At 41.3% G+C, this 144179-nt stretch overlaps 1 protein-coding gene and 1 long non-coding RNA gene across 4 annotated transcripts; one reads left to right on the top strand and one right to left on the bottom strand.

Annotated features, from left to right (window-relative positions):
- Positions 1-56275: 56275 nt before the first annotated feature.
- On the bottom strand, positions 56276-70332 carry LOC118973221 (uncharacterized). Its single transcript, XR_012131742.1, has 3 exons — positions 70136-70332; positions 63641-63885; positions 56276-59349 (listed from the first exon to the last, which is right to left on the bottom strand). It is a non-coding gene; the product is annotated as an uncharacterized lncRNA (long non-coding RNA).
- Positions 70333-70475: 143 nt separating this feature from the next.
- On the top strand, positions 70476-123797 carry BASP1 (brain abundant membrane attached signal protein 1). 3 transcript variants are annotated; one of them, XM_073237646.1, is made up of 2 exons: positions 70476-70498; positions 122274-123797. In XM_073237646.1, the coding sequence occupies exon 2, from the start codon at positions 122283-122285 to the stop codon at positions 122946-122948; it is 666 nt and encodes a 221-aa protein (XP_073093747.1). In that variant the 5' UTR covers positions 70476-70498; positions 122274-122282; the 3' UTR covers positions 122949-123797. The 3 variants fall into 3 exon arrangements, with proteins under 3 accessions (XP_073093747.1, XP_017509054.3, XP_036881097.2); XM_017653565.3 differs by lacking the exon at positions 70476-70498 and adding an exon at positions 70927-71062; XM_037025202.2 differs by lacking the exon at positions 70476-70498 and adding an exon at positions 71410-71617.
- The last annotated feature ends 20382 nt before the right edge of the window (positions 123798-144179 follow it).

The following is a 144179-nucleotide window of genomic DNA, read 5'->3' as shown; positions in this document are numbered from 1 at the left end:
TCGCTGTTCTTAAGGTTAATTACACATTTAGTTAATTGGTTTAATTAGTTAATTGGTTTGCTGAGCTGGCCTCCCTGGTGGGAATTACAAGACCAGTGAGCTGCCAGATCATGCATGGATATGCCCTTTCGTTGCTAGTGGTCTATAACTAAGGCACACACACTGCTTACTTTAAAAGAGTTTGTTTTGGGGGAATTTACCTCTTCTCTGAAGCAGAATGTTTTTTTTTCCTTTAGGACACAAGGTGAGCCAGTGCCAGTTTACTGCCAATTCCAGAAAAGTCTGATTTTCTTTAGCAAGGGAGGAGGTGAGTATGGCAGGTCCCTGGAGCAGGAGAGGTGGTTTGGAGGACTGCTGGTGCCCAGGAGGTGGTGGATAGCAGCTCGTGGTCCGCAGGTGTCCTCTTTCCAGAATGTGCGCTGTGTCCTCTCCCACTCAAGAGAAGACCAGGAACAAGCAGGATTCAGCATGTCAATTATGAGTGCGAACATTTTCTGAATAACCAATGACAATGAGTTCTCTCCAGTTTGCTGGTGGGATAAAAGGAAACAGAAAAGTAGTTTGTAACCATAGATGGGTTTTAGTTATGGTCTAACTCTCCATTCATTTCTAGTCCTTTTTGTTTTTAACTTGCCTAAAAAAATGTCTTTGTCCCAGGATAACTATATGTATGTGGAACAAATTATTAGCATATCTCGTTTGGCATCCTGGAAATCACAATTTGGAGAAGAAATGCCCAGGATTCTTTTTCCTTGATGAGTTGCACTGAGAATGAGTGAGGCTGGTCTCACTCTGCATATTCACCCACATAAAATGAATGAGAAGAACATAGCTGAACATTTTAAAGCTCTTTGTAGATCCTTTCAACTAGAGAATGGAATTATCCATTTTAGAAATGATGCTGTTTTGTCCCAGGCTTCTCTGATTGTTGGGTGTCTCATTTCAATCTGAGGGGTTAAGAAGGCTGCAGCCTCCTTTATCAGGCTTGCTTAAGAATCTCCTTTCCTTTCCTCAGAGAGTTTTTTTGTAATCTTTAATCAAACTTTTCTTTGAACCAGCTTAATTACATCTCATTCCAAGCCATATTGATCAGTGTGGCTAACTGACCTTCTCTCTTCCATAATATTGCTTTATGCATTTTAAACACAATTATAGCTCTTTCCATGTTCATTCTTTCAATTGCCAAATATCCCTTTAAAAATTATAATTATTGCAAAAATTATGGAAGTCATATAATAGGCTACTATTTGGCTTCTGTGTTTCCTTCTGAATCAGCCTTTTTATTGTTTCCTACAAATCATACTTCAAGTGACATTTTTCTTTAGATTTGAGGTTTGGAAACCAAACATGAAACCAGCGTCCTATAACCAGTGCGGAAGTCTGTGGCGGGAGTTCTCATGCTTTGTGCCATGTGTGGAACTCTTGTTCAGACATCCCAGTGTCAGAGGCCATTTCCTCTTTTTTTTTAGGGAGGCTTGGGGGAAAAAGGCGGGTGGTAACAGTGTCTCATTGATGACTCATGTTCCTGTGTCTGTGAGCCTTGGGTGAATAGCAGAACTCTCTAGAACAGTGTTCTCAGGGTGGGCCGCCTTACCTAGTAGGACCTGATTGCTCTTGCTTTTTTTTTTATGTCTTTCTGCTGAATTTTGGCTAGGTGTGCAAATAGCATCATAACCATAGTGAGGGAACAGGAAATGAAATCACAACTCAAGCAGATAGACCGCACAGGTCAAAAAAAAAAAAAATGAGAGAGAAAGCAAGAAAAAAGAAAACAACAAAAACAAAGGGGGAAAGAAGGTGATCAAAGGCAGAGAAAGAAATGAGATGCATAGAAATAACATGAAGAAAAAAGTGAAGGGTATAGAACTGCATTGAAGAAGTTATTCTTGCTCTTGGTATTCCTGCCTTTGAGTTGAAGGAAAGGAGGTGGTTTGGTGTCCAATTCTAAAAAGCTCTAGCTGTGGATTTAGGGGCCAGACATGCTCTGTGTGAAGGGTGTTTTTACCATCAGCTGGCTGTTCCTGGCATCCTGACAGGGATACCCCAGAAAGTTCTTCATAGTAGGGTGGCCTGGATGGAGGAGAAGAGGAGGGAGGGGAGCCTGAGAGACAGATGAAGAGGCTCTGTGGGGAAGTTCCCTTCCAGGGAAGCCAGCATCCTAGTGAGTCAGCAAAGCCCAGCTGTGGGTCCAAGATGATGGTATGAATGGTAGCAGGCAGATGGCATAGGATGAGGTGTTGGATAAGCCTCCTGGGGCCACAGGAAAGATTCATTTATATGGCTCAATTTCCTGCCTGGTTATACTTCAACAGAACAGTTAGATAAGCAAGATTTTATGAGAATTAGCCAATATTCCCGTGCGCATTTTTACCCTGTGCAATTATTAACTTGAGGTATAACCAGTGTAGTTTGTTGTAACCTAATCACCTCTTCTGATGAGAAGATTTTTGTTTTCTTACCTTATCTAATATTCACGTAAGCTGTTAATGTCAACTATAAACTCACACTAGGTATTTGCCTTGGAGGCCAGTAAAGTCAAAGATAAGACCGAAACTGGTATCAAACATGCCTCTTGTTTTACCATCTGTGAAACTATCAGGAGAAATGATTAAGGTGATATTGATCCAGACTGGCGGCCGGCCACTTCCGGCACCTTCAGATATTCTTATGCACCCAGTGCTCTGCTTGGTGCTAGAGATGCTAATAGTACTACTGCGACTACTGTGTCTACTAACAGTGGAAATATTAATAGCCCAAACCTTACAGATGCTTACTATGTACCAAACACTGTTCCAAGTACCAACTACTATACACATATCCAATCATTTAATCCTTCAAATTATGAGGGACTCTGTGTTATATTAGTCACATTTTACAAATAAGGAAACAGATACACAAAGGTTACAGTGCCCAAGGTCACACACTATGAAGTGGCAGAGAGGGATGCAAGTTCGGGAGGATAATGACTAACCAGATAGAGTCACACCTGCCTTCAGAAAGCTGATAGTCTAGTAAGGGAGATGGACCATTAAACACTCCATTGCAATTAAGTGCAGCTGGTCTCAGAGCAAAGGAACATGTATCAGAGGCAACCAGCTAAATACAGAGCTTGGGCAAGATGCCAGGTGAAGTGTTATATGACCTGTGTCTGATGGCCAGAGGGGAGGGACTAGGTGCTGGCAGAGCACGGGGTAAACAGCCTGCTGAGAAAGTGTGTTGCGAGTTCAAGGACAAAGATGGCTGAATAGGGTTTGAATGGTAAGAACTAGGTGGGGGTGGTTTGAGGAAGAGGCAGAGGCCATGCTGGGGAAGGGCCAGAACGTGCACTGAAGAGAGGACTTGATTTCCACAGAGAAGGGAGGCTGCCAGAGGGTGTGCATTGCGGAAGGGAATTGCTTACCTTTGGCTGTTGTGGGAGAATTGGATGGGGTTTAGCTTAGGGGCAGAGAGATCTGAAAAGAAACTCTTTAGTAATACGGATGAGAAACAACCATTCCCTGGACTAGTGCAGTGGCTGTGAGAATGGAGAGAAGGTGGATTTGAAAGCTGATAAAGAATACGGCTGATAGACTTAGTGGCTGACTAGAAGGCAGGAATTCAGGCCTGGGGCAACTGGGTGGATGGTGGTGCCATGTGCTGAGGCCAGGAAGGTCAGCCCTCTCATGTCCTCCCACCCCATAGCCCTCTTGTCATCTGGGTGTTGAATCTGGAAGGGTAGGCTTTAGCTGATGGAGGTGGAAAACTGGTAAGCCTCTGTAAGAGAGAGAGGACCCTTGGGGGACCCGTGTTGAGGGTGGTGGTGCCTTGACCTGACTCTCTGCGTGGGGGGGCACTGCCTCCCAAATGCCTAAGTCTTCCCAGCTGCATAAGTGCTTGGGTGGCTAGAGGTGTTCAGCTGTGTGACCATCTCTGGGAAAATGCTCTTGACTCACATGAGCTGTCTTGCCTGGTGATGCTTGGGCAGATCCTCAAAGACCCCCCACAAGAAACACACATGTGGGGCTGGCCAGCGAACCAACAGATATGGTGTCAGGAAGACCCAGCCTCCTTTCTTCAAGGTGGGACCACTCTGTGGTTTGTTAATGGTGCTGTGACCTGACCTCTTCGCCCCATGGACCAGGTTCAGACTAGACTTCTCCGGAGACCACACTCTTGTTTCCCTTCCTTTCTCTTCATTGCCCCTCATCTCTCACCCCTTGTTATGGGCCGAATTGTATCCCCTCAAAGTTCATAAGTCAAAGCCTTAACCCCTTAGTACCTCAGAATGGGACTATCTTTGGAGATAGGGCCTTTAAAGAGGTCATTAAGTTAAAATGAGGCGCTTAAAATTCAATCTGACTACTGTCCTTATAAGAAGAGGATCTAGAGACACACCCAGATACCAGGGGACTCTTCTTTCCTCGGTGCACAGAGGCACCACCATGTGAAGAGACAGCAAGCAGGAGGCTGTCTGCATGCCAGGGAAAGGGGCTAAGGAGAACCCACCCTGCCAACACCTTGAACCTGGGCTTCCAGTCTCCAGAGTTGTGAGAAAGAAATTCCTGTTGTTAAAGCCATACAGTCTGTGGTCTGTTGTTACAGCAGCACTCTCAAACTAATATATTCCCTCACCTGTTTTTCCTGAAGAGGATTCCCTCAATAAACCACAGGCCCTGGGGTCCTGGTCTCAGGCTCTGCTTCTAGGGAACATGACCCAGGACCCCTAAGTGCTAAGGAAAAAATATTTGGATTGTATTCCAAACCTGTCAGCCCTCTGCTGATTATTTCATCACCTTGTTATCAACAATAACCCCAGGAACAAAAAAGGCAAACCAAGGGCTCCCAAGGTCAGTTGGCTTTTGCAGCCAGTTCACGATTTAGAGGAAGGACCCCTGAGTTTCATCAGGGACTAGAGCCACTTTTTCTCAGTTGCACAGCCTACCACATCTTAAATGAGCCTAAGTTCTAAGGTAAAGGTACACATAAATTAATTTGTTTCTGGTTAAAATCAGAAAGAAATGACTAAAACCAATTTGCCTATTAGAACGTAAACATCTTTTAAAAATTTCTTGATGCCAATGCTTTCCACGTGGTTACACCTCATGGCTGCAAACACAGGAGGGAAGCGAAGGGACCGAGGGGGTTAGAAAACGATCCAGGGTCAAGATCTGACTCAACCAGGTGTGGTTATAGGCCCTTCCCTACACTTAGCTTCAGATTTTTTGTTTTTGTTTCTTTCTTAAACAAAACCAAACAGAAAAAAGGAGTCCCAAACCTCTCTAAGAGCCTCCTCCCTCTAACATTGTAATTATTCTGACAATTAATCGGGCGTTCTTTCAAATGAGTTGTTACGGGTTCTTGGGTGCTTCCTATCAGAATAAGAAGCTATTTTGCATGCTGCTCCTTGCAGCTGCATGTGTAGTCACACCCCACCCATATGCCCCAGTTTCCATTTGTGACCTTCAACTCCCTTTACCTTTCTGTCCTCAAGTCCCCTGGCTGGCTCAGCGTGTCAAATAAACCTCTGCAAATAGACTGGAGTCTGGCTCGGCAGCATTTATTGAAAACCCATTACGTCCTGTTTACTTATTCTGCAATCAGAGCCTGCACATTTCTGATACACACTGATGGGAAAGTTTTGGCCAAAGAGGAGTCGATTGTTCTGGCTCTGTTTTGTCCCAAGATATCAAACATTCATCTGTGGAACACATCTGAAAACTTCTGTCCCCTAGTGGCTTCGGCGGTTAACCTTGAAAGAGAGAAAGTGTGTGTTCCAGAGGTGGGGAGCTGGGTGCTGATTTTATTAGCTTGGGACACTCCATACTGTGTTTTCGAGGAACTGTTCAAAATCCCCAAAGTAAGCCTTCTAAAGCATGCAGTTTATTTTCTTAAGCTTCTGCTGACAGTGAACTGACTGAGATACCCATGGTGTCTGAAGTGCTGCAGGAAAGGGAAGTCTTTTTGCCTTTGTCTAGCAGAGTGGGTTCCTGCATCTCTCTCTAAACACTACCTAGTGACCCTCATTCAAAGCAGCTCGAGATGTGACTCATGAAAACATTAAAATGTGGATTACATGCACTAATTTTTTTTCAGTGTATGATGGCAGTGGAGAAAGCAATGTAGATTTATAAAAGCAAAGACTTGCCAGAATCAGTAACTCCATCCATGCCTCATTTATTTTTGTGTTGTCACAGTGTTGAACTGTGCTTGGCACACAGTAGGCCACGAATAAATAAAATGATGGATAATGATATGTGGCCCCAAGGCTCAAATTCTAGTTCATTCTCCTGCCAACACTGCAGTATTAATCCTGCTTCTTGCAACTGGTAGTAGGTGAAATGCAACAAGACATTGTAAACTCATGTGGAGCTGGCCGCTGTCTCCCCCGTTACTCTGCATCATTTCTTCATAGCCTGTACCACGACCAGAAATGGTCCTGTGCATCTCATTATAGTGCACTTATTGTTTGCCCCCCCAACTAAAACGCAAACCCAGAGGACAGAAGCTCTGATCTTGCCACCTAGACAGCTCAGGCACATATGGTTGGACAATAATACATTTTTGTTGAGTGATTAAGTGTGTAAATGGATGGATTAATGCAGAGGACATGAAAGTACCACCTAATCAAATAACTATGAAATGAGAAAGTAGTATTGTCACTGGACTCTTAGACCCTATCCCTGTAAAGAACCAGACCCTGTTTTCAAGTAATTCGTAATTTCTTGAGAAAGAGAAACAAATATTGACACCCACTCTGGCGTTCGGTCTGCCATAGAATAGCCTTGGCGCCCCTGACTCCATAGTCAATAGCAAAATAGTTTGCCACCTTCCTCCCAGAGCCATCGATGTTCTTCTAGCACTGAAAATGGACTCACACATATGATTGCACATCCAAGAGGTTCTAAAATGGGTTACACTAATCACAGTGATGGAAATCAGAAGAGTGGTTGCCTTCTTGAGGAAGGAGTAGGTGGAACTGGCTAGAAGGGGCTAGAAGGGAACTTTCTGGGGTGTTGAAAGTTTTTTAAAACCTTGATTTGGACCTTAGTTTCCATGTTTGTATGTAATTGTCAAACCCCACTGAACCATGGACATGCGTGCATTTCATGATATTTAAATTATGCCTCATTTACTTAATTAGTAGACAGGGCTTGCGAAGAGCATGATAAAGCCCATTTCTATCCAAGCACAATTGCTCCTCCTGAGATCATAATTTGTCCCTGACCAGATCCCAGGGTGCTGTGGACTCACCTCTACTCCAGCACACACACGGGGACAGGGTGGGGGACAAGTTATTAGAAACTGCTAAAACATCTTAGGTTGGTTTGCATTTCCAAACTGGGCAGAATAAATGCTATTTATACCCCAAAAGTGGTAGGTTTGCAGCTTGCCTGCAGTGAAGGACCTTCGTCTCTCAGGAAGCTGAGGTCCAGATGAATTAAGCAATTTTTTCCAATGCCATAAAATCAAACAGCAGCAGAACTGGATTTAAAAGTCAGACCAGCTCTCACACCCCTTCCCTGTATCTAAGCACAGTTTTCATTTCATCATAGCATGTGAAGTAGGAAAGAGTCTTTCGGTGAACCCACCTAGGTTCTGATCCTAATCTATGATGTTATTACTAGTATGAACCTAAAATAGTTTACTTACTGTCTTGGTGCCTCAGTTTCCAAATCCATAAAATGGGGATACAGTATTCACCTGTGGCTGCGATCAAAGGACATGTGACTAACCATGTCTATTAACCCCAGGTTCTAATTGTCAGCCTCTCCTTCTGACCCTATTCATTACTAAGGCTCCTGTCAGCCCCTGCTCCTTCTGATCCTTTCGTTACTAATTCTCCATACTTCCTCCCCATACTTGGGCCCTTGGCATGTTTATTCACAGGGTTATAATATAATGAATCAGCTCCTTAAATAAATATTTCTCTTCATGAGAATTAATAACCCTTACTGTTCAAGTAGAGTTTTTAAAATTCCCTAAGCCTCTTTTTCCCCATCCCCAGCAACAAATTCTTGATTCAGGATGAAAATAAATCTCATAAACATGACAAATACAGCATATTGCAAAGAAACCAGATACCTTTTTTCAAAAAGGAAATATGTGGAAAGGCAGAAAACACTTGAATTTCTAGCAGGCTTTCTGTCACTTTGGCAAATCATTACACTTTCCTGTGCCTACTTATGAATGCCTCCAAATAAAAATGGCTGTCTCTCTTGTAAAGCTGAGGACCCTAGGAAGAAATTAGTATTACTTTCTCTAAATACCTTCTGGACAATTTTGAGGGGCTGCATCAGACTGCCATGGGGCCCCTCCTGTGACCTTGAGGACATGCCAGTGCTGAGTCTGTTATGTGAGGGGGTCACATGGGCTGCTTGGACAGTGATGCACTGGTCTTGCTGTCTGTCCCATCAGGGGCCCCTCTCCTGTCCTTGCTTCCCTCCTAATCCAACCTAGGCAACGGCTCCTTAGAGGGTTGGCTAGGCAACTCTGAACACAAATGGCAATAAAAAAAAGGTCTTGCAGACTTCAGGGAAGAAAAAGAAGCGGTACAGAATAGAGTGATTGATACCCCAATTGCCCTTGCTTCCCTCAAGGCCTCGGCCTTGCCAACAGGGGCTCTGTCAGAAGACAAGGCCAGGGAGGACTGTGTCTGTGGAGAGAGCTGCATGTGAGACATTGTCCCCAGCATGCCTGTAGCATTCCCTGCAGCTATCCATCTGTCCCATGGAGATAGGATTTTATGCGTAAAGATGTGGCTTATACCATGCTGTGGGGCTTTCCTGCAACAGGCGCTTAACTGGCTGGTGCTTTTTATTTTGAGGTAAGAGTCAAGAGGCTGTAAGAAACTACAGACCACATACAGGAACACACAAAACAAACACACTCATCAAATCCCCAGGAAAGTAAGGCCAAGCTCACCTTTCTCGTTTACATGGGTCTGAACTTGGCGGGGAAACGTGAGTGTTCCCTTGGAAATACCAAACACCAAAACTGTTCTTCAGGAGCCCCTCTCTTAAACTATGTATCTCCAGAGGAGTGTGCATACATGCTAGTCATATGATCATGCTTTAAAAAATAATCACATCCTGTCAATTCTAGCTGAGGTTCTCAGATTGGTCTTTAGCACAGATTATTCCTTTTAATCACATGGGAAGAGAATTTGGCTTAAGGGCTATTTTTCTAGGAAGGCCCTGTAATTGCTGGGCTGTGCAAAGCACGAACTGAGTCTTAGGTGGAAGTCAGTACTGAGACGAGCTTTAGAAATTATATAGCCAATATAATTTTATATATTTGCTTTATTTCACGTAGCAGGGAACTGGTGTATGGTAAGGAGGTCAGGCCATAAGGTCCCGGGATAGCAGATGAGGACCTCAACCCTGGACCTTTCCAGCTGGGTGGCCTCTGCAGATTTTGTGCTTAGCAATTGCGTGTTTTAATCTGACCTTGCTCCCCCAAGGCAGATCGGAGCCCATCTGACTGCCAGCACTGGAAACAAACCAGCAACCGCCTGCCCACCTCCAGGCCAGCTCAGCCCAGTGCTCTGTGCCCACTGTCCTCATGCCTTCCTCTCTCTGGCAATTGGGAGGTGGAGGAATGCCAGAGACAGAGAAGATGCCAGTTGCTACATCTTTCTCACAAAGGGGGTGAATGTGTGGGCAGTTAATCCTAGAAAAGATATAAGTGGAGAATGATAGATTTGGTATTCAATTGTATTTTCTAGTTCAAAAAAATAAAAGAATTCGATGGGAACCATTTTGAATTTGGTTCACAGAAAACTTTGGGACCGATGGCTACCAAAAAATAGGGACTCTTTTTTTCTCTGCATATGCTTTGCAAAACTTTTACAGAATGTGGAAAATTCTGCAAATTGGCCAATGCATCCATTCATAATGGCAACCCCTGGCTTAGAGGGGTGCAGCATTTTAGCTCTTCTAGCTGTCATCAAAAGTCAAATAACAGAAAAAGGGGACCTACATTTTAGGAGTGTTCTATGTGGAGTGAGGGGGACCCCAGGCAGGGTTGAGGGGGAATAAGGCAAATCCTGAAAATAAGAATATCCTGCAAAGCCCACATGCACATCAAGAGCTTCCTCTTGCAGCATTCCAGGAATCTGGACTCTAAATTCCCTTCTCCTAAAGCTTTGCTTTATATCTCAGGAGAAATCTGAGTCGTTTTCCCATAACATTTGTTTTACAACCAAATGGACTAAAATCTATAAACGGGTTGGCCCGGCAGTAGGCGGTGTATTTAGGGAAATTCATTTTCTAGCTTGACAGAATTATTTTAAATAATGAATAAGGAGCCATTGACTGTAGAGCTCTTATTAAACCACAGCAATATGTTGAGCTCTATATGTTAATAATAAAACTAACAAAAATAAAGACAGCACTTGGCCCTACTTCATTCACCAACTGGGAAATGAAATCATGAACGTGCTTTGTAAGTGGTTGGCTTGTTCCCATCAGGTAGAATGCCAAATTTAAAAATAGGAAACCAAGCTTTGAAGTATATCTCAAGAGGTTCTTCAATAAATTCCACATTTTACAAAACTGAATTAATTGGTCAAATGTTGGTATTTGGAGAAGGCATTCAATTCTTTTTCCCTTGTAAGATGTTTGTAAATTCTAAATCAAAGACTATTCTGCTGGTTTTTACTTCTGGGAATGAAAGAAGCCCTCTTGTGGCCAGAAGGTGCACAGATCACAAACTGCCTTACTTATGTGAAGTTTCAGGGTTTAGTTTTAACTAGACTAACATGTTAAGCCTCTAATCCACAGTTTCTACCAACGTTTCACCACTGGGAAAAGAGTAACACAAATGGAAAAGCAATGTTTTCACATATACTCTGGAAAGAATAGAATGCCTAAAAAGAAACAGATTAATTGCAAACTGTAGTTTTAATGACAGCAGCAAAACAAAAATCACATTGTTTAGGTTTCATAACTGCCCTTCCCTGCCATTAATTTATTGTGGGTTTTTTTAATTAAGTGTTGCATCATCATGTGATGGGCGGCATACAATTGGCTCATTAAGGACATAAAAAGTACTTTGTGGACTTGGAAGGCAGTAAAACTCCTGTAGGGGCAAGGGGGCCTGGAATCAGAAGAACTGGTTTGGCTTGCACAAAACTAATCATTTCTCTCCTTGTGCCCCTGTGCTGATTTCTGGATTTAAGGAATGGATGTTTGGCGGACCTCTCCTTTATTCACTGGGAATCTGAGAAGCCAGTTCCTGGGTTTTCTGCTGCAGCTAATATGTGTGGTACTGGCTTTGCCAAGCAGCTCTTGTTCTCCTAAAAATGTTTTCTTTTTAGATGTACTTTAAAAAAAAGTGAAATAGCTATAGATTCATACAGAGTTGCAAACAAAATGGGCAGCTAGATCCCATGTACTTTTCACCCAGCCTCCCCCAGTGGTTACATCTTACATAATGCAGGACCCTATCAAAACTAGGGATTTGACACTGGGACAATCCTTAGAGCGTTATTCAGCTTTCACCAGCTGAATCAAGTTCTGTGCAGTTTTATCACATGTGTAAATGTGTGTAACCACAAGTACAGACAGGATACAGAACTGTACTACTATCACAAGACTTTCTCTGCTACCCTTTAGTAACTGCACCCAACTTCTCCTCCACCAGCCCCTACCCAATGGCAACCATGAATCTGTGCTCCATGCCTATAGTTTTGTTACTGTGAAAATGTGTGAATGGAATCATGCAACATGTGAGTTTTTGGAGACGGACTTTTTTTTCATTTAGCACATTTCCACTGAGATCTATCTAAACTGTTACACGTCTCAAGAAGTCATTCTTTTTCATTGCTGAGTTGTATTCCAGGGTGTGGCTATACCACAGTTTGTTTAACCATTCACCCATTGAAATACATCTGGGTTGTTTCTGGTTTGGGTTTGTGATGAACAGAGCTGTTATGAAAAGTCTTGCACAGGTTTTTGCTAAATTACAAAATGCTGATGAAAGAAATCAAAGAAACCCTTTTTAAAAAAATTTTGTTGTCATTAATCTACAGTTACATGAAGAACATTCTGTTTATTAGGGTCCCCCCTTCACCAAGTCCCCCCCACAAACCCCATTACAGTCACTGTCCATCAGCGTAGTAAGATGTTGTAGAATCACTACTTGTCCTCTGTGTTGCACAGCCCTCCCCATGCCTCCCCACAACATTATACATGCTAATTGTAATACCCCCTTAAAGAAACCCTTTTTTAAGGAGAACAAACTCAGTTCCTTTAGCTGAAAGTTACATTTCCTAATCTAATAAATGAATCTGTATGATGGCTCTTCACGGGAGCCTTTTCTTGACAGAAGTCCTTCTGGGCTCTGAGTTGAAATTGTTACCCTTTTAATATATGGCAATACAAAATATCATTTACTGGTGTGGTTTAAATCTTCATTATGGACCAATGGCATATAGCTTTTGTCTTTGCCATTATCCCCATCCCTAAATTTTAGAATCAATGGTTTGTTAAGAGTAAGGGTGTCCTAGACCAAAGTGTTCCAATACAGTAGCTGCAGCCACATGTGGCTAAAAGCCTATAGTATTCTGAATTGAGAGGTGTTGAAACTGTAAATTACACCCCAAGTTTTTAATCCTACCCCAAATCTTATGATAGAAAGAAAACAAATATATCATTAGTATGTTTTTATATTGATTACATGTTGAAATATTACTTTGGATATATTGGTTTAAATAAAGTATAGTATTAAATTAATTTTATCTACTCTTTTTGCATTCTTTAATGTGACTAGTAGATAATTAGTTGCCCCTTATCTACAGTTTCACTTGCTGTGGTTTGTCAGCTGCAATCTGGAAGCTGATAATCCTCTTTCATATAAATTCATCACAAGAAGAAGAAAGGTGAGTACAGTACAATAAGATATTCTGGGTGAGTGCAAGAGACCATGTTCACATGACTTTTATTACAGTTTATTGTTATAATAGTTCTATTTTAGTATTAGTTATTGTTGTTAATCTCTTACTGCATTTATGAATTAAATGTTGCCATAGGTATGTATGTAAAGGAAAACACAGTATATGTAGGGTTTGGTTTTCTCTGTGTTTTTAGGCATTTACTAGGTGTCTTGAAAAGTATTCCCTGTGGGTAAGGGGGAATTCTTTTATGTATGTGGCTCATAAGATATATCTCTGGAACAGTGATGTCCAGAGAGGAAATGAAGTTCTCAGATAGCTAAAGAACTTGCCCAAAGGTACACTGTAAACACTTCATGTGATGTGGTCTGTTTATGCTTGTTTTCATTCCAATGACTTAACTACTTAGCTCGGTGTTGATGTCATGATTTTTTGTTCAACTTGTAAAGACAGGAAGAGATCCTTGTGTTTCTCTTGATGGAACAGTCAGGGGTTGTCCAAACACTTTTGGGAGATGAGCTTCATTTCAGGGTGCCATTGATGCTTTCCTTTTCTGCCTCCAGATGCTACAGCCACAGGATAACCTCAAGGAAACTTTGTTTCATAAGTTCTACTTGGTACAGTTAGGTTTACGCTGCCTTCTACCATCTACTTTTCTCTGATCCCTTCGTTAGTTCTGAAAGCAGATACTAGAAGCTGTGCTTTTAAAGCCATTTAAGAATCTGTAGTGGGTTCTAAACAAGTCCAGTTAATCACTGGCTAACATTTATTCAGCATTATGTCAAATACTGTATCACAAGTCATTTACTCCTCACAACCACCCAAATAGGGATGTACTAGTATGTTCCATTTCATAGATAAGGGCACCTGAGTCCTAGAGAAATTACATAAACTGCCCAGGATTCATAGTCAGGAAGGGTATGTGCCAGAATTCCAGCCTTTGCTATCTGCTTTGAATTCCTGCTCTTGACCACTATTTTGTACTGCTCTTTCAGTGGCTGAATTGCTCCAAATAAAGGAATGAGTTCTCTATACCCACAAGAAATTTTATTCAAAGATTAAGCATCCATCCCTATAAAACCCACACAGCATAACCATTCATAAAATGTACAGTGATCACACACCACCTCAAACATGTTAGAATCTGTGCTTGGTGCCTATGGACCTTCTTTTCATTCCATTCAGGTGCACCCCTCACAGGGAAAGATGCCCGTGCCCATAGTCCCCCAGAAAAATAGTGAAGGGTTTTGCTGGATGACTTCAAAGTCCTAAAGTTTCTTCAATCTTATCTGTACTTGCATGCTTAATTAAAGTGATTTGTTTGTGTGGAGAACTGGGGTCCATGATCCACCATTGATACTGAAGTCTTGGATATCCTTCTATATCCTGGGATGATCTAATATTAGAATGGAAGGAGACTGATTTTCTACAGAAGGGGTTAGCAAAGGTTTTCTGTAAAGCCCCAGGTAGTAAACATTTTAGACTTTGCTGGCCATCCTGTCTTTGCTGCAACTGTTCAACTCTGAGGTTGTAGAATGAAAGAAGCCCCAGACAATATGTAAATAAATGGGCAGGGGTATGTCCTAATAAAACTTATTTATAAAAACAACAGGGGTCTACAGATTGCTGATCCTTTTTCTAGTGAAATGCTTTCATTTTATAGTTGAGGAAACAGGTCTGGATCAAGCAGCTTGATCAATTTCAACTGCTGCTGTGTTTCAAAACAAGGTTGAGAAATCAGACCATCTGATTATCAGTGTTTTTTATTACTTTATTATACTTATTCATATTTAATTTCCTTCTCCAATTCTTCTTAAAATTATGAAAAATTCAAACATTCCAAAAAAGATAAGGAATAATATACAACTTTTAAGCTTCCATATTCTGAGTGAAGATCACAAAAGTATACCGTTTGAAACTGCAGGTAGTACTGACTTACGTGGAGTTACTAATTCTCTAACCTGAGAGCAGGCATCAATGTGAAAATTACCTTGATAAGCTGGGAAAGTGATGTTGAAGGCAATATTTGCTGAGGAATCTGAATTCAGCAAACAGGTGTGAAAAAAAGAGGCCATTGAATACGACCCAGAGAGAGGCACTGATCAGGAAATGCAGCATGGGCTGCATCTCAGGAGTGGAAACTCAGGGATCCAGGGGCCGCATTGCAGCTCAGGCTTCACCTGTCACTCATGGGACCATCTCAGGCAAGTTTCTGAACCTTGCGAAACCCATGTCCTTGGCTGTGAAATGTGGATTAATAGATGCACACTGGATGCAGCGAAGGCTGTGCTAAGAGGAAAGTATATTGCAATACAGGCCCACCTCAGGAAAAAAGGACAATCCCATATGAACAGTCTAAACTCACAATTAACGAAACTAGAAAAAGAAGAACAAATGAAGGCCAAAGTCAGTAGAAGGAGGGACATAATAGAGATTAGAGCATAAATAAATAAAACTGAGAAGAATAAAACAGTAGAAAGAATCAATGAAAACAAGAGCTGGCTCTTTGAGAAAATAAACAAAATTCATAAACCCCCAGCCAGACTTATCAAGAAAAAAAGAGAGTCTACACACATAAAAAGAATCAGAAATGAGAAAGGAAAAATCACTATGGACACCACAGAAATGCAAAGAATTCTTAGAGAATATTATGAAAAATTATATGCTAACAAACTGGATAACCTAGAAGAAATGGACAACTTTCTGGAAAAATACAACCTTCCAAGACTGATCCAGGAAGAAACAGAAAGTCTAAACAGACAAATTATCACTAATGAAATTGAATCAGTAATCAAAAAACTACCCAAGAACAAAATCCCCATACCAGATGGATTCACTGCTGAATTTTATCAGACATTTAGAGAAGACATAATACCCATTCCTTAAAGTTTTCCAAAAAATAGAAGAGGAGGGAATACTTCCAAACTCATTCTATGAAGCCAGCATCACTCTAATACCAAAACCAGGCAAAGACACCACAAAAAAGAAAACTACAGACCAATATCCATGATGAATATAGATACAAAAATACTCAACAAAATATTAGCAACCCGAATTCAAAAATACATCAAGAGAATCATACACCATGATCATGTGGCATTTATCCCAGGGATGCAAGGATGGTACAACATTTGAAAATCTATCAACATCATCCATCACATCAACAAAAAGAAGGACAAAAACAACATGATCATCTTCATAGATGCTGAAAAAGTATTTGACAAAATTCAACATCCATTCAGGATAAAAACTCTCAACAAAATGGGTATAGAGGGCAAGTACCTCAACATAATAACAGCCATATATGACAAACCCACAGCCAATATCATACTTAACAGCGAGAAGCTGAAAACTTTTCCTCTAAGATCAGGAACAAGACAGGAATGCCCACTCTCCCCACTGTTATTCAACATAGTACTGGAGGTCCTAGCCATGGCAATTAGACAAAACAAAGAAATACAAGGAATCCAGATTGGTAAAGAAGTCAAACTGTCACTATTTGCAGATGACATGATATTGTACATAAAAAACCCTAAAGAATCCATTCCAAAACTACTAGATCTAATATCTGAATTCAGCAAAGTTGCAAGATACAAAATTAATACACAAATCCCTATACACTAATGATGAACTAGCAGAAATAGAAATCAGAAAAACAATTCCATTCACAATTGCATCAAAAAGAATAAAATACCTAGGAATAAACCTAACCAAGGAAGTGAAAGACCTATACCCTGAAAACTACAAGACACTCAAGAGAGAAATTAAAGAAGATACCAATAAATGGAAACTCATCCTATGCTCATGGATAGGAAGAATTAATATTGTTAAGATGGCCATCCTGCCTAAAGCAATCTACAGATTCAATGCAATTCCTATCAAAATACTGACAGCATTCTTCAATGAACTAGAGCAAATAGTTCTAAAATTCATATGGAACTACAAAAGACCCTGAATAGCCAAAGCAATCCTGAGAAGGAAGAATAAAGCTGGGGAGATTATGCTCTACTTTAAGCTCTACTACAAAGCCACAGTAATCAAGACAATTTGGTACTGGCACAAGAACAGAACAATAGACCAATGGAACAAACTAGAGAGCCCAGATGTAAATGCAATCATATATGGTCAATTACTATGTGATAAAGGAGCTATGGGCATAGAATGGGAAAATGACAGCCTCTTCAACAACTGGTGTTGGCAAAGCTGGACAGCTACATGCAAGAGAATGAAACTGGATTATTGTTTAACCCCATACACAAAAGTAAACTCTAAATGGATCAAAGACCTGAATGTAAGTCATGAAACCATAAAACTCTTAGAAGACAATATAGGCTAAAATCTCCTGAATATAAACATGAGCAACTTCTTCCTGAACTCATCTCCTTGAGCAAGGGAAACCAAAGCATAAATGAACACATGGACTACATCAAACTAAAAAGCTTCTGTACAGGAAAGGACACCATCAACAGAACAAAAAGGCATCCTAAAGTATGGGAGAATATATTTGTAAATGACATATCCGACAAGGGATTAACATCCAAAATATATAAAGAACTCACATCCCTCAATACCCAAAAAGCAAATAACCCAATTAAAAAATGGGTGGAGGATATGAAGACACAATTCTCCAAAGAAGAAATTCAGATGGCCAACAGACACATGAAAAGATGCTCCACATCACTAATCATCAGGGAGATGCAAATTAAAACCATAATGAGATATCACCTCACACCAGTGAGGATGGCCAGCATCAAAAAGACTAAGAACAACAAATGCTGGCGAGGATGCGGAGAAAGGGGAACCCTCCTACACTGCTGGTGGGAATGTAAGCTAGTTCAACCATTGTGGAAAGTAATATGGAGGTTCCTCAAAACACTAAAAATAGAAATACCATTTCACCTGGGAATCCCACTCCTTGAAATTTACCCAAAGAATACAACTTCTCAGATTCAAAAAGACATATGCACCCCTATGTTTATTGCAGCACTATTTACAATAGCCAAGCTATGGAAGCAACCTAAGTGTCCATCAGAGGTTGAATGGATAAAGAAGATGTGGTACATATACACAATGGAATACTATTCAGCCATAAGAAAGAAACAAATCCTACCATTTGCAACAACATGGATGGAGCTGGAGGGTATTATGCTCAGTGAAATAAGCCACGTGGAGAAAGACAAGTACCAAATGATTTCCCTCATTTGTGGAGTATAACAATGAAGCAAAACTAAAGGAACAAAACAGCAGCGGACTCACAGACTCCAAGAAGGGACTAGGGGTTATCAAAGGGGAGAGGTGTGGGAGGGCAGGTGGGGAGGGAGGAAGAAGGGGATTGAGGGGTATTATGTTTAGTACACATGGTGTGAAGGGTCACAGTGAAGAAAGTGTAGCACAGAGAAGGCAAACAGTGAATCTGTGGCACCTTACTACACTGATGGACAGTGACTCTATTGGGGTATGGGTGGGGACTTGATAATATGGGTGAATGTACTAACCACATTGTTTTTTCATGTGGAACCTTCATAAGAGTATATATCAATAATACCTTAATAAAAAAAGAAAAAAAGAAAAAAAATAGAAACACACTTACCACTTAGAGTGGTGGTGAGCCATTACATTAGCACAGGCAACACAGATGTCACTACCGTTGTTCTTGTTGAGAGTTTTATAAGGTACATGTTAGGTGGTAAATGACCTGCATGGAGAGCGCTCAGTGTGCTAAAGGAATACTCCTTAGAAATGTAATTGTGTGGGGGAAAAGCCAGAATGTACTGAGCTGCCAGAAGTGACCAGGAACGGCTTAGGAATCCTCCTTTGTGTATTCTTTCCAACCTTAGCCCAAATTGTGCTAAAAACTACACTTTTTAGTTTGCTTGTTTCTGCTGTTAAAAAACAACAGGAAAAAAACCCCAAAGGCACAGAAGTATTGTACAGTATTCATTCCACGAGAAAAGGTTTGAGGGTTTGGAATTGTTTGTTCTGGAGAAAGGCAGCCTGAGGAAGGCTTAATGACACTCTTTAGATAAATGAAAGGTCTTAATGTGGGGAATGTGTGCCCGTTTTAAATCAGTTTTATGGAGGACCAAATTAGTGGGTGTGGAGCTTGACTTAGAGGAGGGATTTTACATCCATAACAAGTTCTCAAAAGTCACAGTGACCAACTATTGCAGGTCGCTGCTGAGAGAGAATGGGAGTTGGCATCAAGAGGTCTGAAGGAAAGGGAAAACAAAAGCATGTCCTTAAGATGCTCTTTCTAAAACCTCTTCCAGGCCAATAGGTCCGTTACTCCTTGGATCTCACTCTAGGCCAACAATGTAAAAGCTACACTAAAAAGCCATAGTTTTCTTATTTTTCAGCTCAAACAAACTGGTATCTTCTCACTGATATCTATGATGTTTATCATGTTCATCCATTCCTGGAACCACTTTCTCTTGGCTTCCCTTCGTCTGGCTCCACTGTAAGGCTGGAGTTTCTGTTAAATCTGCCCCTGGATGTTTCTATCTAACAGAATTCTCTCTTCTCCTTACCTCTGTTCTCTCCTCCTGCGACTCATCCTCATGGTTCCACTTGGAGTCGTTTGTCTCTTTCCCTTTTCTCTAAATGCTGTATGTTGCATGTATCTGTTTCCTCCCTTATCATTTCTGTTTCTAGGACTTTGAATCAAGTGGTGCTTTGACAGCTTCTGTGATCATGTATTATCGCATGCATTTATATTTTATCACCCAGGCACAAACATTCCTGAGAAGCATTTCCAACATATATGTTCTATGAAAATGAGATATTCAGCCCTTTCATAAAAATAAAACTAAAGTTCATTCTAACATTATAATACTTACAAGTATAGAATGGCATGGTCTGGCATGGTGCACATGATGGTTTGGCCAACCACAGCCTGGGAGCCGCATCTGGCCCTCCTCTTGTTTAGTATCACACATCAGCTAAGAATGGCATTCACATTTTTTCAATGATTGAAAAACACTAAGTTTGAAACCATGCTTACAGATGACACCTTCAGTTCTTCTGCTCCTTAAAGCCATGAAACCATGTGGCAAAAGTTGAAGAGAAAGCATATAAAGATGTGCAAGGAGGAAAGTCCTGCCTCATCTCTGATGAGAAATTAATATGTACAGAAGTGGAAATTCACGTGCAGGAGAATTGAGGCTCACAGTTAAGTGTTCACTGAATTTAATGAAGAGTTTTCCCATTTTACACATGTTCTATGCATGTGTGTGTGCGTGTGTCCATACTACAATGCAGGATTTGTAAACATTTGATTTTTTATACTATGGATCAGAGAACTATACAATAGACCAGAAGCCAAGACACAAAAGTTACAACCTTTTCTCATCTTACACATTAATACATCATCTAATCATCTATTTTCAGGACAATGGTTCTACTGAGTTCAACAAACATTTCCTGAGCACCCATTAGGTGCCAGGTACTGTGCTGGGAGCTGAGGATGCACAGAGGGAAGCCTGGTCTCTGGCTTTAGGAGGTTGTAGTCGAATGAACTAGTGGAATATCATATCCTCTAAACTCTTGTTTTCTGCTGTCAAAATGTAGACACCGGACCTAGCAATTCCACTCCTGGGTGGATACTCCAAACAAGTGAAAACGGGTACTCAAACAAGAGTTCACATTGAAAACACCTGTACACAAATGTTCACAACAAGGCTGTTCATAGTAGCCAAAAGGTAGGAACAACTTTGTCCATCAACAGATAGCTGTTAAACAAAATGTGGTATATACATACAAGGGGATATTATTCAACCATAAAAAGGAATGAAGCTCTGATATGTATTATGACATGGATGAGCCTCAAAAACATTATGGTAAGTGAAAGAAAGAAGGCATGAAAGGTCACATAGTATGGGATCCCATTTATATGAAATATCCAGAATAGGCAAATCCATGGAGACAGAAAGCAGACTGGTGATTGCCAGAGTCTAAGGGGAAGAGTGCAGAGTGACTGTTTTATGGTATAGAGTTTTGATATATCCACTATATGACCAATATAAGTTATGACGAAAATGTTTCAGAGCTAGATAGAGGTTATGGTTGCATCACATTGTGAATATACCACATGGAAGACAACCAACATACCCCAGTCAACAGCCAGCTAACAGCTACACATGTGGAGGAGGAGGTGGTGAGCCTGTCCCCAGAGGACCTGCCAGGTGGCCACCGAACCAGCTGCCAGTCATGGTGACTGTGGGAGAACACACAGAAGAATCACCCAGCTGAGCCCAATCCAAATGAATGACCCATACGACTGGAAACTAAATGAACAACTGAGATGTGATGACCCACATTGTGAGATAATTTGCTGTGCAGCAAAAACGTAACTGCTAACAGATAACCATCTTTCATTTATTTATCTTTAATTAAACTTTTTCAGTGCAGTGATGTGTATGTAAATTCCCTTTAAAATTTATTCTGCCCCTTTGCTCTTATTGAAATATAGTTGATACACAATATTACATTGGTTTCAGGCATACAACATAGTGATTTGACAATTATAAACATTATGAATTGCTTACCATAAGTGTAATTACCATCTGTCAACATACAAAAATATTACAAAATTATTGACTATATTCCCTGTGCTGTACTTTCATTCCCATGACTCATTTATTTTATTGCTTAAACTTAGCTTAAAATTTATGATTGAAGTCTTTTACCTTTTTCTAATATTGCAACTCTCACACCTTACAGATGGGGGCAGGTTTTGTTTTACTGTGTTGCTCTTTAGAACTGCATCTAGTTATAAAAAGGGTTGTATTTTTTATAGCCCAAAGCAAAAGAACCTCAAAAGCAAACCTTTGAAACTTTCAAACCTTTGTATAGACATTAGGACAACTGGTTTCTTGAAGTCCTTTAATTTGTAGGCTCCGAATGCAGAGAAAAGCTAAAAGGCGCAAGAAAGAAGAAATACGTTTTCACCCATAGGCCTCACCCACCACCTGTCTGAAGATGTTACCTTAGAAATGGTTAAGTAGTTCAAAATGAAAGACAATTCTCTTTCATTCCTCTAAAGAGAAATTACTTTTAACATCCTCAGTGCGCTGTGGGACAAAAATGGAAAGGAGATTGTAGGGTACTGTTCCTTATGCCAGGACAGGAAGGTTAGCGTTGTGTTTCTATCAGGCAGCAGTAATTATGGACATGAGTGCTTCAGTTATTTTATGAAATTTGTAATGAATAAATGAATAAATTGGGAAATCCGAAGTGTATTACCCAAAGGGCATGGGCAAAAGCCATTGTGAATGCCAGGAAATTTGGGGGAGAATAAGATTCTTTCAGGAAAACAAACAAAAATCACAGAACAGCTATTTTAAACCATTTGATGTGCAGAAAAATGAATTCTACCCTAACTGTTGCTGCACAAAGTGCAAGAGCATCCCATGGGATTCTTTTCATTGTAAATGCTTTAGCCCCCATTAGGAAACCAGAGTCTCTGCTTATAAAATCTGCTTCTAATTTTCATCAAACCTGGAGGCAAAAATGAGAAATATGTCACCCTTTTCTTGTGAACTTCAAAACGATTTATTTTGGCCAGTATAGAGAATATTTCCACATAAGCAGTATTAATTTCCTCATCATAAAACAACATAAAATAAATGTATTTTAAAATGCCAACCAAAAGTACCAGTTTCTCAAGAAACATAAGAAATACTCAGGTTAATCTATTTCACAATAATGTGGGGACAACAGCAACCATATGTGTGTGTGTGTGTGTGTGTGTGTGTGTGTGTACTGTATCACCTTCTAATAAATATTCCAAAGCCTTCCACTGGAAAAATACTCTTTTATGCTGCCTCTTTAACAAAGGAACTAAGGAAAAGCTTAGAACACATCTTAGGGATCAATTCAGTGAAACCATTAAGCATAAACTGTCAAATTAGCAAATTAACTTATGAGGCACTGTTTTTCCTCATTTTTGTTCAGCAGGTAAATGTTCTTCTAATCCATATTTTAAGTTGTCTTATTCTTTTGAATGTATGGTTTATCAGTAGTGACTTTTTACTAAGCCTGACATCTAGGGAATTCAATGATTTTATAAGCTCTTCCTGGGAGTAAGATTATTTTAACAAACAGCAGTGGAAACAGTTTGTGTTACACGGCTGAGTGGAAACAAAATGAAAATTATTTTCAGCCTATGTGTATTTATGTTCTTTTGGCTAATGGCTGCTTGCCAAAAGCTTATGGTCTGTATATGTAAAATATCACTTATTCAAAGTAATAAGCACCTACTGTTGGCCCAGAGTTTAGTTTCTCACAGCCTAGAGGAGTGAAAATAAGCAGATGACAGAAGGCCTGTAACAGGTTCTGTGTCATGTGACCTAATGAGGTGGGGCACACTCTCACCAATATTCATGTGCCCCACATCTATCACTTAGAATGATGCGCCCGTCCTTGGGTGAAGCCGCAGGAGCCCAGGGTCAGAGGCCTCCTCCTTCTATGACCAATGCACGTTGCATGCTGTGTGGGAATCTGCTGTGGCTATGGGGTCCTCTATTGAAGGCTTTGAAAAACAAATATGGCAACTTTAGGAGGTAGACTTGAAAATGTGAAGAGCAAGAGGCCAGTGTTGCTGGTATAATTACTCATTTGGGGAGATTTTTCAGTTTCCTCTGGGCTCCTGGGACCCCCATAGGGCTCCTGTTTTAATGGAAAAACAGGGAGCACAGGATCCCCCAATCCAACATTCCTTTTTTGATCTGTCTGCATTTTCCCCTGTATTAGTCTATTTTTGGCAGCTAGTTACAAGATCACATAAACATCTATGAAGTCACCCATTGCTGCCAGCTCAAGACAAAGTCGTAGTTGCGTTCATTTCAGAAAACAGTTATTGAGTTCCTCTGGTGTGAGAGGCTTTGTCCTGGGTCCTGGATGTGAAGTGTGGGCTTTGCATTCTGTGCACCAGAGCCCAAGTTCCCTTTGAGACACTGCGTTCGGCAGGTACACACAGGAGATGCAGGGGCCCAGGCACCTAAGCAGAACACTGATGGTCTGTGGTTTACCCAATCCACACGTTCAGGTGAAAAGCCCCTATCTGAGCATGCAAGCTACAAGTTAGGGATGCCTCTGCGGCAAACGTATTCAAATCTGATATCCCAGACACAATGACACGAAATGGACATGGCTGTGGGGACTCACTGGAATCGCCCTCCCAGCTCTGCCTGTCATGTCCCTCCTGTTACTGCGAGACACCCTTTTTTAAAGCTAAGCAGGGGTGTAGAGGCCGTCTTTGAGCTGGTTGAGTCGGCCATCCCTGCTTTGGTCTTTTGCTTTCTTCCAGCTATTTTAATCATCATTGTAGATAGAAGTGAACTAGGCAAATAAGCGATTCCTCTTATTGAACATTGATTCCTACTCTAGCATGTTCTTTGATAACTTTGCGTAGGTCAAAGTTTCTTAAGTCTTGGTTTATCTGGAGGAAAAGCATGGACTTTCTTCTTATGGAGATTCATCAGTATCATAAAACAGGGCAATTGAAGGTTCACCACAAACCATTTTAATTAATAGATGCTTGACTGAAGCCCAGCCCATACACAGAACCTGGCAGTGGGGATGGGGTAGCAGGGATGGAGAAGCAGATCCCAGCTCTTCTCTGCTTTCACAGGGGCAGCAACCCTTGTTTCTCAATTCCAGGCTCCACCAAAGTTATTGGCCTTGAGCACTGCCTTCCAGGCTGCACACAGGGCTTCATTAGGTAAGGTAACTTACTGTCTGGGTTTTCCCAGAACCATCTGAATTTTAGTCCTAAAAGTTGTCCATCCCAGGAACTAACCCTGTGGATCAGATGCTCAACCCACCCTAACTTTAATAGAAATCGTAAGCACAAAATGGTCCTGTGGTTAAAGAATTTTAGAAACTGCTTCCTGTTTTCACCTTTCAAAGATATAAAAGACATGACATATTGAAACATTTAATAAATTCTTCAGAAAAGATAACTGTTAGGACTCACTGTTTCCCAAAGTGGTTTGGCCACAGAATCCTTGGGACAACACCTCTTTAACACACTGTTGACTGTAATTTGGAAAATATTCGTGTGGTTACCCTTTTCTATCTTGTGCAGTAATAAATGTATTGGGAGATGTTTTCTATCAAGCAAGTTTCTGCTTTCTGGAAGCATCTATAAGATGCTAGAAGAGTCGGGGAGACATGTGTTTCTCATATCCAAAGTTCTAACTAAGGATATGTTTTTTCCTTAGTAACAAAGTGTTGAAAGCGATGGTTAGAGATGTCTAGAATTGTATATGGGTGGAGCAGGCTTTTATGCTTTGACCTGGGAGATTTCCTATTGCAAACTTAGCTCCTTAAGTACAAGAATTGGAGTCTGGCATAGTGATCGACACACAGAACTACTTTTACTGAACTGAACTAACCTGCACTTATATTCTTGCTTCCATGAGGGCAGTAAAAATTTGAATTACAAACATTTATCACACAATTTGTTTAAAAGTTAGAGACTGCCTGTGTTTATATTTGAAGGTTGCCCATGATAAGACGAGTTTTACGATTCTGGGTTTTATAGTTTAAAGGATTTCTTTAAATTCCCCACCAAAATATTTCTTATTTGAGATGATGTTTCAATTTCCTGAGAAGTGTGTGCACAACCTCTCAGAAGCTCAGGATGTCAGAATATGGTATGTGCTAATAATTCACACTAACAATGTAAGTTGGCCATGGGATGGTAGTACAGCATGGAGAATATAGCCGAAGATTCTGTAATATCTTCCTGTGTTGATAGATAGTAACTGCACTAGAGGTGGTGAGGATTTAATAATATGGGTAACTGTTGAATCACTGTGTTGTATATTTGAAACCAACATAAGATTGTTTATCAATGATACTTCAATTAAAAAAAAGAAAAGAGAGGACACAGACAGACACACACAGACACACACACACACACACACAAAGAATATGGTGCGTGCTCAAAAAATGGCCACTGGTGTTACCTTGTTAGAACCAGGTACCTCAGGGATCATCTACCTAGATGCATAAACTGAGGCCCAAGAACACTGAGTTGTTTATCCCATCAGGACAGAAGCCAGAACCCACTTCACGTAAAAATCTTAATTTGATGAATTCTCCTCATACCTCATCTCTATATTCTTCAGAGTATTTCTTTCCCTGAGAAAATACAAGGTGAGGATTCAATTCCAAGTCCATAGGACTTAACACAAGCTCTTTCCCCATCCCCTTTCAATATCTAGCAAATGGCATTATATTTTCTGTAAACCAGTGTTGCTGTTCAGATCAGATTTCCTGAAGTTTTACTTTTTCAGAAGTCATGTCATTAAGGCACCTCAGAACTCTGTGATAGAGATTAAATGAAGGATGCTCATGAGAGAGTGTTTTGAGCTCAACACCTGGAAAGGGGCTGGAGGAGCAGGCTGAGGTGAGGCCAGCTGGGCTGTGATGCAGTCCTGACAAGGCCTCTGTCCTCCTGCTGGGAGCTCTGGAGCCCAGCTGGCCCTTCAGTGCTGACTCATCTTGGGGCAGGGGGCTTGGCCTTCATGTGCCTTGTACGTGAGTCACTGGATGCAGTCATTCCATGAAGGAGATGTGACCTTGAGTGAGGAAACTCCCTGAGCCGCAGCACTCCCCTAGGGGGGAAGCACTGAGTCGGGCGCCTGCCGCCCTGCCTGCAGCTGGGGGAGTGAGCCTTCATTCCTGAAGCAGAATCTGAGCCGTCCTGGGGCCCACCACGTGACTCCCCCATCTTCCCCGGAGGCTAGTTCCTCGTGGGAAGATTATTGGGTTAGGCTGTTCTGTACTAATTTCTGTGATGCATCAAAGTACTTGTATATTGAAAGTGCATTTAATACACCCAACCTACCAAACATGACAGCTTAGCCTAGTCTAACTTAAACATGCTTAGAACACATACATTAGCTTACAGCTGGGCAAAATCGTCTAACACAAAACCTATTTTATAATAAAGTGTTGACTATCTCATGACATGTATTGAATAATATACTGAAAATGAAGAACAGGATGGCTGTGTGGGTGCAGGTGGTTGTCAGTGTGTCGGTTGTTCACCCCCCTGATCTTGTGGCTGACTGGGAGCTGTGCTTGCTGCCGCTGCCCAGCATTGCAAGACAGTTGCAGCCTGCATATTGCTAGATCAAAATTCAACATTTGAAGTACGGTTTCTGCTGATACACAATCTCTTTTGCGTTATTGTAAGTAAAAACAAATGCAAGTTGAAACATCTGAAGCCGGGGAGCATCTGTACTTTGATAGAAACCGTGGTAAAGAGGCTTGAATTAAAAGAAGATAATGGTGCCAGCGTATGAGCATGGTTATTTTTGAGTGTTTCATTATTTTGTTTATATTCACACAACCATGTTTTGTATAACAATTTTTAAAAAGTATTGCTTAAGTACAAATACCTGCTTCTGCTTTAGAGAGAGTCCCTGGAGACCTGAATCCCGGGGCAGGATTGCCTAGTGGCTAGTGGCAGGGCCTCTAGTACCTGACTGACTGGTTCAGTTTCCCCAGTTCACACCGGCTATGTGATCGTGGGCCGTGGGTTCCCCGCATGCTGCCGCAGAAAGTGGTTGGAGAGTTTCACTCAAATGCGCTGCTCAAAATATACAACCTCTAGTTGCTGTGTCTCCCCAACACTCCTTTCTCTGTTCTTCCTCTTTGGTTTATCCCCTCTGTTGACCTCCATCCTAAAACTTAATTTTACCCTCTGAAATCTCCTGTCCTTTCTATTACAAAGACTTTCTCTTCAACCCTTTATAGACTAATCTGTTGTCTTCCTATAGGGGCGTTATTTTTTTTTCTTGAATTAGGCTCTCCCCAGTAGGGGCTGCTGTTCCTCCTAATTTGGGAGAGGGGGTCGAACTTGTCCTCAATCCCCTTTTCTGTGTCTAGACATCACTCCATTTCCATTTGGTTAGATGTTTCCCTTGATTTGGGGCACCCCTGTGGATCACAGTCATCTCCTGGCCTTCTGATCTCCCCCATATTATGGGAAACTTGGCTTGGTTCATGGTCTCGTCTGGGTCACCATCTATGCCATAGGGGGTCAATCCGTGAAGATAATCCCAAACATGGTGGCCCCTAAGACTTCTTGATCTCAGAACCAATAAGATTCACTAGCACATCCTGTAACTTTTCACCCAAACAGCGTCACCTCTGAAAACTTTGACAGCAATAGCCTACTGTTTGGTCCAAGTTTCACAAGGAGCAGACCCTTATGAGAGATTCCAGCATAAGTAGTTTGTTGGGAGCTAATCCCAGCAGGGGAAGGGAACACTGAGACAAGGAAGAGAAGGAAGCAGAACACCTCTCTCAGAGTTATCCCATCTGGGAGAAGGTGAAGGAGCTGGGCACGAATTCACCACCTCCTGCCAGCCATTGGCTTCTAGGGGACATTAACTGCTTGGCATTTCAGTCTTGAAAAGGCACCAAGCCAAAAGCAAGTAACAGTCTGGCCAAGTAAGGGGCTTAGAAACCAGGATCGCTGCAGAGGTACTGGGGGACATTGACAGCATTGCTCCTTCACTAACCATTTCAACTTTCTTAACGCAGCATTTTCCCTAAACATGTCTTTTGTCTTTATTGAGGTCCCTAATCCCTTGACTCATTCATTTTCAGCCTCCTTCGAACCACAATTCCTTCCATATGGAGCCTGGGTCTCATGGACAATCTGACCTTCTTTCTCTCAAGCCTCTCAACCTCATTGTCTCTTGCTGCTGTTGTTTTCTTTTTTCTTTTCCTTTTTTAACCACAATTTGGTGTTTCTCAACTAAGTTCAGACTATGACAGCAAGAAAGAATTGCCCACCCAGGCAAACTGGTGCCGTTGATGGAAGCCTGCCTCCCTGGTTCATTATATTTCTTACTTGTTCCAGGTCAGGTCTCTCTATAATAACTCTCAGCTGCTCGTCTAAACTTTTCCTCTCCTCAAGGCGGCTTCTCAGTTTGTATCCCTTTCATTCTCAGTGGATGACTCAGCCAAACTTCTTGGTGGAATGGTCTATATTTGCTGTCTTCACTTTCTTCTTCTCCCACTCATTCCTCAGCCTGCCCCTGTGTGGCATCTGCCTCCATTACCGCATGAAAATAGTTTTTGCTTGACTTTTGTGTTAACTCAGTGGGCATTTCTTCTGTCATATTTCTTCTTAGCAACATTCCTGGATATTTCTTCTTTCTGGAGTTGTCTCATGTCTTCTTTTCTATGTCATGAAATGATCTTAGTTTACTTTCCATCTTTCTTGCCATTTCTTCTTTCTCATCACCGTCTCATCATCTACTATCTATCCACTGAATGTTTGAGCTCCTCAAGATTGTGTTTTGGGCCCTGTCCTTTCCTGTACTATTTCTATAAACAGTCTTACTCTATTGATGTCTACTCTTTATATCTATAGTTTCGACTTCCCCTTTGAGATCCAGGTTCATATGTCTTGCAGTTTACCTGACATCTACCCTTGAATGTCTCAGACATATTAAAATCAATACATCTAGAAGTAAGCTCATGATCTTCCCCCCCAAACCCAGCCCACTTCCAGTGCACTGCATTTAAGCAATTTACCCACCCTGCGAATACTGGAAATCTAGGAGCCAGCCTCAACATCCTTTCACCTTTTGGAATCATCTTCTCTTTCAGTTTTCACCACTACCAACTGAGCTATAGTCATTTCTTTCCAGGATTACAGAAACTGTCCTCTCCTGACTCCTCTAATCCATTCCTTGGGCTACAGAGAAAATCAACTTTATGAAATACAAATGGGATGATGTGATCTCTGTCCTCAGCCCCTATTAAAATTCTTCCATGGGTACCTAGTACTTTATGGGTTAAGATGAGCCTTCTTAACATGTCCTACAAGGTTCTACCTGATCTGGCGCTACTGATGTCTCCAGTGTCATCTTTTGCCACATCCCACCTCACTCTATTGTAGCCATACTGACAGTTTTTTCATTGTGTTTCTTCGAGTTCTCTGAACTTCCCGAGGGCTTTTCTCATGCTGACCCCTTCTTCTATCTCATCTCTAGTTGACTTTAACTTGCAGATGACATCACGATTCTTTACCATGTGGCCTACTTGTCCTACCCCAGCAAGGAAGTCTTCTTTGATATGAATGTTTTTGTTGATACGAAGGTCTTCGTTGACCTCAGAAGGTCAATTCCTCTTGCTGTAAACTCTTATTGTGCCATACGAATCTTCATAGCATCTATCACAGTTGCAATTTTCCATTTACTTGTGTGATTTTTTGATTAATAGCTGCCACCCTACCAGATTTTAAGTTCCAAGAAGGCAAGGATGATGCCTGTTGTGGTTCCTGCGCTTAGTAGGTGCTAAGAAAATGTGTATTGAAAGAATTATAGAATTACAATGAATGAGTGACTGATTTCCTATTTGCTAGCTAAAATAGAGCTCCTAAAAGTGAACGCCCTCATTTTCCAAACTACACCTTAATGAGCTTGCAGTCTTGGAAAAAACTCTGTTCCAGACAATCCCCTTCAACTGGACTCTTAATCACAATGCACTTCCTAATCTAGTTCCAGTGATTCCATCTTTCCCATATTTCAATCTCACCCTCTTGCCTTATTCATTTCCTGCACCCATTAATATTTCCAAGTCTTTTTAGAAAAAAAGAATACCCTCCTTCACCTTGCATTTTCTCTTTTCCTCTGCTAAGTCTGATAATAACCTACAATGTCTGTCTCCACTCCTCATCTTCACGAGCTGTCATCTTCTCTCATCACTTCCCAATCAAACTCAAATCTTTCTCTTGAACTCCAGACCCAAATGGCCAACAGGTGATGTGATATGTTTATATTTATGGCTCAAGGGCTCTTTTAATCCATCCTCTTTCAGCCCTTTCAAACCTGCTCTTCCTCTATGTCTTTACAACTGGTAAAAAGGAGTATCCTTCACTCAGTTACCAAAACCAGGGTTCTGACAGTTATCCTACTCTCCTTCAACTTATTTTCCAACCCAATTAGTCAATATGCCCTGTGTATTGTGTTTCTTAAGTGCTTCTGGAATCTCTGCATTGATCAATATTGACTCATCTTTAGTTCTTGGATTATGGAGAGAGCTTCCCAGGTCAGCCTGGCCCCACTTTAGTATTTACACTGCTACAACGATCCTTCTAAGACAAAAATCTGATCATGAGCAACCCAAGACCCCCGTCCCCAGGCTCCCTGTGCTGTCAAATGCATTGGCATAGTGGGCAAGTTCCCACGTGATTATATCTTCAGCCTCACCCCAGCTGTTCCTCCCATTATCCCGTCTGCTTTAGATACTCCTCAGTCCTTGCTAACCTTGTAATGCTAGGATGTCGTATGTTTTATGCTTCCATGCTTTTCAGACACTGCTTCTTCTCCCTACAACACCCTCCCCAGACCTTTGGAAGAGTGGAGAACCCCTACTCATGCTTCCAGGTCCAGGCCAGTCACTACTTGTTTTACACAGCTTTCCCTGACCTTCCTGAATAGAGTTGAGCATCCTGTTCACTGTGCTACCAAGGTGCCATGCACACATTCTGTTAGAACTCACACTGGCAGAGTATTGTTTTGAGTGTTTTTCCTTTCTTTGTTCTTAAGGATCACAGGAATAGGAAAGGGGAAAACAAAGATTAAGAATGTCATTAGTGGAATATACACGTGCTGGATTGCTATGTTAACTCAAGAGGAATGAAAGACAAGAACATGGGAGAAAAGAACAATAATAACAACAACAAAAAGACAAGAACACGGGTACCTGTTGAGTCAGGATGCTTATGTGTGTAATGTAGGAGCTTAAGAGAGAAGTTTATTGTGCTTTGGTGTACCAGGCTTTAAATGGCAAGCTGTGCAAGAGGTATGACCAGAAGGGTCCGGCTCAGGGTGCTGACATTCGTGCATAACATCAGAGCACAAAGAGCTGGAAGGACATAAACAGACTATTTAAAAACGACCAAAGCATAACTGGCCACTGAGAGAGGAGTGAGGACTCCCCCATGTCTTCACGGAGTTGGTGACTGGTGTTGGCAGTGGAGATCTCTCAAATAAATCTTCCAGGGCTGAGTGAGGACTCTGCCATGGACAGACTGGGGTGGGTCATTTGTTTATACGTCTGTCCCTCCCATCTCCCAGTAGATTGAGAGCTTCATTACGCTTCATTAAGTCCTGAACCTTTTGATTTTAGATCACCAGTATCTTAGGTGATGCCTGGCCCACGATGGGCCCTAACCTGAGGGAGACTTGGAGAATAATAGTAGTAATAATAATAGTCAGCACTAATATAGTGTTTACGACCTGGCCAGGGCTTTCTAAGTGCTTTAGATATATTAACTCATTTTATCCTCTCATGCAGGTATCATGATAATTCCCATCTTACAGATGAGGAAACTGATGCTAAGAGATATTAAGTAACCTGCCTGAGATTGCACAGCTAATACACAGTGGAGGCTATTATCCCATGCCCCACCTGTTATGACGGCAATTTTATTCTGAAGAGAGGTAGAGGATTGTGAATGCTGCTTCTGTGCAACCTCAGGCCCTGGATCCCCACAATCTCAGTACTTTTGGTCTTCATTTTCTCTTTTGTCTCTTACTGTTGGAAACCCCATTTGTGAAGAGGGAGAATCACGGGCTTCATGCACATTCTCTTTTCCCTTAATAGTCCTGGTGGGTGAGTTAGTGAGCAGATAGGTTCAAACTTCTATTCCAGAGACACCTTCCACTCACGTCCCCTGGGCTATCTACCTATCTCCTTAGGCTGCTTCACTTGAAACTGAGGATAAATTAGGGCGATGTTCTCCCCACATTTGATCAACACATCTTTTTGTTTTGGTGCAGAAGGTAGTTCTTTCTCTTTTCCTTAGAGTCAACCCCAGCATGGGACACAGACCTTGATTATCTGTTTCTTCCATTAACAGACAACACACGTGGTACAGCTGTTTGTGGTAGATTTCTGCTGGCAGTTTGATGACAACGGAGGTTACATTGCAGAAGGTAGCTGGGGGCTACCTTCCCATCTTTGGATACACAGGTTTTTCTGGGTAACACTTTTCAATGATTTTATATCGGTTTTCCCTCCTTATTTGTTTAAGAAAAGTGGATGCAATTTATCTGTCTCTAGCTATGCTCTTCCTTATTTTCTTCACTGGCTTTCGTGAATTTTGTCAGTTTTATAATTTGGCTCCTCCTTGTCATGTTATTCCAGAAGTCAAATAGTTGTTTCCTTCAGTAATGTTCATAATTTGATTTTCTTTTTTCTAATGTGTGGAGACACTGGAAATGCAGTTATAATATGAGGCCTGTGAGTCTGAAGTTTTCTGGTGAAAGGAAAAAAATTTCACACCTGGCTTGCATTTGATGAGGCTTTCACATGCTTCATTGTTTTCTTTGGCTCCCCAACAGACTTTTAAACACATACATGTTAGTATTTTTGTGTGGTACACAGTAATAAGTAAGAGCTTTGATTTTTTATTCTAGCTCTAAGGGAGAAAAACAGCCATCCCGTTTAAAATGCACTCAATCAGCAGCTATGGCCAGATTCCAATCCATTCCTTGATTAAGATCTTAAAGAATATTTAGTTTTAAAATAACTCCTCCCCATCCATGCCCCCTGGGTGTTGGTTGGCCTAAGAGTCTGCAAATGCTATCCAGCCTAGGCTGTTCCTCTTAAAGGGTTTGTCTTCTTGAAGACATTCAGGGTGCTTAGACTTCCTCTTTCCTAAAAATAGAACAGCATGCCCTTACAATAATTTAGTCTACACTTACATCTTTGGGGCTAAGAATGTCCTTAATTCTCTCTGAATCACATTTGGTTTGGTTTTTAAATGGCGTCAAGATGATGTATGGTGGTAACACTTCAGTTTCAGAACTGGGATTTGGTTTATTTCAGCTGGTGGTAATTGAACCCCCTTTTCTAAGATTTATAAAGAATTGAGTAAAAGTATTTTTCTAGGATTAAGGCAAGTCTCATTTGGAAGTAAGACTACAGATTAGGTATGGCTGGGTTTCAAATGTAAGGTATTCCAATAAATTAACTCCATAAATCACTTGCATTTGTCTGGCCATGTGTTGTAAATTTTTGTTTGGAAATACGGTCCCTGTATTCATTTTCTAGGGTTGACATAACAAAATACCACAGACTAGGTGGCTCAAACAATAGAAATGGATTCTCTCACTATTCTGGAAGCCAAAAGTCCCAGGGCAAAGTGGCGGCAGGTCTGGTTTCTTTAGCTCCCAGAGGGCTGCCTTTTTGCTGTGTGCTCACATTTTCTGTGTCCTAATTTCCTCTTCTTCTAAGGACACCAGTTAGGTTGGATTAGGCCCACCCATATGACTTTATTCTTAATTGTCGCTTTAAAGACCCTATCTCCAGAGTCACATTCTGAGGTATTGGGGGATTAGGACCTCAACATGTGAATTTCAAGGGGACACAATTCAGCCCATAACAGTCCCCTCTGGGACTGGTCACTTCTGGCCCCTGGTCGGTGCTTGGGACCTGGCCTTCAGGGTATTCCTTACGACACTGAGGGACTATGGAAACCTCAAGGGGCTGGCATACTGTTAGACATCACTGAAGAATATGAAATGAAACAAAAGTATAATAATACACACATAATAATATAATATATTATTACTAAACAGTAGGTATTAGAGCCCAAGTGCCTTTAGATAATAAACAGTTTAGGCTGGCAATCACTGTATCTTAAGCCACAAACTGTGATAAATGACATCTCAGTGCTTATTAATTGGTTAAAATGTGTACAGTGGTGCATTAAGCTTTTATTACCAATTATGAAGCCGGCACTTTATTCTGCTAGAGAAAATGAACACTGTATCCTGTCCTCGAGGAGTTCCTGGTTTAGGATCTCAAAGATCTCAGATACAGTAGGTAAGCCAGACATCAGCTGGGATGCCCACCATGCCCTTCTTTGATCCAGACTGGAGCTGCTCAGGCTCCTTGCCCACTGGACACCGGGAGGTTCACTGCTATTCCAGTACTGTCTCTTCCTGGTGCGGCAGCCTCAGCCTCCCCTGCCTTCGGCTCCCCATTCTGCCGAATGTCTGTCTGCCACGCTCTGTCTTGCAACAGTTCCTTTCTCTTTTCCTTAGAGTCAACTCCAGCATGGGACAGAGCCCTTGATTATCTGCTTCTTCCATTAACAGACAACAGACGTGGTGCAGCTGTTTGTGGTAGATTTCTGCTGGCAGTTTGATGACAAGGGAGATTACATTGCAGATCCACAGAGCAATTCATTTCAAATTGAATTAATAGGCTCCCCTATTCTTCAAACGTTTCTTGGGCATTTCCAAGTCTACTTGCAGTCCTCCATTCTTTTGCTGAACTCTCTCTCCCTTCTGTTCCTTCCTTCTCTGCCTCTTCTCTCCCCTCGGCCTCCCTGCTCTGCTTCGCCCTTCCTCCCTCACTCCATCCGCTGACTCTCTTGCATTAATTCAGCAGTGCTGCTTAACCACCCTTCCATGACTTGCTTCCAAATTACAGCCTCCGGGCTTTACCTTTATTCCTACCTGGTATCAAGTATTTCTTATGACAGTTCCATCCCCAAAGTGAACTCCTAGAGCTAAGAGGGAAAAATAAACTTTCTTAATTTGATACTAATGCAAACAGATGAAATGTTACCATCTGAGCTGCAGAGATTTGTATACATTCTGTGAATATTTGGGAAAAAATGTAAGTAGCCATGCTTACAAGCTTTTGCCCCTTGTTGCAGGAGGAGGCCACCCTAACAGAGCCTTGAGGGATGACAGGGAGGGAGGGAGCGAATTCTCCCCTCCCCGCCCCCATTCTACTCATAAGGTGGAGCCTAAGCGGTGAAGTACCTTGAGGGGTAGATACCCTGTGTGGCTGAGCAAAGGGTCCTAGAGGCAGAAGGATGGGAAATAATAGGAAGAGAGAGAGAGAGAGAGAGAGAGAGAGAGAGAGAGAGAGAGAGAGAGAGAGAGAGAGAGAGAGAGAGATGCGGCTCAAATTTCTGATAGCCTGTGGTAGGTTTGAAGGTCAAAGTTTCCATGAGAGTTTTCATGTTTCATCCTTCCCAGAGAATTTTCTGCAAAGGCTACTACAGATCTCAGAGGAAGAGGCAGAGGGAATGGCATTTTGGTGACTGATGGTTTGTGAGCGAATCTTTGATGACAGCATTTTGCCCCTTAGTGAAGAACACATGGTTTCCTAGTACCTCCACAGGACTGCCATCCTTCTGTTAGGGCACCATGATCTGACCAGCTATTTACCAGTCATCTTCTTTGCGGTCTTTGGAGCCCTTTTCCTAGCAATTTTGTGGATAAGAAATGAATGTTGCGGTGTGAATATTACATCGATGTTTCAACAGCTCAAAAATGGAAGAAATACATACTTTTGAATTAGCGTGTTCTACACAGCGATAGCCATTCTTAGCTTTCGGTTTAAGAATGAAATAATAACGCACTATGGTGTGCTGTGGAATTGGGGTTATTAGGACTGGTCTCTTTGTTCTTCATTATGGGTTGGAAATCACTGACTTACACATTTGTTGGTACCGGCTATTTGAAATTTATATGGTGATTGAAGGCACTATTAAATACTCACATTTTATAAACTGCCAGTATAAGAGTCCAAATTCATCTTAAAATTTATTTTCTCCTTAACAAAATGTAAGAGCCAAAAGTAGCCATAAAAGCTATTTTCAAAGCATTTCCTTAGGAATGCTGACTATTCAACAAACAGTAGTTGCATAAAGAAGATTTTGGTCCCATGATCTGGCTGAAGATTTGCAGGAACAGCTGCTTATCTCATGAATGGAATTTCCTGTTAATATTCTTGCAGGCTAATTGTTCATCAAAAGTATAACAAATGTCAACAGATATCACAAATGTGTTACATCTTAATATTTAAGAGACAGCAGAAATAGTTCAGATGTTTAAATTGGTTGTGCTTAAAATGCAGCAGTACAATCTTAGGCTTTTGTCACAAACTACTCCGGACCGGATTAATGCGATTCAGAGAAACCATTTAGTTTAAATGCTATTTCCTTTTTATTTACAGCAACATATCGCTTAAGATAAGGCAGGCTAAAGGCAGAAACAAAATTGTAATTTCAAACATCATTATTCTAAAGCACCTTTGTTTTGAACGGATTTCATATACTTTCCATCCCAACTACATATGGAAATAAAGTTTCTTAGAATATAAATGCTTCACATGGACTCTTACATTCCTTGGCAGCAACCACAAAGACATCTACTTTTTAATGTGAGATGTAAGTTGCTTGGGGTGGAGGTCTCAGCGGTAGGAAGTATCATCACCCGGACACCAGGGTTCAGATCAGAAGCAGAAATTTCGTGTTGGTAGAAACTTCCTGGAACATGATGGCAGATTTTTAGAAAGCATTTCCAGTGTTTTTCTTTCCCCCCCTTTTTTATCCTAGTAAAATCAGCCTTTGTGCTAAGGCGCACACCAAGGAGGTGTTACAGGGAGGTGGCGTGGGAGGAAATTTTAGCATAGTGCTGTGTTCTCCCTGGTACTAAGAATCCTGTGTTCTTTTCCCTAGTCCTAACAAAGGCCAAGTGCCTTAGAGTTAGAAATGAGCTACAGGCCTTTTTCCATGCCCTTCCAGGTGGTATCAATCTTTGTCCCTCTTCCAGACACCCATGCAAATGGAGACAGGCTTCAAGAAATCAGACTTCTTCTTATCTTGATGGCATCTCCTCCTGGGGATGGCGTGGGACCTTTGCAGGCCCTGGGAACCACTTGCTGGGTGACAAGGGGGAAGTTTCATTACTCCCGCTTCTGCTATCTTGTCTGTTCCTATACATTTGTAGCTATTAATTCTGTCTCTTGGACACTTGTGTGTGGGCCAAGAACCTTCACGTCCATGATGATCGGTGCCCTCACACTGCTGCCACCTCCCTCCCACCAAGGAGAGGGGAGAGAGAGGAATAAGGCTTGGCAAGTGACCGAACACATATGCTGGAATTATGTATAGGTTACTGTCTGTAGCCAATGTCCTATCTTTCTACATAGTGTTTGTATAGCTCTGTATAGCTCAATTATCTAGATTAATAATAATTTCTTATAAGTATGCCTTATAAAAAGATTGCATAGTCATGAATTTAACAAACATTTAGTGAGCATCCCTTCCCTTGTGCTCCTCTCTAAGTGGGGCATACTGGGATGAGTAAGACTTTTCCTGCCCCTAAGCTACTTGAAATAAGGAGATGACATAAGGAAGGTGTTGGCAAACTAGCCAAGGGCCAAATCTCAGGGCACCATCTGTCAGTCAGTCTGCAAGCTAAGGAGAATTAGAGAAAAGAAGAAGAGTGTGTCATAGAGACATTATGACTTGCAAAACCTAATGTATATGCTGTCTGGCCCTTTACAGCAAAAGTGTGCCACCCCTGACATAAAGACTGTAAATCAAGGTAGAACATTTAAAATTCTCTCAGGAATGGTCAAAAGGCTTTGGAGTCCAGAGGAAATGTTACTTTTGACCAATGGGATCAAAGGAGGGCCTATGGATGGAGGAAGTGAGCTTTAAAGAAAAGGTGGTGTTTCAATAAAAGGAAATGGGAGAGAAGCCATTTCAGAAGGAGGGAAAGGGGAGAGTGAGCAAATAACCACGCACCCATCCCTGCATGCTGGGATCCCCTGCAGAGCTTTTAAAATATATTAAGGCCCAACCCTAAAATTCCAAACAAATGGAAACATTTCCACCTGTGCATACCAAGTCAGCAGCATAGTCACGCAGAGAAAGAATTATTTCAAGTAACTTCTGAACCCAGAACTCCAACTGGGCATCCCAGATGGGAAATATTTTAGGGGCAGAAAGAATTGCCGAGAAATCTTAGGCTTCCCTCAGCAGTTTTATTAGTAGCAGTAATACTGCTATTGTGATTTTGATACCATCTTATCTGCAGTATGAGATAAAGCCAATTAGTTAATATGAATTTACTAACTACATTTTATTAAGAATCATGATTCCTGGTGTAAGAGAGAAGAGACACAAATTAGAAGTCAAAGAAATTAAGACAAATTTAATTGGGAGTGTTTGTAAGAATTAATGATTTCTATGTATATACATATTTTAGTTCTTGATTTAAAGGTATGTGTGTGTTTCCATGGCAGGAACCAAAAAATGATGACATCTCAATAGTCCTGAGATGCCCATTGTCTAGACTTGGCTTCTAAAAATCACTTAAAGGAACCAGTCCTCTTGGAGAAATGGCTGATTCTAGGTCTGGTTCAAGGAAAGTTTAAGGTGAGAATGGGAATCTAATTGTGCCAGAAAGGGAAAAAGTGTCAAAGGCTAAGGCAGGCATGCCAAAGTTCACAGGACCAACAAGACAGCAGTCCCAGTAGACAAATTTGGGACACTTCGAGAATTAAAGGAATGACAAAGGTTATTGATCATAAAATAGGAAATAAATAAAAATTCATAGGTCCATAGTTATCAAAGAGAAGGAGAAAGAAATAGAGGGAAAAAAGAAAACCTCACTTGGAGGCTACTACTATCAAAACTCTTTACTCTGCAAATTGGTAATAAAGTGAAAAGAGTTAGCATTTACTCTGCCTTTATGATAAGAGCTAGAGTTCATCTCACGTTGATGACAAAATGCTTTCTTTTTCATGAGAGAACACCATAAATATGAACATATAAAAGAAGGCAAAATTTTAAAAATAACCATGGATCTCTTGTGCATGACAAACGTGAATGTAAGATGGGACAGCCACGGTGGAAAAGAATTTAGCAGTTTCTCATAAAGTTAAACATACACTTACTGAACAACTCAAAAATCCTGTTGCAGTGTACTCACTCAAGTGAAATGAAAACTTATGTTCACATGAAGGCCTGGATGAGACTGTTTTCATGGCTGTATTTGAATTGCTCCAAACTATAAATAACCCAAATGTCCCTCAACCTGGGAATGGATGAACACACTGTAATACATGCCTACAATGGACTACTACTCTGCAATGAGATGGAAATGGTGCAAGAGCATGGATGGATCTCAAACGCATTTTGTTAAGGGAAAAGGCCAGACTCAAAGGGCTATGCAAGCATGATTCCACGTGTGTGACATTCTGGAACAGGAAAAATAACCTCACGTTAGTGGTTGCCGAGGCTGGTGTTGAGGGAAGGACTGGCATTTAATAGGATATGAGGAGTTTTTTTGTGGGGCAGTGGAACTTTCTATATCTTATTGATTGTGGTGGTTGCAAATTATTGTACATCTGTTTGTCAACACTCACAGAACAGTATGGAAAAAAAGGTGAATTTTTACTGTATGTGAATTATGCCTTCAAACAAAAGTGAAAATAAAACAGAGCATTTTGCAACTCCCAACTAAGTAATTCTTTTAGGCAAGGGTCACCAATGGGTGCTGAAACTACTATGTGAAATTCTGTTGGGTAAATAGGACATTTATGTGCTAGAATATTATTCTCATAGATTCCTTGCTAATTGCAAAGAGATATATGGATTTTGATGAAGAAGTAAGATAGTCACCCCCTTAATCAAGTTATCAAAGTCAGCATTACTAGTGGTAGGACAATCCAACCTTATATGCCACCTGGTATGATGTGAAGAACACATCTTTTATGAATTAGACTTTCCCCAAATGTTTGATCTGAATCTAATCTCTTTAGACTGAAATTTCAGTTTAGGATCTACTGGGAATAGATGAATAAGTTAAATGACACCATGAAGATTTGACTAGACCAATATAGATTATAGACTGTTCTACAAGATAGATGGCCTGGTTGCTTTAACAAGTCAGTGTGGTTTAAAATAAATAAATAAAATAACAAATTTAAGAATCCAAAGGATCTTAACAAATCTAAAGAACCTCAACAAGTAAATGCAATACATGAAATTTGATTGGGTTCTTAGTTAAGAAAGAATAAAAATGGAGATTTTTGAGATGATTGGGCAGACTTAACTATGGACAGCATATTAGGAAATTACTGTTATTTTCTTAGATGTGCTAATGGTGTTGTGTTTATGTAGGATGATGTCCTTAGTTTTGGACGGTCCTGTGCTTAACTACTTAGAAATCAAATGGCATGTCTGCAAAGTATTTTTCAGTAGTTCACATCTATCTATTATCTATCATCTATCTATCTATCTATCTATCTATCTATCTATCTATCTATCTATCTATCTATCTATCTGGCATATTGCAAAATATTCACAACTGTGATGGGTCCACATATTTCATTTATTATTTGTTCAACTCTTCTTGATGTTCAAAATTTTTGTAACAGAAAATTAGGGGGGTATTAATACCAGATCCAACTCCAGACTAAATATATAAGGATGTCTTAGGGACAGCATTTTAAAAAAAGATGTCCAGAAACAAAACATAAACATAAAACAGCCATTTTATTGGGATCCTGGATTCTGGCAGTCAGGGATTCAGACAGGGCAAAGAAGGAACAACTTGTCTCTGTTTCCCATGTCAGGGGCCTCAGGGATCCTGGGGATCTTGGAGCCTGGGGACTGAGAGCAACTGAATGCGTCTTTAGACACATGCCTGTCAGTTGAAACTGGCTGTTGGTTGGAGCCTTAGCTGGGCTGCTGGCCAGTGCATCTCCAAGTAGTCTCTCCAAGTGGTCTTTCTGCATGGGCTCCAGGTGATTTTAATGTGAAGCCAGCATTTTCTCAAAGTTGAAGAATCCTATGAATTATTTTAAGCATTTATTAAAATTTAGATTCCCTGGCCCTGGGCTGGGGGGATTATTAGTACTTATGGTTAAAAGCCACCACAGTGAATCTAATAGGCAGGTAAATTTGGAAAGCACTGACTTCAGGCATCTCTTCTTTTAAGGTCCTAGATCTGTCCAGACATCATGAATGAGGTGAAATGTCATACTCCATTGCCTTATTTCTGAAACTTTGTCCTAGTTTCTCCCTTTCACTTCTAGCTTATCTTGCTGCCTCCAGCTGTCTTTCTCTTGGCCGTGGTTATGGTTTTTCCATGGCTATGTGTTTTTGTTGCCTCAGTTGAAACACTTGTCTCATTTGACTAAGCCCTTGGAACTTCAGGTATAGAAACTGGATGAGTGAGATAAACCGGGAGAGAAAAACTGAGGCCATACCAGGTGTTGAATGACAGGCCGGGGAGCTTGGCCTTAAGTCAATAATGCAGTGGAGGTCCAGAGAGAGTTTCTTGATCATGAGGACAAAAGAATCAGGGATGTGCATGAAGAAAGCTGATTAGAAGCTGTGAGAGCCTGGAGGCCAGATGAGATGAGTATCTTAGGGGCTAAGATAAAAGTTCTGGGAGCATCCACTGATTTGGTGGTGATCTCACTGTTCAGGGGAAGATGGATCTGGAGCACACTATTTTCAAATCTTACAATCATCACAGTTTTTTGGCAGCACTCTTGGATGGAACAAATATTTTATCTTTTAAGAAGAAAGATGACACTGGGGACTTACAAAGCGACACTCTGGATTGGCTCTAAGTTAGTCATAATGTATCTGAAGTGATCCAGTGAGGTCATTCTTCCCTACTCATCTTGTTTCCCTCTTGACCAGGAGGACTAAAGCGGAGCTTAGCTTTGCATCTGTGAGTATTTATCTCAGCAGCATGATTTTCTAGCCAACTAAACCTACAATTGTAGTTTAAAAACCAAGGACGAGCTTCTATAGCCAAATTAGAATTGGGGAAATGGATTGTATTCTAAGGAGGTTCCCGCTGGTACCTATGTATTTTAACAAAGGTGTAGTTCCTGCTAGTAATAATAGGAATAAGGACTAACTTCTAGATGATTCTAGGACAGGCCATCAAATTATAGCCTGCAGCTAGCCTGCCTGTTTCAGTAAGCCAAGTTTTACTGGGACACAGCCACACTCATTCTTACATACTCTTTATGGCTGCCTTCAAACAAAAGCAGCAGGGTTGAGTATCTGCAGCATAGACTGTAGACCTGTGAAGCCTAAAGTATTTACTATATTGTCTTTTGCAGAAAAAGTTTACAGACCCCTGATCTAGAATAGACTTCAACTGGTGGGTAGTTCTGCACATTCATGATACTGAAGGAAGGACAATGAGGGAAATAAAAATTTCTTTACCCGTTTTCCTTTAAGTTAGGAAAATCTAATTAGTAGAAACTAATTCAAATTCCCTTCTTTGTGTATGTCCTTGGAAGTGCTCTCGTTTTTTGATGGTGCTGTTATTAGATTTATATTTGGTCAAACTACAGTCCAGTCTCATCTCTGATTTGTGGAGCAGGGGTTAAACTCATGGGCTCTGAAGTCAGACTGCCCACGTTGACATCTCAGTGACTCCACTTACTCCTTGGCAAGTCATTTGATTGTTCTGTGCTCATCCTTAGCTATAAAAATAACACCTACTCTCGAGTGTTGTTGAGAGGATTCAATGAATTAATGCATAGGATGACTAGGAAAATAGCTGCCTACAGTCGACACTCTGTAAACTTTAGATCTTATTAGTATCAATTTGATACAGGGTCATTTATAGCCAACATTCCTTGATGAGACCACCAGCATTATTCTTGTCAGTGATGGCTTATGTCAGATGAGAATCTGTTGTCTATTTTAGGACTCTTTGAGATGATTTTTCAAGTGGTTCCCAAACTATGTCCCTGAACCAGCAGAGTCAGCATCACCTGGGAATTTATTAGAAATGTAAGTTCCCAGGCTCCATTTACTATTGACTGAATCAGAGACTCTGGGGATAGGGTCTAGCCAGAGCTGTGCTGGTGAAGATTGATCAACTGGCTCTCCTAGGAGAAAAAAAAATGCTGTGAAGTTTGTTGATTCCTGTGGTTTAAATTCTTCCACTTTGACTGACTTCAAACTGTTGAGGTGATGTTGTGCAACACACAGTTGGGACGAGATGCACACACACAGCCTGCTGTCCTGGGCTGATAGGAGGAACCTGCTCTAGGACAGTTTCAGCCCAGAGATCTGTGTTTTAACAAGCTTTCAGATGAATCTGATGCATGCTGGAATTTGAGAACCATTGCTCCGAGTGACCGCCAAAGAGCTTAGTCATCTAGAGTTCTAGGGAGAAAGTATGAGTGCCTGGGCATTGGCAATTGAATATCTGGGCACAAATCCCACTCTGCTACTTCCTGACCTTAGGCATATAGTTAAGCATCACTGCACCTTAGTTGTTATTATTTCAGCTGCATTCCTGCTGCAGTCAACCAATACCTTCTCAAGTACTTAAAGGGGTGCTGAGGACTTTTTGCTTCTTCCGAGGGCCCCCAGTATCATGGATGATTCCACTGCTGCATTCTGCAGGTAGACTGGTAAGACTTTCCTGAAGGCTTTGTCATATTATCAGTAGTGCCTCACAGTGGTTATGTGGAGTGGAAAATGCTTTTTATTACCCCATTTTACATCACCCTCATAAAAAAAGCTGACATCAGCATGGTGATTTCAGAGCCTTGGGAATCTGGGTTGGAGTCCAGGATGTAGGCAGGCTGGAGGTTCATGTTTCCTTTAGTAACTGAGTCTGCTCAGATAGGAGGTCTAACAAATCCTTCTTGAAAATTCCAATTTTTACCATAGTCAAATGGAGTCCAGTGGGCAGAGAGGCCAGCGTGGTAAACCTGAAGTCTAATGAGACTTCCTTAGCTTTGAGGGGTGGCTTCCCCGACTAGCATGTTCACACCCACCCTTGTGATCTCACTTGTGTCTAGCTGGTCCTCCCTCCTCTTCCTCCTTCCTTGCTGCTCATCAGCCCAACCAGGAAGTCCACTTCTTCCCTGCGAACAGAGCCCTGGTTTTGTTCAGGCATCAGGTGAAAATGTGCTCAGAGAAGGCTGGTGTCTCATGCTTGAATTCTTGATTCCAGCGCTGTCCACCAGAACTTCCTGGAGAATGGAAACGGTGTATATCTGCTCTATCTGTTAGGAAGACCACTAACTTCATGTAGCTGTTGAGCACTTGACATGCGGCTTGTGTGACAGAGCAACTAAATTTCTAATTTTAACAAATTCTGATTTAAGTCTAAATCATGTCATGTGGCTTGTGGCTGCCATGCTAGATGGTACCAAGACTCTAGACCATGATAATTCCCATTTCCTTTGCCAGGTATTGTCAGGTATCACTGCATGGCCCAGTCCTGACTTATGGGTTCCAGTGTGAAGGGCTGAGTTGTCCAGGAAGGATTGTTCTCTTTCTGAAGGAGAAAGATGCACTAGGAAGCACATGTCATTATTGTCCTCTGCCTGGTCCCTTTCCCATACTTTCCTTCCTGCCCTGCACATTGTCATGGGCAGGTCAAAGCTTGGTGCCTTGGGAAACCTCCTGTGACAATGGGAACATAATACTAATAAATAAAGATGATAACAACTAACTTATATACACATCAGTCTCTGGCTTGGTGGTTGACATTTATACTAGCTAATTTAATGCTAACGACAACCCTGAGAGAGAGGTGTTACAATTCACTCCAGTTTCACAAAGGTGGAAACTGAGGCTCAGAGAAGTTAGGTAACTTGCTGAAGTCCCACAGCCAGAAACACCAAAGCTGGGCTTTGAACCTGAGGGAGTGGATAGCAGGGGCTGGTTGCAATCCTCATTGCTGTACCAACTGTCTTTCTATTGCTGAGAAGCTACATAACCCTGCAACCACCTACCTTTCAATTATGTGAGATGAATAGGCCACTAGGTTGGGTCTCCTGTGACTTGCAGGCTCAAACATCCTAACCAAAGCCATACCTTTGAGTGGGTCTCCTTCACTGAATCACTCCTTTCTCACGGGCTGATTCATAGCAGACATGGATTAGGAAACCATCCCAACGTCAGAGGAAGAACAATCCGTCTAAGGCATGGGAGTGCTGGTGTTGAAATACCTACCTGGAGACACCCATGGGGGCTTCCATCCCTGCCCCAGCTCAGAGCCTACAGCAGAGATCCATCTTTCAGCATCCTGATGCTTATAAATAAAGTAAGTCCAAAGTATTGTGGGAATAAGAAGTTCAAGGACATTGGGAGACTTGAAAGACATCTATAAAAGGCTGCAGTGCATATTCTTTAAGTTCATCTTCTATTATTCATTATGTTCTCATCATGGAGTCAACGTCTGGGTTTCCCAAACCCTCTTTGGTGACTAAGAATTCAGGCCGACTTGAAATGGTGTTTCACTGTAAGTAGGGTGTTGATCTCTCCAAGGCTGAAAGTTTGGAAGGACATTCTGTTCAATCCAACCAATCACAAGTAAACACGGATGTGTGGGAATAATGCTGGGACTCTCTTGTCTCTGACAGGACATCACACCACGGGCCAGAGGCAGATAGGCTCCCATTCAGTCGCAGGTGTTGGAGGAAGTCCCCTTGCATCCCCTGGCTATCCTCCGTCCTTCTTGGCTGCTGGCCCTCTCTCCCCAACTCCTCCGTCTCTGTCTCCCTCTCCCACCTTGGCATTTCCTTGAATTCAGCCAGGGCTGCTGTGGTGGAATGAATGGGGGGCCCAAGAGGAGGGAGGCACAAGTGTGTGCAGCGAGGACCTCACCGCAGTCCTCACCTATCCCTTCCCCCATTCAGCAAATGAGTACTGAGCTTCTCCCGCTAAGTACTGGAGAGTCAAGGGTGGGAAAACCCTTCCTGGGAGAGAAAGGAAACTGCTGTAGGATCCCTCTGGGTTTTTGTTTCTTCATCCTATTTCAGCATTTGTTCTATCCGAAGACCCAACATTATCTTTACATTAAACCTGTGAGTTAATAGGTTAGGTGTTATTGTCCCGTTTCACCTGGGAAAACATAAAGACTGAGGTCAAGAGGCTCAGTCAGGCGCTGTGGCTAAGTGGCAGACCCAAGCCTCAAGCCCACGTCTTCTGACTCACCTTTCTCCTATGACCTGCCACCCTAGGTCTGCCTGCACTGGCGTCCACTGTGCTGAAGCAGACCCTCTGAAGTTCTTCTTTGGCCACGAGTCCCTCACGGGACGCAGAGGAGGGGGCCACCCCTGCATGATCCCGTTGGTTAGTCTTTGAAGTAAAAAAATCTTGAGATCAAAGGAAATATTTTGTCAAGCTCGGTCATTTGTCCTTTATCTGCTGGGAACCTTAATTTAATTAGCAATACAAACTTTGCAAAGTCCTCACTTTCTAGCTTGGTTTAATCCATTTGTTTTATTTCTAAAGCGTCTTGAAACAAGTAAGAAAAAAATATCTCACATAAGACATGGGCAATGCAATACTTCTGCATATTTTCTAGCAGTACTGACCCAGATTTGTGTACTTTTCATGTGCCAAAGAGTAATAAGTTAGACTGTGAAATATTTGGGATTAAATTATCTAGCTGTGTTCCAGAAAGGCAAACTTCCCAGATTTCTTGACATTTGAAATCTTAGCATTTTAGGAAGGAGGATACTAGCATTATAACATATTCCAAAAGTCAGGAGCTTTATATATGTTTAAAGAATTCAATCTTTTCAAGAACCTGTGACATAGATATTCCTTTTTCTAGTTTGCAGAAGAAATCAAATGATATTTCTACAGTCACAGGGCTTGGATACATGAAGCTAAGGTTTGAATCCACACTGGCAGATGCCGAGTCCTACTCTGCGTTCACAGTTCACTATAAATTTAGAGATGCCTTTAGCCCTTCAGAAACCATCTGATCCACTTCCTCCCTTTACGTCAGAGCAGAAGAAATGAGGCCCTGAGACTTAAAGTACCTGCTCATCCCAACAGTGCAGACAAAACCCATGCCACCAAGTCTCTGGAGCGTGGTCCTTTCCCTGTGCCTTTGCAGGTGGTCAAGAGTGGGAAAAGTTGTCTCAGGTGACTGCAGGCCACCCCTGGGGTCCTTGAGGAAATGCCTCTGTTCCAGGATGTTTGACTGACAGTGAGGGGCCTGCCTGGGATTTTGTGCCTTAACAGAATAGGGCTCCTCTGTTTGTGCACGGTGTGTGTGCACATGCAAGCAAGTGTTGTAAGCTATGGATCCACTCTCCTCCATGGGCTGTACTCATTTAGAGATATATCTGCTTTAAGTATTTTGTCTCAGGGAGGAATACATGTGGAAGTGGAGATGCCTGGCCAAGAATTAAGGCCCTGATCCACGTCCTGCCAAACCTATTGTTGGGTGTTATGGAGACGTGGTCAGTATTTCAGGGCAGTCGTTTGAGTCCACCAAATCCCACAATAGGAGGTTTCCAATGACCTTGGTAATCACTTATATGGCTGGATCTGGAGCAGGATTGGTACTGACTGCTCATGCTGGTCCCTTTCATTCTCACCTGCTACCAGAAAACAGAATAGCTTGGTGAGAGAACATGTGGCTGCAGATATCAATGACATAAATTCCCTTCTTCTTAATGAGGCCATGCACTTTAACAAAAAAAAGAAAGAGAAAGAGGGAGGGAGGGAGGGAAGAAGAAAGAAAGGAGGGAAGGAAGAAAATCACAGCTATTTTTGAGAATCAACAGACAGTTCAAGATCTCTCCCCTAGTCAAGAATAGTGGGCAGTTCTGACTCCCTCTAGAACAGTCTCCATTGACTCACCCTAAAATGATCCCCCATGGACTCTTTCAATGGTCTGAAGCATAAACTTGATGACTTGGCTGGGATTTTCAGAAATCATATGCTCCTTGTACCACCCCTGCTCCCTGCTCCAGCCCCAATCCTGCCGCTACCAGCATTTCTTTAGCTGGGAAATTGTTTAAGCTTCTTACTGGAAATTGCTACATGTGGTTAAAGTCCCCAACAAGTAAAATGGGAGCTTGGCACAAATAATCAGTTTTGTTTTAGAATGACATTCAGGACAGTAACTGGCAATGAGATAAATTCCTTTTTAAGGAATCTCCTAATTCCTATAACCTAATGATTTTCCTGAAGTTTAATTGAAATTCAGAACCTAGGAAGAGTTTGCAAAAATAAGGTACATGTAATTTGTGCTGAGAACTATATCAGTGTGGGTTCCAATCTAAGAGGAAATATGGAGGGAATGGGGGACATGCTCCAAGTTTTGTGCAACATTTTAATGCATTCTTGTTTTTCTTTCTATTTTTTAGGAACATCATCTACTGAACATAGTGGCCAAAATGAGCTGATAATTGTCGAAGCTGGGTGATGGATTCATAGGGTGGTGGTGTCCCTAGTTCCACATCCACGCTGTCAAGCACATTTGAAACATGCCTTAATAAAAAAAAGAAAACAGCAGCTGAGAGAAATGATCTCGTCTCTGGGACAGGCTGTTCTCAGCTCTCAAGAGCCACCTGACGGGAGCTGAACAGCAGCAGGGAAAACATGAAGTTCAAACTGATTTTCTAAGGAGACTCTTTTTTTAGTGTTTTCCTGGAACCTTAAAAACACACTTAAAGACTATTTCAACATGATCTGGCCTCGCAGGGCTCAGAGATGGCAGGAGCACAAGACAGTTGAGAAAGCCTCTGACATATAGTTAGTGGCTGGTTGAGATCATTTCCAAACATGAAATATGACCAGAAAGACTAGCAAAATGGACTGCAACCAGTGAGCCTGAGGTCAGTCAAGTGGCTGCCACATATTTTTGACTTGACCTTGGGGCCAGAATATAGTGCTTTGCTTTTAGGGTCTTATTCCATGATGACTACAGGTTTTGTTCTTTGGGGGTAACTCCCCATCTCATCCCTTGCAGAACAGAAGGTACAACCATGGGTAGAGCAAATTGTTCTGTTTCAGATTTTCCAGTGGAGAAAAGGAATGTATATTAGGCAGATTATTTTACCTTCCCTCCGTCACGCTGGGGTAAGCTTCCTAGGCCAGCTAATTCTCCTCCTGTGAGGACTGGCAGCCCCCGGCCATCCGCTGCGTGAGGCAGAGCTCCTTCCTTCTCCAGCATCTCTGCGGCCCCCAGGTTGCCCTTGCCCTTCTGCCTGGGGTGGTGACCAGCTGACCACAGACCCAGGCCTCCAGAGCCTGGGTGGCTCAGAGGACAGGGACAGCCCTCCATTTGTGCGGCCCCTGCCTGTCACTGTCGTCTCCAGGCATCGCTGACGTTCTGGCCTCTGCGGTAATCTGTCTCCTTCCCACACTCGGATGCCTGCTGCCCAACCCTTTCCCCGGGGCTGTCTGGGGTCCTTGTTCCCTGGGGGATAAGCCCTTCTGTGTCCTCAGGGTCTTTGGAGGATGCTAACGCTGCCTGTGATCTGGCTCTCTCCAGGGTCTTCTGGTTTCCCGCTTTGCACCTGCAATCCACTCCTCTTCTCCTTTTGGAAGCATCCCCCTCTGCTGAGTCCTTGACGGTCTGTGATGCTCCTTGTCCTCCTCACCGATCCATGGGGGCCCCTGGTGATGGCTCTCCCATCCCCTCCAGTTCAAGTATGATGTGTGCGTGTACGTGGTGTGTGTGAGTATATGTGTGTGTGTTCACATACAGTGTCAAGACTGGCTGTAGTAGCTGATGACTTGGATTCTAATTTCGGCTCTGCACCAGTTTGTGCCCCTTTGGTTACCTTACTGAGTGTTTTTAGGGTCGTTAGTTCTTCTGTAATGTGGGAATGATAGGACTCACTAGGGCTGCTGGAGGAGGAAATGACCAGATCCATATAAAGTGATTGGCATGTTTCTGGCATAATTGAGTAAGTGTTAACTATTATCATATTTGGCCTCCTTCCTTTCCTTCCCAAATCCCACTGTCTGGGGAACTTCCATGTTCTTTGGAACTACACAACCTGCTCCCTGCCAAGAAGCCCTGTGCCTTCTTTAGCTCAGGACGTGCATGTCCACTGCATGCCTGTCTCACTTTCTAATGACAACCTTCTTGTCCATGTTCCTCTGTCCTCTTCCCTGCCGGTGTCCCTTCCTCTGCATCCCTCACAGGCTTGCCTTTCTGCATCATTAGCTGGGACCCTTCAGCCTTGGCTGGGAGGTTTACTTTCACTTCAGCTTGCACAGGCTGTGATGTGTACACCTTTCATCTTGTATAAACATCAGGTTAATTCTATGGCAATATTTTAATTAATTCTTCCATTTGAAGGATCAAGATGGGGCTAAGCCATGCCCTATCGCCCACCACAGGCCAGAGAGCATGGACAGAATCTTGTCATCTACCTCTCACCTGGAGATTGGGCCTTAGGCCAGTAATTGCCTGGATTCCAAGACTGAGTTATCTAGGATACTGACCTGGCAAGGGTGGGGGGCATGGCACTTTTCACATGGTAATTACTCAGGAGCTGGGACACCAAGAGGCCCGGAGGTAGTCTTCACCATCTGACTTGAGTATGAGTGCCTCTGAGGAATGGGCCAAGACTGCTGAGCCCTGGGACAAACTCAGCTCTGTGTCTTTGATTTCCCTTGAATTTTTTCTTTGGCACTTTTGAAAATTCCAGTCTGTCTCTGCTCTGCTGTGGTGTAGCGAGGATAAGTGATTTTGCCCTGGCATGGGCCAGTCCTTTAAGATGGCATCCTCGTTGGGATGCAAAATGGTGACGGTGGAGGGAATCAGGCCAACGGGTGGCTAGGGCATTCGGAATGGTCTTGGCACAGAACCAGCAGGCTAGTGACCTTCCTGTCCCAGGAAATGTGGAGCCAGGAAATTTGGGGAGAAGGTGCAGCTTGGCTTGTGCCTGATCCTCTGAGCCCTTGCCACAGGTAGAGAGACTCTTTCTCAGGATGGAATGGGAAGGGGGAAGAAATTCTTGTGGATACTGGGAAATTAGAACATGACAGTAGATTTGTACCATTTGGCCAGAGCATCAGAGACGTTTTTATCCAAAATACAGAAAAGGTCCTCAAAAAGCAACTCTTGAATGACCATGATTTCGGAGGGTTTATTCACTCTACTTCCATAGGTGGGTAATTGAAAATAAAATATAACTGGGTGACATTTAAAAGTGGCTATTCAAGGAGTTGGGAGATCTAGCTACCAAATCCTATTCATCCATTGAATGGCTGTGTGATTTAGGACAAGATGATTAACTTGGTTCTATAATTCCTGAGGTTTAAAATAACTGTTCTCTTTTTTAAAAAAAACTTTTTCCTTTAAGATGTCATAGAATAAGGGCATATTTATATCAGTTACTTTAAGCAACTCAAGGGAGCAAAGTACTTTAAAAATGTTACCTCGATTGTGAAGTTTTTAGGTATTTGAGGGGACCTACAAAATGCACTGGAACAAAAATGGACACATCTTGAGAAATCACCAAGAGCTGTGCATTTAAAGATAAATAAAAAGAATGTATTTTTAAAAAAATGGAATAGTTGACATTAGGTAGGCAGGAAAATAGGGAGAGAAGAGGAGAAAGCACAGAAAATGCTCTTTAAAACAGAGTGGTTAGTCAGTGAGTGTATTGTCCTTCCCAGACTTCCATTCTATTGTTTCTGAATTTGGTCATAAATAATTAGTTTCCTAGGGATGCGGTAACAAAGCACCTCAAACTGGGTGACCTAAAACAACAGAAAGTAATTTTCTCACAGTTTGGACTCTGGAGTTGTGGAATCAAGGTGTGAGCAGGGCTGGTTTCTCCTGCAGGTGCCAAGAGGCATCCGGTGCCCCATGCCCTCCAGATGTAGCTGTCACCACCCTTGGTGTTCCCGGACCCTGCCTCCCTGTGGCATTTTCTCTGTGCTACTGGTGTTGAAATCTCCTCATTTTATAATGACAACTGTCATGGTGGATTAGGGTCCACCTGAATGACCTCATCTTATCTTACATTTGCAAAGACCTTTCCAAATAAGGTCACATTCACATGTGTGTGTGTGTGTGTGTGTGTGCACGCGTGTGGTGGAGGGGAACGTTCAGTATTTCAACATGATTTTAATGGGGGTAGGGGTGGGGACACACAACTCAATTTGCAGCACTAAGTGAAACAAATCTTCACTTCACCTGGTTGACATGGGCACTGGCAACTCCTGTGTGGGTAAGGCCTCTTCTGGCTGCCTCGGAGCCCGGCAGGAAGCTGGCCTGGAGCTGCAGGGGCCTCACTGGAGCCGTAAGTGCCTTGTGGTGCCTGGGTTGCAGCTTCATCCCAGGTTTAATTTGTGCCCTCTCGCAGCCCAGCCCAGCCCAGGCCCTTAGCCCTTCAACTCTCAGTCCAGAAATGTATTAAAATTTTTTTTTAGATCCAATGTTTAAAAAAACAGAGTTGTTTTAATGAAAAAAGTCATGTCTTTTAAAAATAGATCAGAACACGTGTTTCTGGTCTCTTGCACTCTCTTCCATTTGCTGTACCCACACAGGAGGCACCCGCCTTGACCTTCTGTGGCTCAGGGACCATGGCTCCCCTGAGATGATGCCTCATGCAGCTGGTGACACCAGATGCATTGTGAAATTAAATGCTTTCCATTCCTACATCGTTTTTTAAGGCTTTGTTGAGTGGCCTAAATTATCTTATCTATGACTATTAGCAGGGTCAGCAGGGGTGGAGGGTGGGAGGAGAGAAGGCGGAGGAAGGACAACGTTTTCAGCCAGCAGAGCGAGCAAAGTGTGACATTTCCAAGACCAGCACGTTATCTCTGACCGGAACCTCTTGGTCCGCATTCTCACACAGGTTCTGGTTTCCTGAAAACTGTGTACTGACCTTCACATAGGGCCAACTCTGAATGCCCAGAGTCAGCTAATTTTCAGCTTCTGCTGCAGGAAAATGGATTTCTTTTCCCTTTTCCAGAAAGTGAAAATAGTGTCCTTTCATTTTGTGAAAACAACTCACTTCTGACAATATTCATGGAAGGATCTGAATTTACCCAGGTTGAGCAAAGGTTTTGAGCTCATTCCTGTGTGCTTTGACTGCAGTGCCCCCTAGTGGATAATTTAATGCCATACAAGATTCTCATGTTGGATCACTTGGCAGAAATCTAAGAAAGCATTTTAACAAACTCATGGTTTTCTATGGTGGGTCCATATTTTGTTTCTTCTTTTTTCCAAGTAAAGTTCATTGCAATACATGACAAAATTGTGTATATATATAACCCTCTGATGGCTCAGATGAAATTTTCTACACATCCTCTTTTCCCTGTTTCAGGAATGAGGGGAGAAGAGACAGGAGGGGTAATAAAATGGGGACAGAAGGAAATTGCCATAAGGGCTTCTGAACTGTGGTTGGTAACATGATAGATATGTCTAGAAAACGAAAATGCTGGAAATGTGATTACAGTGAAGTGTTAAAACTGAGATTATCATGTGATCAAAATGTTAAAAAGCAGTATAGGCATACAAATTCGTTCAGTGAGAATTTGACACCTATTTTCTGCCAGCAGCCTATGACAAGTGGGTGGGGAGGAAACAGCAGGTCTCCAGATAAAGGCCACTTTCTTAGTGTTTTGAATAAAGAAGTCCTGCCTGGAACTAAATTCCCAGTTTATTCAACTGAGACCAGGACCCCCGGCTGCCCTGAATGTTCTGGTCCATAACTGGAGGAGAGGGGAAGGTCCTGGGCCCACTTGCTTGCTTTGGAACTTCCTGGAGATCGCAGGGCAGCACAGCCAAGGGACTCCAGGAAGGCTCGTTTTGTACGGGGCACAGATTTGGAGGATTCTCAAGGCTTCTCTAAGGTAACTGTAAAGCTACTGCAGAGATGCCCAGATTTTTAGATCTTACAAACAAGCCAAAAAAGTGAAGAAAGCTTTTAAAAGTAAAGTAAAGGGATAAAAAACAATTGCTAATTTAAAAAGATTCCAAGAAATAACACTAAAAACAAATTTCATTACTAATTAAACAACTATTATCTTCCCAGGAAAAAAATGGGTTTTATGTATATGTGTATGTATATATGAGTATACACACACACACACACACACACACACACACACACACACACACACACACACACACACACACACACACACCCCACGTCCCTCCTCTTCTTTCAGTTCTCCATGGAACAGAGAAACGTTTGTTCTGAACTAACAGCTGTCTGAGGACTGGCGTTTGGGAACAGTGTGAGATCCTTTCCCTGAAAGCTGACATTCCCTGGTGTGATTTGGATGTTTCTTTGGAATTAGGACTCAGGGGCCATTGCTGTGTAGGGAGGTGTGAACTGTGGGAGAGTCTGCCCTCCAGGGCAGCAGAGCTCAGTCCCTGCTGCCTCTGCCTGCTGTGCAGGATGTGGGAATGTCAGACCTGAGGATCTTGGGACGCTGGGACCTGAGGAGACTCCTGATTAATCCTCCCCGTTTGGTGCCAGACTGTGTGTGAACCATTCCAGACAGATGGGGATATGCTCACGTTCAGGGCCTGTGAGGAAGGATTTCTGAGCATCCCTGGAAACTGTATTCCAACCTTCAGGAATGCTCACTTTCCAAAAGGAAATTCACTGACCCTGCAAGTCAGCAATTCAGACTCAGAATGGGCTTAAAAGTCAGAAAGTTGAATTTCCCCATATTACAAAGTCACTAATTCACCAGGAAGAGGCAAAGGAGAAGCACAGATTCACTAAAATTGTCTGGAGCAGCTGACACGACCCTGTACATCCTACACAGCCTATCACTGCAGACTTGAACACAGGACATCCTCTCAGGTAGTGGGCAGGCTGGGTTGGGGGTGCCCTGATACATAATCTCACACTTAACTCCAACCCAGCGAACACTAACCAGCTAGGGCCAGTGTGAGCTGAGAAAAGGCAACGTCAGAAGCCTTTCTTGAGGCTTTACCTGCTGGGCTAGGATCTTTTCTTTTATCTTCTAAGCTTTTTCTGATCCATGCTCAAACTTTTTATTCTTTCTTTAAAGGCCTTATCTTACAAATATTTGTTTGATTTTTTTCCCCCAAAATTAAGTTCCCTTTCCACATATATTGTTCCAAATGGGCCACAGTATTGTAATGTCTAATCAACGCGGAACATCTGCCCTGTTTATGCGTCCTCCCAGCCTCCATTCTGGGAGTCTGTATGTCGCACACTCTTATGTAAATTCCTACTTGCTGTGTGTCTCTCAGTTTGCCTTCTTTTGTCTTCCTCACCTTTGAATGAGCTGTGTATTTCAACTATTTAACTCTGTTGGTTGGTTTTTGGTGTCTCTGTGTTGGATTGAATGATAGCCCCAAAAAGATATGCCCACATCCTAATCCCCGGAACACATGAATGTTACCTTATTTGGAAAAAAGGGACTTGGCATATATATTGACTTACGGATCTTGAGCTGGGGCACCCATCCTGGATTAACCCAGTAGGCTCTTATAAAGGACACATGCACGAGAGATGCACCAAGGAGAAGGCCACGTGGAGATGCAGACAGAGGTAGCGATGTGGTCACAAGCCGGGGGCTGCTGACAGCCATCAGAAACTGGAAGAGGCAAAGAACAGAGCCTCCAGGGAGTGCTGCCCTGCCAACACCTTGGTTTTGGACTTCTGGCTTCCAGAGCTGGGAGAGAACACATTTTTCTTGCTTTAAAGCCATCAAATCTGTGATAATTTGTTAAGGTAGCCACAGAAAACTAAGAGTCTCCAGTATTCTGAGACAATATTCAAGACAGTTCCTATGGTTGCTAGTGAGTCACGTTCCCACATTCAATGTTATTTCCCAACTGTCAACATCCCACTGCACCGTTTCAATCACCGATCACCATTTGTAATTCTAAGTTTTGCGTTTTATTTGTCCACTTACGGGCTATGTCTAGAATTGGAGGCTTCTGTTTCTCTATGAATCAACAGAAAATAAATTGGTTTACTTCCAATTCACAAATTTTGGAGCCACAGCCTGGAAAACTTGTTATTGAATAGCTGGATGTCTTAAAAAGAAGTATGAATCCTGTGGAGGTATTTCAGAGTAATTAATACCGATTATACTCTTGCAGCAGTTAGGGTATGGTCTGGAGCTAGACTTCCCGGGTTGGAATCCAGCTTTTCTAATTTAATAACCTTAAAGTACTCCCTTGGGGTAAGGACACCAAGACAGTGCTCCTACATACATAACCCTGGGTGACCCTGGGTGTTAAGCAGAATTACATGTTCTAGGAGCGTTCAGTATACTCATAAAGCTAATATTAATTATTGTGGTTTATTCTGTTGGTAGCTGTATTTGGCAGGGAGTATAAGGACAGATGCCCTCTCTTATTAAACAAGCCACACTCTCTCAGTTCCTTATCCTTTGCAGTACTTCTCAAATTTATTCCATTATTTCAATTGAAGGGCTGATTAAGGTTAATCTCATTTAGGTCGTTACTGCTTCATGCTTGCGCTATTTTAAATATTCATGGAACCCATCCCCATATGACTAATTTTTTTCCCTCCAGCAGAATTTTAGTCACAGCACCGCAGTTCCCATCGATGGAATTCCCATCATCTATAGCAGTGGCCTGAGGCTCTTTTGAATCTTCACACAATCAGTGGGAAAAAAATTAACAGGCCATATAAATAATATGCGAATACAACTGTATTCATACGTGATAAAATACACAACTACAGAAAATCTTAAAAGGCGAGTTTAAACTGAAATAGGAAGTGTTTTTAGATGTCCTGTTGGTCACGGTGCCAGATCCTGTCATTAGCTGCCATCTAAAGACATGCTTTACATTTAGGGTGAGGTTCTTCTTGAATAATAGTCACAAACCATCATGACAGTGCATCATTTAAAACTTTGTCTAGCTTCGTCTCAGAGGTGACTTGACTCTTGTTGCTTTTACCTTGTGCTGAAGTGCAGGTGTATTTTCTGTCATTTTCTTGTTGTTCGTCTGTGCTTCCTTTATTGGTACCATGTTCAAGGTGCCATTTCTTTCCAAGAATCTTTTTAAGCCACTCGGTCATTTTCTGAGGGTTAATTAAGCTAAAACATGAGCCACCTGGGCTGCAACATGTGACAATAAAGAGGCAGCAGAGAAATGGGGAGGGACCCTTCTGCCACCCACACCCCTTTGCGATAAGTTCACACACTCATTGGCCATCTGAAATACAGGCTGAGTGAGGACCTTAATGTCCATTTCTATATATAATGTTGACAAAAGAGAAGACCCAGTGTGTTCTTGCTGCCTCCCAATTTGTGCCCCTGCAGGGTGGACATTCATCTCTAGGGGGATCAATGTCTATACATAAAGTTCAAACTTCTTAGCCAGGCTTCCTAGACCCTCCAGCACCTGGTCTGCATGGGCTTTTCCTGGCCCATTGGTTGGTTGGACGGCTCCTACAGGATCCAAATGGGACGTATGCAGTTAGTCTTCAGTCTGAAGGGGTTGCTCACTGTCCCCCATAGCACCTTACTTTTGCCTCCAAAGAGTCCGGAGACTGCCCTGCCCGTGTTCAAGTAGATGGTTTTACCTTTCCAAGAAAGCCGCTGTTGTCTGAATTTCCCTGCAACTTCCCTTTGACATCCTCCTGGGTAGGTAACATCCTTTTTGGGTCCCATGTACTGCTCCTGCTTAGTTTTAACTCTCATTCTGTCGGGGTCTGCAAAAGTCTGAATATGCCTATTTTGCCTTTATTTTGTTGGATAAATCAGCTGGGTATAGAGTCCGAGACTGAGAACAATTTTCCACTACAAGTTGAAAAGATTTATCCTCTTACCTCTAGTGTATATATTCCATTCCCTGATTCCATTTGTTTGCTTCCTCTCTGGGAGGATCTAGCACCTTGTCTTTATCTCTGACATTTCAAGACCTTTACATTCATTGTGCTAGGCACTCAGTGTACCTTTTTAACCTGGAGGCTTATGAACCTCAGGTCTGGGGAAAAGGCTTTTCTATCATCTCTTTGGTAATTTCTTCCTTTCTGTTCTCCTTTTGGAATTTCAGAAATTTTGAACTTTTTGTTTTGAACCTCTTTCTTTCCTATTTTCCATTGCTTCGTATTTTTGTTTTACTTTCTAGGACTTGTTCTATGTTATGTTCTAACTCTGTTGAAATTTATATCTTGTTATCATATTTTAATTCCCAAGAAATCTCTCTTCCTTTCTGATACTAGTTTTATATCTATCTTTCTGCTCTTATTTTATGAATAAACTTTCTTCTCTACCAGCTCAGTGGGCACACACACACATACACACAAACAAATCCTGTTCCTACATCATCTCTATTTCCTCTGGAGTCATTCCTACCAGTCCCCTCTAATTTATGTTGCAAGTTTTCTTAAATACCTGATAATCCTTGATTGTCCTTTTATAATTCAGATTAAGATGCTTGAAAGGGATTAGCAACCTCTCTGTGTGAGCAGAGCTGTGGACAAGTGGGCTTCACAGCAGATGCCAAACTAAAATTTTGGCCTTTTTGTAGTAACCCATTTCTCTAGAGCAGCCTCCAATCTCTTGTTGGGGAGTATTTTCCTGGCTGTGGCCTTCCGGCATCAGGTTCTCAGAAGTGGGTTGGATAGTTTACCATCATTAAGCTTTCAGTTAACCGCCCTATTTTCAAACCCCCTACCTAATTCTCTCTCTGTGCCCATCAGTAACTGTTAGATTGGCGCCTCTTTCCTAGGGCCCATTTCCAGCCAAGGGTTGGGGGCCAGAGAGCATGGAGGTGGCTGTCTGTATTGAGCTACTGGGAGAGAATATGCAGGCCTGTTCATTCTACGTGGAAGCTTTCAGCCCATGCCCTGCACGGTCCCGTGGCCTTCGGGTATCTTCTGACTCCAAGTCCTTGACTTTTGAAGGTTCTGTAGGGCAGACCGGTTTTCAAACCCTCCTGGAAGAAAAAAAAAGGTTTACAGTTTAAACTCACTTTCTTTTTCATTAAAGGAGCCAATTGAAGAAGTATTTTGTGAATTTTCTGCTGGAGTGGCATCTGTGGTGCTTGATGGAGCTGGGCTGAAAGAGTCAGCAGGAACCACAGATCCGAATCGACCTAACTCAGGAAGTGCGCTGTTCACAGGCAAACATTCAGAACACTAAGTTGTCACCCATGTTTAAAGAAATTTGCATTTGGGGGGACATTAGAATGCATTCGTGTAGAAACATTAAGCAGATGTAAAAATAATGCTAATTTGGCACCAGATGGCTTGCTTTGTTGCTTGCCCTAGGACAGGTAGGCGCCAAGAACTATTGTAAGTAGAGGGAACAAAATTATTTAATGGGATGGTATTTAAAAACTAGACTATCTTAGGTTAAATAATTTCTTTCATTTCTTGTATTTAGCAGTCAAAGATATGTGCCTCTTTATTGAATTCTAAATCTCATTTTCAATCTCTCAGTGATGCCAACACCTTGTAATGTAAATTAGATAAAACGTAAATGTGTTTTTAGCATGAATATGGTAGGTAAAATGCATAAATCAATTATATTACTAACATTTTCCATTGCTTAATTAATGCCACTCACAGGGCTAAGTATTTTATAAGTCTTAGTTCACTTCTTCTTACATACACCATATAAGATACGGTGTCAGTCAACTTAGACTAAGTCAGTCATGCTGCAGTATATAATAGCCCCCAGATCTCAGAGGTTTATAACAACAGATGTTTATTTCTCACTCACACATGTGCGTTATAGGGCTGCATAACCGGGAACCCAAAAGGTGGAGGAGTACCTGGGTGGAAATTGCTAGTTTCAGGTGAATGGGTAGGGCAGGTGGTTCTTAAAACTTCTGTTCAGAAGTGACATGTCACTTTTCCCCTTGATTCAATGGCCAGAGCAAGACATGTGGTCACTTCTGACTTCAATGGATGAGGGAGGTTTTATTCTATTTCACAGAGGGGCATCTTAGGTCACCTGGCCAGCTTTGTATCAGTGGGTGGGGAGATACAATCCTCCACCAGGGAAGGCAGCAAATATTTTGATAATACAATCTACCACGAACAAAACAAAACCCACAAAACAAAACAAAAACACAGTGTCAAGGAGTTAATTATACAGAAATGTTCGAATCAAATCCTGTATACTACTTTTTTAAAAAAAGAATTAGTTTTCGCTTGTATGTTATTATTCCAGGGTGTAGTTGGGAAAGAAAAACAAAATGTTAAGATATTATCTAAGAAGAGTAGCACCAAGACATTTTCTGACAAAAGGGCCAATCTAATGTTATTTAAACAAATGAAATTCAGGTTCAAAAATCTAGATTTTGATGCTTAGGTGGTCTCAAAGAGGATCTTGTTTCACTTTGGAGATTCTCCAGTGTTTTCCATTCATTTGTGTGGCAGCGAAACTTGCCAAATGTAAGATATGGTTGAGAGGGAATAAGTGCTATGGTTTTAAGGGGGAAGTAACTAAGAGGAAATAATTTTACATTATCAGAAGAATTATCTTAATCTCTTGGGTTCCTAGCCAGTCTTTGCATTGTATTTCCTTTCTCATGGTTGCATGACGTCTTGTCTGTCACAAAACAGGTGAGTAAATACACATCCCAATGGTGTAACTTGTTTTCTAGTTTATTATAATGTTCAGTAAAAGTAACCACTTATCTGGGTTTAACATTTATTACACTTTAGAAATTAGCCAACCCAGGAGGCCCTGTGTTTTCTTGAACGAGCCTGCCACCTGGTGGTTATCTGGAAAACCAGAGTTGGCAAAACTAGTGCTCTGTAGTACTTTATATAAATGTAAACTTATATAAATATAACATTCAATTAAATACCTTTATGTATTGAAATAAATATTTTCTTCAATAAATATTTTTTGAGCACCTAATGCGTACCAAGCATTATTCCAGGTAGTCATCTTACAACAACAGAGAATGAGGTGGACAAGAATCTCCACCAGTATAGGGGCTGGTGTATAGAAGTTAAAATTTGGAAACATGGTCCACCTTCATAAGCTACTAACCTGATATCTTACCCACAGTGTGCTCCATCTTCTCTATATGCTATATGAGAGCTATATATCCCTGCTCCTATAAAGGTCAGCTCTTTCCTTTTCTGTTCTTTGGATCCAAACGCCTTTTGCTTTCTCAAGGACTCGAGGACTTGGCATCTATAATTACCTCCTCCTCCTACATCCCCAAAAGCTTCCTACCCCTGGAACATCTCCTTCAACATATACACCTGCTCCAATGGCTTTCATTAAAAAAATCTTTCCTTAATCCCAAATTCTCTCTAGCTAATACTGCATTTCTCTGCTTCCCGTAATTATAAACTTTTCAACTTTTGTTTTTATCATTCATGCCCACAAGAACCCCATCTGCCTGGTTTATTATTAAATACCCAACACTCAGGAATAGTTTCTGGCACTGAGTAGGTGCTTGATAAAAATATTCAGTTTGCATATGAATTCATAATGCAAAGTGGTGGTGCCCACCTGGCCCTGGTCTATGGGCACTTTGCTATTTGGAAAACTGAAGTAAAAAGGGCACTAAATTGATGAGAATGATGCTTAGCACTTGGGAAGAATCTTTAAATCTGTGGTTTCCCAGTTTGTAAAATGAGGGGTTGGTCTACATTGGGGGTGACAACTACATATTGGCCTTGGGGTGAGATCTCATTGGCAGTGGTATCTTGGCTATAGTATCACAAAGAACTTTTGGCCACAGAAAGAATGCTGTGATTGTAGCAATGCCCCCCTAGATGTGGGAAGTGGTGCTGCTTACGATTCCTGGTCCAAACATAGTTTCCTCTGGCTCTAAACATAAGAGTGATTTAACAGACAGAATCTCAAACATTGCTGTTTGAACTGCATTTTAGATTTGAACTAGACTTAAACCTTTGAACAGTTTTCAACATTTAATGAGAGTAAGAATTAGTTAACTCAGACTCAAAATTATGAATGACAATCTCCACGAATGAATCTGAGAGTAATGGAAATGGATCTGCATCTATTTATTTCACTGGAGTTCATTGCCTAGCCTGTATCACAACGGAAAAGTATTTCATTGTGGAAGGTTTAAAAACGTTCCTTTCAGATAAATGACCTGCACTGAGTCTGGTATTTATTATGCTTAATATCTTATTTCCCTCTCGGATGTGTCTCTGCTTTTCTTCTAGTTAGCTGCCTTTATTTGCTTTCTTTTCCTCCATTTTGCTTCTCCACAAGATGATGATGCCAGACTAGACTGACAAATATTTCAAGCTATATTTCAATTACTGGGACAATAAATGTGCACCAAATGCAATTAAAATAAAGTAAACCTCACAAGGGAGCATAAGCCCCTTTTAATGGAAATGAGGATTAAATGTAAATTTTCATCATCGAAGGGTCAGTCATAAAGGTTTAGAGTTGATGAAAAAAACGTCTGAATGAACTGTAAGATTTAAAAGAGTGTATAGAGTTTATCTTAGTGAAAAGAAAATGATTTGAGAGTATAGAAGTCACAAGACATTCTGTACATAGCATGTTAAAGATTTAGAGAACTCTGTTTTATTGTTTGTGTTTGTTGCCCCAGAGTAATTTCTTAAGGCAAATAAAATAATGCATGTAAAAAGAATTTGAATTTTTGAAAGGAAGCTTCAAATTCACTTTATTATAGTCTAGGTATGATTTTTAGCAGGAAGAAATTATTAATGCTCTAGATCAGGGATGGGCAAACTGTAGCATTTTGTCAAAGCTGAACTGCTGTTTGTTTTTGTGAATACAGTTTTATTGGGCCACAGCCAAGTCTATTTGCTTCTATGGCTGCTTTCCTGTGACAGTCGCAGAGTCCAGCAGTGGCACCAGAAACCTTGCGGCTCGCAAAACATAGTCACTATTTGGCCCTTTCAGAAAAAATTTGGTGGCTCCTATTCTAGATTATAAGCTTCTGCATTATACTGTACATTTTTGAAGGCTGGGCCTCTATGTTTAACCTTAGTTTTTAATTTCTCTGAAAAGTATTAATATCAGTAGATGATCGGATCATAACAACTTTAAGAAATACGGTATAAAATATAAATTAATGCACTGGGTAGTCTTTTAAAACTTTTATATCAAGTAGTTGCATGCATCCCTTAGGCCAAACCTATTTTTCTCAGCCCTTGGAGAAAGACGTGTGCCCTCTGCTTCTCTCTCCCCAGCCATGTTCTTGAGCATGCCCTGCCTCAGAAGGGAGCTCTGCAGGACTCGGGGTCCATCACCTTCCAGCCTGGATCATGATCCAGTGCTCCTCTGAGTCCATCCAGCTGGGTTATAGGGAACAACTGCCCTGAGAATTTCTGGCCCAGGCTGCCTCTTGCATCCTCAGTGCTTCTGACCTCTGGGAATTCCAGCTGACAATCTGCAGGTCCTTGGGCAGATTTTAAGCAGCTGCTAACAAGATCTGGGGGTAATTGTTGCCAGACTCCATGGCACCCCTTCAGGCAGAAATTTCGCAGCCCTTCACCTGGCCAAAATACAAGTTTAAAAGAAGAAGAAGAAGGAAAAATATTTAAAATACAAACATTTCTTATGATTTTTCTGAAAGCACAATACTTGAGAAGTCAATTTTTGCCCTGCAGTGTTCGTTTAAAGTTCACACCAAAATGTCTGGTGTTTAGTGAGAAGGAGCTAAGGGGTGGTGGCGGTCCCTAAATCCCCTAGGAGTCTGGGGTTCCCAGGTTGAAACCTCTGCTGGAGACTCAAGGAGAGAGGGAGCAGCAGAGCCTGGGGGTGGGGGTGAATATGTATTTTGACTTGACTTTGCTCCCCCAACGGATATTGTGCATAGTCCACAGAGAGGCTTCCTGCTTCTTCCCTCCGCCCTCTACTCATCCCACATTCCAGCACAACGTTACCTGTCTGGACCATATTATTTTTATGTTCCCATAAAAATACTTCAGCCCATGGTAACATGATTTATTATAATATTTATGCAGTTCATGTAGTTGCCAGTTGATATCATGAATGGCCTCAGGAAGAGATTTCTATATCTCCAGTGAAAATCACTGAGAAATTGTCCTTTATGAAATTCAGTGTTCTTAACATAAAGGAACACATTTGTTGCATTCCTCTTATATTGATTACTTAGAAGATTTGTCCCTCTTGACACACTAGAAACATTTTTTTTTCTTAGATGATAGTTACCAAGCTATATAATATTTTGACTTTTTTCTTCTTGACTGCCAGGAAGCTTAGAGCTAAATTTATTGTGCAAACTTAGTTACATGCTGCGTTCAGGTTTTCTTTATGATCGTCTGCACCCTCCCACCCTCTCTGATTCAGTACTTAACTCCTGCTTTTTCACCCCTTCTTTAGTGGCGGTCCTATTGGTAGTGTTACAAAACCGGCTTCTTTCGGACACATTTTCTGAGTCTGTTTAAATAATTGGTTATGGGATTCAAATACATTTTCTTATATAATCCTCAGAACAATCCAGTGAAGTTGGGAATATTCCTGTTTTCCAGATGAAAAGACTAAGACTGAAAGAGATGAAGGACTGTGCTCAAACTCATAAAGCCAGCTAGCAGAGACGAAGCTAGGATTTGAAACCATTACTACTTAAAAACCAAGCTTGTCCACTCAGCCACTAAGATGTACTCTCTCTCCTAGTCATATTCCAGCGAGGTTCAACAGATGTCAGAGAGAACTGGTCGGTAAGGACTGAATCAAGTCCCAACGGAAAAAATGATTGAAAGGATGAATAGTTAGAAGACTTTTATCAATAGTATTGATATTAACCCTTCCATAGGAGATGAGATCATTATATCAGACGAAACCCTAACAGTGAATTAACATTGGGGAAGCAAATGTAATCCTGTCTGTGATTGAATATATGTGATTAAAACCATTTTGCACCTATGAAAAGTTGCAAAATGTATTGGTGTTGGAGCTCTGGAGACACAAGTTCTCTTAGGTTCTTTCGGTTGCACTGAATTTGCTTAATCTTATTGGAGGGTAAAACCCATAAGCACCAACATAATGTTGATTGATGGATTCCATTTTTAGAAACTTAAACTGAGGAAACTTACACTGAGGAAATATTTCAAAAGACAAGGACTACGTGTTTAAAGCTGTCATAGCAGTATTATTAGGAATGAAAAACAGAAAGGAAGGTAATTGGCTTTCAATAAAAGATAAAATGTTAAAGTGATTTTGAATCAGCAGCAATGCTGTATACTAGATCATTCAAATACATAAGGAAGACAGATAAAACACTATGGGAAAGAGGTCTTTGCATATGATATGGGTCCATCAATGCAAAAAGTAAGTTAATTCATGGATGGTGTAGTAGGGGCTAACTCTGAAGTCTTCCTATTCCTGCAATTGCCTCAAAAGCTGGGTGGGGGGTGATCTTTTGCATTAGAAGTGGACTGGAGTGAGCCATCCAGAGATCTGGTCCATCAGCTAAAGGGGGAGTGCCAAGGCTGTGACCACATTCTTCATCCAATCAAGCCACTAATTTAAAAGTGAAGCCGCAGAAGTAGAGTGTTAAACCTCGTAGTGCAGGGAAAGTAACGAGAAGGCAGTCTCCACATAATGATTCCTCAGCCCAGAGCAGGCCTTCTTGACCAAAGTAATGAATGGTTGTTGCAAACACACTCCTTCAACATAGAACTTTATAACATGGTATTAGAAAGCCGAGCAACCCTGCACCCCACCTCTGAAAGGACACCAATTTCCAGTGAGGGCTACTGGCAAAATCCTGCAGTTTCCCATGTGTTTATTTATAGCATAATGGGACAATACTAGATGGACTGCTGAGCAACTTGGTTTAGGCAGCTAAGAAGTTGTTTGTGACATCTTTCTATGTTTGATTTTGATCATAGGTGGCATCCAGTTCCCCTTACAACTAATGACACAACAGATGTTTTGTTTGTGGATATCCTCAACTGCTTATGCCAGCTTTTAACCTGATTCATTTTAAGTCTTGGCTCTCTCCTTTCTTACCATCTTATTTTTTTTGTTTGGAAAGAAATCATTCTGAGGTTCCTGGGCTTGAGAAACAGCAGGGTATAGCATCTGTTTGGGAGTCTTAGAGAGTCTCCAAGCAGCAGAATTCTGTAGATGTTGCAGTTTGGGCATTATCTGCCCTGGAGAAGTAGGCAAAGCCACATCCCTAAAGTCATTTAAAGCAAAAAGATGTGTCCTCTGCATTCTGTTTGGCAGCTTCCTTTTGCACTTACTGATTTATTTTGGGCACTATTCCATGCATGCGAATTAAAGTAAAAACATCTTAATTACCAGGAGGGGCTGAGCTGAGGGTAGAAGTGGGGGTAATAGGGATGGGGCAGGACTGAAGGCTCGTGCTATTTGACACGGGAATCTCTTCCTTCTCATTTATCCACAAGTGGAGCCAAGTGAATAATTGTTCTACAACATACTTCATGCCACTGTAAAGTAACCTGTTCTTTGAAGGGTTTAATGGATGATTATGGGGGAAGGGCAGCCAAGGAATTAAGGTCTGTTTTCCCAAGACTGGATCCCTCTGCTCTAATCCCCTGCCCTGTGTCTGCAGAACAGGTGGGTACCACCTGGAGAAAGTCCTTGCCAGTGAGTGAGGCAAATGCTCTTCATCATTGGTCTGATGTATTTTCTAAGGAGGAAATGCTAGTCAGTAGAAAAAGCACTTTGGGACTGAAAGGATCGATGGGGAAATCTACTGAATGGGGGTTAGGGGGTTGGGCACGAGAACTGTAGAGGTAGGGCATAAGATTTGTTTTTTATCTGCCCTTTATCTTGGACAAAAATGTTCCTAGAGTAGTGCCAAGGCCAGGATGCTTCTTCCATTTAAAGGCCAGTGCTTCATAGTACACCCACGTTTGCTCAGGTTTCCAGCTATCCTTTTACAGTATGTAAGGAGGTAAAGTGAAATAGGGAACCCAGGTTAAGCTTCCAGTTACTCAGCAAGTAGTAACAGAGAGTGGAATTCAAAATTCCTCATGTTAATTTTTGGCATCGCTCTTGAGTGGCTGCCCAGATTTGTGCTGTGTCAATGGCGGGCTTGGGGCACATCGCAGGCCCTTGCTAAAAGAAAAGCCTCTCCCTAGCTTCTGTGTCTCCAAATGCATCGCCTGCCAGAGACACCAGGCCCCACAGCGAGAACGATACCCCTATAGCATGTGCTCTTAGCAAGGGCACTCACGTCTTTACCAACATCGTGTTTTTTAAACCCAGGTTTCGCAACCTCGTCATCATTGACATTTTGGGCTGGATAACTGCCTGTTAGGCGGCTTTTCTGTGCGCTATGTGGTATGTTCAGCAGCAATGTGGATCTTTACCCAGTGGATGCTGGTAGGAATTGCCCCCCCTTATACTCCCTTCCTGAAATGCTACCAGATCCTGCCAAACGTCCTCTGGGGGGCCAAAGAGCCTCTGCTTGGGCGCCTGTGGCTGAAACAAAGGAAGTCCTCTCACTTGGCTCTGTGCAGAGTGAGGTTCTAATGAGGGGTAGAAGGGAGAAAGACGAAGTCAATACACCGATTTCAGTATTTTCCTTTGATTAAAAATCATAACTATATTTCAGGGAAAAAAGCTATGCACTCTCATATGGGATATCTGCTGTCTGGCCTTAGCTTGCAATGTGTAGGTAAGATCTTGTGAGTGAATTCCAGCAACTCAGTCCTCCACTCAGGTTTGTCTGTATAGCTGAACTGATCAAATTCTCTACCTGGGCCTGAGGGTCTGGGTTAATTCACTGGTCTTGAAACAGAGGCTAGCCAAAAAGATGCCAGGTAAAGGTGGCTGGTGACACTACTGTCACCATGCTTTGGCTTCATTTATGTTACTCTGCATCTTTTACTTGGGACCTTGATCTTCTTTTTACTATTTAGAAGGAAAGAATGGGGGCCTGAGGCAGATGCCAGGCCTTGGTGAGTGGTGCGGGGTGAGGTTTGGAAGTGAGATTCAGTCTATATATAATGATCTAGTGCAGACATCTCAACTGACACAATAGATATCATTTGAAAAGCTGGACACAAACTGATGTTTTTGTAAACTGACTAATAATTTAGGTGACCCCGAGTGTGTTATACTGAGAGCAATTCAATGGCAAATCCTTTAGCAAAATTCAGTAGTCACTGTATAATTTATCTTTTTGATAAACATTTTTATAATGCAGTTTATCCTTCACTGAAGCAAATTATGTAGGCTATTGAAAATGACAATGGAATTCATTTTATAATCCAGGAAGTCCAGCTTTGTTTATTAAAAATGTATTCATTCCACTTGGAGAATAAAGTGGCTTTTATTTTCATGAGTATAGTATTGGAAGGTAATTAAATTTGTCATAAATTGCACCTTTCACATATGCTTCCAAGTCTATTAGTCTGTAATCTAAATGGTTAGTGACTGTATCAGTAGTGAATGTTAACAATTTTCTTAAGTCCAGAGCTCCAAATACTTATTTATTAATTCCCTAAGTGTGTGCTTTAAAATTTTTTTCAAGAGCATGCACCTCAAAATGTTAAGATGTTAGGTGAGCAACTAAAAATGAGCCTGAAAAGTCACCAAATTTGATTTCATATAGTAATGTATCAAAATGTAACATTTTGACTACCATTTGATGAATGTCTATAGACTATGGAAAAGTTTCCATTCTTATGATTAAAGCACTACCAGTTAGTTACATTATTATTTCATTAAGTAAGAATTCCTTTAAAAGATCTTTTCAGGGAACAACTAAAATTGAGACCCACAGTCTCACTGAAAGAAGCTTTTTCCTCCTGTTTCTATGGTAACCTGTGATCTGTATTCCAATCACACCTTCGAAAGGGCTTGTTTTCACCATCATGAAAATTTAGTTGGAAACACTGAAGGTACCAAATATAATTTTTATATTGTCTTTTTTTCTTTGAAAAATTGGAAAAAGAGAAATTACAAGACAACATCCAGGAGCTCATCATGCAAACACAATAGGAACATGTACTGATTAATTTTAAAATGACTTGCCAGCTTACAAGGTCACAGGGTTAAAGACTGAATGTTAAATGAAAGAACTTCTCAGATACCCTAACAAATACAGTCAGTAAATGTCCTGAGCATAAAATTGCAAATGCCCCTCTAATTTGATAGGGTGACACCTTAGAGATTTGCTCACAAGGATTTAAAATGTTACAGACCAAAATTTTCAACACAATTTTGAGCCGGGATTTTGCCTCGCAGAGGTATTTGGTGGTCTGGGAACGTTTTTGGTTGTCACAACTGGTGGTATGTGGTGGTGGTGGTGGTGTGTGTGCGTGTGTGTGTGTGTGTGTGTGTGTGTGTGTGTTCCTGCGTGTACTACTGGTAACCAGTGGGTACAGCCAACGATGACAGTAAACATACTACAGTACATGAGAGCCCCTGCCTCCCAACAGAAAAATACCCCAAAACAGGAGGTTGAGAACCTCTGCATTGAGCTTCATAAGTGCTGGGCTAGAATGAGGGACATATCAAGTATAATAAATTATTGAACATTTTATGTTCAAACAAATAAAGTGCTTTGGAGGCAACCCCTTATGGCCCTTTGGTTAAAATGTGAACATTTCCAGCCTGCATGTGTTTGTCTAATTTGATATCACCGCATAGAAGCCGTAAATACATGTTCAGGCGACTAGTCAAATGTTTCCACTGCAAAACTTCTAGCGTAGTATTGTGTTGACAATGCCGCCCCATTTAATTTAAATACAGTTAAGTTCCGATACCTTTATTTTTCTGTTAACCGAAAATGGACTTACCTTTCTTCAGTGGAATGCGGATGCACTTGCCTTTGACGTCTGGCCCCCTAATTTGGTTACATTTTGTCACCCCGACTTTGAAGGATAATCCTACCCCCGAATCCACGCCCAGGTCCTGAGGGCAAATCCATCCAGGAGGAAAACCTGCAGCTCGACCGTTTTCTTTGCTGGGTTGAAGGCGAGCACGAAAGCAATCCGAACAGGCAGAGGGCGCCAAAATGCCGCAAATAAAAGTTCCAAAGGTTCCGGCGGGTTTTGCGGGGAGATAAAATCGGCTTTTGTCTCAAGGAAAGAGCTACCGTTGGAAGCGGTGTCCTGTTATGTTACTTTCTCGGATTTGTTTCTTGCCCACAGATAAGCAAGGTGAGCACACCTCCTCACTCTGGTGATTATTTTGTGTCTCGGTGTTGAGGCGGCGGCCGCCCGGGCGCACCCACACGCCCCGATGGCAGCGGGTTTGACCGGTGCGCTCCGGAGCAGCACGTGCGGGTGCCTTGGCCAAGCGGCCTTCCGGACAACGGGCTGCCTCCATTAAGCACGACCTCGAAAACCCGACGGCTCCGTTTGTCGGTCTGGTGTCTTCCCTCCTTCCTCCCTCAAGTCCCGCATCCTCGCAGGGGCGACGCCGCGCGCTCGGCCGCAGCACCTGGGCCGTCGCCCTCGCCCAAAGCCGCAGCCTTAGCGGCCGGGGCGCCGCCCGCTGCGCGCCTCATCTGCTGGGGCGTCGGCCAGACGTGCCTGCCATCCGAGGCCACCCTCACTCCCGCGGACTCGGGTCCTGATGGGCGGAGGGGAGTCACCTGGTCACCCCCAGCCTCCCTGTCCGGGGATCGGAAGCTCAGCCGAACGTCGCTTAAAGGACGGGACTGGGTGCTGAGACGGTAGCAGGTGGCAGGGGGCGTCACTCATCACCTCGCAGGCAGCCCCGTAAGTCTGCGCGAGCGCCTGAGCACTTCTTAGGCAACCGTTCCAAATAAAAGAAGGGGCAGAGGGGGGGCAAAGGCACGGGGTCGGGGAGGAGATAGGAATGGGGAAGGAGTCGGGAAGCCGGCCTGGAGGGCCCGTGAAGAGACGCCGGAGGGGCCCAGGGTTGGAGGGCAGAGAGGGGAGGTGGGAAGGGGGACGGCCGGGAAGGAGGGGCAGGGCGGTGGGGGAGCCGGGAGGAGCCGGGCGGGGCGCCGGGGTGGGGGGAGGAGGCGGGCGGGAGGAGGCTGGGCGGGCGGACGCGCCGGGGGAGGGCGCTGGGCAGGAAGGGGAGGGGGAGCGCGAGCGCGAGAAATGCAGCGGCTGCAGCGGCGGCGGCAGTAGCGGCGGCGGTGACGGCGGCGGCGGCAGCGCTTCAGCTCGCTCCTCGCTCCGGGCTCCGCCGTCGAGCTGGGCAGAGAGCCTCCGCCAGCGGCCAGGCACCCGGCCGGACGACGCCAGCGACCCGGGCCCTCGGCGGCACCGTGCTCTCCAGGGGCGGCGCAGCACCCGGAGCCGGTAAGGAGGCGCGCCCGGTGGCCTCGCCGCCACCGCGGACCCGAGGCGCGCAGCTCGGGGACCTCCGTTCCCAAGTGCGCCCGCCCCACCCCGAGGCTCTTTGTTCTCTCGCCGCGCCGCATCCGGGGGCCGAGGGGCGGTGCGGGCCCGGTTGGACGGCGTGGGACTGGTGGTATCCCCATGCGGGCTTCGTTGCATTTAGGGTTCCTGGGCTGATGGGGAGCCCCGAGGCGGGTGGCTTCAGCTCACAGGGTGGGGAGGGTGGAGGGCGTTGATGAGTCCATCGGAGTTGAGGGGTACGTATGGGGGGACGCAGCTAGTTAAGGAGGAAATTGCCAAAGGCGACCCCCCTCCCCCCAGATGCTCGAGGAGAAGACGGTTTTGTGGGGTAGAAGGGAGTGTCTGTGTCACCGGGACCATTCACAGCTGGGAAGGAAGCGCCTGGTCTGAGGGGCGCAGCAGCAGAGATGCAGGGTGGGGGCGGGGTGGTGCGGGAGTAAGAGGAGAAGGAAGGGGAATCTGGTGCGGAAGGAGGTGGCTTTTCGGTTTAGCAAACGGGCTTTCCTTGACCCGTGGGACTCCTTATCTTGGCTCGGGGTGACCAAGGAAGACGAAGTTCACATAACGTTCCTCCAGAATCACATCTGAGCGGATCAAAATCCCAGCGTTGGACGTGGCTGAATTGCCTTCTAACCTGTGGGCTGCCTCTCAGCATTTATATGATTTTTTTTAAGTCTTTTCTTCCGAGACCGCGGCCCCCGCGGGAGGGCGTGAGCTTGAACCTGACGGCGCGCGGCCCCTTACGGCCCAGCCCTGCCGTGAGCCAGGGTTGGGGTCAGCAGGTTTAGCCTGAAGCGTTCACGCTGAAACCCGACGCCGGGCTCCTGTCCCTGCTCCTCCCTCCCTCTCCCCCACGCCCCGTACCCCCGCTCCGAAAACTAAAAATCGCAGAATCCCTGCATCCGCTGGCACACAGCTTGGTTGCAAACCGCATTCTTTTCATGAATATTCATCGAACGCTTGGCTGGGCTCGCCCCTTATCTGTTTCCCCAGAGACATTTCCGCCTTAAAACGAACTCGGTGGACAGCCTTTGCCCGTGCGTTTCCATCCTGCTGAAATTGTGCCGCTCACACGGGTGCATTTTTAGTACCTTCAGCAGGGTGGACACACCTCGGTCTCCCGAGAGGCCTAGGCTAGCACGTGTGGGGGGGGTTAAAATCAAACACTAATATCGAGGCGGCCTTCCTGCTGTAGGGGTTGGGATCAGCCTCTTCGGGATTACAGCCTGGCTAACAGATCCTAAACACTACTGGAGAAATGAATGAATCCGGTCTGTAATCACCTATTCCTTTGTCTCGGCCTCGCGCATGCGCCCCAGAGCAGGGTGTGGAGGGCCCCCGGCAGCCCCATCTGATCTCTCCATCACCCACCCACCCACTCCCTTCCGAACCCGAGGAACAAAGGCGTTTGCCCTAAATGTTGCGTGAAAGGCTGGGTTGCAAATGACAGTTTTTCCCCCTGTGTTTGCGCTTCTTTTTTAGGCGATCTCTCATCTTTTGCCTTCTTAAGTGACTTCAATTGATGAGAAATTAGATAATAACCTTGATAATGCGAGCAAGCTGTGGATGAAATATTTTTATAACCGAGCAGTTTTTCTTTCTACTACTGTCCATTGTTCTGTTTCCTGTGACATATTGCACTGCAGTAATGGTGGCTCTCTTAATTTGCATCAATTAACCGTTTGACAGGTTTTTGCTGCTGGTCATTTGATTAAGCCTTGGTCTCAAAACTGACCGTGGGTATTGCTCCTAGTGTCACTACTTGGAAAAAATTAAGACATTCTGGCATTTATAGGAACAAGATGGCCTACCAAACAGAGCTGAGAAAATGGTTACCTTGTCAGGATCCTAACCCTGTCTGTTTTGTCTTGATTCCTGACTGTTTCATTAGGAATCCCAAAAGGTCAACCCTGCGGAGATGGAAATTCACTGATAGGGGAGGAAGAAGGCAGCGGGGGCTGCTGCCGGGTGAAGATGGTGGATTAAGGTTACATTGTGTTTTCCGCCTCTGGTAATACTGTTGAAGCCATGGTACATAAACCTCTGATGGCTGATTTTCTTTCCAGTGATGTATTATCCAGGTTATGGTCCTTTAGATTTCTTTTTGGGCTACTTTGTTCCACCATCCAAAAGGAGACTTAACTGTGTGTGTGAAATTGGAGCTGAATACTATAGTTTTAATGGTACATTATGCTCAAACGAATTTTATGCTTAAGTATTCTTGGCACATTCTGGTAGGACACGTGGCAGGGAAATGGACATCATCTCTTTCATTTGTTTTAATAAAAACTTGATAATTGACCTAGTTGAGGATATTAGGACCTATACCTGGTAGGGTAGCCACCTGGTACCCTCACTATTCCTTAGTATTGAGTGTTTATTGTGGTTTAGAAGGCTGTACATATTTTTTCCCTTTTCTTCTAGGTTATGTTTTTGAGGCAGAGGGTAAGTTGGAATATAGGCCAAATTTAGTGGCATATATATATATATATATATAGATATACATACATATATCTATATGTATATTTATCTATACCCCAAGTTCAATGAGTCAGATTTTTGAGCAAGATAATTTTTTAATTGAATTTAAAAAAATGGCCTTAGTCTTTTCTCCAGCTAGCTTTTTTGGCAAGTCTTAGCAGGTGGAGAAAAGGAGCTAATTGGGCCTTTTGACAGAATGCGCCAACAGTGACTGTATCGACCAAGGCACGTCTGTTCTTAACTGCTGCTCATGTTTTTACTGTGGCATGCAGAAGAGAATCTTCTTTTCTGCCAGACCATCCTAATTTGAACATCCAGGATCTTTAAAGGCTTTGGCTCTTTATCCTTGGAGGCAGGCATCTTTATGATCTTCCCAGATTTATCAGAACAAACCATCTTATCATCTAAGATGAGTTGTGTTCTGTTTTAGTTTTTGTGTTTTTTTAAAAAACTTCACATTGAAAACAACTTAAAAGCCATTTTTATTTCATGATCAAGATAAGTGGAGTATGATGACTTGCATTTTGGGGGAGATTTGGTCATATATGCACATGGCATTAAATAAAATCTTATTAATGATATGAAACCAGTTGATAAATATTTTATAGTGCTTGACATTGGTCTTTGGAAAATCATCAATCTTCTGTCTAAATATGTTTGTAAAAGGGGGAACCTAGCTAGTGTACTAAGAAACTCTTTTCTAATTTCTCAGTGTACGCTTAAAACAAATGAGTGGCATGGAACATCTTAAATTAAGTTGTTCATTTATAAGCTTGAAAATTCACATGAAGCACCACCAAACTTTAAAATCTGTAATAAATAATGCTTACTAAATAAAAGATTTATAAAATTTTTCTGTCTGTGTGATCTTTTGTAAAATTTTCTTTTGAAAGTAATTTAAAAAGGCCTGTCAACTATTGTTTATCAAAAGCAATTGTCTTCAGTGTCTGATTCTGTTCAAAGAAATGCTCTGATTTGTGTAGGCCTTTATCTTTCTTACATGTAATTTTTAACCTACTCATTTTATACCCTCTCTTTCAAAAGATTAACATCTTAATGACTGTTTTAGCTGGTAAACTGGTAACCAGGTAACTACTGAGGAAAAGCCAAATATATAGACAAGTTGAAGTTCTTGGGGAAAATGGTTGTAGAATTTGTCATCAAATTTTCTCAGCTCACCCGATCCTTTTCATTTATTCTGTCTCTTAAGACTTTGGATAACTCAAATGCATCATGAACTTTTATTCTTTGGCTTAATTATGGTGGATGGATATCAGGAAATAACTTTGAGTGTGGGGACAATCAGAATTTTATTTTTAAGGAGAAAATAACCTAGATGTGTTTTGGGGAGGTTTCCTAGGGCATAGTGGAAATAAACTGGGTTTGAAAAATCTCCAGGCGCTGAGTAGGCTACTTTGGGCAAATGACTTCAAACCTCTTTGAATCTCACTTTATTCAGCTGTAAAATTGGGAAAATGATTCCTTTTTTAGGCTATAATAAAGATCATATGTATGTCTAAAAAGTGCATATATACTGTGGCTGGCCCATAGGGGCTCCGTGACATCTGAGTCTGAATTTTCAACCCATTGTTATTGATGTCACTAATTAATTTCTGTATATTGAGCTGTATTTTTCTTCCATGCTGATTAATCAGGACCTGAGGGTTTTGGTGTGTTCAGTCAGAAATAGGATATTTCAATTCCAAAGAAGCTCAGATATAATTCCTAACTACTGTCCTCATGTATATATACCTATTTTAAATTCTGTGACACAATGTATCATTATATAAGAATTTGCCCAAAAGTGGATTGAATGAAGCCAGGATGGTCACCCTCACTGACTTTCCCATGGCTACTTTATGTGACTCAAGAGATGGCATTTAAGTTCTCTTGAGAAAACAGTGATAGTCTTAAAACCACAGGAGTTCCCAGCCTGTCAAAGGAAGACTTTTGTTAAGTACCATTCCCTCCACCACAATTAAGATAGAAATCTAGGTAGGTGTCATGTGAGAAGAATCATCCAGTGAACTTTTATCAAGAGTGAAAGGTGATCATACAGAATTATCCTTCCTGGGAGATAGTTAAATGGTAATTTTGAGAAGACACAGGCCTAAGAAGTAGTGGAGTTAAGCAGCATTCTCCTTTTCCTTCTGGAAGTTAAAATGGGATGAAATGGGACACAGAGAGAGGCTCATAGTGTGTCTTCTTCTGCACCAAAGGATTTAAGGAATATAGTCAGGCTTCCCAAAGGCAGTAGATGTTTTTGAACAAAGACAGGGAAAGCAGGATTTTTTTACTAGTCGAGGCCATTGGCGACAGAAGGTTGTCATGGAGCAGGCCTAGAAGTCTAGGAATAAATTCCTGAAAGCTTTAGAGATTTACAAAAGGCAATCACCTGTAAGCACAACAGGGATGCAGGGCACATGGAACATTTCAAGATAATAAAAAAGGTGGTGTTCAGTGGGGAAGAAAGCATTTACAATATTTCCTCCTTATCACTTAAACATCTTATGAACTTGTTCTGACCTGATTTGTTGTTCATTTTGTATGAAGGAGGAAGGACTAGGCTTCATTGGTTCGCTTTTTGAACTCTTTGAAATACATATTTTAGCTGTAGTTTGTACATTTCTCAGGGAGTAGGATCTTTGGAGATCATGATTTAGAGGGCTTGGTGTAGTGAAGTTGGACTTTGGCGCCAAATTCATTGAGTTAATAAGAATCTCTTTTTAGGCATTTATTAGCTATGTGACTTTTGGCAAGTCGCTCAGTTTCTCTGTGCCTCAGTCCTCATCTATAAAATGGGAGTTACCATACAGAGTTATTGGGTTTTGAAATGGCCAAACTCTTAGGACAATGCCTTATACATATTCTATGTACTTCATAATGTACATTCCCCATAAAGAGGTGAGAAGACCAGCTTTCTTTACTTCATCCTCTACATCCATAGTTATTCAAATGCTCATTTCAAAGAGGTCATCATTGCAAGACAGGCCAATGGTAGTGCCTAGGACAGGAGCTGGTAGGATGTTGAAGTCTGGTTTAGAAAAATCCTATAGGTGTAGCTATAGTGTCTTGAATATGTTGTGAGGACACTTGTACTCCTTTAGAAGTCCAAAGTGGATAGATTAGTACAACCTTAGCCTTCTTACTGTATTGGTATTACAATGGAAAAAAGTTGTGGAAGTCTTTGGAACTTTAGAGACCTTCAGAGAAAGACTCCCTGTTTTGATTATGTTTGTTGAGATCTGGAATCAACTGGGTGAACTGAGGTATAATTCATTCACATTCTTGGAATCGCTTGACTTTGTTGTGTCCTAGATCAAGATGCATTCATTAGCACTGGAGAGGAGTATCTTAGTAGTAGTTCTAAGATTGATATAAACCCAACCAATCTAAATTCTAAGGACATACATATTATACCCAGTCACTTTCTCACAGCCTCGGATAAAACTGAGGCTTGTATGCTTGAATGTGAAGGTGTACCCGTTGGCAAAATCTTGGAGGTAATTATCTCCACTGTAATTGGAGGTTGTAGTTGGTGGCCTTTTAGAAACAAAAAGTAAGTTTTTTGGAATTTCAGATAATCCCAAAATAGATTAATCCCAGAATCAGTTTGAACCTTTGAGGCATTTAATTCAGGGATCTGCCCAAGTGATTTCTTTTTGGCCTTCTGGACACTGGCTTTTGCTGTTGAATGAAGGTAAAAGCATTCTTATTTTGGTTAAACTATTTCTTTAAACAGGGTGTTGAATCTTGCGGATTCAGAAAGGAAATTATGTTTTACTTATTTCTCAGGTATTCACAGTAGGAGAGGTTTTGGATATGGTGATTGTATCTTCTTAAAAATTTCCTTCATCACAAATTTTTTATTAATCTGAATAGTTAAGGGTTGGAATTGGATGTATTTCATGTGCTTCAACTGAACTTTATCCCCTCAAATTCCAAGATGAATCTTACCTGTAAATAAATGAAAAAGTAAGGAGTCAAATAATGTACATAAGATCCTAGAGCTGATAAAAAGTGACAGAATTTGACTCCATGTCTGATGGTCCTATTCTATGTACCAGTACTATACTGAACTTCCCATAATCCTCAACAGTTTGTCTTATGTAATATAGACAGTTGAGGATAAAGTGGATAGCCTTCTAACATATTATCATTTTCAGTATTCATTTAGAGAGAGTTTTGCTAAATTCCCCAATGAAAAATTATCATAGAAGAGGTACAGTGTAGAATAAATATTTAATCAGTTAAATGCATAAACTGATCTGTAGGTTAGAAGTGCTTCTTGTCAGTGTGATTATGGCTAATATCCCTAAGTTGTCCCTCTTTTAGTATGATGATGGCGCTCTTCATAAGGCCTGGAGATGAATGTGGATTTGGTTTGGCCCCTTCACTTTCTTTATTACACTTCACAAGTGGGAGTCATCACTCAAATGCCTTACCTGTAATTCCAGTTTTGGAGATACTAATCAGAGATACTAGTCGACCCCCTTCCAGCAACATAGTTAGGGTTGCCTGATAAGAAATAAACCAAGTCCTAAATTTATTTGATAACCTATTTTTATTCTGCCTCCATACAGGATTCATTTCCAGAAAGTCAGCGGCTGCTTTTAAATCCTGTCCTAACTATCTATATAGCCTCTGTCCTTCATAAAATATTTGTGTCATCATAACAAGGTTTGAAAATTTTTGACTAAAAAACACCTATTTTGGAACTCAAAAGGATCTTAGAAAAGTTAGTTGCTTAGTCAAGGCCCCATGAGCTGGGTAGTAGCTGAGTGGAAGGAAATCTGGGTGATTTCCCAATAAAGCCTTATTCCTGCTGACCCTCCCGTTTGTCTAATGAGTCAAATTCTTACTCAATGTCTGCAAGTTAAAAAAAAAATTCTTAGCGTTCTTTTACCCTGGTACTGTTTTTTGAAAATGCAGTCCTCATCCTGTGTGTGCCTTCCTGCTAACCCTCTCCCTGTTCCTGCAGAAAGAACCTCTTCTACCTTTTGATCAAATTTGTGTCCAGCCCCAGTTACTGCCTACTTCATTGATGTGCCACCTTCCCTCCTCAACTTACCTCTCTTTGCTTCTTACATTATAGGCATGTGGTTTCCTGTATACGGCAAAGAATTTATGGCAGATATTGAAACAACTTTGCTCATAAAACTAAATTTCACTGTCTTGTCTTTGTTTTCCTCCTAACATGAAAGTGGTGCATGGGTGGGGTGCTGCATACGGAGGGTACGCATTTGAGAAGAAAACCTGTTGGGTTTAGAGTAATTTGAGGTTTGGTGAACAAGAGGAACCTTGTCTAGCATTTTGTCCTAGAAATACTCAGGGATCTTTTGGAAAATCCAGCGTGTGAGGTGTTTTGTAGAGGTGAAGAAGGATGGACGGCAGCTTTTAGAAGAAGAATGGACGGCAGCTTTTATGCCGATTACTAGGGTCTGGCTTATGAGTTTGAGAGCTGCATAAAATACAAGGTTTATTCTTTTCTCTTTAGAGTTATCGTTAACGTATGGTATTTGGACCAATTTAGAGGATTTAAAAGAGCCGTCAGTTTCTGAAGTAGTCATTAAAGTTATGGAACTTAAATACTTAAGTGGTCAAAACACTTTATAAAGCTGAATATTCAGGTGTTTGAAACTGATCTTAACAATGTAAACTTCTATCAGCATTTGCATGTGGAGAGGCTGGTAAGTTTAGTTTTAGATGAGATACAGTTTAATTTCATACTTAAAATGGTCTATTTAGACATTTCAATACATGGAGAATAACCTTTGAAGGTTTACATTTTTCTAGGAAACCTGCAATAAATAAGTGACTTCACAGTTTTTAGAATGCATTTACTTACTGCAGGTTCAGAAATGGATATATTCCTTTAGAAATTATATAAATATATAAACCCAAGTAAGACCTCTTTTTTAAGTTTATGAAGAAATAGATGTTAGAGAACAGCTTTTCCTGGTCGAACTTTCTAACTTACGCATTTCCTGGATTGCTTGGTAAAGTGATTTTGAAAAGACCCACATCATTTACCTGTTGACAGCTGTTCAAAACACCGTTACCACGTAGACTAATACAATAGCCAAGTTAAATAGTAACAAGATCTAATTGGGGAAATACACCCTAGCAACCATGTAGTAACGGTGAGAAGATCCCAATTTGCTGAGGATATACAGAAGAAAGGTCTGTAGAATTGTCGGGACATCCTAGAGTACTGTCTTAAGCTTCTCTGAGCTCGTCTTGGAAACTGTAGGAATATTTGCTGGCTTTGACCTTTACAGATGTTCTCAGCTGTTTCAGTATAGGATAACAGCATCTGTATTTGCCTTAGGCATTTTTAAGACGGTTGCGGAAAAGGAAAATCTAGAGAAATCAGTGATTTACAGGTGGGGAGTTTTGAGATGACTTTGTCCCCTCCTCTCTGTCTTATATTTCATCAGGAAGGCAAGGTGTGGTTATACGACCCCATGGGTATTTACTAAGACATTAATATGATTAAAATAAGGTGTTTTGAAATCTTCTCTGAATGACTCATTTTCCAAAGAAAAAACAAAGAGTCTCAGTTAACAGTTGGTGGTGACAATAGCTCCTGGGGCTTCCATGATCACCCAACCTCAGTGAATACCACCTTATTTACAGGAGGTTTATATGGCACTAGGGTTTCCTCAGTAGCCCTGGTGATCTTTTGTTGAGACCACAAGTTTTGAATTCCCAGGGCTCACCCAACTGGACTTTAGAAATGTAGTTCGAGAACTTTCAGTGTGTGGTTTTTGGTCAAATAGTAACAAGTGTTTGTAGCGCCGTTCTCCGGAAGGTTGTTAATACAAGATTGATAATGATTTTCCAGTATGTTTTTCTGTATGTGACTCACATCTGAATGCTACTCTTCTCCCCCATCCAAGCCAATGTTGACTAGTGAAGAGTCTCCTCGAAGGTTTTATTGCTCTAAGAGACAAAAGCATTCATACCTCACTCCACCCTCCACCCTTTCAATCCTAACTGGTTGTGTTTTCACTGTCCAGAGAGCTTAGCTTTGATTTCATCTATAGGAAAGTCTTGGGTGGGTGGTTGCCTTAGGAGACTTCTGCCTCAATGCAGAGAGAAGGACCTACTCAGTGGAATTATAACACATGATTTCACTAAGGTAAGAGTTGTGGTTTCAAATGGATAAGCTCTTGATGGCAAAGGAGTTCTATTAATATTTCTAAGATACTAGGTTTAGTTTACTACTAACTCTGAATGTGGAGAATGTAACAAAAAGTAAATGTTTAAAAGAGTGAATTTAAAAGTCAAAGGCCTTACATCTCTCCCTCTCACCCAAAGAACTATGTTAACTGGCGCTTCCTTCTTATAAACATATCACTTTTTCCATTCTAAACTGTAATGCTGTCAATAGTAACACATTCTTGGACTGTATCCTTGCTTCCAGCAACAAACACAAGAAGGTGAAGGGGAGTAGAAGTGGTTGGAGGGAGCTTGTGGCAAATCAGGACAATGTCCTCATTTTCTTTACACCAAGAGCTGGTACTTGGGGGCACTTTGCTGTATTGGCCCCTGTTGCCTGGGGATGCTACCGAAGGAGGGATCCTTTGTCATTTCTGTGGTGAGGTAGCCAAGAATCTCAGATAAAGGGCAAAGAAGTCCAGAATGATGTAATACTGCAAAAAATGTTGCTGCTGTTTCTAAGTTGAGTGAAAAAAAAACTCAAGCCAGCCTTGAGTTGGGCATCATGCCTGTTAGAAAAGGGTATAAATGGGTGAAATATATCTACCAAACCCAGTTCAAACTCTTAGGGTATTTAGATAGTTGTTCATATTAGCAGCACAGAATGTGGCCAGCTAGCAGGCCCTGACACGTTAGCAATTGTTTGCATAGTTTACCTGGTAGAGAAAATATCTGACTGCTAGAACAAATGTTTTAGAACTGTCCTTAGTGTGAAGCTTAATTGGCTGGGGACACACTTCCATTTAAATCTGATTCTGATAACACAATGAACTGCCGCCCTACCTAATTAAACAGTCCAATCTTGAGAGAGGGAGAGGCATTTGTGAGCAACAGCATTTCTTGTTAAACATTGAGCTGATAAAACCCTTCTGAGAAGGAGGAAATGGCTGTACTTGAGGGAAGTTTCAGGATGGTAATTTTGCAGCCTTGTTTCTGGATGGAAAGAGGGGAACACCATTCCTTTCTGTTTCTAGGAGTGTCCAGATTCCCCTTGTGCGGCAGGATTTCTGGTAAGTACAATATAGTAAGCAAAACTTTATTGTTCCAGGCCAACAGCCAGTGATCTCGATTCTGAACCCCTCTGCTCTCGCTGTTTGCAGGGGAGGAAAGGAGGATAAAATGCGAGAGGAAGAAGGGAAGGCCAGGAGAGAGTGGCCAGATGACCTTGAAGTAGTAGAAGTAGAAGGAGGCTCCAGTGCTTTGTTCCTGTCCTGGTGGGCTAGGCCTGCCATACCAAGGACCACAGACTGGGTGACTTAAACAGCAGACATTTGTGGGGGCTACAACTCTAAAATCAAGCTGTTGTCAGGTTTGGTTTCTTCTGAGGTGTCTGTCCTTGGCTTGCAGATGGCCACCTAACTTGCAGTGTCCTCACAGGGTCTTGTAGCTGTGTGCTCATACCCCTGGCATCTCTTCCAGTATGTGCGAATCTCTTTATAAGGACACCCATCCTATTGGTTTAATACCCACCCTGATGGCCTCATTGTAACTTAATCATTGCTTTTTAAAAGCCCTATTTCCAAATATGGTCACATTTCGAGGTACTGGAGGTTAGGCATTCAATATGAATCTGGGGGGTGCGGATACAAAAAGCCCATAACAATTCATGTTTCATAATAGGAAAGGTAGTTTACAGTGAAGAATCCTGTGCAAAATTGCCTCATTTGTCCCTGTTGTCAAGAAGAGCGTGGAAATAACAACATTTGGGCCCCTAGTGTAATCCTTAGACATCCATGTGGGGCAAGCATAAGTGTCTCATTTGACATAGGAGATACAGAGAAGTTATTTTCCCCAAGATTCACATTACTGGAAAAGGTAAAGCCTGGCATGGGCTTCAAAATAATGTGAATGTGGCTCCATTGTTCAGGGCTTATGCAGGTGCCCTTCCCTCTCTTGTGCTCGTGGTGACATGGGTACATGGAAGAGGCCCCAGGATCCTTCTCAACATGATGTTCTAGGTAGTCACTACCAATAATAGGCATTAACACTTGGTGAAGCCATTTTTCACTCTAGCACTCTGTTACCATGTACTAATACTCTGTTGTCCCTTTGCCTGGAGGCTTTCCGTTTGGTTTTCCATATACCCAGATATTACACAAGCTTGAATACAGGAAAAGAGAAGGATTTAGTGCACATGGTGTAAAGAACTAGCTAGTCTTGAGTGCATTAGTTACTCTGGGAAAGCCCGTTTTAAATCTCATACCAGTAGTGGCAATTGTAGAGAGACCTTACTGTAGACAGAGGAGTCGGCCAGATGCACAGGCATGTTCTAGCGTCAGTGGCAGGGGCCACCATAGAAGGCATAGGGTTCACCATGCAGACTCTTTGCATTGGACCAGGTTGTTTTGGATGGAGACGTGAGGTTGAAGACACCAGAAGATGGGCTCTAATAAAAGAAGCATGGTAAGAGTGGCCAGAGTTTGGGTGGAAAGTTTTCAATATAGTGGGACACTAGGGAAGTGAAAGTAAGAAGTGCTAGAAATCATGGGAAGGCCTGGATGACTGAAATAAATCAAGGCTAATGGATTTTGGGGCCTTTCCAAGCAATAAAACAAGTAGTGATACTTAAGGGATTTTTTGAGGGACATTCTCAATAAATGTGGATATGGGTATATGTTTATTCTGTACACTTTTGGGAGGCTTTTTTAAAAAAAACAAGTTCACAACTTTTGAGGATGCCCTCTTAAGTGATTTCAGACATTGTCAGTTTTGTTTCAAATTTCAGGTCGAGTCATATTAACTATGACTATAAAAATATCTCATTAATCCACAGTGAAAGTGAACATAACAGTTCAATTTTACTACACCAGATAAACCACTAGCCCTAAAATAACTGAAAGTTACTACTGTTTAATACTGTCTATCAAATATTTCATGGGCAAATTTTCTGCTTAAAATGTGATATGAGTCCCTATAGCATTTTTATTTTGACTCTTTAATTCATGCCACATCTATTTTCAAGCCAGTGTCCGTGGTCTTTTTGTGCTCACTTTTTGATCAAGCACCTTCTTCCATTCGTTCTGGGAGAGTGGGCTCTTCATACTAAAAAAAGCTTTGAAGTCTGCCTTGTAACTGTGTCTCACATGTGTCTATTTCCCTCTGCTCTAAGCCATGAACCTGGTCGAGGTTTCTATCCCTCTCCTTGATTACTGCCCTAAAATGCTTCTAAACCGAAGTCTGGCATTCCTCTGCCTAAGGCTTCATATCATGACTCTGATACCCTTAAAATAAAGTAATGAAATCCTTTGGGCTCCGCAAGTTCCTCCACATTCAACTGCTGTTTCCCTGTTCAACTCTTTTTATCCTTATTCTCCCCCACCCTCTGTTCTCCCAGTTCTCCAAGCTTTCCTACAGTTCCTTTTGCCCAGAATATTCTTTTTCCCACTGTCCAGGTATTCCTTAGCTTCAATGTCACTTTCTCAGAGTCTCCTTTCCTGACTGTCCCCATGTGTCGCATAGCACTTGGCATTATTGTCTCTGTATTCCTAAAAACTGTTGTGATTATGTCTCTGCTTCTCTAGACAAAAAGGCACTGGAGGCAGGGATGTGTTGGTTTCATTGACCCATAACAGTGCTTTACTACAGTGTTGGTACATGCCAACCTCTAGGTATTTGTGCCCTGTCAAAGTGCCTGCTGTACATTCTACTCAGGGAGGGCATACACCTTCTGAAAGCCACCTTTGGCCACTGAAATGACTTACATTTATGGACACTACATTTCACCTCAGTTGTACTTACTATGAAGATGAATATCTGATGAACTCCAATTAGCTTAATTATTCTGTTTCCAGGCAGTAACCCTACTGGTAATGGTTCTACAGCCCTGAGACATTACAAGTAATTAGCACTAATGGCTCGAGCATCTAAGCTTCCTCCCAAGGTAGAATCTCCAAGGAAGAATGAAATAGTGTATTATTTGTGAGAGACAAATAGTGTTACACTGTTGGATCTTTTCAGAGATAAGCCACAGAGTGAAAGCTGGGGCCAATTCCAGTTACATTCCTCATGCCTTCCTCCAGGTCACTGAACATGGGTCTGCTCTGGATCGGTCATTATTGAGCAACTTAACCAGTGTATTTTTGTAACAGCCTTTGTTAAGTCAGGTATATTAGGCTCCCAGATGATCATGTGGTTTTAAATCTTTACACATGAGTTGATAATAAACCTAACCTAGTAAAACTGAATTTAGCCCTGGTTTTGTGCCATGATCACTTACTCTGAATTGTGAGATCCTCCAGACCAGGACCTTGGTTCGTTCCTCTTGGATATCAGTTTCTAGAATAGAACCTGTGGTCCAGTAAAGGGCTGAATGCACAGAAGGGCATGTTTCATGGCCATTTGATATCATGGTATACAAATAAGGCATATTCCAGAATGTTGCCTTTTGCTGTACATTCACATCCAGGATCCAGCTTGTAATGAGTCTTCAGCAAACATCACTGTTTTTAGGGCGTGGAGGTCAGGGAGTGTGGGGTGGGAGGTGTGGAGGAATACAATAAAAACAACATGTATGATTTACCGCCCCCTCCCCCACTGTGTTTCCATGTATTCCTTGATGGTCAGCATTCAACTATGGGCTTAGTTTGAATGAAGATCATTAGACGTAAATATTCTCGTATTTACATCTCTTACAGGTACATAGCTAGTTTTCTAAAGCCCATTCTTATCGATGGACCTACTAAATAAAAAAAAGTGTAGTTTTTTACGATGATATCAAACTGATTTCTAAAGGAACCTGTAATTAAAAAATAATGCAAGGTTCCAGTAAACGACTATTCTGGCATTACAGTTTATTCATCCTAAATCAGTTCTAGATACTGATATTTTATTTGCAAAATTGTGATTTTAATGGATTTCTTCTTGATCTGTTGAAAGTGTAGTTATAGTTGAGGTGATTGAAGGGTCTCTGTATTGTTTACATCTGTGAGATGAGTTGGGATATAAGACATTCCTGTACCATCTGCGTGATATTTATAACATAAACACTTGCTATTTTTAATATTAAATCAATACCTGCTTTAACATGTTCTCATTGTAAATGAATACAGTTTATGAAATAGCCAGTGGCATTCTTTGGGGTGTGACTCCCTTAGTTCCCCTCTTCCAAACACCCCCTCCTCCCTGACATACAGAATGCCACTCACCTATGGACCAAAATGAGTTAGCTCTCAGGCAAAGGGCGAGCATGGCCCTTGGTCCATAGGGTCAAGTCACTGATTCCAATTGGGTAGTAAATTAGAAGGGGCAGTTCTAGCTCTTCGTGGTTATTTTTAATCTCACGCAATATTTAGCATCTCTAATTCACCATGTTGTCTGCTGAGTTCTCACATACCAAACATTGAGTTTTGCTTGGAACCCTTGGCCAAGGTGATAGGTTATATACTTGGAATGTGAATTTAGCTGGAATGATATGGTATCGATGGCTGGGCAGCACTTTATGACACAAATGAGTAACTGGATGACTGATACGTCTTTAGATGTGTATTTCCAAGCACTTTTACTAGATGATACTTTCCTTTATTTTTTTAAAACCCTCTGGTGTGACTAGCTAGTGAAGATGTCATTTTGGTCTTGCAATTGGGGAATGCATACAGGAAAGCTGCTGTGGGTGGCTGCAGTAAGGACACCCAGGGCATGAGTGGTGTTGATGGTTTAGATTCCGCTGTGTCCGATCTCTGAATGAGGATTCCGCTGTGTCCGAACTCCGAACTCAGAATGAGGAAACATTCTGCATGGGCCTCAGTCTTCTGCTCTAATGGGTACATCACTCCACTCCAGTTGCGTGAAGATTGTTCTTTTCCTGTCCTATAAATATGTCATTAGAGTGATGTACACTTTGGCATTTGCAGCCATAAATAAAACAAAATTTTTCCATATTTAAAAGTACAGTTAACTGCTTTTTTGATGAATTCATCCTTTATTTAAACATTACTGACATTATTTAAACATTATTTAAACATTATTTAAGCATATTTCTAAGACTAAGAGTTTTAAAAGCAGTCCAATGAGCAACTGATGTGAGTTTTTTCCACTGTCAAATGCAATGTGGGAAAAATACAAACTGTATCAAAATATTGCAGAATAATGTTTGTCTATTGAATGGGCTGGAAGATGTAAAGACCTGCTTGCTTCCTTTTAGGAGCTTATAGTTGGTGAAGGCAAGCAAATAAACCAGTAACTACAGTGAGATGAGTGTTGGTCCGTAGTACGTGGCAGAGAGATACTGGCCAGCAGATAACATTAAGTTAGCTGCTTGGGTCGCTCATTACCTATGTCCTTTTTTCTATTCTGCTGTCTGTCGATCCATCTCTTTCCCTTTTTACTAAGCCTTGTGAGATATTTGAAGTTCAATCAGCTGTTACTTAAGGAGTTTTATATCAGTATCACTAGAGAATATGGAATTTAGGATTAATTTAATTTAAAGGTCTTAATTGCTAGATAGAAAATGTTAGGCTGGAGAAAGGAAAAACAAGGACATGCAAACAGAACAGAGAGATGCCATAGGGGGAGAACAGACCAGACCCCAAAGTCCGTGCCATATATGGAAAGGGAACAGCTCTCCCTGAATTCCATCCTGATGTGCCAACTAAGACCCGGATGTCAGCCTCCTCCCTCTTGGAAGGAAAAAAGTTTCTAGTTGACTATTATGTCACCTTTAGCCAATCATACCTCTCAACACCCCTTAGGATAGCTTGCCCACTCCTCCCCCTCCTAATCCCTTATAAGCGCCCCACCTCCCTAACCCGGAGTGACTTATCTGGCCTGTGACAAGAAGGCCACAGAACCTCATCTGGGGGTATTTAAATAAATTACCTGGCCCTTTGTTGCCTCTCTTTGCCTGCTTATTCCGGCTAGAATTTATCTTAGAGAAAAGACATAACATTTCCATGAGAACCAAAGTATTTTGGGATTAGAAATGGAAGGAAAAGCCTTTCAAGAATCATTTTTTCTTAAAACACAGTAAAAATATGCTTTAGATCTTGAGCAGCAGCCCTCCAGTACCGGAAGGACTTTGTGAACCATCCCCAGTGGGTGTCCCCTTATGCCAGCCTAAGGGCATTAGTACAGCCTACTCCGTGTGAGAAGCAAGAGGGTGGGATTGCTGTTGCCCCAGTCTTCAAGATTCTAAGAAGAGCTCGTAGTGGTTTTCAGGATCCTTCAAATCTTTATTCTAGGGAAGTTACTCCTTGAATCCAAGGAACAAGTGGTGGTTATTCTTTGTTCCAAAAAGATGTAATCTCTAGGAATACAAGTTGGGGTTGCATGGACATGAGTCTAAATTACATGTAACAACATACCATGAAAGGGGCTGTCTGTATGCAAAGAAAACATTTTATTTTTGTAAAACGTTCTTTGGAAAATGTTAATTCCAGTGTTTCTTTGGTAGGTTTGCAGTGCTAAAGTGGGTAACATCATCCTTTCATTGATGTTTTGTCATAGGAATTATATTTTCCTCCATTTCTAGTTCTTTTTTGCCCTAGAGCGCTGGTTTCTCGGGACTCCTAAATTGCAAGTAGCTACAGAGGTAGCCGGGACTCTTGAACTTGATTTTTTTTTTGGTACATCTCAACAAACTTAGGCATGGTTAGTAACCAATGTCTTATCGTTCCTCTAGCCTTCCCCTACCAGTCAGATTTGTACTGTCTGTCAGCTGTAATGGCGGATTGACAATTGGTTGTTTCTCAGCTTCACGCGGAGACTCCTTGGATATGGGCACTTTGTCTCCTTGGCCCTTGTTTTTCCTGGAACTCAAGGCAGTGGTTGGCTCAGAGTAATTCCTCAATGTGAATCAATGTGTTTGTTTTTTCAGATTATTCTGCCTTGGGGGGAAAAAGCAAAATTGACTCATTTTTACATGTATTTAAACCAGTGCACACGTGTGTTTGGATCTTGGGCAGATCATTCAGAGAGCTGGTTTCCTGGCTGATAAGTGGGAATTAAAATGTTTCCGCTGTGTGGGTGTTCTCTCCTAACTAAATGACTACTGAATATATTTGAGAGTGTGTCTAAAGAGTTTAGTTTTCATGTTACTGTTTTAGAAAACCAAATATTTTAATAAGAATTAAAGATTTATATTAAATCCTCAGAGACCCTGATATCTACAAGTAGAGCAGTTCAATAATGCACACTTTTGATTAGATTCTTAAGAAAAAGTTATTAATCATTTTGATGTAAATACATCACAGTTCTGCATATCAAAAAAGCTACTTGTGCTCCTGTGTAATTCCCCTGAAATTCTCAAAAGCTGGAATTTTTCTGTGTATCAGGAAAGCTTGTTAATGGAATCTTCCAGGCCACGGTGCAGTAAAGAAGCAAGGATTCTTCGTGGAGGTGTTCTAAGGGAGACCGATAAGGCTGTCTGATTGGAGACATGAAGAACCCTTTTTGAGCTCATCTGGAATGCTTTTCTGATTAAAACAGACTAAAGATCTGTTTTAACATTAGTGACAAGGATAGTATTCGTTTTGAAGAGGGAAACCTGCCTCAGTCTGTGGTTGAAGTGTTCAAATGAGTATTCTGTAACCTGCTCTTACTTTCTAAAGTCAGTACTTGTGGCGCCAAACCAGTACAAAATAACGTGTGAGGAGCCGGTGTAATTATACAAATGCTTATTTGGGGATTATTGTCTTTTCACTTTGGCACTTCTGCTGACACCGTATTTAGCTAGTGACTTGAAACATTTTGGGGAATTAAACCTATTGTCTAGGTGCCTTTCCATTTTTTTCTTTATTTAATTTGTCTCTTTTTTTTCAGAACAGCACTGGACTTTTCCTTCCCCTTAAAAATCTTCCTAGGTCCATCTGGTCCTGCTCAGCCTCTCAGCCTTTTTATATAGGAAAAGTGGTCACTGTGTTGAACCAACTCAATTTACATAGCTGGCGCTCAAGAGTTTTTATTGAAATCAAAATAAAACTTCAAAGAAACTGAGGAAGCCTGAATCCCTCCCATCTCTTCGCTTCAACTAACACCTCCCCATGTTTATCTTGGGAATAATTCGTTGTTTATTTGATGAAATGTGTAGTTAAGTGTTAATGGAGATTAATGTCAAGCTTCAGAACAGCATGCTGAAACCTTCAGTGTTCTGTGTTGAGCACTTGATACTCTGTGGTTGTGGGTTTGTATGGCATCCATGACAGCTAGAAGCAACAGTGCTTGCCTGGCCCCCAGATAGTCTCAGCTGAATGTACTGAAGTGTAGCCACAGCCATGTCACATCTGAATTTGCCCCGGCTTTACCTCTTCATCTCCTGCCACTTCTTCCTGCCTCTTGCCAGCTTGTTTGTCATCCTATTTTGCAGCACCATAAACTGTTCCTAATTTCTGATAAATATCTGAAGTGTGGCACACATAATAAGGCTGTTTGAACATGACCCATTGGGAATTGTATTTCAATATTGATAGTCAATGACTTTTCAAAGAGTACCTGGAAATTTCTTTTTGAGTGTAAACGATAAAGCTCCTGCTTTCTATTCACCTTTAGTCATCGTTGGTGAACTTCTAAAGTTTTCTTTCCCTTCAAATGAGGACTACCCAGCTCTGATAAATGTCTAGGAAAGGAGGATACTCTCAGTGCCTGCTCAGTTTAGCCTCGGAAGGAGCCAGTGGAGATGGCCTTCACCAATGGAATGTATCAATGTGTTGGGGAATAAAGCCACACAACTCTTAATGTTTATCTGAATAACCACCAATCGGTCCTGTACTAAACAGTACACGCAGCTTTTAGCTCTTCAGAAAGAACACATGTATGAAAAGTAAAAAAACAGTAAGCCATTTTTATTAAAGTCACCAATTCAGGATCCAAGTAAAACAGGTTAATGTTAGTACGTGTAATAGAAGGGTGTATATACGGTGACAGCTGTTGATCCCACACTCACTCAGGGATCTAGGCCCCCGTGGCCTGAAGGCTGTGTTTAGATAGCTCAGGCCATTGATCTGTAATTACAGCTTTGTTTATCTTCCTTCCAGGGTCCGACAAAGTAAGGCTGATTCTAATTAGGACCCAGTTAGGAATTCAGATACATGGGGCATATTTGCATCCGATCATGTCCTTTTATGGTTGAAAACACAAGCTTCAAGTAGTGAAGCAAAACTCTTGTAATCTGGATTTCCCACAAATCTGTGAATTTGTACTTAGTCAAAATCCTCTTTTTACTGGTTGCCTCCGTGGTTGTGATGGAGTCTTTGGAAGTGTTGCCCCCGCAGGGTGGTGGTGTTTGCTTGTCCTTTTTCAGTCTATCGTCCTGTGGTAGGAACCATTAGTGGAGATATAATTTCAACTCTACCAAATAAAAATCCTGGATTGTTGTGATTTAGACTCTGAGTTGATTACATAAAGGCATTATTTACAGGGAAGTCGAAGCTATGCAAAGATTTATTTCTTAAATGGTATTTTATAGCAATTCATAATCTGTTTTAATTATAATATTGCAAAATAAAACCTTTTAGTCTACTCAACACAGGCTTATTGTGTGCCAAGCAAGCAGTCGTCCAAGCCTTACAAAGATGGGCATGTTAGGGCACAGCCACCTGATGACATAGGATTCTGCTCTCATCCCCTTGTACAAATGAGGCAACTTTGACACACAAGTAACGGATCCTGTAGCCCGAGTGACTCAGCCCTTGTTGGGTCCACGTTCTATGCTCTTAACTTGCCAGAAGTGTTCCCAGTCAGTAAAAAAAAAATTTACGTTGTTGCTTCTACTTTGGGAAACTTTTTTTTTTCTTTAAGGAAGTGTCATACATCAGCTGCATTTGTTGGAAATGAATGAGATTCTGAGGGTTTCATAGGTTCCAGGACTGGAGTGGAACCAGTGTGTACAGTGGCCACTGCCTGTGTGTCCCTGAGGGCCACGAGTGCCCCAGACACCCCACACACACACACACTCCCCGACTGCACTGGGCAGGAGTCAGGCCTGTGGGTCAGTTCACCAAAGCAAGTTGGGGCCTCCAGACCCCCTCACTGACTGAATGACAGCTGCGGGATTTGGGGATAAGGCTGCCAAACCAGCGTGAAAAGTTCATGTTTTCTGAGACTCAAAACACAAGCTTTGTTAAAAAATTAAGTCAGGGGACTCTTGATTGAGGTATCAAACCGTACTGTGGTCTCCCCACAAAATTCAAGGTGTGTTGCATTTTAAGTGTAAGAGGTGATCTTGAAGAAAATGTCTCCTTTTCACTCACATTCTTTATGCTTCCCTGAGTGGGGAGGGAAGGTATTATCTTGCTAGGCTGCTCCATAAGGTAAGCAGGCCTTCTTGATGCACTGTTAATAGTTTTGCGCTTTTGACTACCGTGAATTTGTAGTTCCTTTTTTCTTTCCAACATTCGCCTTCTTGATTACATTTTACCGATGACTCAGTTAATAAAAATGTAAGGAACGGAAGTTTTTGTATACATCCATATCTGCAGTAGATGAGGGTGAGAATTATCCTGTGGTTTTGTCTTTTTCTCTTAATAGACTTTCTACATGTACAGCAAACTTGAGCAGAAGGCACAGGAATTCCCATAGACCCCCTGCTTCCATGTGCAGTCACTCCCACCCCCACTATTACCAACAGTCCCCGCCAAACTGGTACATGTGTTGTAGTCCATGAACCTGCGTTGACAATTGGAGTTGACATTAGAGTCACACTTGGCATTTTACATTCTTTGGGTTTGGACTGATTTATAATGACAAGATGCACCATTGTATTATTCTAACTTTGTCTCTTAATAGGCTCAAGTTAGGACTTCTCATTTAATTTAAGGGGAGTGATCTATGAATTAATTTGTTTGTCATTATGACTCAATAATATGCTTTAAAATCTTGTTTAGACAGTAAAAAATGATTAATGTTATTTGTAATAATGCATGTTTGCTCAACGTGTGCATGTTTGCTCAACGTGTTCATGTTCCTATGGAGTGGAAGTTTAGGGAAAAAATCAACTCAGTTAAGAGAAAAAGGTGAGCATCTTTTCCTTTCTAGAAGGAATGTTTTTGGGAGGATGGCATATCTTTAAATAAGTTAGTACATACTTATAAAATGACGTTTTTATAAGCCCTCCCATTGCCAGAGGTTTCCTAAAATCTGGGTATGAGAGCAGCAGGGAAAGGGAACATTCTGGAACACCTGTGCATATTGCCCCCACCAGCTCCATGTGAATAGGTGATGAAGGATGATCATGATAGATCCATCAGGACTTAAATCTTTGTTCCATACCTTATTTATAATCTACCTTGGCTTGGGTCAATTCCTCCCACTCAGCTTCAGTTACTTTTTGTGTCTAATTTGACAAATGATGTCTGCCTCATGTTGTTGAAGGCTTAGCTAGGCACAGAGTAACATCTCAAGAAGTGGTGGTAGCTACTGTCATTCCCCTTTCTGCTCTGATCTAGATCTTTGTTTCCTTATAGCATTTACGACAAACTGTAATGATTATTTGTGATTTGTCAAGTTTGTTCAGGACTATGTCTTATTTATGTCTGACTCTTCACTGTCTCCTTTACTAGCCTGTAATGTAAGCTCTAAGCTACCAGCTCCAGCTGTGTCTGTCCATGGCTGGATTTCCAGCAACCTGCACCTTGTGTGTCCTCAGGGAATATTTATATGTTGCCAGCAGAAAACAAAGCTGTAGAACTGTTGTCAGAATGTTCCATCAGGCACAATTTCTCCAGTACTTAGTGAAATCAGGTAGCTAATTCTTGGGCATACGTCCTTAACACTGTAAGGACGTATGCCCAAGTAACTGCTTCTCTTGCCCTCCCTTGTAAACTGTAAAACAGGGTTGAAAATTTCTAACTGATATTTTAGGTTCTCAAATATTAGAAGATAACTTTCTTTGGTGGGAATCTATATATTATGTATTTCCAACATATACCTTTTTGATAAGAATATATACATTATACATTCCTAAGTAGGTGAAAGGTTGGTCTAACATCATGTTTTTTTTTTTTAAACAACTAATTTAATTCATGCCAGTATAATTGGATTTATGCTTATGAGGTATTTGCTTTAGCTTCAGACTGGATTTGTGTAGTGTCAGTTTTTGTTTGAGGTGCTTTTGGCAGACAGGTAAAAATTGTATTGAACCTCAAATGTGAATCAAGTGTCAGAGTGTTGTCCAGTATCAGAAAAACACATTCTGACTTAGGATCATGAATGTCTGGGGACCTGTGTTCTAGTTAGTAGTGACGCCTGCGGAGCTGGGGGCTGACACTGAAACCTGAGAGTGCTTCCAACTCCCCATTTTAGGAAAGAGGGAACTCACGACAGAGGGACTGTTGAGTTACCCACAGCAAACTCCTATTGTATATACTGTCAGATCCTAAAGTTATATTTTAATCTAAATGGGACTTGATAGGAGTATTAGCATTGAATATATACAGTTGGTTCATGTGCCTTGAAGATGCTATAATTACAGTTTTTAAAGAGAATGAAATGTCAATGTTGAAATAAGACATTTTATAGTGGCTAGCAAATAAATTATTCAATTGTTCTTTAAATTAATATTTAGGAATATTAATATCAAAATTACTTTTAAATTAAATTTTATTTTTTTTAGAATTATTTTCTGTTTTTTCACATTTCGATAATGGAGTTTATGTCATCATTATCGATACTATTTTGTCTCAGTGAAGCTCTAACATGAACATAGTTTGGTTTCACTATTTGATTGTTAACAGACATTTTACAAATGCTCAATCTAAATGCCACATATATAATATATTTTATGAGCTTCTGAAATTAATGCTAAATACATTTATAATTTTATAGTCCTTTAAATTAGACTCTGATTGGAAAGTCTCATACTTTTTTTTCCCTCCAGGCAGAGAATCTCCTGGGTTTTTACTGTTTGACTCACCTAGAGGAAACTTGCTGGGTTGGGAGAGGGGCAAGGGAGGGCAGAAGAGAAGCAGTTACCATGGGGGTAGAAGCACCTTGGTCAGGATGGCTCAGGCAGTGCAGGGAAGCCCCAGGGTTCAGACCATGCATGTGCCAGGCTGACCTTGTGTGCTCACTTTCATGGAGTCAGTGCGGGAACCTGGGGGACAGTGGTGAGTTCCTGAGAAGTTGAATAATACCCATGAAATGTATGGATAGAGACCGAACAGTCAGGAGGACTCTGGAGTGGGAAGGATAGGTGTTTTCCAGAGTTGTTCTAAATTTACTGGAGAAGGCTTCGTGGTAGACACCCATCATACGCAAAGGTATTTGGAGGAGGTCTTTCTGCCAGAGGTAATAAGCTTGTCCCAGGTTTGAGGATGGGCTTAGCCCCTTTCAGAGGGCAGTCTTTACTGTGTTGACAAGAAGAACCGAACACTTCTTGTAGAAGATCTTTGGAAAGGTGGGGATTGTAGATCATGGGGACCACAAAAGCCTGGAACACTAGGTTGAAAGCTGAGCCTGCGTAATGGCAGCAGGGAGCCAGTGGTCCTGGTATTTCATCAGAGCATCAGAGCATGAACCCGGATGAACAGAGGCATGGCGAGGTCCCCAAACCTGCAGCCCTTCAATGTGCATCCTTGGCCGGAGAAAGGCGGAGAAAGAAAAACTCATGTGCCAGGGGCTAAATACATGCAAGCCAGGGAACTTGAGGGGTGTTTTTAGATTTTGGATGGGTTCCTCGTTATTATTTCAAGTATTGCTATTTAATTTGAACTTTGTTAAGTACAACTCATTATTAGAGAAATGGAGCTGTGCTTGGGGTAACTAGACACAGGCATATACAACTATGTGTACCCTGGAGAAGTCTGAAAGGGAGGCCTCATTCTCTAACTGCCCATTTTGACAATTTGTTTTACAAACCCTGCTGTCAAAGCTTTGTTTCAAAATTACGTTTTTGCTCTCTCTGAGCCTTGAGCCTCTGGGGATCTAAACTCTGACGGTGACCATTGAAGAGGATCACCCCATCTGTCAGTCACCTTGTATCACCTTATAAAAGTCATTTTGATTTCTAAAAGTGGGGTTCATTTTTGCAAAATCATTTAGGTTTTTGAATGTTGGAGTCTTATTTGGATTAAAGTTGTGAGCATACAAAGTACTGGCCACTGGATCAGCTAGGTTTTTGATCCAGGGGCCCACAGGGAGGAGAAGGGCTCCTTGAACTCTGAAGGATGCGAATCCTGACTCCACTGGAATTTCTCATGAATGTTACTGTACCTTCATTCAACTGTTGAATGCCAGACAGCCCAGAGGAGGTGTGGAGGTGTGTTGTGTATACAGGTTTTCGAGACTGATCTGAAGCTGTAACTCTTATCAAAAGTACCAGTGGATGGGAATCAACTTTGATGTGGCCTATGAAGTTCCAGGGTCAACATGCCAGCCTGCCTTTGATGGCATAACTCCTTGGTCAACTTGAAGAGATTGTGTCTTTCTCACTGTAAGACAGTAGCAGGAATGAAGTACATGAATATGATTGTATAACTCCTCCAGCACGTCCTATGTCCCAGTTTTAACTTAATAGATAGACTTCACGTTACGAGAATCAGGGGCTAAGTGCATTGCAGAGGATTTATATTTGGAAAATATTTGGCATTTTTGTGGTTTCTTTAGCTGCATCTGACTGTTTCCTGGAAAAAGGCATTAGTGATCCAAGACATTGTGAATCTCTTTGCATCCGGCCCACCGTGAATGTTTTAGGCATAGACTGGCCAGTAGCCCTGGGGCCATGAGGATTCTTTGCTCTTGTTTTCTGTTGCTTATGATGATATCAGTTCAAACAATTAAATACTCCTGGTGGTTTCATGCTAGTCAACATTCCAGTAAATGTGTTTTAGATGGTTGCCTGTAGTCATACTGTCAGAATTCCCACATCGGCTCTAAGTGTGACCGTCTCTCTGGCACACATGTAAAGGTGACCACTGTTTGTAAACTGTTGTGATAAGAGGACCAAGTCCACAGTCAGTGTCTGTTTCTTAGAAAAAGTGACCAACAAATGTGGTGTGTGGACCAGAGCAGCCTCTATGGTGACCTTACTTTTGATTTTATGTGAAAAAAATATGGCGTATTTACTTTAAAAGAAGAGGTTGTATTTTCATCATAGGCTGTTGCTGTGTCAGCTAGATGAGCATTTTGTTTAACTAAAATGTATTTCCACGCGTCAGTGCTTATGTGACATTGATTCTGTAGTGACTATGCTATATGAATTTAAGCAGGGGGATCACTTTGGCGACCATTATAAAATCTGCTTTGGCTCAAATTGGACAGTACTGTGGGGTCTGGTGGTGTGTGGTAATCATTCCCCTGAGGGCAGTTCAGTGTTTATTGTATGATTGAACATTCTCATTGCCTAAACTAGGAGACTGATAAAGTCAAGTTCAGACACTGACCAAGTTCAGTCACCAAAGTATTTTTTCAAACTTGGAAGGAAGGAGGCAGTGTCTTCACTGGACCCTGTGAGCGGCTTGCAGCTGTAGTGTAGCAGGGCGTCATGAAACAGGCTGAGTATGGGTGCCCACATTACGCACGAGGGCACTGGATGACTTAACACCAGGAGACCTTGAGGAAAGCACACACGGCAATGTGCTGCTTTCTAGCCTTGAATAAGCACCTTCACTCATTGTTTCAGTTGTCTCAGGGCGCCTTGATTACCTCTTCCTAATCACATGCCACTGTTCCTGGGTGCTAACATCTTGTAAGTATGGAGGGCTGACTCTGCATCCTGTTAAACATTAAAACACTCACATTCCAATTTAAGTATGGTTTGCATAACTATAGACCTATGTGTGTTGGGTGGGTGAAGCTTGTTGGTTTAACTACTACTATAAACATTTGTCTCAGTCTGCTCAGGCAGCTCTGACAAGACACCATGGAGTGGGGGGCTTAAACGGTATTAATTTTATCTGAATTTTAATTTCGTTCAGCTTTGGGGGTTGAGGTCCAGAATCAAGGCCCCCGCAGATTGAGTGTGTGGTGAGGGCTGGCTTCCTGGTTCCTGAGGACCATCCCTGCTGTCCCCTCACATGGCAGAAGCGACCAAGAGCTCTCTGGGTCTCTTTTATGGGGGTGCTAAACCCAGTCGTCAGGGCTTCATCCTCAAGACCTAACATCTCACAAAAGCCCTGCATTCAGGTACCATCACTCACTAGGGGTTAGGTTTCAACATGTGAGTTTGGGGTGGGAGGGCACAGACATTCAGTCTGTAGCAGTCTATAACTTAAGCACTTAACAATTAAAATCCGGAGGTCTTCTATTTGTATTTTGGAGGCACTATTTTATTTCTTTGAGGCCTCACACTTGCAGACCTTCTGGGTGCAGAAACCCTTGCCCTGGGCCCGCAGGTGCGGCAGGAGGGCAGGAGCCGACCCTGGTACTGCCCAGAATCGCTTTACCTCTTGGCGGTAGGGCTCACCCGTGTGAGGTCAGTAAACGTTAGTCTTCCAATGGCCTTGTTTTTCACCCATAAGAAAATTCAGTCGGAGCTGAGAAGCCACATGCTCCTAACCCTGTACAGGCCTGTAGCCCCAAGTCCGAGTTTGTATCTCTGAGTTGCATTCTTTGGGGCCTTCCGGTGGCAGCTCCCTCCTGAGCCGTGGGGCTACCAGAAGCCTAGGTGGATGTGATGTAAGTGTCACAGTTACTAGTTCCACGACACATTTTCGGTTCTCTTCCGTCAGTGCTGAGGCAGTTTGCCATCACACATTTTTTTAACTTACTTAAAAGCACTTGATATACACAGCCTCTTTACCTTCATGAAACTTCAGTGTAGACTCTATCACGTTCTCTATAAATAGCTTTTTTCATATACTACCGCTTCTGTATCTGCTTACTTTACACCTTCCTATTCTATTGATTTTTCTTCAGCCCACAACTTGGCCTCTCTTTTTTCTTGACCATATCTAAGGCATCTCATACTAATGTGCCTTTAGGAGTCCCTTTTGCTTTTACTTACTGCTAAGACTTACTCTTGCCAATGCTATGTGGTCCATATATACTAAAATACATCTATTTCAATTTGATGTATGTGTCACTTGAATATAAAAGGTCAGTTTGTTCTTTACAAAAACTTTGTGCTTTATCGAAAAGTGTGCTCTTTGATTAACTTGTCTACTTTAGATTACCTGCATTGACTTTAGAGTAAGTATTAAAAATCAAACTAAGTTTTTGTTACTGTTTTTTAATTGCATCAGCAATATTTTATGTGGTGAATTCATTGAGTAGACTTGGTATTTTCAGTTCATAGTCTGAACACTAATGATTGAGAAATGTATATGTTTGAGAGATGGTTGTGGTGGGTGGGGAGTCATGTGAAATATTTTGCCAAGTGTGTTGAGATATTGTAACTTGATTTTTTTGGTGCTTGAGAAGTGGTTTGGAGAAATACTCCATTGGACTGAGATTTTACTGCACATATAAAACAAAAATCCGCAATTATAATGGCTTAAATGAGAGAGAAGTTTAGTTCTCTTTTATGTAAAATTTCAGAGGTGGCTTCCAGGCCTGATGGGACAGGTTAGTGGTCTTATCGAGATACCAGGGTCCCTATCTTTCAGCTTTTCTGTTTCCAGTGTTGATTTCTGTCCTCATGGCGCAAAATGGCTGCTGGAGCCCTAAGCTCTTTCTTCAGAATCACATACAACACTTTAGGTCATATTTTGTTTGCTAGCATTTAATAGTAGAGTTATGAACAGACTGTAAGTGGAAGACATAAGCAGTTAGATGCAAGAGTAGTGGTGGTGGTGATCCATAAGATCTTCATATTTCTGACTAGGCAATGTGGGTGAACGGTGGTTCTAGTCTCTTGGATCAGGAATACATAGGTTTAGGCAGGTGGGAAAGGGAACAATTAGCTCGCACACACTGGGAAATATTGAAGTACCCAAGGGACATCTGTGTTGGGTCAGTGATATACCAGGGTGTGCATGAGTCTGAAGCTCGGGGAGTAAGTCATTAGGCTGTAGACAGCAGACAAAGGAGTCTTCAGTATCCTAGAAGGATCTTGAAACTGTGGAAGTAGGTGGTTCTCCCAGGAAAAGCAAGACAACTGAATCGAGGACTACGTGTGTTGCTCCCATGAGCCTTTGAAGAAGTCATGGGCAGAAGATGAGGGCAGAAGTCAAGGCTTGAAGATGAGAAAGACAGATCCGGGAACATTGAAGGGGAAGCAAGAGGTGTTTTTTTAGCTTCATTTCCACCATTGCATTCTATGATGTCCAGTTTGATATTAGGGGAGCATCACAAAGATGAGCATTTTGACCTCGGATCCAATAGGAACCGAGTCACTGGTTAGTTATGCTCATCTAAGCCTCTTAAGGCATAGGTCAGCAAACCTTTTCTTAAAGGACCAGAGAGTAAATAGTTCAGGCCAGGCATGATGAAATCCGAAGGGCACCACAGACCATGCCATCTGTGCAAGAGTCTTGGTGTCTTTATCTTACTGTTAGAAATCCTCTCTTACATAAAGGTATTATTATCCCCATTTATGCTTATGAAGAAACAGACTCACAGAAGGCAGGCAAGACTCTCTGTACCGTGCAGCAGAAAGGGATGCAACCCTGGCTTGGAACCCAGGCAGGTTTTTCAGTTCTGGTCTGGATTTTGTGCTGTAGCACCATGCCTCCCGAGAGGCTCAGTGACTTTGTCCAAAGCTTTGACCTGATAAGGGCTGTATTGATAATACACCCTAAATCTCTGCTCTCAGACAGTCAGAATACACCGAGGGAGTGGTGAGAGTTTAAAAAAAAACCACTTACCTTGTTTCCCAATCGTAAAACATTCCCATGTGACATTCTTCTTTACTGATAATAGGATTGCAAACCAAAAAGAGCCTGATTGATCTTTAATGCATCTTTTCGGATCCGATAGGAACCGAGTCACTGGTTAGTTATGCTCATCTAAGCCTCTTAAGGCATAGGTCAGCAAACTTTTTCTTAAAGGACCAGAGAGTAAATAGTTCAGGCTTTACCAGCCATGCAGTTTCTGTCACAGCTACTCAGCTCTGCTTTTGCAGCCTGAAAACAGCTGCAGTATGTAAATGAATGGGCATGGCTGTGTTCCAATTAAACTTTATTTTCAAAAACAAGCAGGTGGCCCAGTTTGCCAACCCCTGCTCTAGAAGAAAGCTAAATTCTAGAATTTCTGCTTTTGATCCTGCAAGTAAAATCATCTGACAAAATTGGGCAAATGGTTGTGTTTTTTTTTTTCTCACTTCCAGAACTCAAAATATTTAGCTAATTTTGTTTTTAAAATTGACTTATCTCTAAAATGATAGTTTTGGGAGAATAGATAAAGTATGAAATTAGATTCCTCATTTTGTTCTCTCTCTTATTTTCTCCTGTAGAGTCTTGATGGAATTCTGAGTTATTAAGGTCCTCCCAAGTCTCTTAAAATCACCCATATCTTTCAAGTCAAGTCCTAAATCTTGGAAAGCCTTGATTACCAAGCTGAGATGTTTGAGTTGCTCTGATACTCTAAGTACCCTGACATCTGTGGGGGTTCCAGGTTCAGATCTGTGAATGAGAGAACACTTGGACACTCAGGTGATTAGCAAATTTTCACTCATTTTACTCAGCAACTGTAAGACCACTAAGTACACTGAGGAGGCTTTAAGGAACAAAAAAATCCTTCAACATTTGTAACTTAATCTGATATTTCTTATTTGTGTTAGCAGATGTACACAGCTATCTTAGAAAATCACCAAAAGTGGAATTTGCACATTGATAATTTTATGGTCTGTTCAAATTGCAAATGATTCGTTTGTACTGGCTTTGAGTTTTTGGTGATTTGGCCTGGATTAGCCTTTTAAGGGAAGTATCTTGTTCTCATAAAAGAACAAACTAGCTGGACTTTTAGCACTGTTTGTATGCAAATAAGTGCTGATTATGCCAATAGGCATGATTAATTTGTAAATGAATCATATAAAGAGATTCTTTATTCTTTTCAGCAATTAGTTCTCCCTTATTTGTAATTGAAAAAGCAAATTTTTGCTAACGGTAGTTGTTATTCCTCTTTCGTGTTTATTTACAATTACCCTTCCCTCCCAGGCAGCCTGCATGCCTTGCAGTCATACAGACGCACCTGTAGGACGTGCTCCCTGTCACTGCTGTTGAGTACTGTGGTGTGTTTGACCTGTGGCTCTCCTCATGGCTTACAGGAAATAAAGTATATCCTTGTGCAAAATGTCTCTTGAAGTTTGAGCGATGGTAGGGGCTGGGAAGGCTTGAGTGGGTCTGGGGAATCCTGTGAGTCCATTATAATCACCAATGACAGTCAAATTTCAGTAATTTCAAGTAAAAAGACAGTTTTGCCTGATTTAGGATGGTTTGAAGTTTAGCATAGCCTACTTTCAGAGCTGTGTTGTAAGAAGAATGAGTTTGCAAATAAGTTAAGTGAAGTCAGTTGATAAAAATGTGCAAAGTGTCAGTGTGTTATGAAGAATGTAGTGATAATTTTGAATAACTGTAATAATGTCTCAGGATTTAATTTAATTTAATTTAAAATGCACAAATGAGTCTTCACAAAGTGTGAATCACATGATAAGAATCTTTAACTATATACCATGCTTGGTACCTACTTCTCAGACATTCTAGGTCTCAGTCAGATAAAAGGTCCAATACAAAAATGGAGAGACTAAAATCTTAAAGCGCCATTAGTGTTGGATATCCTTATTTCATTATATACCACGCTTGACTGCCTATTTCAGTTGACATCAAAGGAAGAAACAATGTTCTGACACTGATCTTTATTTTAATGCATGCTCCCTCTTTTATGAGTGGACTTAAGTTAATTTTAATTCACTCTCTGCTTCTTCTTAGCTTTCCAACTGACTAAGGTGTGGCTTTGATTTTTCTTCATGTTACATGATAATTTATTTTAACCAGCAGTGCTTTGATTTGCTGATTTACTTATTTGAGCCCATTGTTCCAAACATTTAAACCGTTTTGGACATGAAAATTGTTCTATATTGGTATTTATTATGTTAGTATTTTAGACACATGAAACTTTAGAGGTGAAGTAGCTCAGTCCCTTTGTTTATAGAAAAAACCTTGCAGGTCCAGTGACGGTCAGGACAGGTGTACTATAACCAGGGCTAGAGGCTGCTGTTTTAACACAGCTCCTTTCCTGTGGTTCAACTTAATCTTTGTTAGGTCTCATGTTAATGGCATAGTAAAGGAGTCTACCCAATTAATACTTTAATAAAGTTCACTGGGATTTTCCCCATTAAAACCGGCTCATGAGTCATAACTGGGGTTTACCTTCCAGGCTTTTCTCCTATAGTCTCCTTACATTTAAGTCATATAGAGCCTGTAGTTCCTGTGCCTGTCAAAAGGCTGCTGTCTGTTTTGAAATCTCTTGCCCCATACTGACATCTCCTGTCAGTCAGGAAATGTTGTAATTTGTAACCCACTGCTCCTGATGGTGTTGCAGGATAGGGGGCGGTGGTGGTGTAAGGTTGGTGGTGGGGATGAGTAGTAGAAGCCTCAGAATCTTCACTGAGTGAGTTCTGCCAACTTGGGTGAGTCAGATGCACATTGGCATGTTAAATACATCCCTAGCACTTCCACCTTCTGTTTTAAATGGACAATACGTTTGTCTTTGACTTTCTTACTAGGACAGTAAGTGGCTTCCCAAACGTATCTGTCCCAACCTCAGGGTTGCGTAAGACTCATGTCTGTCACTGTACATTTCATTTAGCAATGTCCTCCAGACTGGAGTAGCTTTGCAGACATGGGAACTGGACACCCACATGGAGGAGGCATGGGCTGAATGCATAGGTGGGGATGCTTGGTATCAATCAGAAGGCATTTGTGCCTGAAGAGTGGATCCAGAGGCAGCTGTTATTGGCTTCTGAGCATTTTCCCCTTGTTTGTCTGCTACCAGTTTGACTTCCTGCTGCCTTGCAACACCCCACTTTTATTTTTAGCAGCTCTCACTTTGGTCCACTTCTCAGACAGTGCCCCCCAAATTTAAAAGGCATCCTGAGAAGAGCCTAGAAAGCTGCATTAGGAAGGATTTGGGCCCCTGCCTATGTATGTTCTGTCGCTCCTGGACATTTGTGGCATTTCTGAAATAAATGTGTAGGTGGATTTGAGTGCTCAATACAATCTAATTAAATATATACATTATTAGTGCACATTGTATAAAGACTAAATATTACATTCCTAAGGCATATGATTCCAGTCATTTATATCGCAAATGAAATAAGCAAGCCTGGGGGTTAAAGGGGGCTTCTTAACACAAGCACCTAGTGGCTGTGGTGAGACTCAAGCCCAAGTTGCATAGATATTGTTTAAAGATTCAAGTTCACAAAATCATGTACAATGAATAGCATTCATTCCTTTTCTAAGGAGAGTGACGGGGGTGAGTTTTTGTGTGGCTTGAACACCCTGAGAGGGTCTGTGGAGTCACTAAATAGGGGCCCGGTTTTAAGTGCCACATGCTGGGATGGCATTTAAGCACTTGGTCAGCAGGCTGAGTACCCATGTGACATTAGAATGGCTTGGAGCGGAATGCCACATTCCCTAGTGGCTCCCTTATTTCAGGAAAACTGCTCAGGGATTCAAGCAAGTCAAGATTTCCTGGACTTGCTTTTTCTAAGCCCATATAGGAAAAAATATAAATAGAGAAGTAGCTGACTTCTTGCCTGAATTTCATGCTTAAAAGGAGGCAGGATATCTGGTAGTTCTTTCTTTTACATTGTGTGTGAATATGTTATTTTATAGCTGTAGAAGGAAAATAAAATATTTCTAAGGAAAACATTTCTTGATCTTTCCATTTTAAAACGATTAATGCACTGTAAACAGGTGAAATGGGCAAAGAAGAGTATTGTGCATGGCCCTTTGCCACACCTTCTCTGTCTGCCTAAAGCAAGTAAGATGGAAATACAGTTGGGAAAGACTCTTCCCAAGGTTGCCTTAAAGCACATTTTAAGGCACATTCTGTTTTCCCTTCTGATGACCCTGAAACTTTCCTGTATATGCTGTCCTCACTTAGTCATTTGGTGTTTCTGGCTGGCATTCGTGTTTGCTTAACAGGAGGCATCTGTTCTTATTGTAAGATTTTGCCCATTCAATAACATTCACTTGCTTTTAAAACCTATATATTATATAATGAATATTGTAGTCTTTAATCTGGGATTTATATGTTAAGTGATTATTATTTTGATTATAATTGAATCAATGTCTATTTGTTTGCCTGTTTTGAATTAAGTAATTTACTCTACCTGTCATTTATTTAATCTTGAAATTCAAGGTTACTGCCTAGTACATATTGACAGGGCTGAGAAATGGATTTAGGCAAATGAAAATGTACTGAATACCTACTGTGTGTCATGTGCTGGACTATATCCTGTTCTGCTAATACTCATTTAGTGCTATTACCAACCCTCCCCATTTTTCTTTTATTGGTGAGGTTGAGTTTGCTGTGGCTAACTTCCCTGCCCAAGTTCACATAGCTGAACTTGGCCTGCTGACCCCATTGCCCATATACTTTCTCCCATGGAGTATATTGGATCAAGACTCAAAACTCATTGGCAAGCCATCAAAGTTTCATTTGAACTAGAAGAGAAACCTGTTTTCTGAAATGTGAACTCTACATAAAAGGGATGCTTCTGAAAACAGTGTTGTCTCACAGGGAGGACTACAAACCTTGAACAACAGTTGAAGCCTCAGATTATGTAAGAAGGGAGTTTACCAAACCCATAGCCACTATGCTATGTTTCCCCCCCAAGTGGCAGAAGTTGCTGGAGTAGCAAGGGACGGCTAAAGGCCCGGTGTAGGCCTGGGGGCCTCTCTGCCACTGATAAAATTACCCTTTGGTCTGGAGCCCTACTCTTCTATGCAGGCTATTTCTCAGCTGCCCCTGCTGTGGCTACGCAGTGGCACTAAGGAGGGGGCTGGGTGGGAAGGCAGTGGAGAGGGTGGTAGGGACCATTGGCTGCTGGGGAGGTCCTGGGAGGGGGAATAAGCCCTGATAATTCTAACGTGTTTGTGGTTCTGGTAGCAAAGAGAACTCAAAAGACAGTGGCACAGTAGTTGGTGAGATCTCATCGAGGGCTGACACCACTGTTCTGTCCACCCTTACCTCCAGTTTAGGCCCAGTTGGGAGTTTCCCATGCCTGTTTTCAGCTTTCCAACCACCAGTAATCATAGTGGTCTTCGGAAATTCCATATTTCAGTTTTTACAGATGAGGCAAAAGCATTAAGTGACTCAGCGTCACTGTCAACTCCATGTGTATTTCTCGATGAGTGGCCCCCGAGCCATCGGCTTTGGCTTTACCTGCTCAACTTGTTAAATAATAGATTCTCAGGACCCACTCTACACCCACCAATAAACTCTCTGGAGTGAGACCCCTGATTTGCGTTATTAACAAGCTCCTCAGATGATTCCTATATATGCAGATTTCACTACTACTATTTGAGACATTATATTGAAATATCAACAAATGAAAGCAGTTGAGTAACTTGGCTCCAGGACACATCATGAATAAGGGGCAAGTTGGTATTGAATTCTAGTTGTTTCGATTAGAATTAATACCTATTTGTTCATCCATTGAAAAGATAAGTATTGAGTTTTTACCACATGGGGTTTGGAGATGAAAGATGTAGTCTTTAGATTTTAGAGTTCCATGGTTAGGCAGAAATACCCCGCAGTTATGTTTTTAAACCCCCAGCACTCTGGGACTCAGACCTTCAGTGTTTTCTCATTGCTCAATGCCTCCCTGCTGAAGTAACCAGGAGATTCAAATTTGAAGAATGCAAAGGCTGGAGGGGAGCGAGAGCACGGACTGCTTGGGGTAGAATGTTCGGTTGAGAAATTTTGAGAGAGATGTTTGGATTTGTGAGTGAGGAGGGGCTGCATTACAAATGACAATAGATGTTGCCTTGTGTTGTTTAAACTTAACATTGTAGTTTCTGCTTGAACACAACATGGCATGTGCCATTCGCCTGTGGATTTAATGCAATTTTTATTCAGCAAACATTTACTAAACGCCTATTTTTGCTAAACCTGACACCAGGAAAGAAAACTTTTTCTTTAAAAATAAAGGACATATATGAAGAATTTTAGAGTGGTTTTCATTGAAAAGGATTAAAATATGAAATAGAGACTGAGATACTACATTTGCTATTGGTGTCAGAAAAAGAAAAGACACATTAAAATGTCAATATGTGGAAATTCTCGGTGGTCATAAAAAGGGTGAACCAGCCCTTTATAACTGGAGATAGAAATTACTGGAAGTTAAAATTGCAGTTTTCCTGGTGGAGGGGGGTCTCCTCCATTCTCCTTGGCCGCCAGTCTGTCAGTGGTGGTGGGCTACACTGAGCAAGTCTGTGGCTTGAAGCCCATGATGGCCTGTCAGGCCACTAATAAGCAGCAAAAATATCTCAACTGCTAAGAAATTTTTCCCCTGTGCTTTGTTTTAATTCTGTCTTGAGGGTTCTAAATTAGTTGTGGTGATAAGACATGTTAGTTTCCTGCATCTGTGGAGGAGAGGAATGGTTCAGAAGTGATCTTAGCTGCTTGCATTTGCCAAGCTGGTTGTGGTTCACTTACTAGCTTTATTGACTGAAAAAGCAGGTGATTCATATAAAGTCATGTTTGAATGCTGCAACCAGGGCTTTCGAAAGGACCACTGGTTAAGTGCAAATAAATTATGATGTGAATGCACAGCAGACACTAAAAGCATATTAGACTATTGATGAGAATGAATAATACATGTTTTCTGATAGCGTTTGCTTCATGTGGCAGGATATTTTAAACAGGAAAAAAAATCGCACACTTGTGCAAGGTCTGCATTCAACCAACCTTTATATTTAAAGACAAGCTTAACTGTCATCCTCCACTTTTATAGCAGGACCATCAATTCAGAGCTTTATTGTTAAACTTGGAGAATCGATTAGGACATCTAGTTGAAAAGTTGGTTTCTACAAGTTGCACCTAATCTAAAGAAAAGTATCTTGTCAAAATGATTGTACTGGTTTCTGCATTCTCGTCTTTAATTATGTGATGGCTCCTAGTGCCATAGGATTGCCATCATGAATGATCCCTGGAACTTGGCCATTTAATGGAATAGAAACTTCGGTTATAATTTAGCATACTTATTTCTACTGCTAAGTGAAAGTTACATATAACAATTTGTAGTCAAGGTTATATTAACTCTTTCATCTTGTAAGTGTGTAATTTGAAAATAGCATTTTTCAGCGTGTCATGAATCTGCCATGTTTTTCAAGTACCTTTAGTGCATTAACGACCATAAAACATGATCTTTGCTCTGGGACCATCAGATACATGTTTTATAAATCTGAAGAAAGGCTGTAAGTCAGTGTTTAAGTGTGACTACATCTATTTTACTACTAGAACTCCCAATAGAATTCAACAGAATATAAAAGGTCTTAGCAATGACAGTACAGATAAATAACCAAAGATGGATGGCTTATCCAAAGAACGAGACTAGATTGCATAATGAGGACAAAGTAAGGGTAGTAAAGGAATTGTTAAGAATTAAGGTCCTTTTTATATTTACATTGAGAATACATGTCTAAGACCAACTGTACATTCCCGTTATCTCTTACACCCTTTTCTTAAGCAATGAGTCTATTTACTTTATGTTTGCACATCAGATTGTTTCACAGTAAGGCCTCTCCAGGTTTAGTGGTCACTATGTTAATTCTTTACCATTTTAGTTTGATGAAATGTCTGTCCTTCTCTTTCCAGTACTTGAGAAATCCTAAGTGTTGTAATATGAACCAGACTGATAAACGATAAGACAAATGACTGGACAAATAAAGACCTAAAGTACAGAGGTAAATGACTGTTTCAGAGACACATGACTTAACTTTGACTTAACTTTCTGAGTCCTCCAGAGCCTTGCCTTATCAGTCATTTCTCCCTCTTCTACTTTGTTTTTGTTCTTTGTCTTACCCCATCTTCCCATATGTATGTACAGTTCTTTTGCAAGTTTTCGCCTTGCCTTTTGACTTCACTTTACTGGCACTGTTTCATGCTGACCGAGATCTCACCTGGTTCCTCATACGTGCATCTAGAGCCCTGCCAAGGAGGACGTGACTTCACACACTCATGCCTAAATCACCCCAGGGTCAGTAATTGACAGCTCATAACCTGGTCACATTGCACAATTTCTGTTCTTATCTTTCTTAACCTTTTTTGCAGTAGCATATAAATCCTTTAAGCTGCTTCCTAAAATTCTCCTATTGATTTCTGAGGCCTATATATATATTTTTTGTTTCTAGCTCTTTAAGAGCTGGTTTTCTGCTTTTTTGCCACCTATATACAAGCATTCTATCAGGCCACCTTTATAGATTTCTCTTCTGTCATCCCTCCCTCCAGGTAAATGAGTCCTTACTTACCTCCTAAATAAATGTAAATGGAGTGTTCTTATAATCTTGACTGGACCCTTACTGTTTGTTTGTACTGACATACTTTCCACTTCACCACCTTCATTTATAGACAGCTTGGCCATCTTTCAAGGCAGTTTATCATGATGGCTAAGAGACCTCATTCAAGAGACCGAAGGCCTGGGTTCACACCACATCTCCAGATGACTAGTTGTATAATCTTGGGCAAGTTGTTTACCTCCAACATGCCTTAGTTTCCTTGTGGTAAAGTGGAGAATAGTAATAATTCTGTCCTTATAAGATTGATGAGACAGTTAACTGGTTAATGCACATAAAGATTAAGTAGTAAGACAGTCCTAAGTAGAGTAAATACTATGTGTTATAGACATTTGATATTTCTACCTTCTTGAATTCCACCTTCTCTCTAAAACTCTACTGATTCAACATTGTCTTCTGAGAAAACTCTTTTTCACTCTCTTCTGGCACTTAATTTACTCTCATTTTAATAGTCTCTGTATGTCCCATCCCTCCTGCTGAACTCAAGTAGGCCTTTTGTGCACGTGTGTCCCCTGTCCTGGCTTATACATTTCCCATCTCAAAAATGGTCTTTTCCCACCAAGATCAAGTTTATTTAATGTCTTAAATTTAGTTTTAATTTCTTAAATTTAGTTAAGTTCAGTAATTTCTGAGAATCTGAAGTTCTTGAGGCCATACTGCATGTTAGGTTTGATAAGAAATGCCCAGAAAACATGGAGGACCCTTCTGTAGGGCCAGTCTGGACTTCATGAAGGAGAATAATGGAGGGGTCACTGGTGATTAATCTCTGGTACTGGAGGACTTTCTGACTTTGTAGATCCAACTCATCTTTATCACTTCAGGAAAATTGGTTAGTAGAAGTGTGTGTGTCTATTTTTTTCCAAGTATTTCTTGAACATTTTTATGGTACATTTTTACAATACTGAACGTTTTTGTTGTAATGAGGGAGTAAAGTGTCTTTCATGTTTTCTCTACAGTTTTACTGATGTGTTAAATAGGTTTGCCTTTGAAACTTAGACGTGGGTTGAGAGTTCTTACTATATAGCTCCTTCTCCCCAATGGATGTGTCCCATCCCTTAAATGTTGGTGATGTTACAGTTGCTGAGTAGCTTTGATTGAATCCGACACTGAGAACAAACACTCCAAAGTGGAAATTATCATCAGACATTGATAAAACTTGATAGCAGATCATTGTGACAAAGCACATCCGGGTAGGAATACCAAAAATACACATAGGCTACATTATCTTGACTTCATTTTCTGTTGTAGAATAAAAGTTTTGACCATCTAAATAAAGAAAAGGGCTAGTCATTTGTTGAAAACAGGAATTGTTGGACATAACCAAATATTTTAATTCCTTCCTTCTTAGTGAAAACAGTTTCTGAGTTTGTTGTGCTTCATTCTTCGTAAATTCTTCCCTTAAGGTAAAGTTTTTTCCCTTTATCTTATCCCAACATTTGCTTTAGCTAGGTTTGACCAGTAACCCGGATTCTTTTGGCCTGAGTAATTATAAACCCACCTTAATCTGGTGATGAGTTAATCTACAAATGCCACTCATGAGTCAGTTTATGTTACCTTAAAAAAATCAATAATGGATTGCCTTGTACAGTAGTCCCCCTTTATCCGTGGTTTCATTTTCCGAGGTTTCAGTTACCTATGGTAAACCTTCGTCCAGAAGCAGATGACCTCCTTCTGACCTATTGTCAGAGGGTCAGTAGTAGCCCTAGTGCTATGTCCTAATGCCCATGTCATTCACCTCATCACTTGGGCATTTGATCATCTCACATCATAACAAGAAGGATGAGTATAACACAATACGTTATTTTGAGGGAGAAACGATACTCACATAACTTATTACAGTGTATTGTTATAATCATTCTATTTTGTTATTAGTTATTAATCTCTTAGAAATTTATAAATTATCCTCTATTATAGGTATGTATATATAGGAAAAAACATTATATATTTAGGGTTGGTACTGTCTGGTTTCAGGTATCCACTGGGGGTCTTGGAACATAATTCCTTGGATATGGGAGTTACTACTGTGTATAAACCTGTTCACTTTGCAGCTCTGAATTCACGGTGATAGTTGCTTGTTCAGCGATACAGTTAATATGCTGCAGCCACATATTTAACTTGGTCAAGGAACACTGATTCATCCTCAATATCCTTGTGAGGCAGATATATTTTTTCCTGATTTTAAGATGGAAAAGGATCCAAAAGGAGACTATTTCTTATCTTGATCACACTGAGAAGCAGCAGTCAAACCAGAAATAACACTCTGGCCTCTGACACGTACTCTTGCATATTTGTGTTGGCTTTTGCCATAGACTTGGAGTCATCTTCTTCACTGTAATCCATTCTCCTGGTTCTTGATGAAATATTAATCCAGATTTGTATTTTCAAAATGGGAGCTTGGCAGTGGGTGGGACCTTTGTATGATTCAAACTGTCCTACATAAAAAGTGTCTAGATGTCAATTAGTGCAGAAACAGGAGATGAAAGTGGGATAGCATGTGAAGTTGTAAATATAGTAACTTCTGGATCATACGGAGAAATTCTATATTGTGTCAGAAATATATCTATGTTATTTTGCTTTATACTCCAGTTTGTGTATGCCAGTAGTTTTTATTGCCACAGAATCATGTGGTTCATTGACAGAGTAACAAAAATGTAAGAATAGGCTAACAAAAAATGGAATTGGGAGGTGTCATGGAGTATATGTAATTGTAGAAAGTATTCAGTGCATGTAATACCCATGGTTTTGGGGTAATTAAAGCCTGGAAACTGTGTTATTATGCAAGGTTGCATTCTCTGAAGAGGGGTAATGTTATAATTGGGGCTTGAATCTTTCATCCAAAGACTTGAGCATCACTAACTAATGGATATAACCAACAAAATGCTACTAAAATGAGGATTCAACAATCATAAGTTATCATCTGCATATTAATACCTCTCAAATCAGGTGTGTGGCCTGTAGATAATATTTGATTATCAGTAATTCTTTATTTGGATGACCCAGGTCTCTAGAGGGATACTTTTAGGATGCTTGATGGCACGCTGCTTCCTGGACCTGCCTCAAAGGACTGAAATCTTGAAGTTGGTGATGACAGTACTAGTGTTTCTCCTTCTCAAAACACCTTTTGATCCAACATTTTTCCCTTTTTTCCCCTCACATATACCCAACCAGACTATTTAGTGTTTTTTTACTTAAAGACTAAAGAAAGGAAACAGTAAATACTAGCTCCCAGAAACCTCACATTTCACTGGAAAGCCACAACAGTTTCCACAATGGCTAAAGTATTCATGAGACTGTCCAGGTACATGGACTGTGCCTTCCTATGTTTTAAAACACTGGCGGTTTTCTTGACTGAAACCAAAGGCAGTAGGACTGAGCCATGTGTTTTCATTTGCAAGCAGCCATAAGAATTTAAGAACCTGTCTCAAACGGTGGTATGTCCTAGTTTTGTTTTGTGTAGTTTTTCCATTACAATGAATGTAGAAATGAATTATCCCTTGATTTTGAAACAAAGCAAATTCATGAAAAATTTCTTAGATAAATCTAATCAAGGTCTTAACATATAAGAGAATCCATGAAAAGATACAGGCCTTCATGAACAAACTGACAATTTTTTTTTCTTAAAAGAAATGTACCGTATTTTCTGGGCCCAAATAAAACACAAAACAAAAAAAATGGTTTCTCCCAAAGTAAGTGGTAAATTTGATTCATGATAATTGCGCTTATGTGTTAATAAGCTCTTTAGACTTACTGAAGGAAGGAAAGAAAGAGGAGTGAGTTCACAGCTAAAACCTTCATCCTTGACAAAATTTAGACCGTTTTTGTGATACTGGACAATCTTAACATTTATTCTCAGGAATTTAATCCACTTTCTTTGTAAGAGTCAAGATACTTTATCATTGTCTTTCCCATGAGAAGATCAACCTAGGTATATATAAAATTGCCCTGCGTGTTCTAAATATTGCTTGCCAACTCTTAGGGATGAAGGAGTCTCTGGTTTGGAACCTGAGAATTTTAGTTTTTATTGAGGAATAAGTGAAACTAGCCTCTATTTAAATAACTTTAAATAATTCCAACAAATAAATTTTATTACTTTTAAAATAAACTTAATTAGGCTAAGAAAGTAACCCAGTTTGGCAGGTGGCAAGGAGGTGGCTTCTGGCAGACAAAATACACTTTGTTGGGAGGCCCCACATGGCTAAGGCTCAATGTTAGTGTCCAGTGAAACAGCTCGATCTTGCTTTAGAAAAAAGGCAAGTTCTTCTTCATTTGCCTTGAGCATGTCTTTCTGAAGGATCTGCAAACACCATTCCCAACATTAACTAACTCTGGATGAGGTAGTGAAGATGGTAGTGGCAAGGAAATAATTTTCATATTGTGCAAGTTTAATTATGTTGATAAGTGTTTTTTTATAACAGGAAACAGATTGCTTAATTAGTCTTAGATTACTAACTACTGAATTTATATATTTAAATGATTCTCATGTGATACAGGGTGGAAAAAGGAAATTGTTTTGACTTCCCAGGCTTGGTAACCATTTTATGGCACTATCTTTTATCTAACTAAGAAGTTGCTGACTTTTTTTTTTAATGAGTGTTAGGCAGCTATATTGTTCTAGAAATTTGGACCTATGAACCCCTTCCACTTGATTTGTATACAACACTAAACCCAATGTCCTGTTAGTTTGGTAGAATGGTGATAGGTTGTCCACAGATGGACTTGAAGTGTATTTGAAATGATACTTGAAATACTGTTAGCATAAAGGAGCAAATGGTTAGCATTTGACTGTTTTTAGGAAGCACTCCTTTTCAAAGAGATTGGGTACAGGGCAAATGTTGCCAAGCAGGACCACTGGGGTTGGTAGATAACCCATCAGAAGTAAAGGGGAAACAACTGAACATCTATAAACACAATACTGTGAAACAGATTTGCATGAGCAAAGCTAATGAAACTTAATTTTTCGGACAGTCACACCTTTATCTGAGATGTCTTCAGAGATCAGTTACACCCCCACACATTATTTACAGAGCTGACACATTATTTTGAAAACGATTCTTTAATGTAATTGAAAATAACTTTAAAAAACTCCTTTTTGATGACTGGTTGTGCTTTTACAAATTTTTATTTCTCATTTTGAACAGGTTTCACATTAAGTTGAAATTATGTACAGAGAAATCCAATCATAGAAATGAACCAACTGGTTGTCAGCGTAATCTTCAGGGTGCAAGTGGTGTATGTTTTTATGATAATCATCAGCAAGAGTATAGAACCTAATTGATCGTCTTCGACTGTTTGGGCTGCTGTAACAAAGTACCATAGACTGGGTGGCTAATGAGCAATGGAAACTTACTTCTCACAGTTCTGGAGGGTGGAATTCTGAGATCAGGATGCCTGCAGGATTCGGTTCTGGTGAAGGCCCTTTCTGGGTAGCAGGCTGCCCAGCTGTTACTGTGCTCTCATGGTGGAAGGGGCGAAGAGCCCTAAGAGTCCCTTTTATAAGGGCACTAATCCCATTCTGAGGCTCCACCCTCATGACCTAATCAGCTCCCAAGGGCCCCACTGCCTGATACCATCACCTTGAGGGGTTAAGTTTCAGCTTGTGAATTTTAGGGGGACACAAATATTTGGACCAGAGCATTGATCATTTTTCTCACACATAGTATTTTGTGTGCTGCCATGAACATTCATAGAAAAAATGTATGTTTGTATATATATATATATATTATATATACAGATATATAATATATATATATATATTTTTTTCCTCAGGAAGAGAATGAATTTTCATATCCATTTTACTGAAGAGCAAATTTGAGACCCAGAGTGGAAGGTGATTTGCTCAGAGTCTTAGAGCAAATTTCTGACAGCTGAGACTAGCACCAGCACCTGCCATTTAAACTTCATACTGAATCCTAGCTAGGTGGCTTGTTTTTGACACATCTTAAAAGATTTTATAGTTTAACTTTACTAAGTGATGTTTTGTCCTCTTCACTTAATGAAAGACTAAATTTTAATTCATTAGGCTATGTTGATTGGTTAAAGGCAAGAAAAAATTTTTTAGTGCATATTAGGATGTCTGGATGAGTTGATTTTATTAGAGTTGGCAAGGATGGTGGTGGTTTAATGAAATTTCATGATAATTCAGTTTGTACAGAGGTGATTTTGGCCTTGTGTGTCCTGAGGATTGCGTGTGTTAAAATAACAACTTCTATGATTTGAAGGGCTAAGTAAGAAACATCTTCCATTGTTACCTTACAGACTTCCTGGAGTGAAAGGAACAAAGAATTGGAAGAATTTTATAGAGGAGACTATCTCCAACTATTAAGAGTATCTTGATTACAACGTAACATTTCAACTTTTTTTTGTCCTTATTTTCCTAAAGAAAATTTTTATGTAAAGCGTAAGCTCTCAATATTAAGGGTCTATTTTTTTTTTCTATAATGACAACGTATAGGGTCACTTTTTTTCTTTATAGATTATATATACATAGTATTCAACTTGATACATGAACATTGTCTTATAAACGATTTCCTTTTGTAAGAGAAGAAATACTTATCAGCTCTGAGACTCAAGAGAATCTTCCAAATATTTGCTTTGGAGAAAGATTATAACCTAATTTTTAGATCACTTATTACTTTACTTCATCAGTCATCATCTTACCTAGCCTGCCTAGCTAGGAAGTCGGTTTTTTTATGTGCCTTCCTAGGCTTGACGTTGTTAAAGAAACACCTTTAGAAGTTTCATGAAAGTTCACACACACTGTCATTCATTAGAGAAAGTCATAGTAAACAAAAGTTGTGTCAGAAATGAGTGGTAGTGTCTGCTAAGATCAGGGCTTATTATGTCAGTCTCCGGAGGTGGTGGGTGTATATTTCCTGGATGAAAACTCTTGAGTTCCCTGACGGAGGGGCAGGCCAATGAGCCCTGGGCTGGCGGGCTCCGTGACCACCACTGACCTTTCATTCTCTCCTAGCCTCCCTCCTGTTTCCCCACTACCCATCCCGTGTTGCTTTGATCAACTAACAGTGCTAGAATGGAACTTTACTCTCTTCACCAAAAAGCAGATGCTTAATTCCTCTAGAATATTTGTTTATAGTTAGGGAGATAAATTAACTAGGTAGTGGCTTGGCTTTATAGGGTGGAGGGGACAGTATGTCACAGGACAGGTGTGGGAGATTTAAAACACTGTTCCTTAAAAATACTAAGCGATGTGGTACTTTATGAAAGAAATTCATCTGTGAAAAGGTGAAGAACACAAGGCATTGCCTGCCCTCTAATACCTAATGTTTAATTTCTTAGCTGAGATAAGGTGTAGATCAAGGGTTTTTTGCCTTTCACATACATAATATGAAGCAGTAAATGAGTTCTAACTCAAGAATTTGGGTTCTTTTTTCATCCTGATGACTGAAAGGGAATTTTTCCTTGTTTTCCTTGAACCAAGTGATGCAGAGGAAGTGGGAAGATGAAGTATTTCTTCGGTGATCCCTCCAGTATCAGCTCAGATTGGGAGGAAATAGATCTGATGACAAATCTCCAATTTTTACTTCTGTCTGGAAAATGATTTCTTGGTATAATAGACTGTTAAATATATTTAGACTCATAACTTCTTGAGAGTCTTATGTACATAAAACATTCAAATCAAAGACATAGACTTATTTTAGTATCGGCAGTATGGAGACAGCATGGTGACAAATAATAACTGAATGAACTTCTTTTCCACATTTTCCTGGTCAGGAAGAGCATGCTTGGAACTTAACATACCAAAATTCTTCTTGATGGCACTTTAAAATATTTTTAAAATACTTCTAATTACAATGCTTCTAATGTTCGATTCTAAAACTTGTGTGTGGAAACTGCTCTGTTATTCTATTGGGGTTTACAAGCATAGAATTATCTAAGAATGGCAAAGTTAAATGATGGGGAAAGAAACTAACATTTATTGCAGGCCCATGAAATGTCAAATGTTACTGAAGCCTCACATTAATTTTTCCTAAGTTTGAATTTCTTATTATGCAGGAAATGAAAGGAAAATGAAGTTAAGTAACTTGCGCAAGGATTCAGGGCACGTGTATTGTAGGTACGGGGTTTGTATCAACATCGTATGAGTCTGTGATGACGCAGTGTGCAAAGACTCCATGAAATAATTGTCCAGTGTTTTCCAGATGAAACACAGTGAAGTTCCTCTCTCTGTTGCTGTTGACTGTTATTTTCTATGTTAATTTGAAGCCATAGGTCTACAGTTTTGGCCCTTGTGACCATAGAAATCTCTTCTAATTTTAATGGACAACTCCCGAGGTTGCCTTCCTTTGAGATGTTGTGACTAATGGATCAACTTGAGTGTCTGGTCCTTTTATCAGCACAGAGTTTACTTCATTGCATCAGCATTGGCCTGAGCCGCCTTACCGATCCTCTCAAAGGTTAGTGAGTGTCCTGAGTGTCCCAAATGTGGACAAATGCAAAGGAAGTCTTAGCTCTTCTACAGCAGTTTAGATTTAGGTTTAAGTGGCTTCCAGGGTGGATTACTAGTTGATGTGTTCTTTTTTTTTTTAACTTAGAAGTTCCAACTTCCGACTTCTATCCCAACTGATTTCTTTCAAATCAGAAGTAATAGAAATAAGAGAAATAATTAAAATATATGCCCCCTATTCTCCTTACTTCTTAATGATCTTGATACTACGCTGGCAAATGGGGCAAAGAGTCGTTTAGGGGCGGAAACCTAATTTCTGAATTTCTTCATTATCTTGTCAACATCTTGAGTTCTGAGTCACCACAGATCTGCTCCAACCTTTCTTGTGACCAGCGGTGGAGGTTGGCCTGGGGCGGGTCGCATTCCGGAGTTGAGAGCTGTGTCCAGTTGCCAGCTTCTTAGTGGAGTTCTGGTAGACCTCCATCCAAGATTGTGCTTTCCTGCCTTATCTCATTTTGTTGGACTTGGCCTTTTGCTTCTAGTACTGCTCCACGGACTCAACTATTTAGAATTTCCATATGGGTGAAAGGACAATGCTACTGGAATGCTTACTAGCTCATGAGACTATTGAGAAGATGAAATAAAATAACTTCTATGTTTAGGATTAGGATTGTGCCCGACACCCAGGAAACACTATATTTTAAATTGCAATTTTAATAAATGTCTGGGTATAGGCAAGGTTTTCACCCATTTCATCTTGGGAAATGACCAGACTACCTTGCCTTTCCAGATTTGTAGTGGATTCACTAAGCCTTCCTCTGATGCTTCACTGTATAACTAATGTAAGAAAATTAACAAAAAGTAGGGGTGTTTATTAACTTTGTGTTGGAAGTACAGACAGGAATGGAGACAGACCTTCTTATATACAGCTAGATTGCATAGGCATTCATTTTGTATCCAGAAGTGGATCTCAGCTGAGCTTAAAACAGAGTAGAAAGTGGCCCCGCTAACTGTGCTCAGAAAACCAATTTTAGTAATGTAGGTTTTAGGTTTGTAAACCAACAGGACTTTAAGCCTTTGGGGATAGCTATATAGAATTTCATGCTGTGCATATCAGAAAGTGGCTTGCTTTCCTATATTATTTCACAAGTGCCCACTACATTTACACTTTGCCTTCTGTTATGTCCTAAGTTAGTGTATGGGTTCCTATTACAAAACTGGAGAAGATCCTAAGGCAGGTGTGTCAGGTTTTTTTCTCTCAGCTTTAACCTAATGAACACAAAGTATATCTTGAAATATCAAAGCTGAAGTTATTTGGACATACACTATTCATGCATATGGCTAATTAAAAATTCAATGAAAGAGTTACAAACTACAATTTAAAATACCGTTCCAAAAATAGAAATACCATTTGACCCAGGAATTCCACTCCTAGGAATTTACCCTAAGAATGCAGGAGCCCAGTTGAAAAAGACATATGCACCCCTATGTTTACTGCAGCACTATTTACAATAGCCAAGATATGGAAGCAACCTAAGTGTCCATCAGTAGATGAATGGATAAAGAAGATGTAGTACATATACACAATGGAATATTATTCAGCCATAAGAAGAAAATAAATCCTACCATTTGCAACAACATGGATGGAGCTAGAGGGTATTATGCTCAGTGAAATAAGTCGGGTGGAGAAAGGCAAGTACCAAATGATTTCCCTCATCTGTGGAGCATAAGAACAAAGCAAAAACTAAAGGAACAGAACAGCAGCAGACCCATAGAACCCAAGAATGGACTAACAGTTACCAAAGGGAAAGGGACTAGGGAGGGTGGGTGGGAAGGGAGGGAGAAGGGGCACAAGGGGCATTACGATTAGCACAGGGGGCAGGGGGGCATGGGGAAGGCAGTATAGCACAGAGAAGACAAATAGTGACTCTATATAGCATCTTACTATGCTGATGGACAATGACTGTAATGGGGAATGTGGTGGGGACTTGATAATGGGGGGAATCTAGTAACCACAATGTCCATTTGATTTTATATTAATGATATCAAAAAAATTACTGGTCCAGTTTATATCTTTATATTTTCATTGATTGCTTTGTTGATTGCTTATAGGATTAAAGTACATTTAATTGTATTTGTATTGTATATGTTTGCTACCACTTCTGAGGGAACAATAACCGAAAATTAAGTCAAGTAGAGCCTATTGGATGTCTAAAGTGGGTTATGACCAAAAGCCACTCTGTTTTTAGATGTGATATGTAAGAGAAATTCTTTCTTTGATAACATAATAGGTCTTCCTTGAGAATAGAACAGTGTTTTAGTCATCTTTCAGTCAATTGATTGCCTTTCTCTTCCCCCCAACGATTTAAAAGCATTCGAGATAGGAAATTAACATACAGAGTGGTGAGACAGATTTTGATTGAAGATTAGCACTGTCCTACCCAACACCTGGCTTTTAAATAAGATAGAATGTAGATGACTTCACTGTCATGAATCATGATTCCAAGGAGTGTAAATTTTATATTCTGAATGTATGATACTTAAAAAAAAAAAGATGACTGGTTGAAGAGTACTTCATAATTCTTCCAAGGTTGCCCTAACCTTAGAATGGATCCAGGTCAGGTGGTCTCAACCTGTGCTTTATAACTTCCGCTGGGTCCAGGGCAAGGCTCTCTCTCTTACTGAACTTTACTTCTTTGTGGGGACTAAAGAGATTATTGACATGTGATTCTTCCATGCTTCATCAAGGACAGCAACTGATTTTTTATGTAAAGAGTAACGTTTCAGTGGGTTGTAACTGATACATGATGCCTTAACAATGCATCTGAAGAAAAAAACAATGCAGTGCCTATTTAATTCTGGCAGTGGTTCTGGACTGAACTTATTATTTATAAATTTATAATTTATAATTTATTTGAATGAATGCCTTGGTACCAGAGGAGAAAAATTCAAGATTCAAATACAGTCACAGTCTCTAATGCCAGATCCAGAGTATCAGCATCCCGGAAGTTGGAGACTTTGAATGACAAAGGCTGTGTGAATGACCACTGAAGGGGCACATCTAGTTTGAATTCTGATCAGAAAATTGGTAATGAGGAGGGAAACTTGGTGTTACTTTGAAGCTATTTCTTGTGAGCCAAAAACACCTTGAAGAGCAGTAAATACAAGTTTGACAGATCTAAGTAACTAAACTAGAGACTCTGCTTTTCATTTCTTAGGCAATGATTTTCCTTCAACTGGTCCTACTTAATAACAAGATGGACTAACTCCTATTTGCCTTTGGTCTTTGAAGACATGTGTGCTTATGTGAACATAGTATGAATAACGGAGTTTGAACGGAGTTTGGAGATTCTTTTTCTAGAAATCTGTGATTTGTGCTTTATTACAGTTGTAACATTTCTCTGGCAAGTATTTTGAAATGACAAAGCCTTTTAGTAGCTGTACTATTAATCTAAGATGGCTGCCATTTGTCCACAGTGTTCAGTTCTTGGTGTTTGGATTGGACCCCAGAGCAGATAAGAAGCAAATACTGCTCCATTTCCCTTCATGACCGACAAGCTTAGTCTAATCAGTGAGTCTTTGATCCCAGCTCATTATTTGACTTGCTGCAATTTTAACAGAGCTCTTTACTTTTTAACTAATTCAGTTTATTTTTTTATTTTCATTGTGACAAAATACACGTACATAAAGTTTACCCTGTTATCCATTTGAAAGTGTACAGTAAATAGTGTTCTGAACTCTTTACTTTGTAAAACAGAAGCCTTTTTCGGTTTTCTTTCTTGACAAGTGTCTCCTTTATTTGGGCTGCTGTAACAAATTACCAGAGAATGAATGAGTGGCTTCTAAGTAACACACATTTATTTTTGCCGGTTCTGACTGCTGGGAAGGTGCAGATCCAGGTGTAGGCAGGTCTGGGGTGTGGTGAGGACCTGCTGCCTGACTGGTGGAGGGCTGACTTGTCCCTGTGCCCCCACACGGGGATGGGGACCAGCTTGCTCTGTGGGGTCTCATAGAGCGCGCTGACCCAGTCCCGGAGGGCCCCACCCCAAATGCCATCACACTGTGGGGTTAGGATCTCAGCCTGGCTGTTTGGGGGCACACGAGACATGCCCTCCAGAGCCCCAAGTAACCCTCCTTGTGCTGTGTTGTGTTGTTGCAGAACTCCAAGATGGGAGGCAAGCTGAGCAAGAAGAAGAAGGGCTACAATGTGAACGATGAGAAGGCCAAGGACAAAGACAAGAAGGCCGAGGGCGCCGGCACGGAAGAGGAGGGAACCCCGAAGGAGAACGAGACTCAGGCGGCCGCGGAGCCCACCGAGGTGAAGGATGGCAAGGAGGAGAAGCCTGCGAAGGACGCCCAGGACGCGGCCAACAAGCCCGAAGACAAGGAGGGCGAGAAGGACGCGGCCGCGGCCAAGGAAGAGGCCCCGAAGGCGGAGCCCGAGCCCACGGAGGGCGCCGCTGACACCAAGCCGGAGCCCCCGCAGGCCGCGGCCCCCGAGCCGGCTGTGGGCGACGCCCCCAAGGCTGCAGAGTCCGAGGCGCCCCCTGCGCCCAAGGCCGACGACGAGGGCAAGGAGGGCGGGGAACCCACAAAGACTGAGGCCCCCGCCGCCGCCGCCGCCGCCGCCGCGCCGGAGACGACGGGTGACGGGGCCCCGGCGTCAGACTCAAAACCCAGCAGTGCCGAGGCGGCCCCGTCCTGCAAGGAGCCCCCGGCCGCCACGGAAGCCCCCAGTTCCACGGCCAAGGCCGCGGCCCCTGCAGCCCCCGTAGACGAGGTCAAAGCCGCCGAGGTCCCGGCCGCCGAGCAAACCGTGGCCGTGAAGGAGTAGCAAGGACAGCAGTGGAAAAGATGCGCTCACAGCCTGTCTCTCTGTCTCTCTGTCTCTCTCTCTCCTATACTAACTTGTTTCAAATTGGAAGTCATGATATGTATTGCCCAAGGAAAGAAAAAAAGGATGTCCCATCGAGGGAGGGAGGGAGGGGGTGGGGAGAATCCAAATAGTATTTTTGTGGGGAAATATCTAATATACCTTCAGTCAACTTTACCAATCAGTCCTGGAGTTTAGAGGTCAATGTCTGAAAGTACAGTACATCTTCCGTACCCGAACTGCTGTTCCATGCACTCCGCCGCTCAGACCCGGGTGTCCTGTCTTCTGCAAGGGGGAGTCGGAAGTGATGCGTTTGATTCCGCCCACAGGGCCTGTGCCAAGGCAATCAGATCCTTATGAGAGCAGTATTTTCTGTGTCTTCTTTTAATTTACAGCCTTTCTTATTTTGATATTTTTTTAATGTGGATGAATGCCAACTTTCAGACAGCCCACTTAGCCTGTCCACAGGTATCTCGGTACCAATATTCCATTCTTACCTTCCCAGGTATTTTTGGGAGTAACAAACATTCTCTCGCCCTCCTTAGCCTCCCTAGATTTCTCATGACGAGTTAATGCATGTCCGTGGTTGGGTGCACCTGTAGTTCTGTTTATTGGTCAGTGGAAATGAAAAAAAAAAAGTCTGCGTTCATTGCAGTTCCAGTTTCTCTCCCATTCTGTGTCTCAGACACCAACACACCACTCATTGGAAAATGGAAAATAAAAATAAAAAAAAAGTACAATGGATGCATTGAAATTATATGTAATTGTATAAATGGTGCAACAGTAATAAAGTTAAACAATTAAAAAGAAGTAATATTAGACTTGGTTTTCTTTTATCGCCCCTTCCTCCTTGGTAATTAGCTCAGTCGAGAACCTCTTTCTGGATGTATTTGGATAGAAGTATAAAGTAGTGCCCCCAACTTTTGTGAACATCATCTGTTCAAAAAATTAGCTTGATCAGTGTCAATGAATTGTCTTGGAAAGGCTAGACTGAATACTTCCTATGTCTATGGATATGCACCCTACAAAAATGGGGTGTGATTAATTTAAAAAAACATATTTTTCATGAATCACAGAAAAGGACAAGAAGTAGAGTTGGATCTTAAAGGCTGGGAAGAAAAGAGTTAAAGGAACATGTGCATGTAAGTTGTGAAACCATTGGTGACTATGTTATTTTTATCACTTTCTCATGTTCATGATAGAGCCTGGAAAGGTGCCCCACGTGTTGAGCAGGCAATCAGTAGCAGCAGTGTGAAAGCAAATACAGAACTGGACTTAGAGTGACTGGACTCCTGTCCTGGTTTTGCCATTAATGACTTGCATGGCTTTTTAGTCACTTCTAACCTCCAGGCGTCTCTCCGTGTAAGAGGGCAAAGGCTTTGTGATCTCTGAGGGGAAGACCCCTTCACTTCTGAACTATTCAGTGGCTCATGCCTATGCCTGGTGGTAGTTTCATAGGATGGAGAGGTATGGCCAACAGATATGATGTTACCTCAACCCCCGGATTTCTTCCCCAAAGCTTGCTCAGGTTCCATATATTCTGTGGAGGGTGGGAAGATGGTGGAGAATTATGTAATCTGTGACTTTTGTGGAGTTGCCAGGCATGCACATCAATTATTCAATATAAGAAAATAAGGAATTGTCTCTTAGAACTCTTGGTAGTCATTTGGGTCTTTTCCAATTCGATATTAGGAACCAAATCTCAAATATAAAATACTTAAAAGTGAACTTAACCCTAGCCACTACAAAGATTTCTCATGATTCAATCAGTTAAATGGCAGGCTTTTGGAGGGAGTGGGATTGGGTGGTAATCACCCAGAGTGATAAATACGATTTCATACTCTAGGACATTTTCTATAGACTTTGTGAAGGGCTTGTATACTGGAATGAATTCCCAAAGGGACATTAGCAATACAGTGAATGCCAACGAACCTGATTCTGTTCTTAGGAGTTACACTACACATGGTTAAGTAAAATGGGGGAAAGCCCTCTGCAATTACGTTCTGAGTGGTCTGCAGTCTGTACCACACCTAAGATGTTACCAGTGAGTAATACTGGGCAAGGAGAAGTGGTGAAACTGAATATTAGGCAAATGTTACCCCTGTTGGATTCAATTCATATGTATGATCACGTTTTGGCACTTTTGGTTCTTGTTTCTATAGTGAAATAAATTTGAATTCTTAATGCTTGAAAGCACAGTGTACACGAAATATGTAAACACACTAACCACCAGCAAGTGTTTTAGGTAAGAAAAACAGCCAAGGAATGTCCAGAATATTACCAGTGTGTTCTAGCATACAAAAAATAGTTTGGGGGTGTGGGTTGGTGGTAGTGGAGAGTTAAGATGCAGTGAACCACAGAAGACAATTTATATGGTTACTAAATTAAACACCATGCATTTCTTGCAGATAAATGTGCTTAGGGAAGTAACGTTACATATTCACTATATTTTCATCCCCTTTAAAAATTTCACTAAACTTTTGGTGACTAGAGCAACCCAATCAGCCTCCTGTATTAGCATTTATTATAAATCATTGTTTAGGAATAAATGAAACTAAGACATTTTTCTCAATTTATTTGCAGTTTGTGTTGGATAGGGTATAAGAGAATTAAGGCCTGAGCTGTTAATGTTTTTTTCTGACTATTAGAACTGTATTCAGATTATTAGAGTATCATAAATGTGATCACCAAAATATATAAATCAGAATTTTAACCATGGTTCATGACATCTAATTTTACCATAGCTAAGAAAAAGTGAAGATACAGTTTGAAATACTACAATCCTAAATGTAGATATTTTCAGCAGAAAAGGCTGTATGTATGGGAGTGATTGGCTCAGACAGGAAGGGAACAGTGTTGGGCAATGTTAATTTTAGATTAACCTAGATTGTTTCCTCCTTGTGAACGATCTAAAACGAAGGGAGGGCAATACACGGATTCTGCTTGACAGGCAGGTCAGCACTATTTGAGGACTCACCAGGTACTGGGCTCTTTAATTCACATGTATCTGACCTGTCCTCTATGAAGATAGAAGGGTTCCAGGGTCAAACACTGCAAGGAGGAAACTAACACAAATCACAATGAACTTGTCCAAGGTTACCAGCTTTGTGCCTCCGCCTTGAAGGTCCTATCTAGTAGCTGATACTGCCTCTGTGATGGGGATGGACCCACATCTTTGAGACTTGCTGTGTACCAGACATCCCAGAGAAGGCCTACCTGACCTTAGCCCTAAGAGAAGACCATCTACAGCCTGTCCCTGGCCACAAAGGCAGAGGTCACACATGGCCATGATCCAGAAATGCATTTGCCATTTTTAGGGTGTCTCCTTATTTTCAGTGGGGCCAAGACCCAGGTCCAGTATACGATATGGAATTCATTGTTAGCCCTCTGGTGCTGACAGGATCTAAACATTCTTCAGCTGCTTACATTGGGTGACTTTAGGTACCAGCAGCTACACAAAGTTTGTTGTTATAAAAGCACCCTGAAACCTCAATTTTCATTAAATGAAACACCATGTACACTGAAATAGGATCTTCATAGAAATACTCATGCAAGATACCAACGCCCATTGTCAGAGCTGGGTTTCGGGATACCCATCTTTTGTTGTCCCTTCACAGATAGAAGGCTGTGACATACAGCAAATTTTAGTTATTTCATTTATAGGGAAAAGTCTACTTAGAACATTGGTCATTTTGGCATTATCCAGCTCTTAGGGTTTTTGAGGTTTATCTCTGTTCTTTCGATTTTTATTTAGCTTTTCAAGAGTAACAATGTAGTCATGTTTTATCTTTTTTTAAGATGATTGGCTCACTTATGAAAACTGGATGGTTGGAAGGTAATTTTAGGACTATACCAGACAGCTGTACCCCTAACAGTTGGGGATTAATCAGATAAACTTTTATATGCATCCTTAGAAAAGAAGGCAAAATTCGCATGATTTATAACTGACACAGTTTTTGGTCTCCTGTGTAGTTAATGTGTTAAACATTTTGGCCAGGGACTGCTATTTGGCCAGGGTGTCAATATTTTTAATCCTCTCAGCTAATGGAAAAGTGAACCTTTCAAGAAGGTGTATTCTTCGATCTTTTTTAAAAAAGCTATTACTTATCATGAGCCCAAAGGCTTCATGCCTTGTTAATGATGGAAATTTTGTTAATATATGAAATCTTGAAGTCCAGGAACCATTCATTGGTTTAGTATATTTCTCCAAGTTTTTCTCAGTCTTCATTTTATTGAGATCAATTTTCCTTCTGCAGCTGTGGGCTCCCAGTCACATACATATTTAAGTAAGTTCCTAAAGGAATCATCTTTTTGAAAAAAAGCCATATTAAAAGAATACTTAGTGTGACTGTACACATTGAAACAAACAAACAAAAATAGCAATATCCTATCTGCCTCATCTCTACTTGGTCTTCATATTTTCCTAAGGTCCAAATGTCATACTTGTTTTCTTTGAAGCTGCTTTTATGCTTCCCCTGAATTTCCCTCTAAGTCCAGGAAAATTCACCTTTAATATCACTCATTTATAAATTAATTGGTCTTTGATAGTATATCCATTTCTTTTGACTTAATCCCTCAGGTCAATGTATTAAATGGTCAAATGACAAAATGATGGAGCCTTATGTATCATTTTAAGATCATTTAGAAAGCATTCATATTTGCTTTCTTTAGATATGTTTTTGCTTATATATGCCAGCATTCAAGAGAGTAAGAAGAGCAAAAGGGCTCTTAATAAAAATGCTGTTTGGGAGAATTCTCATCTTGAATATGATTTTACATATATTTCCCTAATTCTGAAGCAGAATTTCGGATAACAGAAACATAAACCTATTAGGCTACAGGCTCCCCTGATATTGTGGGCGTAGAAAAGCATTCTAAAGCCCAAAAAGAAATCCATTTTTTAAAACTTATGTAAATACTCTGATAAATTGTTAAAAATTGTCTTAAAGGCTGAGTTCCAGTCTCTAGAAAGAAAGCCTTTATTGAAAACCTCACTATCTCTTGGCTTTTTAAGCAATGAATTCATTCAAGTAGAAAATATGTTGGAATATGGACCAAAGATTCTTGCCCTGTACTTGAACGAATTAATCCTTAATGTCAATTGAATTGTATTTAAGAACCACACAGCCAGAAAGTTAGGCTCAAGATGTTGTTCCTCAAAGGAAGAAAGCATCATTTTTACCTTAAGGAAAATCTATTCACTTGTAAAATACACTTATGTTAACAGAAAGAACAGGGAAGAAAAATGAAAAAAGAAACCCCACCCCTATAAAGAAAGCAATCCTCTTAATGGAAGGGAAAGAGTACATTACTGACAGAGGCAGCCTCGTTTTGAGATTTGCCATGAAAAGAACGGGATGACATGGCTGATTAAGCAGGATGGGGAAATTTGATTTGACAGGTGAGCGCCATTAAAAGAACAGACTGGAAGGTCCTGTAGCAACAGTGAACCATTTCCATCCTACTCTGCCTCAACTCAGACATCTAAGAATAGAGCCGCCTCTCAGCCAGAACCACCCACTGCAGAGCACCGAAGTCTGACTAGTATGCAAATGCCCCGGAGGGTTCCTTTTCTTTCTTTATGGCTTTTTTTTTTTTTTTTTAAACTGAGGAGAATAGAGACTATATTTTACTTGCTATCCCTTCAGCTACTTTCTCCTGCAGTAGCTGGAAGTGCCTTGACATTCAGAGCAAATTTTACCTTTTCACAATAAAATACACACACACACACACACACACACACATGCATAAAATAGTAAAAAGAATAAAACCAAATATAACACAATTAGAAGACAAACTAATTAGGGCATATCAAAAAGGAGTCGCTTACATTTCTAATGCTAGTCAGAACTTCATGGTAACTTTTGCCTTTACTTTCTTCCTTATTCTGTTTCCTCTGCCTTTTCTTTCCCATCACATGTCCTACTTCTACTTTTTTTCTGGTCAGCTAATTAAGTTTTAAAGTGGTATGTCATTGTCTTTCCTTTCTCCTTGCCTCGCTCCCTTTCTTCCACTGATTCACACTGAGACAAATGATGGCACTGAACCAGAACTATAAAAAATTATGTACATCTTAAATGTGTAGCTCTTATACACACTTTAAGTGTACTGTTCATTCTGACTTTGTGTAACCCTTATTATGTGTTTGTTCAAGAAAAACAAATAAAATTTACTAGGAATGTACCTGCATTTGAGTCACCCCCCCCCACCCCATTTATCTTTAAGAATAACAAGGGGATTAAGGGAAGATAAGCTCAGGATGTAAGATAATTTGAAATGGTCCTTGATGTACAGTGCTTATGAAAAGAGGATCTTGGATGTTTTGCCACAAGAAGCTCTATTCCAGAAGGCAGGGCAGTGGTTCCTAAATCCCATACAATCTGGGTACATTGAATTTTCTTCATGGTGAAATTAAAACATTCCAGGCACCATGCCCTGCTTCTGGTTCAGTAGTTTTGGTAGGTGAGGGGATGGGGAAGATTTTCAAAAAGGCTTACTTTGCAAATCCATTGGGATAGTGCAATTTCTGCAAGATTTGCGGAGAGATGTCGGTTGGAATCTGGGCTTTGTGCATTATTTTCTGATCTTAAGTAAATTATTTAACATCTCTGAGGCTCACCTCACTGGGAAAAAGGGGAATGATAACAACAATACAGTTGCTGTGAATATTTTCAATAAGATGTGGAAGAACTGGGTCATGATATATACTCAATGAACCCCCCGCCTGGGCTTTGGTTCCTAAAAAGAGCTGGGGCCTGTCTGACTTATGTCATGTGTAAAGGAAAATCTAATGGGAGGGCATTTCTTAATGTTTCCTTGGAAACACAAAGGCAGTGACCAGGGAATCAAGACCCAAATTATCCAAAGGAGACAGCCTAATTTGTAGGCAAAAAATTACACACATAATGTATGGAAGCCATTTCTCAGGGGTGCGGTGGTGGGGAAGTCAAAATCCAAGATGGTTTTCATGAAATTATTCAAATTACATTACAGAGATAACTAAGGTGTGAATCAAGGAGGGAGAACAAACTGCCCTTCTTTAGGGTGGCCAGTGAAGTCATTGGAATCCCACATGATTGCTTTGTTGGCTCTTGACCTGGAGATAGATTTAACTTCTCAGAGCCTCAGTATGTTCACCTGGAAACTAAGGAATATGTGTGTGTGTCCTGGGGGCTTGTGGAGAGAATCAAAGGGTGGATTTAGCACAGTTGCCAATAAATACACACTCATTCAGTGGATGCACTACTGTAATGTGAACCTCCTTCTGTGACAAGTGAACAGACAAGACAGGCAATTTCATCCCTTCCCTACCTTGTTTTTCATGATCTTTTATAATAAGCTTAAAAATCATATTTTATAGATTAACTTTTTATCCATATATATATATATATATTTTTTCCACATCTCGCAGCTCTTCCAGAGTGTTCTTCTGTACGTCATTCATCCACTCACCAAATATTTATTAAGCAGCTACCATCTACCAGGCATTATATTCCTGAAAATGTGAGAACTATAATGATCATAAAAAGACAGAGCCCAGGACTCTCCCCTCAACTCTGGACACCAAAACACAGCTTTCCTCTTAACCACTCCCCTTGAATGTCCCACAAACACCTCAAAGGTGACACATAAGACAGGGAACTTCTGATTTTTCTCCCCAATCCTACTACTTCAGCCTTCTCTGGCTCAACTAATGGTAATCCCATCTTCCAGATGCTCACATCAAATGAGCAACTTCATCCTTGACTCCTCTTCTTCTCATACCCAATATCCCACATGTCAGCAAATTCTATTGACTCTACAAGAACTGCTGCAGTGGGAATCGACCCACTCTGGCCATCCTGACCAGGCCACCACAAATCTCTCATTCAGATTATTGCAAGAGCCTTCTCACCAATGGCTCTGCTTCCACAGTTACCCTCTGACACTCTTCTCAATGCAAGGGCCAGAAAAACCTTGCCAAAATGTGAGGTCATTTCACTACTCAGCTCCAAACCTTCAATTGGCTTTGCGTCACTCAGAGGAAAAGGCGACATCTTCACTAGACTGGACCAAGTGAAGGGAACAGTTATCCATGAGATCCTATAGGCAGTATCAGCTGCATAGTGTGCCTGTCCAGAATTTTTTAGGAATTTCAAGATGGTAAAAGCAGAGCATTAAGTGAGGTACAGGGCTTTTCTAAGTGTACTGTCCTGTGGGACCGCCCAGGCCACATGCCCACGAAGCTGGCCTTGCCTCCAGGTTTTGCTTGAAACCTCTCTTCTTCCTTTCCCTCTGTGACCTCTGACTTCGTCATCTTCCATTCACTTTGCTCAACCTGGCTGGCCTCTGGCTGTTCTAATATGAACCCCCGGGGTACCCTGCTTCCTTCTGGTATTTATGCTTGCTAGTCCCTCTGCCTGGATCTTCTCTGACCCCATCACCTATCTTACAATTTTGCTCAAATGTCCCATTCTCAGTGAAATCTTCCCTGATCACCCTATTTTAAATTGCAACCCACCAGCCATGATTTCAGGTAAATGGTCAGGAAGAGGAAAGTGTTTATTTGGGAAAAGTGGCATGACTCTGGGTGGGCAGGACCATATTATTGGTGAGAATCATCTTAGAACCACTGAAATTGTATGTGTGTGACCATTTTTGACTGTCTCAATTAATAAGGCCAATCCTATGTTTGCTAGCAACATAATTTATCTTCCTAATCATTTTTAAATACAATAATCTCTTGCATTTGGAAAAGAAGAGATGTAAGTGCTTGTCCTCATTCAAACATTATAGGTGAAAAACACACATGCATGAATCACAGATTGAAGCCAAACATTATTAATTTATGGAGATGTTGAATGGCATTGCCTCACTAAGCTTCCTATCACTGACTAGATCTATTGGATCACCAGTAAGGTTCATGTGCGATTGGGCAGTAACTAAGCAGATGGCCTTATTGTAATAGAAGTGTGGGTAAAAATAAAACTGGGCAAAGAATTCGTTCACTATGTAAGAACTTGTTCGTTATGCTTCAGAAGATTGGAGACTGGCGAGAATTAGGCTTGAGATGGATTAATGATTGTACATTGAGCATTGACCCCCCTATACTGAATTTTATTGTTGTTAACAACCATTTGATCAATAAATATGAGAGATACCCTCTCAAAAAAAAATAAATAAATAAAATAAAATAAAATAAAATAAAACTGGGCAAAATAAAAGCAGTTAGAAGAGCCTCTAGTTTGCTTAATATTCTTTGGACAAAGTAACATTTATTGTTGGTTTCTTCTTGGGTTCCTGGAAATTTGACATCTGTTTTAGGGTATGAGTTTCTGCCTTTTCCTAAAGGTCCTGTAGAAAGTTCAGTGGGTGCCATACACTGATGAAAAGAGCTGGCATTTCCTTACTTAATTCACTAAGTCTCTCTAAAGACACCTAATAATTACCCAATAGCTTATCTTTTTTACCCGCCTCCCACCCCAAATAGCTTATCTTTTTAAAACAAGGAACTAGGAGTTTACACACCAAGTCTAAAATCAATCCATCTGAGTTATTAAATAACTAGAGAGTAAGTTTATTCTTGCAAAACCCCTGTAATAAACTAACATAAATGTTATGTTCTTTCCATATGTAACACAGGGTGATTTGGTAAACTTCTGGCGGAAGTATACGTGATTTTCTTACAGATTTCCTTTTTAACAAACCATGGCATTTTGTTTCTTCTTATGGAAAAAAAAAATAATGTGTTTATAACTTCCATCAATTACAACGTTCTAACATATATATGACTATTTTAATTATATTCTGGCAATTAAGAAAAAACTTCTATTTTTCATTTTCACAAGGCATACAAAAGGGTACTTCAACTATGTTGCCCTTTCCAAGAGAAAAAAATCCTGTTATTATACTCAAGCTTGTTCAGTTATCAAATGTATGATACATGAAAATAATGTATGTAAGGTTATGAGGTATGTAGCTCATTCTACTTAATGACTGGCTCCTTAGATCTTAGCATGTGACTATTCATTGTTCCTTGAGATAGTTTTGGCTTATGGAAGACTTAGGGGTGTCTTGCGTGACCTCTGAGGACTTTGGGAGGTCAAGGTTCTGGGGTAATATTTGTAGAGGAGATAGATGCCTGAAAACCAACAGGGCCCCCAAATGAGCATACCAATGCAGAATTAGCAAATCAAAGAAGCTGATAATCCACCCACGCACCCAGTCAGTAGACAAGGTCAGAAATCAGAGGCGTTTGTGATTTAGGAGGCAAAACATCCAAACAGGTAGCATTTACCTCTGGTTCTCAGTGCCTCGGCTTCTCTCCAGTATTTCTTGTCCACCCTTTGACTTCTCCCCAGTTCTCCTAGCGCTTTTCCTGAACATGTGGGCTGCCGTCCTGCTGCCTGCACTGTGCCTCATCCCACTTGCATGTCTGATAAGAGCTTTGTTGAGTAGAAGGGAATTTTCATCTTTTTGAAATGCAGAGGAGGAAGGTGGAGATAAGAAGTAGCTCCTTAGTATATTTACCTTCATGAATTAATGACTATAAAGATAACTAATGGTTTCTACTATGCAGAGCTTTCTGCATGAGGAATGAATGTAATTTCCTAAATTGCCATTATTGAGCACACTGAAAAGGGAAATGGACTAGTATATATCTTAGAGTATTGCTCAAACTTAATGTGCACATGAATCAACGTGGAGCTCTTGTTAAACTGCAGATTCCGATTCAGTAGGTCTGGACTGAGGTAAAGGGGCTGCATTTTTCTAAAGCTCCCAGAGATGTCCATGCTTCCTTGGAGCAAGGTCTTAGGGAACTTCAGGTAATTCATATTATTCTCTGCAACTGAAGATTGTTTTAATTTTGAAAATGTATGTCATAGGCATGTATCTAATTTCTTCCAGTCTGGCACTTAAAAACAGATTTCTAGAGTTTGTGCTTTGCTTTTTATATCGGAATGATTGCTAGGCTTAAGTCATGAAATGCTGAACAGATATTGCTTGGCCTCCAGAAAGAGAGAGCTAAATGACAGCTTTGGTATCTTTAAATACTTGCAGAGTCTTCCTTTTCTTTTTCTCAAAGGCTAGTTGATCATTCCCAGCATTACCTTGGCCCCCACATTCACAAAGGACTGGCATAGAAATAGGGTTAAATTAAGACTGCTGAACTTTGGCTTGTACCTAAGGGGGATTTGTAGAATTCCTGGTGGGAATGAGTCTTCATCCCTCAGTGATCTTCTCAAAGGAAATAAGTCAAATGTCATTCTTGTCCCTGAACGGGAAGCCCTGATTCAGATTTAGAAGCACTACCGAATTTATAAGGTTAGACCACTGGACCTCACAAGTCACAGTTGTCCCTCATTAGAATGGGAAGATCCCAATGTCCCTGTCCTTTATGGGAACAGCCCCTGCTGGGTTCTCATCCTCTGACTTCCTCCTCTACCTGCCTCTGGGAAGACCTTAGTCTTACATGGGGATTCATCTTTGCCTCCAGAACAGAGAACTAACTCCTGACTGCAGTGCCCTCAGGGGACTAAAGAAGCCGTAGTTCACCTTTGAGGTTAGCAATCACCCTGTAGCCTGGGTCCTGAGGCCCAGTCCACCCTTGGACACACTTAGGGTAAGAGGACCAGCAGCACATCCCAGAACCTATGGCCTTCTACACCATGTTCCTCCAGAATTGGGACGCCACCTAGATCCTGTCAGTCCTCTTCTAGACTGGGAGTCCTGGTGCCACGCCAGGTTTGCCAGTGGCAGGATCCCAGACAGCAGCCAACAAAGGCTTCAAAAATCTGCAGAGGCTGCTCCACATTTTCTGAGTTTTGCCTGTTACCTGGATATCCCCGCCTGTCTTACCTGTACAGATAAGTCTGCTATTCTTAGTACATCCAAACACTGACTACTTGCCTAGAATTGCTGAAATTTGCCAAATTCTCTGCATACTGGGCCTTGCTGCCAGACTGGACCCTATCCCTGAACTGGCAGGAGTAGGTGCATTCCTGATGTCAAGGAACAGGTCTGTTTTGGGGCCCACCTCTCCCAGACTAATCTTCCCACCACAGTGAATCTGAATCTGACCAACAACATCCTGAGATGAAATGGGGTGCCGGGGATGTGAATGTTCCTGATGCTTCTGTCAAGTTTGATGATGTTGTCACCCAGGTGAAGAGCCATGTCCTGAAGTTTTGAGGCAAGGGTGTTAAAGAAAGTTCTGGGGATGAATTCTTTGCCTAATTTCTGGGTGAGACCTCAACTCATGGGCCACATCTTTCTTATTACCATGAGGAATAAAGCTTATTGTCTTCATACACTGTTAGATGTCTAGAAATGACAATAGAGGACATACATTTGATCATCTACTATGTGAATTCTCATTTAATTAGGAAAAACATTTTTTTTTGTGAAATAGAGGTTTAATCTTGATACTATCATTAAGAATTGACAATTTATCCTACAAAAAAAACCCCCGACACTTTAGAAACTTTCCAGTTTTTTAAAAAACAAAGCCTTTCTATGTCAGACTTAGAGAGATGTGAAACTGATCAGAATGTACATGAATATAATAAATATATATAACATATGCATATATATACACACATACAGATAGATGCAAACAAAATGTCTCTAATTGATTCAGTGCTTTCTTTCAGTTACTAACATACAAACTTTATAATTTTGCTACATTCTCATAACATCTGGACTTGTTTACTTAACATTTTCTTCAAATTAGTTCACTGATTTACTTACTTTTACTGAGATGTATTCATTCAAAAAGGTAACTTTATTTTACTATCAAAATGGAAAACCGTATTACAACTTTCCGTAAAAATCAACTATGTGATTCCCTTTATTTTAAGACGGTTTCTGGACCACCTCACATCGTCTGGCCAATCTCCAGGGCAGACATCACACTGCATGGAAGATAAGAACCCACTATGCCTATGCTTAACAGAAACCACCTGTGTGTGCTGTTTTGAACATAATTTCTATTGCACTTAAGCTGCCTGACACTATCAGTTGAAAAGTGAAAGACAAATGCAATCTACACTGTCCTCTCTTAATATCAAAGAATTTTAACTGGCTCTGTTACTAACTGACTGCTACTTCACACCGAAATAGTGGTTAAGAAGAAACAAATCGTTTGCTACTCCTCTGCACAGACTCCGCCTGCTGGTAAAACTCCTTCACTAGTTTGCTAGGAGCTGCTTCCAGCCCAAGGGTCAAACACGACCACGTGCATGGTCACTGAGCCCCAAGGCTCTAAACTCCCTGCTCTTCCCTTCCCTCTCTTCTTCATTCCTTTCCCTATTTGCTCACCTGTGGTGTGAGGCTTAGAATTAAGGCCCAATATTATGTGTTGCTTTGATATCCAAGGGAGACGGGGAAGGTCTTGAATGGCCTGCTGGTATGTTTCCCTCCCTCTCTGTTCCCCTGGGCCAGAGGCCCTAACCCCTCTCTCCTGGGACTACGCCCTGTCCTACCCATCCCTGTGGAGCTGGCTTCAGTTCCCTGCCAGCCCCAGATTTGTTCAGACAAGTTCACCACATCCTCTGGGAGCCACCTTAGCCCTTGTTACTACAAAGCCTGCCTCCCACAGCCTCTGAGTGTTCACTCTGCTCCCAGGCACTCTGGACTCTGGTGCTCCCTGCCTGGAGTGGTGCCCGCCTCCCCAGGCTGTGAGTGTGTGTGACCGAGAAGCTGCAGTTGACGACATTCACCCAGTGTTGTATGTTGTGTCATATTTTTGCCCATCCCTCTAACTCTTGCGTGGGCCTCCCTCCCTCAGTGGCAGGGTGAGGCGGAGCTCATGAAAACACCCTCTATGTCCTGTCAGTGCTGCGGCCGCCACCCATCATTTCAGTGCCCATCTGCTGTGGGATGACTGTGATGGACGAAATCAATTTGAAGACACATTTAACTGTGAATATTTGGCCATTTCCACAGTTTTCTGGAGGTGCTGTTTCAGACAATGTAATCAGCGGAGGGAAGAGATATTTTTGGGAAGTTGATGTCCTTAAGTCCCATGGCAGGGATGACTGTCTGCCCTAAGTACTCCACTCAAGTGCTTATATGCCAGAGGACGGAAACTTGCCTGAATATAAAATATAAGGTCTTGGACATAAGGCCAGAAGTGTGTTTAAGAAAGGTACTACACCTCATATTTTAACATTTGAACATCTTTACAAAAAACCCACATCATCAGGTAAAATGAAGTGGTTTATTTCTCTTGCCTGTGAAAGCAGATGGTGTGAGAGTGATAACAGACACAGGGGTTTCACTCACTGGGTTTGAAGGATAGTTCTGACTCTACCTGCTGATAATCCTGGCTGAATTACTTACCCTAAGCCTCATCAGTAAAATGGGGATAATAAGAGTTTTACCCCAGGGGCCCTCATAGGGATGAATGGAGTCCGTGGTGCCAGGCCCTTGGTAAGTACTGCCCATGTTTTTTGCTTTTTTTTCTCGTTTCAACTCAATCGCATATGGATATTTGACAGCATCCACATGTTTTATACTGCTAGTTCCTAATATCCTGACTTTCTGTGGATGTATGGCTAGTGTCTTAGTTTAAATCAGCCTTAAAGACTTATTTGTGTTTGACTGAATAGCAGTGTTATTTGAAAGTAATTTTTTTCTCTGGTCTGAATTACTGCAAGAGAGAAACAATGAGTGCTTGGCATAAACCTGCTTAATGCTTGTTCAGCAAGCAGCTGGCTAAATGAATATAATGTTAGGCATGCTATCTGAATAACCTGGATTTTTCCACACTAATGCTTAAGTTCTTTCTGCATTCATATCTGTGTTCAAGAAAGCTACATCTGTCAAAAGTCTGGCTTCCAGAATAGAAGGGATGTTGCTCAACGATTGCCCGGAGGAATTACGCTTCAGTCATTCTAAGTTATATTCCCTGTCTTCACTGGAAAAAAAAGAATCATAATTTAAAACAAAGGCTGTTTTCCTTGTTGGAAAAATGGTTGGAGTTCCATGCCCTGTTTGTCTAGTTAATCAGACCTCTAAAAAGGCAACAATCCCAGAGAAGTACTAATATGGTTTGGGAGGGGCTATTATTTATAGATACTGGGTTCAGATAAGGGTATGTTAGATATGCCATATTTATTAGAGATAGAAAGAAGAAAGACAAATTGAGCTGAGGCATTGCAGATTCAGACATGAGCTTTCGATTATTTTAGGTTTACACGTGCACAGATGGATGACAACTAATGGAGACAATGTCTGTAGAATGTGTTTGCATGTGCATGTAAGTGCATATAAGTAGGTGGAAAATGAACACACTGGGGGAATGGCCCATAATCATGAAGCATCCGTGAATGTGGCAAGGGTTGACTGACAGTCAGGGAAGTTCAGGAAGAATGGCATCACTACCATGAGTCTCTGGTTTGCAGAGATAGCAGAATGTAAGAATTATTGCTGTATTAATGGTAGTTTCTGGAAGAACAAATTTACATTCTTCCCATAAAACCTGAGAAGAAGTAAGTATGGAAATAGGATTGGTCTTGATAAATTTATTTTTATCATACATTTTCTAGCCTTTGAGAAAAATATGTTTCTTTGGATCACTCATAAACTGGGGGAAACATCCTTTGTAAATAGATATTTGGAGTTAAAATTGTAAACAGTTAAGAAATGAAGCACTGTCTTGGCCACACTTATGCACATTTCTAACTATGAAAATTAGCTTTTTGTGAAATATAGTCTGTTTTTCTTCACCAATGAAATTCTGTCAGCATATTTTGTGAAGACCAAATGGTAGACTTTATGGCTGCATTTGTACTACCACAGCCCTCTTATCTGGAGTCTTAAGTGTGGGGTCACGCTTATGGAAATTCATGAGATGTGAACCCAGAAATAAGCCAAAGAAAACCAGGAGCAGAAGTCAAGGAAAATTTCTACTATGCAAAGAAAACCATGAGCAGAAGTCAAGGAAAATTTCTTCTACGAAGACCTTGCTCTTCAGAAGTCTGTGGACCTTTGCTTAGACAATAGTCTGTGAATGAGAGAAATGATGAGAAAGATGGAGAACAAATTATGCAGTAATAGTCCATAGAAAGAAGACAGAAAAGCTGTAAAAAGTGGTCAGAAATATCCATGAAGCATGGGGCAAGTGGTGCCATGGCAACTCCTTTTTGTTCTATTAACATATAAGTTTAATTTTCATCACAAGGAAAAAACAATCCTGTAACATGTAAAGGGGATGGATGTTAACTAGACTTACTGTGGTGATCAGTTTGCTATATGCACTAAGATCATCGAATCATTATGTTGTACACTTAAAACTAAATATAGTGTTGTGTGTCAATTAGTCCTCAATAAAAAAATAAGAAAAGAATTATATTATATTGAAATGATAAACATATAAGAATTAAAAGTCAATCTAAGAAATTTCTGCCAACATTTCTCCAGAACTCTCGACAGCAACCTTGGGCTACAGTGCACGGTAAAATATCTGATCTGCATCGAGATGACTAAAGCACGAAGCAAAGCTTATATTACGCTCATTGTAGTAACAGGTCAGTTTATTTTCACTCCACTTACCAGAGAAACACTTGTTCTCCTTGGTTATGCTGTTATAAGGAAAACCTACCTGCTCCTCCTCCATCTCTTCTTTATGTCTCTAGACACCAGATTCAAACTCCAATCAGTCTTTAACATGAGGCAAAGCCTTCTACTGTTGCATCAAATTGTAAAATCATGTGCTCTATACAATGTATATGTAGAGTATATAGAAGGTGACTCTCATCCTCACTCCCTTCCCATCATAGCTCTTACTCTGTCCCTTACCATCCCTTGCTCCCTGGCACTGCTTCATCCTGTAGCTCAGGGACTGCAAGCTCATTGGCCTTCAGGAGCCATGTAGGGTCAAATGGGGACTGTGGCAAACTTCTCTGAGCATGGCTGCTTGTTGAGTGAATGCAGGCCCAGAATTGCCAGAAACTTTTCTCAAAAGAAGCCCCTAAACTGGATGTTTATATGAAAATTCTGAATTTTTATGGCACTTAACACAATATTTTAAAATGTGTAGGGCAAACATAAAACAATTTGGGGCAAATTTGGCCCATAGATTTGAGTCTATCACCTCAGCCTTAGTTTTCTTTGAAATTCACCCCATCTCTGAGTCACCCCCATACCTGTACTGCATCTGATAAGATATGTATTAAGGACAAAGATGTGCATTAAGACACCACCTCAATTGCAATTGTAATCTTGTATAATATATACTAAACTATACTATAATAATACTATAATAATAATAATAGCATATTATAATAATATAACCCTGGACAGCAATGTATTTACTAAAAGAATATATGTACTTCTAGTTATAAATAGCATATTAGGGGAAAGAAAGCTTACATATAAAGTATTCTAAAAAACTTGAATCCATAAAAGAACAAAAAGCTCTAGTTAATATTCCTCAGTGGCTGTAAATCTCTCTAAACTATTTAAGATGTGGCCTGGGGCAAATTTAGGATGGTAGGAATAGAATTCAGATGAAGTAAAATGTAATTATGTTCATGTCTACAGTACAACAAACACACACTTTTGTCAAATCATGGAAATAGGAAAGTCAAAATGGATTATATCAGTCATGAGAAACATTTTATTGGCCATTTGATTTGGTCTATCAACACCTTCTGTTGGTAAATATGAATTTGTCAGTCTCTTATATGAACCCGTTTGCAAAATTCTTGCCTTTATTCAACACTGGTATAGTCACATAGTTACTCTGCTATTAATAGCTTCTTTTTGTCACCTCTGATCTGTACCTCAAGATCTTCAATTAAGCCTTGGGTAATACAATTCTCAGGTTGATATTATTTTGGGATCTTTTATGAGCTCTGTGTTGTCTTTGTGGCATAACCTTTGTGCCAAATCTAGTTTAGCCACACAAATTGAGGGGAGGGGAGAAAACCCACACACCTCATCCCCTAGACGGCAGCTCCCAGGCAATCCTGGAGCCTCTCATCCTCTCCATGACCATGGCATCAGAGTCCCTGCAGCCCCTGTCTGGTGTCATGCCCAGGGAGGCCACTGTTTGCTGAGGACACACGGTCATGCGCTCTACTCTCACCCTGGAGTCTTCACATCTACACCAGCAATGAACTTTCCTCTGCTCTGTCTTCCACTCTGAGTTGCCTGTCTCCAGCCAGGTCTTCTTGCTGAGGTGTCCTCTGTCCTTGTTTTTTTTCTCTGGTATCTCCACCCGGAGTAAACTGCTCCCTGGAGGAATGTACCCTTTTTGGATTCCTCCCACATAGAAGTTCTGTGTTGAGGGCTTCTCACCCTGGTGGGAGAGGCCAGACTCCTGCACACAGCTGCTCTTAGAGCACAACTGAGGGGTTTTCATAGCCCCAAGCCCCGGTTGGCCTGAAGGGTGGGGCAGAAGAGTGACTGGATTCCAGCCAGACATTGTGGAGACACTACACCCTGTCCTCCCTTGATTGAGATGCCCTCACCCCTGGGGACCTTGGGTTGATATGTGCAGGCCGACATGCATCACACTTGCTTTACACTTAACAATCTATCTCACAGATCATGCTGCACCATATTGAGCTGTCTTATGCTTTTCGGTAATACCGGATTTAATTTATTTAATTATTCTCCTCCTAATGGACTTGCAAACTTTCTGATCACAGACACTGCTGCAGTGAATGTCCCTGTACCCATGCCATTTCATGCAGGTGCAAATAAACCTTTCTCAGAAATTTTAAGTAGGCACAATTGAGGAAAACAAAGGAAAAAAGATGCTGTATTATAAGCAGCAAAAAGACTTGGGTTCAAGTTTCACCTCTACTGCTTGTGGGATTTGGATCAAACAAGATTTTTGAGGCTCAATTTCTTCATTAGTAAAATGGGAATCGACCCCCTGCCTTGCTTTACTTACAAGGGTTTATTCTATGAGCATCAGACCTATGAATATCCATCCCTCCTTTTACCTTCCTTCCTTCCCTCCTTCCCTCCCTCCTTCCCTCTCTCTCTCTCTCCCTCCCTCCCTCCCTCCCTCCCTCCCTCCTTCCTTCCTTCCTTCCTTCCTTCCTTCCTTCCTTCCTTCCTTCCTTCCTTCCTTCCTTCCCTCCCCCCATTCCCTCCCTCCCTTCCATTGTTCTTTCTTCCTTTCTTTCTTTCCCAGTGTTCTTTCTACTGTATCACAGCTTCTGGAAAATTCAATTGTTCATCTTCCAGAAACAAAGCACACCTCCAAAGGAGCTTCTCTCCCTCTCTCTACTTTCTTGGGGTCCCTGGTGTGGGATGGGCCTATGCTCATTCTCTGAAGGTCCAGATGGCCAGAGCTGCCTTTAGATTGGTCCAACTGCTACCCTGAGAGTGGCTGAAGGGGGTGGGTTGGTATCTTAAGACATTTCTGTGGGCAACATCCTCTGCTTCAGGAATCCTAACCATATAGTGAAAGATTGCTAGCAGATCCTTTTGCACTTAGGGAAATGCAGTTATTTTTATTTCAAGGAAAGCAATGAAATTCCCTTGAGAAATTTCAGTTCCCTTGAGAAACCAATACAGGTCAAAATGTGTCTGAGTTGCCTGCCGTGGTGACAGGACTTAAGAAAGACTCTGGCCTTTGCAAAATAGAAGTGGCCCAAATCTCCCAGATCCTCTCCATTTCCCTTACACCAGATGAGAAAGGATCCCTTCACAAAAGACTTGGTGGGCCCACGGTCACTTTGGTGGAAAATTCTCAGTCAGGAGGTAATTACCTTTAGCAGTAGGCTCCCCTCCCACTTTACTTATGTATTTCATGATTAACCCCTTAATGATTCAATATAACAACATAGCAGTTCTAGAAATTATTATGCAACTAGAAAGCATGCCAGCTAGTTAGTTATGTAAATAAGACATAGTTTCTTCCCTGAAATAATTTATTGCCCAGACAGACAGATGAACAGACAAAGGAATGGCTTGAAATAAATGAAAACATCTCCTTACAAAATGATGGGTGTTTTCTTTTTCTAGAACCATCTATTTATTACTTGCAAACAAAGGACTAAAGCATTTCTGATAGTCTTGGGGATACTAGCAATGATGTATTCCCTTGAAAACTTGAGTTTTCAAGTCCCAGGAAGGGGAATTTATTGAACCTAGTTGCTCAGTGGCTAATGCAAGTTGAACACTTACTCATCTCCATGTTCATTCCTCACCGCAGCATTCATTACTGGGCGTCAGAAACAGGAATCGTGTCTCTGAAAGAACTTCTTGTGGGGGCCCGGCCTATGGCCGAGGCTGAGCCCCACTCTAGCTGGACAACGCCCTAAAGATGGCACCTGCTTCCTAGACACCACCCTTCCTGGCCCTACAGCTCAGCGCATAAGGAAGCCTCCATGATTGGCTTGTCCCCATTTCCGTGCTCGTGCTCATAGCATGCTTTTCACATGTTTCCAGTAAGACTGAACCTGCCGCGTGATCAGTCAGCTGATTGGTTGGGATATGCTATATAAGCTGCTGCCCTGGAGGAAGTGGGTGTGGTTGTTGTTTTTTGCTTTTGCCTTTCGGTTCCTAACGAAGGTTCCTAACGAACCGAAATAAAGGTTCCTAACGAAGGTTCCTAACGAACCAGGCCTTCCGTGATCGTTCTCCTGCCATCGCCCTAGGTGGCAGGACGCGATACTTCTAGCTGGAAGGTGGATGTTATAGCTTCACAGACTCAGTGCATCAGAGGCCTGTTTGCCTGCTTTCATGATGTATACTTTACCAAGTCAACGGCAACCAGGTTTCAAGGGAAATATTTTTCTTGTAGAGAAATGTTGCTTATAATAGTATATGTTTTGTTTGGAGTTTGGCCCAGGCTGTGATGATAACTGGGTTGGGTCCCTCAGCTGTGAGACAGTGAAGGCCTCTTACTACCTTGTTTCTCTTTTAATGTTTGGGGAGAATTTTCTGAAAGGTTCCTTCTGTCTACCGTCTGATACATTGAGAAGGTAGACAGCCACACAGTGACTAAAAACAGAGCTAGAATTTGTTTCCGTAAGTAGAGGAGGCCTAAGTACAAATGTATGAATAAGAATCTTGTTTTTTGTGAAGAGAATTGTTTTATTTGCTTAAAGAAGACATCGTTTTCTTAAAACTGCCACTTCGGTGAGGATATTAAGTTGGCACTGGTTAGGAACTACAAATTGAAGAGTTAGTCCAGTTGGTGATAATCCTCTCTCATCAATATGGTTAATATGGTGATACATGAAG

This window comes from Manis javanica, chromosome 1 (assembly GCF_040802235.1).
Source record: "Manis javanica isolate MJ-LG chromosome 1, MJ_LKY, whole genome shotgun sequence".
Classification (NCBI taxonomy): Eukaryota; Metazoa; Chordata; class Mammalia; order Pholidota; family Manidae; genus Manis; species Manis javanica.
Note: the sequence above shows the minus strand (reverse complement) of the source record. Positions and strands in the feature narration are given on the sequence as shown.

Coding starts and splice junctions, on each gene's coding strand:
- BASP1 (XM_073237646.1), top strand. CDS start 122,283: ATGGGAGGCAAGCTGAGCAAGAAGAAGAAGGGCTACAATGTGAACGAT.